This window comes from Camellia sinensis, chromosome 4 (genome assembly GCF_055761805.1).
Source record: "Camellia sinensis isolate YWXY chromosome 4, ASM5576180v1, whole genome shotgun sequence".
Classification (NCBI taxonomy): Eukaryota; Viridiplantae; Streptophyta; class Magnoliopsida; order Ericales; family Theaceae; genus Camellia; species Camellia sinensis.
Window position 1 is genome coordinate 220,489,577 of NC_138964.1, and position 121,896 is coordinate 220,611,472.

Genomic DNA, 121,896 nt, shown 5'->3' on the forward strand with positions numbered 1-121,896 from the left:
ACGCGTATAAAGTTCTGGTAGTAACATTTACTCTGAAAGAAGAAGCTAGAAGATGGTAGATGCTCGTTCGAGATAAGAATAGAGACTTGACATGGGATCGATTCAAAGAAATATTTTATGAAAAATACTTCCCACAATGCCTTCGAGATAAGAAGGTATCTAAATTTGAACAGTTGAAGCAAGGTACAATGTCAGTAGCAGAGTATGAAGCTAAATTTACTGAATTAGCCTGATATGCTCCTCATATGGTTGATACAGACTACAAAAAAGCAAGAAAATTTAAGGGTGACTTACATGTCGAAGTGTTTGACCGAGTGAATGTTTTGAAATTGGTAAAGTATGTTGATGTACTTGACAGGGCCTTGATGTCTGAAGCAAATATTGCTACCTTGAAAATGTCCAAGTCAACAATAACGACTGAAGGAGAAAGTAAAAAATTCAAGAAACAGAAAGTGGAAATGGTTAGTGAATCAATGACCTCCGTGAATGAGAATTTGAACTCAAGTATTGGTGATAATACAAAGAGGGGAAGTAGTGGAAGTGTTGGTATGCCCACTTGTAGGGAATGTGGGAAGCAGCATTAGGGCATTTGCCGCCGCGTATCTGGAGCTTGTTTCAAATGTGGACAGAAAGGACACTTGGCCAAATCTTGTCCACAAGCCTATCCAAGCAATGAGAAACCCGTTACTAGTGGGGTTACATCCACAATGACACCAAGGAGAACCATAACATCTACTCTCGAGGGGAACACCTTGAGGCAAGGAAGGGTTTACACCCTAGTTTCAGAAAAGACGCAGAATATTGGAACAACGAATGCAGGTACAATTTTCCTATCTATTGTTATGTTGGCAATGTTACTTATGCGAGGGAAAATATTGAATATGTGACTGTGACAAAACAAACTAAATTAATAAATAGTTTTCATACTTATACCGTGTCAGAACAATTGAATATGAGTTATTATGCTTGACAACTTGAATTATGATCTCCGAAACCAAATGTATCCTAGACTTTTGAAGTACTGGACTATGTTGCTAAGGAAAATGACAGATTAAGGCCGTATTTGACCACTTGGAAACATATGAATCACATTACTAATTGAACTCGTGGACATTACCTTTGCTATTAATTGTAAGGAATGGTTACATTTATGTTACTACCTTTGCATTGAACGCTATGAAACTTGTTAACAGTAAACTTCGGGTTGAAACCTCAACTACTGGGTGATATGTTACTTGTGTACATTCTTTGATTGACTACATCAGTCTTACTTGATTTTGGGGAAATGTTATTCATTATGTATTTGACTGCTATGATATTGCCTTCACTGCTACGAGATGGATACAAGAACTACTTTGCCATGCTAAATAACTGAATAGAATCGTCGAGTTGTTTTCTTTGTATGATGATACTTCGTGAACTACTTAATGGCTGCAAAATGGATAATAATATGTGGCCGAGATTTTCGATTGAGATTGTGCCAGGATAAGCTAAGTTTGGATGACCAAACTTCCTAAGGTGGGGAAAATGTAACGGCCCAAAACGCATGTCACAATTATCCTTCATTGATTATGCGATGATATGAATTAATTGGGGAATATCTATTTGAATTGGAAAAAAATATCTATTGAGGCTACAACTTCGAGACTAAAATTGACGACCATAATGGGTTCGGAAAACGAAATTGAACACGCCTATATGTTACCAGGAATTTTTAGAGCCATTTGGGAAATTTAATTGAGAACTGATTTTCGTCTGATTCGCTAAGCCATGTTTGGCTTAAGTTTTTGGCACAATTATATATATGATGTATAGATAAAGATAAGGACCCTTGTTTGACTCAACAAAAGTGGAAAACATCTGAGAAAGAGAGAGAGAGGTCGTGAGAAAGGGGGAACCAAAGGGAAGAAGAGGAAAGAAAGGGGGATCAAGCCTAAACTTCTCCAATTAATTAATTAAGGTAAGAATCTCTTTCTAATTTCTTGAAATAAGGTTGATTCATCCATGATCTTATGGTAAGTAAATGGAATGAAGGGGAAATTATATATAATTGATCGTATTGTGTTGTATTTAACCTAGGATGCATTTTTGAGCATACATGGCATATTATTATGATTCATGTTTATACTTGTCATATTTGGGGAGGAAACTCCATGAACTTAAGAAATGATGCATTTGGGTTTTGTTTAGACGTTTTGATGTTTAAGATGAGTTTGTTTTCAAGTGCTTGGGCCTTGTTTTCATAAATTTGATATTGTTTTTGCAAAGGAGGGAGACCCACGGATTAGCAGAAAATGGGACTGGTTTTTCACCCAGACCACTTGAGCGGCCTGGGCCACCGCTCGAGCGGCCAAACAGTGTTTTGGCTACTACAGTTCCACCGCTCGTGCGGCCTGGGCCACCGTACGTGCGGCCAAACAGTGTTTTTTTCCAATTTTGCTCTTTTGACGTTTTCTGACTTCCGGGCCTTCATTTACTTGATTTTCACATGTCATTTGCATCCATTAGCATCTCATAGGCTTGAAGCAAAGTAAAGAAATAATATAATGGCATTAACTAATTGATTCGATGGCAATATGTGTTAAGGAAGTGTGTTATAATGTCGGTATTTGTAGGTCAAACCTCGAAGACCGCGCAACCGGTTTTGGAAACCCACGGTGAGTAACATTTCTGTAAAGTTATGTTGAAATAACTTATGTTTTCACTGGTATTGATACGCTATGTTTTCTCAAAGTGTTATCTGACTGTGTGAACGAATATCCTATTTGTGAATCTACTATGGCATCTACGGATAGTCCCAAGTCATTGGGGACGGCACATTAGTGCGGGTCCATGACATACACGTGATACGAGATCTCGTTAGCCACTTCATTGTGGTGATATGTGTTAATCGGTAACCGGAACCGATTCTCTAGTCAGAAGACGATATATGTTGTATCCTATTGGATGTACCATTATGCTATGTTCTGATATGAATGTTTATGAATGATTTATTTTATGAATACCTTATATGTGGAATTCGTTCACTACCCCTTTACTTTAATGTTATTCACTGGGCTTTAACACACTGTTTGTATATATATATATGTATTATAGGTGAGCGTTCTGGGAGTCAAGCCTAGGCGGAGTCTTGAACCGAGCCACCGTTTTGGAAGCCTACCAGGTGTTTTGTGTGCCTCTGAGCTGGGGCTAGGCCTGAAAGGCCGTCTGCAAGCCTTGTTTTTGTTGTACACTTGTGGCACGTGCCTATGTTTTGTGTTTGTTATTTCGTTATATGTTATGTAATGTAAGTGGGTAAATTAACATTTTTGGCATGTAAATATTTGTTCATATATATTCACAGCTCTTTGGACTTATGGCATTTTGTCTTTGCTTCCGCTAGCCCCGATTATTTATGTTTTGTACAAGAAGGCCTGTGGTAATCTTGGATTACTGGCCGGTTACGATGCCAAACGTTTAGGGGCGGGTTTGGGTCGTGACAAAACTGCCCCCACCTCCTCCAATTCAACCAAAGCAAAATGTTAATGAGGATATAATTGCCTTGACACAGAAATTCAGTAAAATGAAACCACCATCCTTTCAGGGAGGCCTTGAACCGTTAAAGGCCGAAGCATGGGTTGTAGAAACAAAGAAATTATTTGAAGTGTTTCCGTGTTCCGAAACACACAAGGTATTGCTGGCTACCTTTACTTTACAAGAAGAGGCCAGAAGATGGTGGATGCTTGTTCGTGACACCAATACTGCTTTGACTTGGGCTTAATTTAAAGAGGCCTTCTTTGAAAAATACTTTCCTTAGTGTGTCAGGGATCGCAAAGTGACTGAGTTTCAACAGTTGAAACAAGTTATTATGTCAGTGGCAAAGTATGAATCAAAGTTTACTAAACTCGCCAGATACGAACCACACATGGTGGACACTAATTACAAAAAGGCCAGGAAGTTTGAAGACGGCCTTAATGTAGAGATACTTGACAGAATCAATGTGTTGAAGTTGCTAAAATATGTGGATGTTCTTGACCGGGCGATAATAGCTGAGTCGAACATCGAGGCATTAAAACAGACCGAAACACTAGCGACTGAATGGCGTGGTAAGAGACAGGGTTTTAAGTTTAAGAAAGGCCGAAGCAGTCCATTGAACAAAAAGCAAAATATAGGGTCAACAACCAGTTCTAGCCAGGGAAACAATTCCATACCACTCTGCTCTGAATGTGGGAAAAGGCATAAGGGGGTTTGCTATAAAATCTCTGGTGCTTGTTATAGATGTGGCAAAGTGGGTCACATGGTTAAAGATTGCCCTTCCACTTCTCAAGACAATAGTAAAGCTGCAGTTAGCACAGCAGCATCAACTGTTGCATCGAAACCCAATCCCAAAGCTACCGGAAAGGAGCCTCTAAGGCAAGATCGAGTGTTCACACTTGTACCGAGAGATGTACAGAATACCGAGACCGTTGTGTCAGGTATACTCTCTATCTATACTCAAAATGCTTATGTTCTGATTGATTCGGGGTCTACACATTCATATGTCTCGCATGTTTTTTCGCGAAAACTAAATAGACCACTAGAACCCATGAATTATTTGTTAGCTGTATCTTCACCTGTTGGGGGATCCATGACTTGTGCTTACATGTACCCTACATGTGAAATTATTGTTGGGGATGTGCATTTGTATATTGATTTACTGCCTTTGAATATCGATCATTTCGATGTGATTTTGGGAATGGACTAGTTAACAAAATATCATGCTACCATAGACTGTGTGACAAAATAAGTTGTTTTTCGTCCACCTGGATTGCTTGAATTTGTATTTAACGGAGTTGGTGTAGTGCCTCCCCCATATCTGATTTCGTCTATGAAAGCTTTTAAACTAATTAAGAAGGGATGTAAGGGGTATCTATGTTGTATATTGACTGTACCTACTGATGCTAAAGCTAATGTGGACAGTATTCCCATAGTTAGAGAATTCCCAAATATTTTTCCAGATGATTGGCCAGGGGATTTGATTGACAGGGACATTGAGTTCACCATTCATGTGATTTCGGGTACACAACCAGTTTCCAAAGCTCCGTACAGAATGGCACCTACCGAACTGAAAGAATTGAAAATTCAGCTGCAAGAACTGTTGGATAAGAATTTCATCAGGCCTAGTACTTCGCCATGGGGCGCTCCAGCATTGTTTGTGAAAAAGAAAGACGGCTCATTGAGACTCTGCGTTGACTACCGTGAACTGAACAAGGTAACAGTGAAAAACAAGTACCCACTGCCTCGTATTAATGATTTATTTGACCAGTTACAGGGTGCTCAGGTCTTTTAAAGAATTGACCTTAGATCTGGATACCACCAGTTGAAAGTCAAACCAGAGGACATTGAAAAGACTGTCTTTCGAACGATATATGGACATTACAAATTCCTTGTTATGCCTTTTGGAGTTACTAATGCACCTGCTGCATTTATGGACCTTATGAATAGAATTTTCAAACCATTTCTCGATGAATTTGTAGTTGTTTTCATAGATGACATTTTGATTTATTCCAAAAGCACGGAAGAGCATGAACATTATTTGAACATTGCCTTACAAACCTTAAGAGAACGGAAACTGTATGCAAAAATAACGAAGTGTGACTTTTGGCTAGACAATGTAATGTTTTTGGGACATGTGATCAGTAAGGATGACATTTCAGTTGACCCACAGAAGATTGAAGAAGTAGTGAATTGGCCCAGACCGTCTAATGTTACTGAAGTCTGAAGTTTCTTAGGCTTAGCCGGATACTATAGAAGATTTGTGAAGGCCTTCTCCAAAATTGCCCTACCGCTGACTCAGTTGACTCAAAAAGGGATATCATTTGACTGGACTGACCAGAGGGAATCTGCTTTTCAAGAGTTAAAGACTCGACTTATGACTGCACCGATTCTTACCCTACCCTTAGGTACGGATGGATTTACCATATTTAGTGATGCTTCTTATAAGGGTTTGGGATGTGTATTGATGTAGAATGGTAAAGTTATTGCATATGCTTCCCGACAACTGAGACCGCATGAAAAGAACTACCCGACCCATGACTTAGAACTTGCCGCAGTGGTATTTGCATTGAAAATCTGGCATCACTACCTTTATGGGGCAACGTGTGAAGTGTATACAGATCACAAGAGCTTGAAATATTTCTTCACACAGAAAGAATTGAACATGAGGCAGCGGAAATGGTTAGAACTGATAAAAGATTACGACTTGCAAATTTTGTACCATCTGGGGAAAGCTAACATCGTTGCTGATGCACTGAGTCGGAAATCAATTGGAAATTTAGCCTGTTTACTAACCGGGCAGAAAAAATTACTATGTGACCTTGAAAAATTTGAAGTTGAGATTGTTTTGCGTGAACAATGTGGAACCTTAGCCGCTATTTCTGCTCAACCGGCACTAATTGAGGAGATTAAAGAGAAACAGCAACAGGATGACTTTTTGAAAAAGGTCATTGATGAACGAGAGTCCAAACCGAGGCCAAACTTTAAATTTGAGAACAATGTGTTGAAATTCCAAGGAAGGTTATGTGTACCGAATGATTCTGAACTGAAAAGACGAATTCTGCAAGAGGGCCACAATTCGAAACTGTCTATCCATCCAGGAGATACGAAAATGTACCAAGACTTGAAACTGAATTTCTGGTGGCCGGGAATGAAGAAAGAGATTACTGACTTTGTATTGAAATATCTTCATTGCCAACAAGTTAAAGCTGAACATTAACGACCCGCAGGCTTACTGCAACCCTTACCAATACCGGAGTGGAAATGAGAACATATCACTATGGATTTCATTGTTGGTTTACTTCGCTCCAGTAAAGGTATGGACTCAATTTGGATTATTGTTGATAGATTGACTAAATCTGCTCACTTCTTACCTGTCAAAACAATTTACAATGCGGACAAATTGGCTATAATTTATATTGATGAGATTGTTAGATTGCATGGAGTGCCTGTGTCCATTGTTTCGGATAGAGACTCGAAGTTTACATCGAGATTTTAGCAAAGCCTATAGACAGCATTGGGTACTGAACTGAAACTGAGTAGTGCATACCATCCTCAAACAGATGGCCAGTCAAAAAGAACCATCCAGACTCTGGAAGATTTACTGCAAATGTGTGTCCTTGATTTCCAAGGAAATTGGGAAAGCCATTTACCTTTAGCCGAATTTGCCTACAACAACAGTTTTCACTCGAGCATTGGTATGGCGCCTTTCGAGACTTTGTATGGCAGAAAATGCCGATCTCCTATTTACTGGGCAGAAGTTGGAGATGGGCCTTTGCTTGGGCCCAAAATTGTACATGAGACTACCGAAAAAGTGAAACTGATTCAACAGAGACTGAAAACCGCACAAAATCGACAGAAAAGTTATGCGGATGTCCAAAGGCGAGACAGGGAATATGAAGTAGGTGATCGTGTTTTTGTTAAAGTAACACCAATGAAAGGCCAGACCCGTTTTGGGATTAAGGGTAAGCTAGCGCTGAGATATGTTGGGCCGTATGAAATCATTGAAAAGATTAATCCGGTGGCGTATCAAGTAGCGCTTCCTCCTGAAATGGAGCATATGCATAATGTCTTCCATATTTCAATGTTGAGGGATTATCTTCGGGATCCCTTCCATGTGATCGAGCCTACCCGTGTAGTGCTAAGTGATGATTACACTTATGAAGAACGGCCTATTCAGGTTGTAAACCGACGAATCAAGAAGTTGAGGAATAAAGAAATTCCGTTAGTGAAAGTGGATTGGCAAAACTATGGTGGCGTCTATGCCACTTGGGAAAGGGAAGACGATATGATGAAGAGATATGCTGAATTGTTCCCACTGAATCCGGCATTCTTCCAAAATGAAAGTAATTCAAGTTTGGAGGACCAAACTCTTTTAAGGAGGGAAGACTGTGACAATCCTCACCTCTGATTAATGCTAAACTGTAATTGAGAATGATAAGTAACTGATTTGACTGAAATTCTAAATTGATTGCAAGAGTATATTGCTTTACTTGCATTTCTATCTGTTTGTCATTTGATCGATCTATTCATGTTTTAAGTTTCGAACTGTAAATTGAAGGCCTTATCGGCGGCCGAATTTGAAATTGATTGGTATTTTATGCTAATTAGAATTTATGTGATTTTATGGTAGATTTAATTGAAATGCGATTTGGTATGATTAAATTAGATTAAATAAAGGGTAAATTACATTAGTTGCACTTATTACCAAATTGCCATTGAGTGGCCATTTCCTACAAACTTTGTTTGGACTTAATTGTTGCACTTCATATTATTTCTTCAGCCACTTTGGAGACCATAACCGAGAGAGAGAGGAAGAGTAGGAGAATTTTGGTTTCATTGAGATTTTGGCTTGGAGAATTAGAGGAATTGAAGGGAGATTGCATATTTGAGCTTGTATACTTGAATTCAAGACCTAGGTAAAGAATTCATCCTCTCACTTGTGAATTTAAGTTGTTCTTGCATGACTCATGGGAGAGTTAGTGATCTAAGTCTAGAATTAAAGTAAAGAGTTGAATTTGAGAGTGAATTCTTGCATGCATGTTCATATCATAGTGTTTTGGAGTTGTTTTTCATGAAATCCTTACATGCATGTCCATATTTTGGAGGTAGTCCATGAATTCACCATGATTTTGAGCTCAACATTGCATTTCATCTTGTTTTGGAACACTAGAGTCTTTGAGAACTCATGCATATATGATTTTTGCATTGGTCTTCATGTTACATTTGATTTGGTGTTCAATGGGCTTACTTTTGGGCTTGATTTCATAAATTGATCTTTGAAACATGTTGTACTATGAGTCTTCAAATGTTTTCTAGAAAATTAGCCCAAAAGAATCGAGTTTGAAGCTTTAAAAGTTGAATTTTGTGCTTGAGGATCAATTTGGAAATTCCAAATTTTTGATCTACGCTTGAGCGTAGGACTGCACACTCGAGCGTACACTCTGAGTACATACACTTCCGCTCGAGCGTAGGAAGTCACGCTCGAGCGTGAAATGCATATGCCCAGAAGTTCATGTGTTTTACAGTTCGTTCGAGCGAGAAAGTTCACGCTCGAGCGAGGACCTGAGTCTCACGCTCGAGCGAGGGTCGAGCGTCCGTCGAGCGTGAATTGCATGCATTCAGTACTTTTCATGAAGTTTGCAGTCCGCTCGAGCGTAAGAAGTCACGCTCGAGCGGAGCTCCTTTGTCTGCATGTCCGCTTAAGCGAAGAAAGCCACGCTCGAGCATGGACCCCTGTTTCAGCAAGTTTTGAAAAATGTTTTAAAGTGCATCCTTGCGTCCTCTTTCCATCCTAGGCATTCCTAGGCCATGTTTAAGGCATCTTAATAAGGATATTGATGTAGAACCACACCGAGTCAAGATAGGGACTAAGTTGTTGATTCCTGAGTGTGTAACTTAGTGTGTGTTCGTTCTGTAACTGTGTAGGGTTGGCACCCGAGGATGCTCACTAGCTGCTTATAGCCCAGTGCTCTGTGAGTAACAATGTTGTAAAGATATGTTCGATTATGATTATTTTTTGAATGATCAACTGTTCTGCTTACTGAAACGTTATTGTTTAATCAATGAATGTTTGTCCTATTTGTAAACTGTATCCGTGGCATCCATAGCAATTCATTGTTACTGTACTGTTACTGCTATTGTCACAGAGATCTCTGTCGGTTGCCATGTTTGGAACTACTACTGTTTACTGTTATGATGGTCATCAACTGACTGTTCGGTCTGTTAAGACCTATTGTACTGTTTTGCTATGGGATGCACCACATATAACTGCTATGGTTTCTAAGTGACTGATACGACTGTTTAATTACTGAAAGGACAATCATTCTTAACCTCTTTACATAACTGTTATTCACTGGGCTTTAGCTCACTGTTTATATATATATGTAGGTGTCCAGGCATCGGACCGGAGGTAGGAGCGTCGGGTTAGCTCTTGTTTTGTCAAGCCAACCTTTGTGCCTCACCTCGAGGTTCCAAGTCCGTTCAAGCTACGGCTGTTTTGGGGTGTTCGGATTCACCCTTCTATTTCTGTTTTGTAATAGATGTTATAGACTCCTACTGTACAGTTATGGCATAGGGATTGAATCCCTAACTTGTATGTATGTATATCTGGTATGTAAATGTGTTTTGGTTACGAATGTGACTTATTCATAAAAATCTTTTTGCATTCAGACTGTCACAGCTCATTAGACACCTTTTATTTACTGTTTTGGCTTCCGCCAGCCCCTTTACTCTGTATTACTGTCATTACTGTTAAGCAGGCCTTTGGTAATCTCGGATTACTGGCCGGTTACGATGCTAAACCCATAGGGGCGGGTCCGGATCGTGACACTTACCCTTGGTTTCAAGGCGTATCTGCCCTTTCATTGGTGTCACTTCAATAAAAACATGGTCGTCACTTTAATAAAAACATGGTCACCCACTTCATATTCTCTATCTCGTCTTCAGACGTCCGTGTAAGGGCCCATCTCCAACTTCTGCTGCTCTGATACCACCTTTGTCACGACCCTACCCCCAGGGGCTTAGGGTTGAAATCGCAACTTACTAACTTATTCTATTCGTTGCAAATTAAACTGCGCAAGCGGAAATAAAAATAATTAAACAAGAAATTATTTCATTTTACCATTTTAATAAGAGGAAATACATATATAGGGCTTTTATAATTTTATTATTCAGTGACCGATCCCGAGTAGAAACAAAAAGGAGCAAAAATATTTAAAAAAAGAACCAAAAGAAAGACAAAATAGTGGTTCAACATCAATCCTCGTGCGAGTTCCATTACGTGAGGTTATGGGTTTCCCCTACATCTCGTCACCTAAAAGGGTAACAGCTATAAGCACACAACAGAGTGAGAAATATTATGCCAAGAGTATAGGGAATATAAAATAACCATGGATAGTTAGTTAGGCCAAAACATTTGCATAACTCAATTTGGTAAATAAATCATTTAAGTAGAAGAAACTGAAATACAGAAATTATGTAAATAAATAACTATAACCACGGTACAGAACAGAACAGAATAGAGGTTACAGAAGTGACAATCAGAATAGAGGTCAATGGATCCATGACAAACAGAGGACCACAAAGTGGTTAAACAGAGGCCAATGATTTTTTAAGTCCCCCAAGGCATGGAACTCCCGTGATGGTATTTACAAAACATAATTGTTTATAAGGTCATAGTCAAATATTCTTTAAAATTTAAACAAACATAACCATAGGTTTCGTTTTAACAAATTGAGTTTAGAAATTAATACACGTAATTGAAATATTAATATAATTCATAAAACATAACTTATATAAAATAAATTATGATAAGTCAAAATATACGTAAAATATATTATGGTGACTCAAGGTATAACATAACTCACCTTAATATTGACCCTTACTATTTCCTTTGATTTTTCGGTCTTTCCCTTACTCACTTTTCTGTCGAAGCCCTCTTTTTTCTTTCTTTTTTTTTGCTAGTACCAACATCATAGCCCCCTCCTATTTATATACTAAGTTGGGTGATAACTCACCATTTAGTTAATGACCCTAAGTGATGACTCACCACCCCTAGATGTACAGATGGCTCTACTTCACTACTTTAGTAATACTTGCAAATCCTTTCATTTAACAACAAATCTTGAAATAGATTTTAACTTGATTTGTCTAATTAATTCTATACCTACCAATCTTCTTACACTAATTAGTGATTAATTTTGCCCCTAAATAATTCTCTTCATCACATATTTAATAATCACAATAGTAAATTAATTTACATAGCACGTATAACATAGCTATTTTATTATTATTATTATTAATTTATTTATTTATTAAATAATATATTATCACATACAACCATAATTATATATAACTATAAATATTTATGTGGTATTTAATTAAACACTTAGGGTGTCACAGTTACGTTTGAGGGTTTTTTAGTATGTTACGTTGGAGGAGTGTTACGTTAGTAAAAAGTACACTAAGGAGTTTTTTAGTGTAGTGTGTGATGTTATAGTGTTACATTTGAGGAGTTTTTCAATGGGTTACGTTGGAGAGTGTTACGTTTGTGAAAAATATACTAAGGAGTTTTTTGGTGTGTTAGTATAATATTGGAGTGTTACATTTTTTGAAAGTACACTAAGAAGTCTTTTAGTGTGTTACGTTTGGAAAAAAGTATACTACAGAGTTTTTTAGTGTGTTACATTGGAGGAATGTTACATTTAGAAAAAATACACTAAGGAGTTTTTTAGTGTAGTGTGTTACGTTGGAGGAGTTTTTCAGTATATTACGTTAGAGGAGTGTTACGTTTGTGAAAAGTGTATTAAAGAGTTTTTTAGTATGTTATGTTGGAGTGTCGAAGTGTTATGTTATTGGAGTGTTACATTTAGAAAGAAAAAAAAAATACTAAGGGGATCTTTTAATGTGTTACGTTATAGTGTTGGAGGAGCCTTTTAGTGTTGCGTTAGAATAGTGTTACGTTTTTTAAAGTACACTGAGTTTTTTAGTGTATGACGTTCTTACATTAGAGTAACGGAAAATGTGATCCAAAAATTAGATCTAACTTCCCTAAGATGGCGTCTCTCAATGAGAAAGGGTAGAAACGTCCACCGAATCATACCAAAATTTAAAATAGGATCTCATGATAAGATTATCAGAAGAAAAAGGACCTAGCAGTGTATGAGAAAATTCATGGGACTATTTGGAGTAACTGATTCCCATATGGAACTTTATGATAATTTTCCCTTAAAGGAAGTTTTAAAAACTTAATGAGTAAGAGCATCTCCAACGGTAGTAGGCATTTTACCTATCTAAATATTACTATAAAGTATATATTTTATTTTGCCTATCGACTGTTTTATGTTTTTACTCCAACCATGCTCTTTATTTTAGCTATTTATCCAAATACTATTAATTTTATAGAATGCTACATCAACAACAAAGATGGAGGGAAATGATCCTAATGATTGAATACATTTTGCCTAGCATTGAAGGCTAGCTACATGTAGCTAGTGAATATGAGTTGAGGCAAAATGCCTAATCATATGCCTAGTGCATTGGAATTGAAAAAAGTGAATCACACTAGGCATTTTAACTAATAAGTATTATATGCCTAGTGCATTGGAGATGCTCTAAGAAAGAATCATCGTTAACATATAAAACTGCTAAAATCATAGTTAAACCAGCAAATCATTCAAATCAAAAATGGGTTAGCTTAATCAGTTAGGTCAAAAGACCAACCAGCTTACACAAAAATTAATTAATTAAAACTTTTAAATTTTATTTTATTTTATTAAAATTTAAACTGTCACTAAATATGGAAAACAATCTATTAATTTAAATTTAAAATCGATACAATATAAATTTAAAATTATAATAATAATCTATCTCATAATTTATAAGTTTTAAATAATTTTAAAATTATCTCATAATTTTTGTATTAAGGAGTAGTAAGAGTGACATTGAGAATATCAATATATCTATATATTTTATAAATGAATACTTTTAAAGAGAGATATTATGAGAGTTTCGAAATCCCATTCAAAATCATTTTTAAAATCAAAACCTCTATATAGGATTGTAAAATAAAAATTAAATGGAAGCTAATCAATCGGGATATGCCTAATTGTTTAAAATCAAGAAAATCCAAAAAATTAGTATAAGATATTGATTATAAGGCTTCTCACTAAAAATCTTATTTGGTTATATAAATGTGAGTATAAGATTTACTTTATTTAAGTGAAACAATTTATTTTTTCCTTTTTTCCTCGATATGGGTTTACAAAATAAAAGTTAAATGAAAGCTAATCAATGGGAATTTTTTTAATTGTTTAATTCGAATCAAGTAATTTTAGCCGTTTAATTTTTAATTAGGTCAATCTTTAATTTATTTTGAATCAAACAAATTTAACCAATATACTTTGATAAAATTGCTAAAATCGTAGTTAAACCAACGAATCAGTCAAAAAGAAACCGGTTCACCTTATCGGCTAGGTCAAAAGACCAAGCAACTTACTTAAAAATTAATTAATTAAAACTCATAAATTTTATTTTAATTTAAAAATTTAAACTGTCTTGAACCGAAACATATACAAAATTACAATATTAAATGGGAGCATAAAGTTTATATAGCGAAACAATTCATTTTTTTCTCCTTTTCCTGATGTGGGATTATAAAATAAATGTTAATAGTTGTTTGAACGGTAAGTTTATTTCTAATCAAGCAATCTCAATCGTTCAATTTTAATATAGTCGATCTTTGTTTATTTCAAATCAAGTAAATCTAAGCAATATATTTTGATAAAACAGTTAAAACTGTGGTTAAACTAATGAATCAGTTAAACTGAAAACAATTCAACCTAATCGGCTAAGTCAAAAGACCAACCAATTTACAACCAAATTAATTAATTAAAACATTTAAATTTTATTTTAAAATGTAAACCATCTTGAGCTGAAATATACACAATACTATAATATTAAATGAGAATATAAGATTCACTTTATATAAGTGAAATCAAGGGCGAAGCTATCAAAGGGCCAGGGCGGTCACGTGCCCCCTGGGTTTTGCAATTTTTTTTTTTAAAGCAAACATAAAGAAAATACTTTAAATAAAAAAAATCATAAAAATATTATTTTAAATGTCAATGATATTTTTAAAATAATAAGAATAATAATAGTTACTTTGATTGAAAATAAAGTAATTACGATATTATTATCTATGAAAATTTCAATGTAATCAATCTATTACTATTGACATGCAAACATAATTAATCTCAATGAAAATATAGAATTTAATGAATTATTAGTTACATTTGACATGTAGCATTCATTCTCTATATGTTTCTTTACTGTTGGTGATATCACATGTTAATGATAACGTGGTATAACTATTATATTGAATTTTTACGCATATTTTGTATAAAAAAATTACTTCATCATTAAATATTTTATTTTAAAACTTTATATCCATAACTTTTTTTTAATATTGTCCATGATACACTAATTACAAATAATATTTAGCTTATTTGGTTCTAGTTTTCAGAAAATAATTTTCAAAAAATTCTATATTTTTATTTTCTGTATTTTAATGTTTTCAATAAATTTTTTTAATATTTTAAGCAAAATTTTTAATTTTTAGACACCTAACATAAATTTACCTAAAAAGTATAATATTTGTGAAAAAAATCTTTAAAAAATACACTAAATACCAAAAAATATAAAAATAATATGAAAATTTAGTACATTTTTCATATTTTTGTGTACTTCTTAATTTTTTTAAATATTTTTTCACAAATATTTTACTATTTGGATACATATCTAAGTAATTTGTATCTAAAAAAATAAAAAAAATATTTAAAATTTAAAAAATATTCACTAAAATCAAAAAAAAATTGAAAAATAAAAAACTTAGTTTTCAGAAAATTAAAACCAAACACACTGATTAATTTTTTTTATCTTTCTTGAAGTTAATGGTAAAAATTTATGTTAAATATTTTTATAAAAAAATTTAACATTGTAATTAATAAGTGCCCCTTCTGATTTAATTTATTGGCTCCGCCACTGAGTGAAACAACTCACTTTTTTTTCTTTTTTTTCTCGATGTAGGATTGTAATTATTTTAAAATTAAATATTATGATAATTTTAAAATCTCATACAAAATTATTTTTAAAATCAAAACGTCTATGTGGAATTGTAAAATAAAAATTAAATGGAAACTAACCAATGAAAGTTTTCTTAATTGTTTAAAATTAAGAAGAAAAAAAAAATGGTATTGGTTATAAGCTTTCTCACTAAAAATCTTCTTTTATTTATATAAATAGGAGTATAAAATTCACCTTATATAAGTAAAATAATTTATTTTATTTTTTTTTGCCAATGTGGATTGTAAAATAAAAGTTAAATAGAAGCTAACTAATGGGGATTTTCTTAATTGTTTAAAATTAAGAAATTTTAATAATTTATATAAATTGGCGCATAAGATTCAATTTATGTAAATAAAACAATTCAATTTTTTTTTCCTCTCCCCCCGATTTGGGATTGTAAAATAAAAGGTAAATAGAAGGTAGCCAATGAAAATTTTTTTAATTGTTTAAATTAAGAAAATTTAATAATTTTAGAATGAGTGTTTGGAAATTCTAGAAGGCTTCTCCCTTAAAACCCCTTATAAGATTCACCTTATATAAGTGAGACAACTTTTTTTTTCCTTTATTCTCCCGATGTAGGATTGTAACACTTTAATAAGTGACACAACTCACTTTTTCTTTTTTTCTCGATGTGTGGTTGTACTTATTTTAAATTAAATATTATAAGAGTTTCAAAATCTTATACAAAATTATTTTTAAAATCAAAACGTCTATGTAAGATTGTAAAATAAAAGATAAATGGAAGGTAACCAATGTAAATTTTCTTAATTGTTTAAAATTAAAAAAAATCAAAAAAATGAGTATAAAATATTGATCATAGGGTTTCTCACTAAAAAATTTCTTTTGCTTATATAAATGGAAGCATAAGATTCACTTTATGAAAGTGAAACAATTCATTTTTTCTTTATTTTTTTAATGTGAGATTGTAAAATAAAAGGTAAATAGAAACTAGCCAACGTGAATTTTTTAATTGTTTAAAATTAAGAAAATTCAATAATTTTAGAATAAGGGTTTGGAGTTCGTAGAAGGTTTCTCCCTAAAAACTCTATTTTCCTTATATAATATGTATATATATAGATATAGATATAGATAGATAGTGAAACAAACTTTATTTTTCTTCTTTTCGCGATGTGGGATTATAAAATAAATTATAAACTAATTAGAGTTTTATTTTTATATGGTTGAATTGAAGTTAGCCAATGATTTTTTTTTTAACTGTTTAAAATTAATAAAATCAGTATTAGAAATCGAGATTAAACTGCTGAATTAGTCAAACTCAAAATGGTTCAGTCTAATCGATTAGGTCAAATGACCAACCAACTTATACAAAAATTAATTAATTAAAACTTTTAAACGTTATTTTAATTTTAATTTTAAAATTTAAACGGTCTTGAATTAAACTATATACAATACTACATTATTAAGATTCACTTTATATAAGTGAAACAATTCTTTTTTTTTTCTTTTTCCGATGTGGGATTATAAAATAAGTTAACAATTATTTGGATGGAAAGTTTATTTCTAATTAAGCAATCTCAGTCTTTCAATTTTTAATCAGATCAATCTTTAGTTTATTTCGAATCAAATAAATCTAATCAATATATTTTGCTAAAATCGTTAAAATTGCGGTTAAACCAACAAATCAATCAAATAAAAAATGATTTAGCCTAATCGGCTAGGTCATAATTAATTAATTAAAAATTTTAAAATTTAAACTATATTGAATTGAAACATGTACAACACTACAATATTAAATGGGATGAGAGTATAAAATTCACTTTATATGAGTAAAATAACTCATTTTTTTCCTTTCTTTTCTCTATATGGGATATCAAATAAAAGCTAGCCAGTGAAGATTTTTTTAATTGTTTAAAATTATGAAAATTATTATGAAATATTGAAATTCTTACAAAACTTCTCACTAAATAGGATAAGAGTGTAAGATTTCCTTTATATGAGTAAAATAACTCATTTTTTTTCTCTTTATTTTCCCGATGTAGAATTATCATATAAAAGCTAGCCAATGGAAAAAATTAAGAAAATTAGTATGAGATATTAAAAAACTCTCACAAGGTTTCTCACTAAAAACATAATTTTCCTTGTATAATATATAGATATGATTTCATAGAGTTTCATATATATATATATGCTTTACAACTAACATGTAAATAAATTGTGACATGATTTTAAAATATATATATATATATATATATATTGGACCTGGTAGAAGAACAATGATGAAGTTGTCTATGGCATCTTGTTTAGTTTGTAAGAGTATTTGTAGAGAGGGATTCAAAGACAGAGAATAAGATTTTTTTTCCCCCTAAAACGATCGTTTTGTTTTTTTTTATATTTATGAGAAAGATTATTTCGTTTTATAATGATTCCATGTTGAAATAAAATAGTTATGTCCTTAATTTTCCATATGGAATAGGTATTCTCACTTTTTGTTAGAATAACATTCTCATGGAATAACTATTCCCACTTTACTAAAACATACCAAACGAGGGAAAGAGAATATAAAGCTAGAATAGACATTCCATTCCAACGCATTCTATTGTACCAAACGTGCTCTTAATGATGGAAAGTTGTAGAATGTAGTAATGATAATAGGAAAAATAAATGGTAGGAAAAAGAATAAAATGGCCATTTAAAAAATTTGAGGGTATGACATTAACAATCTAGGAAACAATATGTAATGAGATTACAAATTTTAGGGAAGAAAATGTAATTTTTCAAATATGAGGAGGAATTTGTAATAAACAGATACTTCAAGGGGTGCCAATGTAATTTACCTAAAAAATTAAAACATAAGGAGCTAAAATTACAAAAAAAAAAAATAAATTTTAAAGACTAAAATAAAAAATTATTTTGGAAACTTGGTTAAAAGTCAAAAGTCAATTTTTAATTTATTTTGAGTCATATCACTTTTTTATTTTTTTACACATTTAAAAAAATTTAAAAAATAAAAAAAATTAAATTTTTAACTAACTTTTTAAAACAATCTAAAAATAAATGATTATAATTTATTCATTATAAAAATAAAAACAGCAAGTTGAAAAGGTTGTGTACTTTTTTATTAATAAAAAAATAAATTAAGACAGCGTTAACGAAAAGCAGAGGAAAAAGGGTCATTTTTAGATATTATTTGGCATTTTTTATGTTAACATATATTTTTATTTTTTCCAATCATGTATATTTTTATACATACTTTTTATAAAATATCAAAAAATAAATAGCTTGGGGCGGAAGGCAAAGTCATGTCCATGCCTATTTACCATTTTGCCATCGAAACTCGATTTTCGAAGCAGCACTTTTGTAATAATCACTCTTTACCCTCTAGTGCTTAATCCACAAAGCCTCGGCCCTCGTCCGAACCTGAGACTCGGAACTAAGTTCAGTCAATGGTGGGCCACCACACCTGAGGTCCGGCCCCTCGGTGAACCAAGATGCCCGTCCGAGGCTCAGGCTCGGCCTGCAACCCTCTCATAACGGCTCCACACCTAAGTTTTCCCGCTCAACACACTCTCCCCTCTCTCTCTCTCTCTCTCTCCTCTGTCTCTCTCTCTCTTAATAACTTAGTCATTTGGACAAAGGGGAAAGTGCCAGGCAAACACAACCCGGCTTCTCTTCTTCTTCGTCTTCTAGGACTGTATGTGTTCTGTGATTTGTATCTCTGTATCGACACTCGCATCTGTAGGACATGGCAAGGTAAATATAAAAGCTTCTTCTTTTTCTTTTTTTTTTTAATTTTTTTTTATGTGGGTTCGGCGCATTTTATCAAATTTTGATTTTTGAGCTGTTTTGGCTTTGTTTTCGGTTTGATTGAGAGACCCATATGGCCAAATACCTGGTTGGTGATTGATTGTTTCGTGTTTATTTGAGACCATCTGTCAATTAGACGATTGAGATTCCCAATTCGGCATTTCATTTCTCATCCAGTTAAATTATTTATTTTGCTTATTTTACTGCACATATATATATATATATATATATATATATATATTTTTCCAAATTTTATTTCTTGCGTTTGGTTCTCGGGAAACTAGGGAGGACTGACCATGAACCTTTTATTGGTGTTCTGGTTTTTATGGAAAATACCACACGGGGAAATGCTGGTATAGAGATATGAAGATTTTGAGTTCTTTAAAGCATGTTTTTGGATTTATGAGCTCATGATTGTAGTTAGGTTACTGCTTCAACATTGCTTGGTTAATGTCATTTGTGAGCCACACTATTCTAGGACGTTACAAGCCCTAATTCTGAATCTGAATAGTCCACCATATAATGAAGATTGAATCTTTCAGTGATGAATGGATATTGGAAGTGGGTTCTATACTACTGATAGTTGTTTGAGTTGGCTCTTGAAGCCTCCCATTGCCTTTTCATTGGGGATGGCCATGATTTCAGATCATAATCGTCTTGGTTTGATTGGGTAACTAGTGGCTTAACTTTGGAACAGCATTGATCAAATCTTAAAATACCTTTGGTTGTCTTATTGGATAGGTGGAAAGAGGTCCAAGAACTTTCTTTAATTTCGCAGAAACAGCCAAGTGTTCTTTAGTTGCAATGTAAGATGTTTAGTGTGCATAGTTTAGACAGAATCAGAACTTACTTCGCCTGAATTTCTGTGTCATCTTTGTGTGGATCATACTTTTTAGTACATGGTTTGACTACAATTCATCCCAAGTTTTCTCATCTACTTTGGTGATTTGTATTATGATCAATGTCAATGAGTTGCTCAACTAAGTTGGTGACAGAGGAGTTTGATTGAGTTCTATCCATCTAACCTTCTTCGCTTAATGCTGCAATGTGATTTGTTTTCTGTCAGACAAAATATTATAGTGTTTACAATGCAACCAACTAATTGCTAGCTTTCAAAAACTATTTCTCTCTAGATTGAAGGTGTTTTCATAATTAATTTTAATGCTTTAGCTAATTAATCATAAATTAAACACAAAATTTTGTCTCCTGGCTGTTAATTGTTAATAATGCAGGAGTTGGCTTATTGACTGCAAAGGAATTGCGACAAAAGTGAAAAGTGCCAGTCTATCTCCTGCATATCAACTCAAAGACTGTGGAGCAAATCGTGAATGCCCAAAATGCCATTATCGCATTGATAATAGTGATGTAAGCTGGAATTCTTGCATGTAGTTACATATTTTCTACTTAATTTCATCTGTATATTCAGTAAACTTGAGAACACTAAAATATCTGCAGACCAGTTACTATTATTATTTTGTACTTAACATGATACTATAACACAAAATAGTAATTACTTATCATCCTTTAAATACTGTTAGAATTCATCTTCGATATACTTTATGATTAGAAACTTATGCTTGATTGTCATTCATGATGCTTTTGCTTGTATAGGTGTCTCATGAATGGCCTGGATTGCCTGCTGGTGTAAAGTTTGATCCATCTGATATAGAGCTTTTGGAACATTTAGCTGCAAAATGTGGGGTAGGAAATTCAAAGCCACATATGTTTATTGATGATTTCATCCTAACAGTTGACAAAGAAGAAGGAATATGCTATACACATCCAGAAAATCTTCCTGGTAATGAATTCTATATTCTCAGATTATATGCTATTCTTGCTACACCTTGGCTGGATAAGTGTTCAAGTGATGGTAAATTGACATAAGTATCAGTATAAGTTACAACAAATTCAACTTTAGCATATGCAACAAAGACTGCATAGTCTTCATCATGACCTACCTAATCTTCCTAAAGTCGCTACTACATTATCTTATAAAAAAAATTAAAAGAGTCTTTGATATTGAAAAATTGGAAGGCCAGAGATTTGAGCATCCTTGGTGCATAAGTGGGAGATGGGAAAACCCCCCTCTCAAATGTTAAACACACAAAAAAATTAATCATGTGATGAGTTCTCTATGCTAATGGATGTCCTTTTGTAGTGAGTGTGTAATGGAAAGATTTGCTTTGTGGTCTTTCTCAATATGAGAAAAGTTGCATCTTTGCACAAAATTAACATACTAAAAATTTAGAACTTAATTTTAGTTGAACCATTCTAGTTAGGAATGCAAATGAACTGAACTGAACTGAACCTAGCCAAGCTTTGCTGAGCTCGAGCTTGGCTCGTTTACTTATCAAGCTCGTTTATTGAAGTCGAACTCGGCTTGATAAGGAATTGGGCCCGAGCTCGGCTCGGCTTGTTAATATTAATGAAACTTGAGCTCGGCTCGATAATTTTTTTTAATATTATTTAAATAAAAAATATTATTTATATTATTTAATATATAAATAATGTATTTATACATATTTATATATTATTTAATATATAAATAATATATTTATTATATAATTTAAATAAAGATTAACGAGCCAAGCTTGACGAGTTGAGCTTATGTGAGCTCAAGCTCGGCTCGTTTATTAAATGAACGGAGCCGAGCCGAGCTTGTTCATGAACAGCTCGGTTCGTCAAACCATTTTTTGAATCATCACTTGGTTTTGTTTTAGGTGCAAAAAAAGATGGAAGCAGTGTCCACTTCTTTCATAGAACCACTAATGCATATGCTACCGGTCAACGTAAACGCCGCAAGATTCACAATCAAGATAGTTTGACAAAGGAGGATGTCCGCTGGCACAAGACAGGCAAGACCAAGCTCGTGATGGAAAATGGAGTGCAAAAGGGTTTTAAGAAGATTATGGTTCTCTATAGAATTTCAAAGAAGGGTTCGAAACCTGATAAATCTAACTGGGTAATGCACCAATATCATCTGGGGACCGATGAAGATGAACTAGAAGGACAATATGTTGTTTCAAAAATTTCATATCAGCAGCAAAAGCAAAGCGACAACAATGATAGCTCTCAAGTTATCGAAGATTCTGATATGGGGATGATTCGAACTAGTCCCCGGACTCCAAAGACAAATACTCCCAATCCACCTCGGCCAGGAAAATATGTTTTGTGTGATGATGTCACAGATGATTATGTGCTTCCACCCCAATCATTAGCACAGGTTAGTGGCAGCTTTCATTGCATGTTAGTGTTTAAGGGAACCTAATTGTTTCACTAGTAGATTTTCGTATGGCAAGCCCCAGTGTTCCCAATTACACACTGTAACCTTTCTAAATTACCATTGCCTAGTTTTGTTCTCAACATTGAAGGATGCTAGAGGGATAAACTTGACACAGACCTCACGTTTGCCACTATCTATAAATGCAGTATACTTTCCGGTTTTCCCTATAAAAAATAGGCACTTGACATTTATGTGCCCATGTTTGAAACTTGTTTGAATACCTATGTAAGATTACAGGGAGGCCGACCTTATCGCTTTCTTTACTTTCCATTCACTATGGACCTCCTCTTAACACATTATGTTTGTGTTGAAATGCATTACTTGTGTATTGTAGACATCCATCATTTGTATTTTAGACATGCATCTTGTAGAAAATAAGTTTAAAATGGATTCAGTACCCAAAACGGAAGCAAGAAAGATAAATGCTCTTGCATCTATGGTGACAAGAGAACGAGGACCTTTTTTCAAATTTTTATGGATCTTACTGAATATAATGTTAGGATGAACAAATAAACCTATCTATGGTTCTGCCAAAAGTTACTCCAAATGTTTCGCGGTCTTTTTCCGTTGTTAGCATAGCATCTGTAGTTTTGTAATCTTTTTCATTTTTAATATGGAACAGGAAGCTGAGTTTGTCAGAGAAACATTCCATCCTTCTTTCTCTACTCAGTTCAAGAATGATATGGAGACCCACACTTGTTTGGCAGGCGAGTCACAAGCTATTGATGGCAATGGTTTGGATGACTTATTGTTATGCAATGAGATTTTCGATTCCTATGCTGCTCTTGCTGATTCTGGACTAAATGACGGTCCTTTCAGTACCTCTTCTCGCCCGACAAATGATAATAATTCTGGGGTAGATAGAAATGTAACTTGTGGAATTGCTGATCTTGAGAACCTAGAACTTGATACCCCACCAGATTTCCAGCTTGCAGTATGCTCCTTATCCTGGCACTCGTCTATCAAATTATTTATTTCATTAAGTTAATAACATGTGTTAAATTCTCATTACTTTTGCAGGATTTGCAGTTTGGCTCTCAAGAAAGTATTCTTGGTTGGCTAGACCGTTTATAGAGCAATGAATGATGGAGCTAAAGTTTTATCATATAAAGGCGTGATGGCAATTGAGGTCATGGAGTTGTAAGCTGCTGTACTACCATGAATCACTGTTAGGAGCTGGCTGGGTGATCAAGCAGAAATGACACCAATTTTGGTTTTTGTGTTCAGGTCTCTTTGTCAATGTTTTCTGTTTAAATAGTACCATTGGGATACCTAAATCCTTGAAAGAAAAAAGTTTGCCGTTTGTTGTTCATCTTGTGTTGATTGACAGATGATTAATGCTTGAACATATGCGACTCGAATTGAGCACAAACAATGTGGATTGTATCAAATGGATAGCTTATTGTAGTCCTCCTCATCACTTTATGTCAATTTGATGCATATTTTTGCACTTTTGCTTGTGCAGTATACTGTTCTTTTTTTTTTCATTTCTTTGTGGTCTGCCTCTCACGAGCCAAATGTCCAGACTTCAATACCTAAGCCCGCCCACCCACCTGAGATAATGGCTTGGGCCAGGTAAAAGACCGACAGGTCTGGACCGGGCTGCAAGTTTCGGACCCAACAATGACCCTTAACTGTTGCTTATAGGACCTTTTTTTCCCTCCAATTTTGGGTCTGATTTTCTTGAGTTTGAAAGTGTCATTTGATGAAAGCAGACCAATACTAGTGAACTTAAATGACTGTTGATGAAGTGTAAAGCAGCCAATAGTAGCACATTTGCATTGTATGAATGTTTGTCCAAATACATTTAACAAAAATCACATATTATGGGGACGAAACAAAAATTAAGGGGTTGTTTGGGGTATCTTAAGAAAGTGTATTTTTTGTCTTTTTGGATTAAAAAATTAAAAAAAAAATATGGATGTTTGGGTTAATTTTTTGATTTTTTATGAAAAAATATGTATTAAAAAATTATATAAATTAATGTGTAGGAAAAAATTAAGAGTCGAAATTTTTGAATTTTGATAAATAATAATAATTTTTTAATTTTTTAAATAATTTTTTAATTTTTTAATTTTTTTTTAACTCGTCAAACTTGATCTGAATGAGCCGTTAGTGCAGTAAAGTAATTGTCATATCTGCTACTGCTGAACCGTTGGGAAAGATAAGGCATTGACTTTTAGGCAGAACATGAAAGAATAAAAGTTTTAAAACATAAAGTAGTGTTTGGTTTAGTTTTAGATTTTTTATTTTTTTTTTTTCAAAATTTATCATCAAATACATAATTTAAAATTTAATTTAAAAATTGTTATCAAAATTTATAATACACAACTCAAAATTCAATTAAAAAATTCTTTTCAAAACTTATAACTAGACTTTTTTTAAAACTCTATTTAAGAAAAAAAATTCAATTTTTTTTTTATTTTGTTCTTTAAAATTATTTTTTATTTTATATTTTTTTGAAAAAAATATTAAATTTCAAAACATATTTTGTTTATTTTTATGTTTGAAGAAAAATATTTTTTATATTTTTTATTTTTTTCAAAAAAATATTTTGATATTTTTTTTTTTAAATATTGGCCAAATAAGTTGTTATGATTTAGATATATATGAACGATTCAAAATTTTTTAAAATTGTTAAAAAATTAAATATTTTTAAAAAGTAAAAAAATAAAATTTAAAGTTAAAAAGATAAAATAAAATATTTAAAATAAAAATAATAAAAAATATTTAAAATAAAAATTATATGTTTAAAATTTAAAAATACAACTCCGTTTAAATTTTTAATATTTAAAAAAAATTGAAAATACAGCATACACATGGTAAATACAACGCATATTGAAAAAAAATAAATAAATATTTACAATAAAAAAATATATACCCTAAAAAATAAAATTAAGAAATTTTTTAAATATTGAAAAAAAATAAATTCAAAAAATTTTAAAATATAATTCAAAACTATTTTCAAAATGCATAATTAAATAAATTTTCTCTTTTCAAAACTTATAATTCAAAACGCAACTCCACACTCATGATTATAAAAGTAAACCAAATGGAGATTCTATGTAGGCACTGGCTTCTCTCCAGTCCGACTGGAGGGTGCTGTTGAGCCTGTAGGGCCCACCACGGGTCCTGTTTCGATAATTCGAACTGTTCAATGTGTAGAACTCATCGATTATTATATGTTTGTAAAAAATCACGTTGATCATATATTAATAGCTACGTGATCAAATCAGTTTTATATAAAAAAAAAAAGATATTAAAAAAATAAACGGTTGATAGAAAACTGATCCGATGAGATAGTTATTGATATCTGATCAATGTGATTTTTTATAATTATATAGTACTTGACGAGTTCTACATATTAAACGGTTTAGATTATTAAAACGGAACCTGTAATGAACCCTTATAGACCCAACAACACCCTGCAATTTGATCTGGGACTGGAGGAAAACCATGCTCTTCTATGTAATAGTTTTGTTGTGATAAATTGGTAATATAATGATTTGTGTTTAAAATTGAAGTAAAATTACATTGTTTTAGTGAGAGTAGTTTTAATGTAATTTGATTTTAATTTTAACTTGAATCGTCAAATTATATATTTTGTTAATTTAACTTATTGTAATAAAAAGTATAATAGAAAAATCATGAACTCTTGGAGAATATCTTGTCAATATTATTCAAGTAACCAGCTCATCCACCTAAAAATTGACAGGTGGGAGAACTTGGTGTTTTTTTTGGGAAAAGTTGTTAAAAAAAGTTGAGTAACTAGCTCGTGGAGGTGCAATTTGGTGTGGAAATACTATCATTTTGCTTGGTTATAGTTTTTTAAAAATATTTTTTAAAAATTTTATTTTCATATATTTTATTTTTTTTTACTGATTTTTTTTAATATTTTTAGGAATTTTTTTTACTTTTTAGACATACCTAACATAAATATATCTAAAAAGTAAAAAATTCACGAAAAAACTTTTTAAAAATTTACTAAATACCAAAAATATATTAAAAAAAATTACGAGAATTCAGTACATTTTTTTGTATTTTTATGTATTTATTAATTTTTTAAAATATTTTTTTATAAATTTTTTATTTTTTAGATACATCTAAGTAAGGTACATCTAAAAAAGTAAAAAAAATATTTAAAATTTTAAAAATATTCACTAAAAACAAAAAAAAAAACAAATTCAATTTTTAAAAAATTTAATCTAAAAAATTCAAACCAAACACACTGATTGATTAATCTAAAAATTTAATCTGAAAATAATGTTTATTATGACTCATTATGATAATTTTAGTTACGATGAAAATGATGTTAATTACAACCAAATATAACTACAATCTTAGGGCCAAATTGGTTTTTTAATTTCAATCACTGAAAATGGAGTGCATATATATATATATATATATATATATTTTGATGAGTGTATAGTCAAATGGAAAAAGAAAAAAAAGAAATTCACTTTTTTTCTACTGTAGTGAGAGGATATAAGTTTTAAAAAAACAAAAATGGAAGAAGAGAGAAGAAAAAGAAGACGACTTAAAATTGACCCCAAAAAAATCACTAAAAAAAAAAAAATCAACTCCCAATAAAAAAGGTGACTTGCTTTCTCAACCAAGCAGCCGGCCTGGATGTGGACTCATGTGTGAGGTTCACATCCACAATTTTCAGTGGCATCACAAAACAACAAACAACATTTCAAAACAGAAAATCACAGCAACCATAGACAAATAAAGGAAGTGATGAGTAAGTGGGGAATCTATATTTTGATTCTTTATTCTCTGGTGTCTAAGTGGGTGGTGGGGTTTATTGATTTTTTCTAATCAACCTTAAAATTCAAGTCCCTCCATAATCAAAAACATGACTTGCTTTCCCTCAACCAAAATCAGCTTCTATTGGATTAAAATAAAGATCATGGCTTATGTGTGTTCATAAATCATTTAGTGTGTAGAAAAAACGTTCCAAGTGCTCAAAGGGAAAGAAAAAATGCAAAAATAACATAGTGACTATTGAAAATAGGTTGAGAATCCTCTTCATCTCTCTCTGTTCTAAATGTTCTCCTCATCATAGGATGTATTTGTCTTACTTTAATTATGTAATGAGGAGATTAGGACAGAATGATAGGGGAGAGTGTAAAGAGGACCCAATTCCCTAAAAATGAAGGGAGTAAACAGGGTTTGTCAGCATAGCTATACAAAAAAAGTCACAGTTCTCCAAATTTACTAGTACATAAAAGAGCTTATCTTAGTGCACAAGAGTCATCTCCTTGCGGGATCTAGACAAAGTCAGATTTACGCAATCTTAACCCCTGCTTACCCCGTGTGCAGAGAGAGAGAGAGAGGCAGTTTCATTTTCAAAAATTAACACCAAATGGTTGGCATGCAATTTCTGAGAATTAAGATTCTCAGCCAATAGCTAGAACCTACGGAAAAAGAAACAAACCATTAAGGTATTCACAAACTACAATGTTATGAAATCACTGCCTAGAGAAAAGGCTAAATCAGTATAATTAGAGCAAGGATATTCACTTCATTTTTTTGTCTCTTAACCTCTCACAAGAAGAGTGCGACATGCTAAACGTCAGTCAAGTGCGAATATCATTGCTCAATTAATAGAAGATAAGCAACAATTAGATGGTACAAATAAACAACACCATAAGTTGTCTGTATATACGAACAAATTAGGTTTGTCAAAAGAAAACAAGAAAGAAACAGACTCCCTAGCTAGAAAATCCCAAAGTAAATGTCATTCTACTCTAATACAATCTGGAAATCAAGCCATAGAGATGCTCCAAAGTCATTCAATCCTTTTGTCGACCACACGCTCTCGAGCATGTGCCTCCATCCGGAATAAGACCTAAGACCAGAAAGAGAAAAACAAAAGTACAATCTTCACCGCATCAATCCAAAAACCAACCAAATCCTTGAAGAAGCTCTGTAAAGAATGACCTAGATTTTGTTGGATCGAAATAAGACATACTAGTATTAGCACCGCACCAGTGTCATCAACAATCCAATGGAGCCTCCACTGTGCAACAAAAAATAGCACCTCAAAAATCCACAAAAGAAAGTTTGAGAATTCCCTAGAAACTCAGCCACTTTCTCTTCTGCAGTTACCAGGCATAAGATACTTGTACTTGTCAGCATTGTTCAACAAATATGCAGGAAGATGTATTGCTGAATAAGAATGAGTCATAGGTCCCAACTGCCCAATGATCTGCTTAAACGTGTACTCCTCGGGAAGCATATCATAGAGATCGGTCCCTTTGCAAATTATATCTTGGATTCGTTTAGGGTTCAGGAAATGAGGGGACCTCACACGATCGTTATGGCTATAAGCTTTCATTTTGAATATAAATTCACTGATACGGCGAAAACAAAAGCTACAATGCCACCCCGCATCTGACAAGAGGTAGTCAGTCTGACGAAAGTGTGCGTATCTAGTCTTACCCATACGATACCTATGGACCGTAGCTCTCCAACTCCTATGATCCCAAGGAAACTCAAATGAGTACAAGTAGTTTCTCAGATGGAGGTGAAGTATCGGAGGTATGTCATCACACCACCTCAAGAGATTGATTGTGTGCCCACTGGGGATCTCATCAACATCAGACATAATCAATAAATCATCATCTTGTATACCTGCTATTCTAAGGAGCTGATCTATTGCAACTCTTTGATAAGCTTCTTCAACAAATGGGTTTTCACCTTTTCTAAATCTCCCCCCAATTGTCCCATAAGTCAGCCGAGGCTCCATGAATTTGAACTGGTCACGATTGGTTGCAAAAAAGTATGGCTTGGGCAAGCCACTAAATGTTGAGTTCGATTCAAGAAGAATGAACTGTGTGATGTAAGGATCCAACTCTTTCCATCTGATTGTAAGTATATCCACTTCATTGTTGAATACAACAGCATCAAAGACTCGCCTGGGATATTTGCGAATTCCCCAACCATGAAGTTTGCAAAGATTCTCCATCGAAACATTTGGATGATAATAATGTGGGATATTGACGAATGGCTTTGGAGGAGATTGCCATAGCGGGCGTAGGAAGCATGTAATCTTCTGAGACTGGAAATAGATACCAAGTATGCTTATAGGCACAATCACAAGCAGAAATAAATAGGTCTTCAAATCCACACCTCGCAGAATGCATCGGAGTCGAGTCATACTCAGTGCCGCACAGGCTGCCTGCTGCACCTAAGATACCCAGATAGAGTAAAACAAGTTACAAAACAATAATCAAACACATCACTAGTTCAAAATAAAAAATGAAACTAAACATGATTAAAGCAAGAGAAACCCTGACCATTCAGATCATCACTTACAATCAGAGCACTCAATTTGTTTGAGGAATTAAATCCAAAATTTAACTTAATTTTTTTTTTTAAAAAAACCCCTAAATCACTAGCTCAACTAGTTGCATGAATGTTGGAATCTTTTCTACCATTATAAAATTGTAAAGATCCTGAGGTCTAAATTTTTTGACAATTTCAACAATTAATCTACATGAAACTCTCAAAAAAATCCACAACTTTATACAAGAGAGAGAATTCAGAAAAGGGAAAACATCTAAATAAAGAAGATAGATTCGAACAAATTCAAATTGAAACAGTGTTTAAAAGGGAAAACAACAAATCAGATGAACTAAGTACCAAAACCATCAATCCGCATTTATACTAACCTAACACCAATCCGAGCATATCAATAAAAGAAACCCATTTCTGTGTAATCCATTTAAAATCAAAATCGAGCATACCCATGTTTCAGAACTCAAGAAAAAAAACTCAAATTCAAATAACAAATCTGTGCTTATCAATAAAAGAAACCCATTTCTGTTTAATCCATTTAAAAACGAAATTGAGCATACCCATCTCCCAGAACTCATCAACAAACTCAAATTAAAATTCAAAAAAAAAAAAAAAAACAACTATGATACATAAATAAATAAATAAAAACCCCAAAAATCACAAATAAAAATCGGGGAAAAAGACATACCTGGCCACAAACATCTTCACGGATATCATCAGTCTTCTTGGAACTGGAATACCCATCAGGCATCATGATATACCCCACAAATGTCGATTTCCTTCCTTCTGTATCTCCAACTCTCTCTCTCTCTCTCTCTCTCTCTCTCTCTCTCTCTCTCAACTTGTATATCCAAAACGAGGAATCGACTTACAGTGAAGACAAGCCCTAAAAAAAACGATCTTTCAGGGGCAGCTTAGAAACGCGAATGATAGTAGATTGGGGGTTTCTATATATATATATATATATATATTTCTCTCTTTCTCTCTCCCACTCGAATATCAAAAGAGAGAGAAAATTCAAAGTCTCCGCGAGAGAGAGAGAGCCAGAGACACAAGACGATGATATGAAAGGCTTAAAGGCAAAACCCTTCGAATTCCCAAATTTATTTAGCCGTTGGATATGATTCACTTTGAGTTGAATGATTTGATCAGACGGTTATAAGAAGGGGAACATGTGTACAACTATGAGGGCGATAGTAACGTGAAATGTTTAGAGATAAACAAACGGTGCTTATCTGTGTAATTTGGGGTGTCTTAAATAAGTGTATTTTTTGACTTTTTATGAAATATGAATTGGGTATGGGTTGGGTTTGAAATGATGTGATAGAGAGGTGATGTGACTTTAATAAGATGATATAACTTAAATAGGATAGTGACTTTTTGACTTTTTAAATTTTTTTGAGGATGCCAAACTTGACCTTAATCATATTAAGGTAAATTACAAATACAGATAATGTAATTCTAAAAATTATAAAAAAAAATTCGTCATAATTTTTATTAGCACTGGCTTCTCTTCAGTACCAGATTGAATTGGGAAGTGCTATTGGGCCTAGTGGGGCCCATCACTGATCCCGTTTCGATAATCCGAACTATTTGATGTGTATAACTCGTCGAGTACTATATGCCTGTATAAATATCACGTTGATCGGATATCGATAGTTACATGATCAAATCAATTTTATATATAAAAAATAGACAGTGAAAAAATAAATGATTGATAGAAAGTTGATCCGATGACATAACTATCGATATTCGATCAATGTAATTTTTTACAAACATATTATACTTGACGAGTTTTACACATTGAACGGTTCAAATTATCAAGGATCCGTGGTGGGCCCTCACAAACCCAATAGCACCTTCTAATCCGATTTGGGACCGGAGGGAAGTCAGGCCCTTTTTATTCTACAGAATTAACACACACAAAAAAAAATGAAATTCACAACAATAAAATTATTAATTGAAATATATTTTTAATTTTAATTAATTTAATAATTTATTATAAAAAATATTTATCATGCGATTATAAATTTAAAAAAATATAATATAATTTTTAAAATTACAAAGACATTATCATATTTTATGTAACGGTAATGCTATACACACCAATTAGTATACCAATTAATATACAAAGATATGTTATGACATTATTATTTTAAATTTATAACTCCACCTATTATATAGATTACAAATATTTAAAATTTTTAAAATTACACCGCATCATAATTTGAATATAAATTTATAAAAATAGCATCTATTGCTTATTCCACTAAGAATTGGGATTAGGGGTATTAAGGTGATTTCATGTTTTGTTAGGACGACGTGATTAAGGGTTTGTTCGTCACGCGTAATTTGACGTGGTTCAACGACTTGACTGGCTTGAGATATCCCTAGTTGAATATGATTGTGAAGACATTTGTTGGGTAAACTATTTGAGAATTTTGTTACCTTAAAAATATTATGCTAGAGTACAGGTTCATCAAAAAATTTATTAAATTTAAATTAAAAAAAAAAAACAATTTCTCAATCTAATATCAATTGTTTTAATAGTTTTCATCAAAACATACTGGACGTCCGAGAGACCACAGGCGATTGACCGGAAAAAGGAAAACGAATTTTGTTTTTCCCACACTCAGAAGGTGACGTGAACACCTAGATTGTGATGAGAGGCTGAACAATCGATGCACAAGAAGATTCCGTACAGAAGCCCATGTTGGATTCTTAGCATTGCAATCAAAACACATCTGATTCAACCCCAACCCTCCCAAAAAATAAAAACAAATTCAGAATTTCAATTTAGACTTGGAAATGCCATATCTAAATCAGATCTCGCAGTTACAACCAAATTCACCTAAAAAATAATGAAAGCCCATAGACACACACAGAGAGAGAGAGAGAGAGAGAGAGAGAGAGATCTTGTCGTCGGACTTGGCTTTGAGCTTTCTGAAAAAAGCGTTCTTGTTGATGAAGCACTCGATGGATGCCATGGTAGAGAGAGAGAGAGAGAGAGAAAGGGGCTCCTCAGGGAAATGTAAAACCCCAAAGTAATAATAATTCCTTTACAAAGAGGACTTGCCTTCGGAGCGTAACACTGAGTCAAGATCTCGCATTTTCACTCGCTTTCTTTCAAGTTCTGAACTTTCTCCAAAATCATCACTGCTCTGCTTTTCTCTCATTATCAACAACTATCAAAACCAAAACCCATAAAACATTTATTTAAAATGATCAAGAAAAAGAAACCAATGATTCAAACCTTCAATTCAAATTGATTATTTTCATATTTGTAGTTGAATGCATCAGAAAAACAATCCACTCTTACTACTTTTTTCTCACATTTTCAAGCTTGAGGGGTTATCGAGGAGGTCGACCTTCTAGTGTAAAATCTTCACAAAATTTTGCTTTAGGTGGTCATCCGGAAGGACATCTAGGGGGTCATCCGGTGGTGAAAATGTTGGACAATCTTCACTGTATTTAAAATATTTAATTCTATTGTGTACACAACAACAATTAGAATTTAAAGAAATAAAGAAAATGAGAGAATTTGTTTGATTACAAAAATCAAACTTGAAATAAAAATAAATAAATAAAACCACAGATTTTATTTTGTTATAAAAACAAAAATAAAATCTGATTAAATAAACAAATAAAAAACAGAATAAAAGTAAACAACTTACTTGGTTAATTTATTTGAATAACTTTTCTGATCAAGTCCAGTGTTTAACACTGTGTCCTTAAGACAGATTCATCCTCTCCACAGTGCTTTCAGAATTTGAACGTCTATCTCCCAGGATGAAATGATCTTACCACAAACAATAGCAGCACTACAAATTGTTTGCCTTACGAACACACTAAGTGTTTACACTCTTTCTTTCAGAAATAAAATGCAGCAAAATGCAGAAATTTAAAGCAAAGGATGGAGTACGAAAATTAGAGTAAAATCCAAATGGGAGGCTAGTCTATTTATAGATGTAAAGGTGGCTCTTGGTTTTGAATTGAACATGTATGAAACTTGTTAGTTTCAAATTTAAACAGATTTGAATCTGTTGGGTTAATAAATCAAACAGATAAAAAACGGGAAGGGCTCTGTTTGGATGAGCAATAAATCCAAACTAGTTTAATTCTGTTTGAAAACGGGAAGGGCCCTATTTGGATGAACAAAAAATCCAAACCAGTTTAATTTGAATTCTGGATTTTATTTTAATAAAAAATAAAATTAAATTCAAATGTTTTTTGCCCAAAAAGATTAGAAGCCCAACCACACACCACGCACCCGCGCCCAAGCCCAGGTCCAGGCCCAGCCCGCCCGACCGGACGGACGGCGGCGGCGGCGCGCGCGCTTGTGTGGTGATTTTTGAGTCCAATGGGTCTAGCCCATTTTGCCCATAACCTCTCCCTCTAAAACACTTGGGTACCCCCTTGGGGCACACCCCAAGTATCTCACTCAAGCCTTATAAACCCTTTCAAAACTTCTCACCAAATCAATGTGGGACAAGCCAATTTACAACCTTAAGGAATTTCCACCAAAACTCCATTTCCATGGAGCACACGTTGGCTTCAATTTCCCATTCACTCGATAATGGTTTTGAGCAACCAAATATACCACGTGAATCATAACGCGGCATAGAACGCGTTACCACTTTGACCCGAGTAAATCGACACTCGGGACCCACCTAAAAAATAGACCAAACTTGAGAAAAAATTCTGGTTTTACCCAGAATTTTTCTACCATTTCCAACAATCCCCCACATGAATGGAATTTGATGACAACGGAAATGCAACAATATGCAGACTTTAACGAAAGAGTATAAGTCGAAAATATCTTGCATCAGGATAGGTAGTTTTCGGCCTTGAACCTTCCCTAGTGATAACCTATCGGACTTACTGGCTAACCAATGGACGCGATGCCTTGAATTGTTCAGCCGTTTGTGTAAGCCAAGACAATAGATTTCACACAAAATATCTTCTAACACATCGTGGTTCTCACTGTTGTGTTCATTTTGGCCTTGAACGCGCCTGGTTTTCATAAGTGTTTCTAGAGAATTTAGCCTTTTCATTCTCATAGAACCGGCCCCAGTTCAACACTCATATAGGTGATTCTTATTGTGAGTATCTCCTTATACTCGTCTTGATTTTATACCTTAATCAAGATATAAGTAATCATTAAAAGCAAAGCTTATCCTTATACCCCTGCATACAACATATGTTGCAGATATCACTCTCACCATAGGAATGGGTAGGGAATTTTTAATCCCTTGGTGATTTCTGGCGAGCCATACATAACTTAGTTGTCCCTTTGAACTTAGTTCTTGGGATCTCCAGTCATATAAGTAGGGTTACCATTATGACGACTCTTATGTAATAGGCTTTAATCTCATCCCCTTCGATGAACTATACACTAGCTCTTTTGTCAAACCTTTTGCTAACGGATCCGTAATATTCTCTTTAGATTTTATATAATCTATTGAGATTATTCCGTTTGACAACAATTGCCTTACGGTATTATGTCGATGACGAATATGTCGTGACTTACCGTTATACATGTGATTTTGTGCCCTACCTATTGCAGATTGACTATCACAATAAATGCAAATAGCTGGCACAGGTTTTGGCCACATTGGAATGTCTTCTAAGAAGTGACGAAGCCATTCTGCTTCTTCACCTGCTTTGTCTAAAGCAATGAACTCCGATTCCATTGTGGATCGTGCGATGCAAGTTTGTTTCGTGGACTTCCAAGAAACAGCAGCGCCTCCTAGAGTAAAGACATATCTACTAGTGGATTTTGAATCTTTAGTATCCGATATCTAATTGGCATCACAATAACCTTCGAGTACTGCTGGATATCGAGTAAAGTTCAAACCATGATCACGAGTAAATCTTAGATATCTAAGAACCCGAATGATCGCTTTCCAATGGTCTTCTCCAGGGTTACTAGTGTACCTACTCAATTTACTGATAGCATAAGCTATATCAGGACGAGTACAATTCATTAGGTACATTAGGCTTCCAATGATTTGAGAGTATTTTAACTGAGACACTACATCACCTTTATTTTTCGATAAATAAAGACTGATGTCTACAGGTGTTCTAGCTAAATTCAAATCATCCTTGATAAATTTATCAAGAATTTTCTCAATATAATGAGATTGAGATAATGCATATCCGTCAGATGTTTTAGTAATTTTCATTCCTAATATAACATCTGCGACCCCCATATCTTTCATATCAAATCTTTTGTTAAGCATCTGCTTACTTGATTTGATCATGTTTTGACTACTTCCAATGATAAGCATGTTATCCACATAAAGACAAACTATGACATATCCTTGGTCAGTGTTTTTAACATAGACGCATTTGTCACATTCGTTTATCTTAAATCCATTAGTAAGCATTGCATGATCAAATTTTTCATGCCATTGCTTAGGTGCTTGTTTATTCCATAAAGGGATTTTACAAGTCGACAAACTTTCTTTTCTTGTCCTGATACTACAAACCCTTCGGGTTGTTCCTGTCACGACCCAAACCTGGCCCTATGGGTTTAGCACCGTAACCGGCCAGTAATCCGAGATTACCGAAGGCCTGCAGATCAGTAGTACAGTAAAACAGAGTACAGGGCCTGGCGGAAGCCAATACAGTAAAGAAACAATGCCCAATGAGCCGTGAGAATCTGAATGCAAAAAGACTTTTCATACATTCATACATAAACGGTACAGAACAGTATGCACAATATTTACAATCATTCAGACTAGGGACTTAATCCCTGCATAACAGTACGGTAAACATTCAGTCTATACAGAATGGTAAGACAGTACAGAAGGGGGGGGATTGTAAAACACCCCTAAGCCTTAACACGATAGGCTCGGAACCTCGCAGTGAGGCACATAGGCTGGCTTGACAAAACTGGAGTAACCCTGACGCTCCTAGCCGCGGTCTGGTGCCTGTACACCTACATATATATATGAGCAGTGAGCTAAAGCCCAATGAATAACATAATGCGTAAAGAGGTTAAGAATGAAATGTCCTTACAGTAATGAAAGCAGTTCATTAAACAATACTTCAGTCTTTCAGTCAGTACAGTTATTCAGTCATATGTGGTACACCCATTAGCATAGCAGTAAACAGTAGGTCTTAAAGACCGAACAGTAATGATGGCCATCAATCAGTAAACAGTAGTGGTTCCGCGAGGGAACCGACAGAGATCTCTGTAACAGTAACAGTAAACAGTAGGTGCTAAGGATGCCACAATACAGTTCAGAATATAGGACATACATTCATTCAATTAATAGTATTCAATTCAGAAACAGTACAGTTCAATTGTTCAGAAAATAATCATTTTTGAACATATCTTTACACAATCGTTACTCGCAGAGTTCTGGGCTACGGTATGCTAGAACGTGCCTCCCCAGTTGCCAACCCTACACAGTTCACAGGTTGAACACACACTAAGCTACACAGTTGGGAAATATCATAACTTAATCCCTAATTTGCCTTGGTGTGTTCTACATCTATATCCTCAACAAGATGTCTTAAACTAGGTCTAAGAATGCCTAGAATGAGATGAGGATGCAAAGATGCACTCAAACAGCAGTTTCAGAAAAAACAGAGTCCCGCTCAAGCTCAGGTTTCCCCGCTCGAGCGGACATGCAACAAAGGTACACGCTCGAGCGTCAACTTTCCCGCTCGAGCGTACTGTAAAAGTACTGGATGGGTGAAATCTCCGCTCGACGAACGCTCGACTCCCGCTCGAGCTTGAGACACAAGACTCCGCTCGAGCGCCCAGTCCTCCGCTCGAGCGGATGATAAAACAGTGCAGAGATGCTGGATGCTCGAATTCCCCGCTCGAGCGTCTCTATCTCCGCTCGAGCGGGAGTGCAAAATCTGGAAATCTCAGATTGCACCTCCAAGCTCAAACTCAAGTTTAAAAGCATCGAAACCGATCCTCTTGGGCTAATTTCTGCAAAAACACTTGTAAACACATGGAATAACATGATTCAAAACTCAATTTGAGAAATCAAAGCCCAAGGGTGTTTAATTCAAACCCAATTTTAAACCAATTTCATGAACAATATGAACATGCAAACATGCATGAAATTTAAACAACTTTGAAGCTCAATTTGATGCTCTAAGGAGCCAATTGATCTAAAAACAAGTGGAAAACATGGACCATTACAAAATTATGGACATGCATGTACCATTTTACCATGAATTCAACTCAAAACTCAGCAATTCAAACATGCAAGCATGAAATGAGCTCTACATCAACATGTATGAACTAAAACATGATTTAGCCCTACAATTTAACATAAACCATGAAAGAATCAATTCTATGACAACAACAAGAAGATGAATGTCCTACCTTAGTCTTGTATTCACGGTTTAGGAGTCCAATTTGATAATTTACACTTCAATTACCAAGCAATTCACAAGCAAATTTGAGATGAAATCAACTCCTCAAGTCTCTCTCTCTAAGGTCGGTTGTAGGCTCAAATGTGGCTGAAGAAGTGTTTTGATTCAAGTGTGCAAAGGCTCTAATATGTTATAATAAGAGGTCCACTAACAATGGCAATATGGTGAATAAATCAACTCATGCACTCTAACTCATTTTAATCTAATTTAATCATACCTAATCAGTTTTCAGATAATTATACCATAAAATCCTATAAAGTCTAATGACCACAGAACATTAATCAATTCCAGGTCCGGCCGCCGACAAGGCCTTCGATTAGCAGTTTAAACATAAAATGTGAACAGATCAAATAAACAATCAATCAGATATAATACAGATTAACACTCATACTCAATCAATTCAGTTCCAGTTTTCAGTCAGTCAGTTCAGTACTTTAATCAGCTCAGTTTAACGGTAATCAATGTTTATCGGTAATCAATCAGTCATTAATCGGTAACAGTATAAGGGTTGTTACAGTTCTATATAGATCTCTTCATTTAGATCACCGTTTAAGAAAGCTGTCTTAACATCCATTTGATGTATTTCTAAATTAAACAACGTTGCTATAGCAATAAGCATGCGAATGGATGTTATTCTTGTCACAGGGGAATATGTGTCAAAATAATCCAGACCTTCCTTTTGTCTGTAACCTTTAACTACAAGTCTTGCTTTATACTTGTCAATTGAACCATCTGCTTTCATGTTTCTCTTGAATATCCATTTATATCCAAGAGGTTTAGAACCTGGTGGAAGATCTACCAATTCCCAAGTATGATTTTGCATAATGGATTCAATTTCATTATTAACAGCCTCTTTCCACAAAGGTGCTTCAGGACCTGTCATTGCTGCCTTAAAGCTTTGAGGTTCATTTTCTAACAGGTATGTTAGAAAATCTGGACCAAAGGATTTTGATGTTCTCGCTCTCTTACCTCGTCTTGGTTCATCATTAGTTAAATCCTGTTGGTCGAGACTATTACTAGTCTCTTGTGTTTGATTATCATTAGTCTCTTGACTTTGTGTACAATCATAAGTTCTATTCTGTGAACTTAATTCCTGTCCTTTCTTGTAAGGAAAGACATGTAAAAAAAAATACAGCATTCCTTGACTCTATAATAGTGTTCACATTTATATCAGGTATTTTTGATTTATAAGTCAGAAACCGATATGCACTACTATTCTGAGCATAACCAATAAACACACAGTCTACTATTTTTGGTCCAATCTTAGTCTTTTTAGAAACAGGAACTTCAACTTTTGCCAAACACCTCCACACTTTTAAGTATTTGTAAGAAGGCGGTCGACCTTTCCACAATTCATAAGGAGTGCTGTTGGTTTTCTTGTGGGGTATTCTGTTAAGAATATAATTAGCAGACAATATTGCTTCCCCCCACAAGTTCTGTGGTAAACCTGAACTTAGTAACATGGCATTCATCATTTCTTTGAGGGTTCTATTCTTCCTTTCAGCAATTCCATTTTGCTGTGGAGAATAAGGGGCTGTAGTTTGGTGAATAATGCCATGTTGTGCACAAAATTCATTTAATGGTGCATCATATTCATCACCCCTATCACTTCAAATATAAATCAATGAATTTTAAAACAAATTCAAAATAATTATGACTACTCAAGTTAGAATTAATGTTTTGACAAAATTAGGGATGGCAATTTAAACCCGGCCCGATGGGGACCCGATCCCCCGACCCCGATTGGAACGGTTTTTCCCCGAAAATTATCCCCATAGGGCAGGGGATGGTATTGAAAATTAAATCCTCGATAACTTTTGGGCCGGGGACGGGGATAGATTCCCCCACCCCGGCCCCGGCCCCGGCCCGGCCCGGCCCCGTTTAATCCCCGATTGATCCCCGTATGCTATTATAATATATATATATATATATTATATTATATGTGTTAGGTACTGTATGTTATTATAATATATATATATATATTATATTATATGTTTAGTTAAGGTTATTATAATATATACATATATTATATTATATGTTTGGCTGACCCTCACTCACATCACACACTCACTGTCTCTCATCTCTCTCTCTCTCTCAAACCTTCACAGAACAGACGCCGATCGAGCTCTCCCTCCTCCGCCGATGGCCCTCCTGTCCCTCCTCCACCGATCTCCCTCCTCTCCCTCGTCCGTCGATCGCCCTCCTCCGCCGATTGAGCCACCACAACTCACCACTGTTTGCGGCAGTCTTCCTCTCTCTCTCGATCGATCGATTTGTTATATATATATATATATTAGATTTGTTATATATATATGTTAGATCTGAATTTTTTTTTTTTTTTGAGCTCATCAGATCTGTTATGGTGATGAACAAATCTATTAGATTTGAATTTTTTTTTTATTTACATTTGAGCATCAGATTTCTCTCTCTACGTTATTGTTGTTGATGATGAATGAATTTGTTATATCTATTTTTTTTTTTTGGCCGGGGATTAATCGGGGTCGGGGAAACCCGATCCCCGTTAGGGGGCGGGGGTAGGGGCGGATATAGGTTCCCCGTCGGGGATCGGGGCCGGGGACGGGGGGATTTCTACCATCGGGGATCGGGGACGGGGAGGGTGATCCCCGGCCCCGCCCCGCCCCGTTGCCATTCCTAGACAAAATCATATCCTCATAGAAAAAATTTGCCTAAGAATCAAACAATTCAAAAACACATTTGATTGTATACATTCTTGCAACTCAATAACAAATAAATGTCACTGTCATAAAAAATATTTGTGACAGAAGAAAATTAAATTATCTCAACTAATGCAAGAGATACACCCCCATATTAATAAAATGGTTCATGGTTTAACAAATTCTACTACGCAAGTAAAATAATTATTAATGACATTTCATGTCACACAATTCAAAATAAACTAAAAATCAAGGTAAAAGATTTCTTAAAATACTTCTTAATTAAACGGAACGATATAATTACATACATCTTCATGTTTAAATTTCTCTGGTGTTTAAACACCCATTCAGAATTGATTAGAAATATTCAAATTAACCTGCTTATGTCCAAAGTCGACATAACAATTTATCATTCCAAATCACTTGAAATTATTGTTAAGAAATAACTTGAGTTGATATCATACATGCATATCAAACGCATCAACTAAAAATAATGAATTAACAAAATAAATTAATCATGCATGATCCCATCACTTGCATCATGAAATAAAAGGATTCTCAACTCATAAATAAAATCCAACGCATTTAAACTTTAAACTTCAAAATGACAAAACATACCTTCATTTAATAAGTTTGATTTGTACATAAATAAACAAATTAAATATGCATTAAAATGTTCATGTTAATATATATATATATATATATTCCGACTCAAGTGCAAAAACAATTCAAGACTATGAATCCACATTGTAATAAAAACAAAATTAGTTTGTCAAACTAATATTTTACTCTAGAAACAAATTCTTCCATTTATACTTACGATGAACTATGATAAAGTCAAAATAATTAACACCTTTTCACAAATGGTTCAAAAGTAAGTGCTCTACCAAACGAAACCATAAGTTACTTACAAAATTAACAGATTGTGACCGAGTCACAAAGTTACATGATTGATTAACAAAATTAATTTTCTAGTTACTAAAACCAGAAAATAAATTACAATACAAATAATTTTATTTTCCTTGTTACTAAAACTGGTAAAATAAAATACTGAAATAATATCTGATTACAAAAATCAGAAAACCAAACCACAACTTAATTTTCTAGTTACTTAAACCAGAAAATAAATTATAACACAAAATCATTTTATATTTCTTGTTACTAAAACTAGAAAAATACTGTAATTTTATTTTCCTTATTACTGAAACTAGAAAATAAAATACCACAAAACTATCTGATTACAAAAATTAGAACAAACACAAAATAATTTTCTAATTACCAAAATCAGAAAATAAATTAAAGCACAAAATAATTTTATTTTCTTTGTTACTAAAACTAGAAAATAATATAATTTTATTTTCCTTGTTACTAAAACTAGAAAAATAAAATACCAAAATAATTTTCTGTAACACCAAATAATATTCTGCAATTGTTAATGACACCAGTATATTACTACTAGTTGTCAAAGAAAAGAGATAGTATATTACTACTATCTGTCAAATAGCATAAATCACTATTTGTTTTTCCAACCAGAATATTAGTTTGAAAACACAGAAAATTAAATACAATGAAGATATCAAAAAGGATTTTGTCTTAAGATTGTTGGACAATCTTCACTGTACTTAAAATATTTAATTCTATTGTGTACACAACAACAATTAGAATTTAAAGAAATAAAGAAAAGGAGAGAATTTGTTTGATTACAAAAATCAAACTCGAAATAAAAATAAATAAATAAAACCACAGATTTTATTTTGTTACAAAAACAAAAATAAAATCTGATTAAATAAACAAATAAAAAACAGAATAAAAGTAAACAACTTACTTGGTTAATTTATTTGAATAACTTTTCTGATTAAGTCCAGTGTTTAATACTGTGTCCTTAAGACAGATTCGTCCTCTCCACAGTGCTTTCAGAATTTGGACGTCTATCTCCCAGGATGAAATGATCTTACCACAATCAATAGCAGCACTACAAATTGTTTGTCTTACGAACACACTAAGTGTTTACACTCTTTCTTTCAGAAATAAAATACAGAGATTTAAAGCAGATGATGGAGTACGAAAATTGGAGTAAAATCCAAATGGGAGGCTAGTCTATTTATAGATGTAAAGGTGGCTCTTGGTTTTGAATTGAACACTCTTTCTTTCAGAAATAAAATACAGAGATTTAAAGCAGATGATGGAGTACGAAAATTGGAGTAAAATCCAAATGGGAGGCTAGTCTATTTATAGATGTAAAGGTGGCTCTTGGTTTTGAATTGAACAGATATGAAACCCGCAGATGATGGAGTACGAAAATTGGAGTAAAATCCAAATGGGAGGCTAGTCTATTTATAGATGTAAAGGTGGCTCTTGGTTTTGAATTGAACAGATATGAAACCCCCAAGCCCAGGCCCAGCACGCCCAACCGGACGAACGGCGGCGGCGTGCGTGTGGTGATTTTTGGGTCCAATGGGTCTAGCCCATTTTGCCCATAACCTCTCCCTCTAAAACACTTGGGTACCCCTTGGGGCACACCCCAAGTATCTCACCCAAGCCTTATAAACCCTTTCAAAACTTCCCACCAAATCAATGTGGGACAAGCCAATTTACAACCTTAAGGAATTTCCACCAAAACTCCATTTCCATGGAGCACACTTTGGCTTCAATTTCCCATTCACTCTGTAATGGTTTTGAGCAACCAAATATACCACGTGAATCACAACGCGGCATAGAACACGTTACCACTTTGACCCGAGTAAATCGACACTCGGGGCCCACCTAAAAAATAGACCAAACTTGAGAAAAAATTCTGGTTTTACCCAGAATTTTTCTACCATTTCCAACAGAAAATACAACGATAAAGAACAGTGTTTTGCTGAATGGCACACAGCATCTTCAGTTTGGTGAAAAATTTGGGCCATACTCAATTTGATATTGTTTTGGTAAAACCGTTGGAAACAAAAAAAACTATCATTTTTCACCAAATTTAAATTTGGCGATGAATCTAACACTGCTGGAAATGAGACTTTTAGAGGCGTTTAAAAAACGCCGCTAAAACTATCAAAAACGCCGCTAATTCTTTTTGTGGCGTTTAGTATCAAACGTCGAAGATGCGGCCGTCGCTGTATCTTTATGGCGCTTTAAAAGCGTCGTTGTATGAGAATAGGCGGCGTTAAAAACGCCGCTAAATGTGTTACGTAACAGTGACGTCAACTTTTAACGACATTTTAAAACGTCGTGGTAGCTTTTTTCTATTTTAAAACTATAGCACTACAGTGGCGTTTAAAAAACGCCGTTATAGCTTCATTTTTCTTTTTCTTTTTCTTTTTTAAAAAAAATTTGTGCTAATTCTGTGATGCATAAGCCCTCATAAACACTTTGGCAAGTACAGTAGCAAAAGGAAAATAGGCCTTCAACTACAAACACAGATACAAAAAAGGAAAAAAAAATCAAATGTATTTGTTTCAAGAGAACATACATAAATATGGTGCCAAGTAAATTCTGGCTGTCACGCAATGCAATACATCGCATAGCCATTCAAGAAGAACAAACAAAATTTCATGCCAATGTATTACACAATAACCGATATTGTTTTCATGGAGAACCACCAGCTTTCGGTCCACAAAAAAATTAGGACATCAATTTTTCAAATATCACTTGTTCCATTAAAAACAAACAGAATTTCATGTTAAGAACTTGTAAAAGCACAAAAATAAGGGTGCAGAACATTGAACTCTCATCTCTCTTAGTTGAAGTTTGTTAGGCCATATCTCTATCAAAGTATCCATTTTGCATTCAGAGACAACTTCTCAAAGGAAGCCAATTTAACCTGTAAAGTTGATTTCACAGGGTTAAAAGCATAATTAAACACACCAAACTTCATTTTCATTTAATTTTAAATTAATATACTACAAGGTTAAATCATTAAACTTCAATATTTCTTAAAAAAATTTGAATATTCAAATTTAACTAGACATTACTTAAAGTTTCTAATTTCAAAGTGTTATAAGAAACAAGATAATAATAATAGGAAACAAGATACGTGTATAACTGTACAAGTAACAACATTAATGGGTAAATAGGATTTCAACACATAACATCAAAGAAGTAAACGTGAGACAAACTCTTATTCAATGAGAGGATGTAATTGAAATTTGGATGTAATTGAGAGATCAATAAAGTAGAGCCTACATTGCTAGCCATTACTATTGCTATTGTCCATCATCATAGTGTGATGCACCACACACAGGTTTGAAGCAAGTTTGACACAAGTATTATCACAAGGAACCCCAACTACGGTTGGTTTGACATTTATCGGTGGGCACCATAGGCTTCGGTCAATCCCTACACAAATATGTTTCTTTATCCAAATATGATTATGGACACAACCTAAAGAATTATTCTGTGTCTATTATGTTATAAATATAGATATCATATATAGCAAACCAAAAATTTATTACAAACTTTAACCAATGTCCCACTGACCCAACCACTCAATTGATCAAAAATCCAGCAAAATAATTGAGAAAAGACATATAAAAGCATCAAAAAAGTTCTAGATTTGGACAACCAATCTATCAGCTAACCATATGCTAGTGCAGCACCCTGTGCATTGGTTTTATTGTTGGCCATTAAAGTTCATGAAGCTTGAGTTGAACCATAGGGGCAAATTGAAATTTTCCCTCTAAATTTATGGATGAATGTATATGTAATTTATATATATATATATATATATACATACTAATGTATATGCAATCAAAAATTAACGCTCATCACCATACAAACACCAATCCACGTATAGAGATGATGTTCCTAAATGTCTATGTGATATAGCATAATATAATGTGTCAACGGGAGGAAAGGGTTTAGACATACTGTCTGCATCTCTTCTTTTCCTGTCTCTTGTTGTTTTGAAAGATGAACCACTTGGAACAGGATGAGGTTTGCTTGAACCAGAAAGGTCACTTGCACTTGGGGCAGGACCAGTCTGCAATTGTGTTGAGGGATTCACTGATTTTCCAGTTTGCCCTGTTGGTATGTTGCTTTGCAGGCATATTGATAATACAAAATCAATGTCTGGTGCTGGACCTAGCAATTTCGGCAACGAATCATCAAACATTAGTCAGTCAAATAGCACACAGAGAGAGAGGGAGAAAGAAGGTACAATACGATACAATACGACATTCCTTGGACACTTTAGACACAATACGACATAATAACTATTGTGAAAATTTCAAAAATGTGCAGTAAGAAATATAATTGCAAAATGATGAAGGTACAAGTTTTATTTGAACAATCCTATGTGCATGAATCACTTATGCATTCATTATTTTGTAATTATTTTTCCTACTCTATTTTTTTGATATTCCCCCAAAATCATTTATCCTTATGTATATAATAAATATAATTTTGTACATGTCCCCCCAGGTGTCATGTCCTATATATTTTGAAAATTTCCGTGTCGGAATGTCCATGTTTCTTAGGTTTGAGACTTACCCTCTACAGTAGGCAAATTTGCAATAAATGCTAACAAAGCAGACGGTGTTGCTTTCAAAAATTCATTGGGAGCATTCGGTGTTCCACCACCAGTTAACACAACACTTGAAGCAGTCAACGTGCTTGAAACAACTGGAAGTCCAGGTGCAGACGGGCTTGAAAAAACCCAATACCTCCAGTCAATTGATGTCAGGCGTTCTTGGCAAATAAAACTGTCAAGTAAACCATCCCAAAAAAAATCGTTCAAAAAAAAAACTATCAAAAAAATTACAGCATACCAGCCTTCTGCCTTGGATCGTAAATAACCATTCTCGAAGTATCTGGATAAACAACTTTTGTAGATTGATTTGAATTGGTTGTCAATCCTGAAGAGCCCCTATCTGTCCCCAAGTAGCAGCAGATAATTACCAAATGATATGAAAGAGAAATTACAACCAAATATAAATTTTGAGAACAAATGCTATATTAGTACCTACAAAAACAGCTCCATTTTCCAGAGCAGATTTCTCAGTCTTCTTATTGACGTTTTTAGAAAGCCACTGGGAAAAAAAGAAAGTTCATTTCCAAGTATAAGAATCCAGAGAAAATAGCCAAACATGTTAATATACATTTTACTAAAGATATAGATGGTATGACATATATCTTTATTTTCAATTTCACATGCAGAGCCCAAGCGAGACGTAAATCCAAATAGTATTTCTGCTTCCCTCTAACCATCTACCCCTTCTGGCTCTGGAATAATAACCAAAAACCAACATCCAAATGCTCTCATTTCAACCTCCAAAACACACATACTCACACACCCCATTTTACAACTAAATATGGGACAGCAAAGCAGCAACTAATTTAACTAAAATCAAGCACAACAATAAATAGAGAGAAGACAAAAAGAAATGATAATTAACAAGAGAATATTCAAAACTTAATAAGTACCTCTTGTCGTGCCAAATGATCCAAATCCTTAGAAGAGCAAGGCCAAAGATCCATGAAACTATAACGTGATACAACATCTTGTAGTGAACTCTCTAAAGCCGATTGACTCTCTTCACCTGTTCTGGAAAGCGCTTCTTTCCTTCTTTGCTCAACCTGTGTCAGAAGAACAATTGTAAAGCTCAGACCTGAAAAATTTATAGATCTAGATAATAAGATAATAATCCAAAAACTAACAAAAAAAATAAAGAAAAAACAATACACAAGGATGCTGCATCAAGATATGGGACTACCTTCAACATGCTAGCAAGATCTCCATAAGTTTGCTCAAACTGGGTGAATCTTTTCCAAACCTACAAGAGACAATACACCAAAGCTGTCCATTATCAATTAGCAATAACTGAAATCAGATGATGAAAGCCTAGGATCTCAACAGACAAATATGAATGAATGGGAGAAGGTAACAAGTGTGTGAGGGTTGAACCTCAAAGGAAAATTGTACAATATGCATGGAAAGGGAAAAAAAAAACTGAATATAGTAAGATTGAATGCTTCAAAATTTAATAAACAGATAAGGCATACATTATGGCTCGAGTCCATGACATATTGACCAATTTCTTGTGAATTTAAGGCCACCACTATAATCACTGAAGCTACTACATTAGGTTTCAAAATGCATTTAACCGGACCCTAGTGCATAAATACAATATAAAATTGGACAAAATACCTGAATATCCCTGCCCCAATCAACAGGATCACTAATAACAAATGCTACTTTAACTCTATCTGAAAAGACATTGTATCTTGGGACCAAATCCATGGAGATGTTACAACGATATATTAGAACTTAACTCCAATGAGAAAGTTAGGAGAAAAAAAAATATCCAAAAAAAAGTACAGCTAATGTGTAAGCAAAGAACGCGATTGTGCGAGAGACAGAGATGGAGAGAGAGATTGAGAGATTGAGAGAGAGGGAGACAGACAGAGACAGAGACAGAGATCGAGAGAGAGATGCTAAAACTATCTGTTGCAACTTACAATTCTCGTAACGAAAAACTTTTGAACTGTCCCAAGTGGACTTCTGGATCCTCATCGGCTGATGAAAGATGTATAAAGTGAACACATTACACATCCAAATGGACAATTTAACCTATTTTTCAGTTAAGAGCACAAACCAGGTACATCAAAGAAATGTTCATGTGGTTTCCTTCGGCGCCACCATGCAAACCCAAATGTTGGTGCAGCAAAAAGTAAGGCAGCACCAGCAGCTACACCTCCAGCAATTGCTCCAGTAGCACTATTTCCACCTGAAATGGCAATGATTAAGCAAAAATTATAGCTCAACCATCTTTTGCAGATCAAGAAACACCAAAACTTGCAGATTAAAGTTCCAATAAGAAACTATGCAATACTGGTTTGAGAACAATCTGATAAAATGTTTTTTCTTTTCCCTCTTGATAAGCACAATGCAAAATATAACTCAATTTATAGCTCTTCCTAGACCAAACATTGGACCTCATACTTTAAATCCTATTAACTATTAGGTAGTTCAAATAAAGCTAGTAGGCTACTCACATAACTTTTGGGGTAACATTGGCAAACTAAATTCTTAATTATGGATCTCTGCAGTTAATAGACTGCTTCCAGAAAATAATAGTAGCATAGAAAAGTTTTCTTTGTCCATGACGACCAAATGGGAAGAAAAACCAAAGTAAAATTCATCGAGCCAAACAATAAATAGCAGTATCAACCACAATAACAGCCATGAATTCAACAGCACTGTGACAAAGGAGTATATATATCTATGTATGCATTATGCATTTGAACAAACAATATATGTTATGTATTATGTATGTATTATGCATTTGAACAAAAGAGTTGTCACAATAAGAGCAGAACAAATCCAAATGCCCGAAGTATACTTCATATCACCAGAAAAGTATCACCTCACCATGGCTAGATGAAAGCCACAGAGTTACAAAAATTCTAATAGGAAGGACCATATATCACACGACTTACAAAAACTGTCATATCAGCAGTACTTTGCTTTGGATCTTTAGAATCTTGTCCATCCTGTAAGAAAAATCAGTGAGATTACTGATTGATATCTGACTCAAACTTTAACCTAAGTAAATCAATCTGATTGATATCTGATATTGTAATAATATATTATATAAAAAGGATAAATAGAAAATTTCTTAAGGTAGTACATGGTATAATATTAATATAGATCTTAAAAACCCTTATTTTCATATTATTCTCTGATTGTATAGAACTCAGATATCTGAGATGCCCAGCTCTTTCCTCCCAAGACAGCAGCAGTAGTGCAAAATGCTTGTCCTCTGTTAACGGCAAAACATAATCAGTCCAACATAATAAAAATTAAATGTCGTTTTATTACCTTAACTATATTTTCAATGAACAAAACATGGCATTCAAACTACAAATGCTAATAAATTGATATCACTTCCCAAACAATGAACAAAAAGCTAACATAGAGTTGTTCAATTCAAATCTAAACAAGATCAAAACCAGAACAAACATGTAAACAAATATATTAGAACTTACCTCCAATGAGAAAGAGTTTCTTTTCTCACAGGAGTTGATTTTTTCCATCACTACCGATCAACGATCGGATCATTTGAGAGCTTGAAAATAAAATAAGGGTGATTATTCAATCAATACATATATAAATTCATATACATACTTGTATAGAGAGATTTTAGGAGAAAAAAAATTATCCAAAAAAAAGTACAAATAATGTGTACGCAGATAACGAGATTGTGCGAGAGACACAGAGATCGAGAGAGATTGAGAGATCGAGAGAGAGGGAGACAGAGAGAGAGAGAGAGGGAGAGAGAAGAATCGATGAAACTGAGATTGGAAGACCAACCCTCAGACGGCGCTGATCTTGCACAACCTGGGGGCCCTAACCTCATATGGATCAATCTTCGATTGGGGGCGAACTAGAGCATATACAACTCATCAATCACTGAAACAGAGAGAGAGACGGGAAGGAAGAGCTTCAGAGAGAGAGAGAGAGAGAGACGGTGGAGCTCACCTTAGGAGACGATGGTGTAGATGATGATGGAGACGATGGTGCAGATGGTGGAGACCGATCTGAATCTCTAAATCTCTGCGATGAAATCACTGAGATGAAATCGCTCTGAATCTTTGTGATGAAATCACTGAGATGAATCCCTGAATTGCTCTGATAAGGGTTTAGAGAGGGTTGAGAGAGAGATTTAGAGAGAGAAAGAGAGACAGTGGTGGAGCTTCGAAATCGCTCTGAGATTTAGAGAGAGAGAGCTCGAAAATTTGGGTCTCAGGTGAGTCTGAGATTCAAAATTAGGCTTTGAAAAGAGGAGACCAAGCGCGTGAGGCACAACACATTTGGAGGCGTTTCCTATTATTAAACGGTGTCGTTTTGTTAAATAAATATGCGACGTTTTATAAAACGTCGTTAAATGTTAAAAAAAGTGACGTTTAAAAATGCGTCGTTAAAAAAACGCCGCCTAAACCTCTTTTTCCTGTAGTGTAATGAACCGTTAGAGATGGTGTTAAAGAAGTTTTAAATACTATATGTTATGTATAGAAGTGTGTAATAAAAAATTATAATTTTGTAAGTTTTTTAACATTAGCTATAAGAAAGTTTTTTATTTGAAGGTAAAATATGTGTAAAAAAAAGTTTTGAAAATAGTGAACATATTAAAAATAGTTTTGAAATTAGTAAAAAGAAAAAAAAAAGTTTTGTGTATTTCAAATTATTTTATCTTTTCTTGTGTCTCAGAGAGATTTTTTTTTTTTTTATTAACTAGATGTCTGTATTAACTTATTTGAATTGACAATTAAGTTGAATGAAGATTAGTTTTTAGTGTCTTACTCCTCTGGATCCAATAAGGAGGGCAACAAATAAAGGAGGCAGCAAGATTGGCCGGGGACAAATTAATTTGCAATAGTTAAAAATAATCAGCTTGCTTGTTTTTATTTTTTTAAAAATTTTATTTTCTTATTTTTTGTATTTTTTTATTTTTACTGAATTTTTTTAATATTTTAAGCAATTTTTTTACTTTTTAGATACACCTAACATAAATACACCTAAAAAGTAAAAAAATTGTAAAAAAAATATTTTAAAAATTCACTAAATACCAAAAATACAAAAAAAAAAATACAAGAATTCAGTATATTTTTTATATTTTTATGTATTTATTAATTTTTAAAAATATTTTTTCACAAATTTTTTACTTTTTAGATACATCTAAGTAAGGTGCATCTAAAAAAGTAAAAAAAAATTGTTTAAAATTTTAAAAATATTCACTAAAAACAAAAAAAAACACAAAAACCAAAAAACTTAATTCAGAAAACTCAAACCAAACACACTGAATAGTACTAACAAAAATAAGAAATCATACAGTATATTACGAATAATAATTAGTAAGTAACAAAATAAATTGAGCATTTCTCTCTAGCCTCTTTCCTTAGGGTTTCAACCAGCCGTGTCGTTTGGGAGGGAAAGTGTGACAACCCTCACTACTGTTTACTGATAACACCACCGATTACTGCTAAACTGAGACTGATCATGATAAGTAATTGAATTGCTTGAAATTCTGAGCAAATTGATTGAGTGTGCTAGTTTAAATGCATGTCTATCTGTTTGACTGTTAAATGATCTGTTCATATGTTATGTTTTAAACTGCAAATTGAAGGCCTTATCGGCGGCCGAATCCGTAATTGATTGGTGATATGTGCTAATTAGAATTTATGTGATTTTAGAGTATATTTAATTGAAATTAGATTTAGAATGGTTAAATTAGATTTAATAATGTTAAATTACAAGAGTTGGACCTATTCACCAAAATGCCACTTAGTGGACTTTCATGAGCTTTTTATTTGATCTCTATATGCTAGCATTACAACACTTCATCAGCCCCTTTTTTTGGAGTCCAAACCGATTGCGAGAGAGAGTAGGAGGATAGGCTTGAATTCATCAAACTTAACTTGGAGACTTGAAGAAATTGAAGGTTGATTGCATAATTGAGCCTCTAGACTTGTAATTGAGGAACCTAGGTAAGGATTTCATCCTTTAATTGTGAAATCAAGTTGTATTTTGCATGATTCATGGTAGGTAGGAGCCTAAGGTCATAAATTGGTTGAAGATTGTTGAATTGAAGCTTATATCATGCATGCATGTACATCTCTTGAAGTAGAGAGTTGTTTTCATGAAAATTATTGCATGCATGTCCAAATTTGGGTTATAGCCCATGAATTCATCATGTTTGGGAGTGAATTAACTCATTTGATCATGCTTTGGAAGCTTTGAAGTTGATTAAATTCATGCATGTTGCATGTTCATCATGTTCTTGATGTTTCATTCGAAAATGGTATTTAATTGACTCACCCTTGAGTTTTGATTTTTCAAATTGATCTTCAAAACATGTTATATTATGGGTTTAAAGTGTTTTTCCATAAAATGGGCCCAAGAGGTTGAGTTTTGATGCATTAAAGTTGAGTTTTGAAAATTTCAGATTTTGGACTCATGCTCGAGCGAGGAACTACACGCTCGAGCGTACGCCTTGTGTTCATGTAGTCCGCTCGAGCGAGAGAGTTCACGCTCGAGCGAGGACTTGTGTCTCACGCTCGAGTGTGGATCGAGCGCCGGTCAAGGGTGATTTTTGTGCATCCAGTACTTTTACTGTAGCTTACAGTCCGCTCGAGCGACGGAAGTCACGATCGAGTGAAGATCCTTTGTCTGCATGTCCGCTTGAGCGTAGAAATCCACGCTCTAGCGAGACCCTTATTTTCTGAAAATTCTGAAAAGTGTTTTAAAGTGCATCTTTGCATCCTTATTCCATCCTATGCACTCTTAGGCCTAGTTTAAGGCATCTTAACGAGGATATTGATGTAAAACCACACCGAGGCAAATTAGGGATTAAGTTATTATTTCCCAACTGTGTAGCTTAGTGTGTGTTGGTTCTGTAACTATGTAGGGTTGGTATCCGAGGACGCTCTAGCTGCTTATAGCCTAGTGCTCTGTGCGTAACAATGTTGTAAAGATATGTTCAATTGAGATTATTTTCTGAACAAATGACTGTACTGCTTTATGAAATAACATTGTTTACTGAATGAATGTTTGTCCTATTTGTGAACTGTATTGGTGGCATCCATAGCAATTTACTGTTACTGTACTGTACTACTACTGTCACAGAGATTTCTGTCGGTTCCCATATTGAAACCACTACTGTTTATTGATATGATGGCCATCAACTGAGTGTTCGGTCTGTTAAGACCTACTGTACTGTTTTGCTATTGGATGTACCACATATGACTATTATAGTTTCTGAATGACTGTTATGGCATGAATTATGAGCCACAAACTGAATGACTGATATACTGATAAATGGCTGTTTTCAATACTGAAAGGATACTAATTCTTAACCTCTTTACGCATATGTTATTCACTGGGCTTTAGCTTACTGTTTATATATATATGTAGGTGTTCAGACACCGGATCGGAGCTAGGGGCGTGGGGTTTAAACTCCCTTTTTGTCAAGCCAACCAACATGCCTCACTGCGAGGTTCCAAGTGCTGCCAAGCTAAGGCTGCTTCGGGGTGTTTTAGATTTTTCCCTTTCTGCATCTGTTTTGTATAGACTGTATAGACCTGTACTGTACTGTTATGGTCGGGACTCGGTCCCTAACCTGAATGTTTGTATATGTATGTACATACTGTTTTGTTTCGAATGTGAACATATTTTAAAAAGTCTTTTTGCATACAGACTGTCACAACTCATTGCACATCTTTTAATTACTGTTTTGGCTTCCGCCAGCCCCTGTACTCTGTATTACTGTTCTACTGTTAAGCAGGCCTTCGGTAATCTCAGATTACTGGCCGGTTACGGTGCTAAACCCATAGGAGCGGGTTTGGGTCGTGGCAAGAAGGGGGCTTCGACCTCCGGCCACCCCTCTCATCTCTTCTCTATTTTCTTTTCCTTCTTGTTATCTGCTCAATAAACCTTGGGAGATCTCTCTTCTGAACCTTTTCCTCTTTATGAGGATTTTTTTCCCCTTGGTGGAAGTTTGCTAGGTTGTTTTTTCTCCCACCGGTGACGGATCTGCCATGCTCTTCTTCTCCGCTGCTCACCGTCTTATCATCACCTTCTCACAGCCAGATCTGCTTTGGATCTGGTTATCTCTCTCGATCCAGTGGTTCCTCCGGGTTTGAGGTTGTACGCTCCAGCTTTTCTTTACTTTTTTGGTTTGTGAGTGCTATATGGAATCCATCGATGCTATTCTGCGGCTTACCCACTCTGTGGTGCAATTTATAACCCATCTTAGACATGCTCTATAGCTGATCTTTTTGGCTTCTGCTTGCAGTACGAGCACGAGCACTTGTTGTGCGTTTGAGATTTTCATAGTTTTATACTTGTGTATTTATTTGATCTGATTTTTCTTTGCTTGGTGTAAGCTAATCTTTTGGATGGTTTCCTTTTGTAAATGTCGTTTGGCTTGAGTAATGAACATTTCTTTCTGATCAAAAAAAAAATGATGAAAGTTTAAATATACAAGACGAGAGATAAAAGAGTAAAAATAAGTGTTAAATAAATTTTTTTAATTAATATTTATAAAATGATTTAATAAATATTACCGAGCTAGAAGGTTCGAAAGAAATTGCCATGTATTTTAGCTAAGGTTAATGATGTTATTTCACAGGCCTCACTCTTTAAATTAAAAAGTACTGTTAGCAGATATTTTAATATTATAATGTGTTATAGATTATATTATGTGATTGGACTCCAAAAAACTTGTTAATCCTTTATTTCCCTCCAAGTTTTCATTTTCTTTCTCTTCAAGTTTCCAAGCCAAGTCTACCAAGTCTTCCAAGTCTTCTAAGTCAAGTCTTCCAAGGAAATTGCCCACTAATTTTCGTTCCTATTCTTATCTATTAAGTTTCTTCTCTTCCAAGCCACTTGCCTACCAAGTTTCATCTTCTATAAATTGCTCTAACTTCTTATCTTGAAAGTGAGAAGAAGTTTTGGTTGCTTTATTATGTTTTGTGTGAGATTATCAGACAAATAAAAAAGGGTGTATGTGATAGCTTTGGGTTCAACCAATTGTGTAGTATTAGTGAACCATACGACTTAGTGGGACTGTTGTATCCTGAGGGGACAAGTCAAGGTTTTTTCCGCTGCACCGGTGTGAGGCTTTGCCTAATCACAAGGGGCTTAAATTTCCTTAAAAAGAGTGAATTTTCTACACCTTAACCCTTACAATAGTTATTGTAATTTTTATTATTTATATTTTTGGATATTTTATTTACAATTATCACCGACAAGTACTACTGTTAATATTTTGAAAAGCCATTACATAAGTGTTTATTGTTTGATAAAATGCTATAGTGATCATTATAAGAATAAAAATGACTGGTATTTTAAACCATCATCATCATGGAAAATGCTTCCACCTACTGAGACGACTTGTCAGCTCAACTAGGGTTCTTTGATTGAAAACTGAGGCGTCTTCCATGCTTTAGTTGAGTTATATGATTTTGTTGAATCTCCTTACAAATGTTACAAAATTGTATTACATGACACTCGTTTGAGTAGAGATTACGAAATTAAAAGTCTTAAAAAGATAAGATAAGTTAAAAAATTAATAAAATAAAATGTCACATTTAAATTATAATCATTTTATTTTTTTTCTCACAAAAATTAAAAAAATTAAAAAATTTCATCACAAACGAAACTTTTTAATCCTAAACTAAATTAACCCAAAAATTAAAAAAACTAAAAAATCAACCGACGCTCTAAACAAACTCATAGTATTATTATTGTTGATTTGAGTAAGTAACCATTGAATTGAAAGGGCATAGAGTTTGACTTTTGTGGTACGAGTTTGAGAGCGAATTTCTTGACCTGGTTGTACCACATGCCATTAGGCCTTGGGCGCTATCTAGTGGAGATGTATATGTAATTTAAGGAAAAGGTGCCTTCTTGTGGATTTTTTTTTTTTTTTCATAGAAGTATAAATTATGTATATCTGAATAATTCAATGGTTATCTGTGTATCAATAAAATATTACAGACTTAAAAGTATGCTTGTCCTTAAAAAGTTGTATTTCATCCATTTTTGACTACGTGTGTCTTTTCTTGAATGTGTAATAATCTATATTTTCCAAACATAATTACTTGAACAAATGTATATGAATGGTCTCAATATATCAGAAAAATTTTAATATGATCCTGAAGCTAATTTGTGTAGTGTCTTAATTTATTTTTTAATTAGCTGAAACAGTAAGATCCACCACTTTTATGTTGATTATTTTGAGAAATTATCTTATCTTCTATAAGTTTCATGTTAGTTGTATGCTCAAGCTCAACGAATAATAGAGGTTAATGAATTCATGACCCTAAATTTTATTTTTAAAAAAATGATTAACAAATTATAGCATATCATTGCACGGTGGTGCTCTGGACCTATTAGATAATTGTTGTGGTTATTGAAAGACAAAAAGACAAATGACACAATGTTAATGATATAAAACATGGTTTTATTAATATGTGCTCTAAGGACATATGTTAATAAATGCATTAAATGAGTATAATTACTTTAATTTGTGTAGGAAGTAGGAAAAGCTTTTAAAGCTGTTAGAATTAATTTTTTAAAAAAAACTTTACATAGAGACCAAAATAGCCTCCTTATGCTTACCTCAATTTCATTCATTAGTTTGGCTTCTATTAGTTTATTTTATTATAACATTATATATATATATATATATATATATTAATTTGCAACACATACAGTGATTATATAATTTTAAATAATGTATTTTTATTTATTTGGTTTATTATTTTTTGGAATAAATTGAAATGTATTTTTTTCTAATATTATAAAATTAATAGATCAAAATCTAATTGTAAGTGAAATTCATCAATCTATTTCAAAGAATTGTTTCAAATTAAATGAGCTTCCAAATAAAGAAAGTAATATTATTTTTTGTGATTTATAAATTTATTTATTTTGTTTATAATGAAATATTAATGTTTTTTGTTTTTTATTCAAGAGGGTACTATCATTTTATTTTGTTATATTTTTTTTTATTATAAATAAGTCAATTTTGTTATTTCAAATATGAGGACATTTTCGACCATGTACAAAAATATCTAAAGTTTTTGAAAATCATCACATTTATGTCTACTTATGTTTTGCATTCTCCCATATAAGTGGATGTAGTTAAATATATGTTTAACATGTATTCTTATGACATATGTTAATAAGACTCATAAAACATTACTTCAAGACTGTCAAATAATCTCTAAGGTGTGGTCAAATTAAAGTACGGTGGATCTTATTTTTAAGGATGAGTAGTGTTTGGGTACAAGTGACAATTTTAATTATGATAAAAAATAATCTTTAGATTTAACTAAAATGATTATGATTAACAATTCAAATTAATTTTTTATAAAATTAAAATTTAAAAGTTAATGTGCTTGCGACATACGGCATTTCCCTCATAAAATTTGACAACCACTTTAATTAATAATCAACACTATTTTCATTTTTGAATTTTATTAATAAGTGTTATAATTGTATCAAGGAAAATGCTTAAGGCACTCGTTAATTTTTTACAATTCAATCCACAATCATGTGATTTGATAAGTGTCAATTTTTTATTGGTACACACTTGTAGGCCTCTAATATTGTTGTTGTATCAATTAGAAAAACACAAAAATGTTTGTCCTTTCTTTATGACACAGAATTCTCATAATAAGATATACAATTATTTAAAATTTATTAGCAAATATATTTAAGTCATTAACAAAATTCTTATTAATATCTTAAAGTATAAATAAATTGTAATAGTATAGTATGAAAACTCTTCTTGATTAAATAAATGTTAATGGCTATATTAAATTCAGATGTTGTGTTCAGTTAGCTGTCAATAATGTCATACCAGTGCTTACAGGGCTAGATAATTGCTAAATGATTCATATCCAATGAATATTAATTATATATATAATTATTGTTTTTAAATATGTGTCTCAAAGTATTATTTATCCAACCGTCCTTAATATTTAAACACGGGTGGAATATGTTATTCCATAAACATTACTTCTTCTTATTTTTTTATGTTTTATTTTTAAACATATAGACGTTATTGGTTGATTGTGCACAAAAAGATATGAATAACCTTTTCTTATATTATTATATCGAGTCCATTTGTTATTTGTTAAACATATTTGTCCGCTACTTCCCGCTTAAAAGTATGCATTTGTTGCGTTTACTTAGAGAAATCAAAAAGAATTAGAAAATATCTAAGGCCCACAATTCAAAACCTATTTCTCAAATTTCTTAATTTTACTTTTGTTTGATCAGATTTGTAGTTTGGTTTAGACCACTAATCTCTCATAGAGAAATTATTGAAGCCTCGTTTGCGAACATATTATTTTAATATTTTTTTAATTTTTTACGAAAAGATGTGCAGAAAAATAGAGAGTGATGCGATAACTTATAATGACTTTTTAACTTTTTGACTAAAATGTATAGTTGACAAACGAGACCTGAATCCCACCATCAAACATTTAATTCCCGTTCGAATAATTTTCTTTTAACTCTTCAAGAGTTAAAAATAATTATTTAAATCTTATTCAATATTTTATTTCACTCTAATCAAACAATCTCATGATACATATAATTCCATCAAATAATTTCATGTTACTAAGGCATTTTTACCCTCTAATCACTGGAATAAAATAAAATAAAACGGTATGATCATTTTTTAACTTATTTATAACGAGTAATTAAAGTTTTAGACGTTATAAATGTTTGCATAAACAAAAATTAGCAGTGAATGCATAAACAAAAATTAGCAGTGAATGCAAATACGATGTGTTTATACTTTTAAATCTAAACTTATTAGAAATTTGATGAAGGAAGAAGATGATTGAATTTGAAAATTATTTGACATTTATTCCATCATATATATATAAGTAATGTTTTTTCCTTTCTTATGCGATATATTCTAATGGCTTACTTTTTTCTATATAAAAAAAAAAAATATATCGGCATACCTTTTCCATTTATATATAAAATTCTACGCAAACTCAATTTCAATTATAATAATCAATTTTATATGAATTATATTTGAGAAATATTCATCTCGTTTGGCTTTAGTTTTCAGAAAACATTTTTCAGAAAATTTTACTTTTTTATATGAAAGCACAATAGAACTAGATTTATCAAAATAAACAAATAATTTAGCTAAATTTTTTATATATAAATATTCAAGTAATACTTTTATAGAATAATAAAGTTAAGATTATTAAAATAAATAATTAAAATTAAAATTTTATTTAAAATAAATATTATTCTTTCTTTTATAACACAAATTTTCATCAGCTATTAGATTGTTAAAATTTCTTACACATAAAATATTAAGATTCAAAATTAATTTTTCATTTTAAAAATAAATTTTCGTATATCACAAAAGTTACCTACTAGTTGTAATGTATAGCAATTATTTTATAACCATTGTTACAAGAAGAAGAAAACAAAAAAATAAAAAATAAAAAAAATCAAGTGGTAAGAGCTAACTGACATAGTCAATGCCAATCTTAAGTATTAATTTAGTAAATCCAATAAAGAACAAAATAATATGCATCATGTTAGTTGCCAACCTTGATCCAAAAAAATATTTGTTAGTTGCCAACTGCTTTGAGCATGACATTAGGAGTTGTTTAGTAGTAATTTTTCTTTTCGTCTTACAAAAAAAAAATTCTTAGCATTATCTTATTAATTAATAAAAAAATTTAAAAACACCATATTAGTGATCGTTTTGGATTGATTTTTTTTTTTTTTTGGGTGATTTTTTGATGGGGTAAACAGTTGGTTGTTTGAAAAAATTGCTAAAAAAATTATTTTTTTATGAGTGAAAAAATTAATATAATATATGAATTTTTAAGTTGCTAACAAATCAGGTATTAGGTTCACGACTTTTTCGATTTTTTGACTTTTTAAAAAAGTTACTAAATGGTTCCTAAAATACCAAAATAATCAGAGATGTAAAATAAATAAACGAGACTTACAAAGAAGTTATTTATTAATTCTGAAACATGATCATATAATGTCTCAAGAAAATTATGATTAGAAAATAAAGTAAAATTCAAAATTCTGTGTTAAGACATAAGAAAATAACAAGAGACTTATCATTTTATGATTGGTGAGAGTCAAAAACACATGGTGGCCCTGGACAACCAAATAAATTTTGGACTTGCTAGTCAGTCTTTTCTCTCACATACATTATTTATTTATTTATTTTTTTCTAAACTTTTGTGTTTTTGGTCTTCATTAATTGATATTTTTTGGCTTCAAATTATTGGGACCACATATCATTATTTGGGAATCGATCATGTGCACGAAACCCTCCAGGTGTCAAATTGAATCAAATTATAAAAATACAAAAGAGGCTGGTTCCCAGCAGCTTCCTTGAAAGTCACATTCGTGGAATAATTAAAAGTGTTTTTTTGTTTTTTGTTTGTTTTTTTTTTTATGGCCAACACGAAAATTTCGAAAAATACATATTCTATTATTCCAATTAGAATCTGTTTGGAGCCCTTTGGCTGAAAACGATATTTGCCCCTTCTCTTTATTTATATATTTATTAGTGAAAATCCAGACTATGCCCGGGATATAAAAAATTAATAAATATATTTACATAAAATAATATAAATAGTTATATTTTTATGTATAAATTATAAAAACAAAATAATATTGAAACTTACAATTTAAATTTTATAATTTTATCATAATTTATGAATCAATTTTTAATTTGTCACAATTTCAATCACGTAACTTTCAACTCTCTTGCTAGAGTTGTAAATTTGGGTGAGTTAAATCTAAACAACTACAGTCAAGCTTGTAAATTTTTAAAGATCAGATAACATGATTTTTAATTCGGTGAGAACTTATATAAAATTCAAAAATTTGAATGGATTTGGGAAGAAACACCAAAAACCTTAAGCAATCGAAACAAAATTATATATATAAATATATAAAATTATTTGCGAATCTAATTTTTAATAATAAATAAAATTAATTAAAAATTTAATATTAATGCCTTTTAGAAAGTCTCTTTTATTTGCTAACAAAAACAAATACACTTCAGCCCCTGTAAATTATACCATTGCCCGGCCAAGAAGCAAGTCTCTTTTATTTTTTAGAAACGGATCATCCAATAAGTTGATATTAAAAAAAATTACATTTTACAATGGCATAAAATAATTTAAATATGATTTTTCAAAAAAAAATTAATTTAAAAATTACAATAAAATATTTAAATAAAATATAATTAAATTTCTTAAAAAATAAAAGTATCTGGACAAAAAAAAAAAGGTAAGAAAAAAATTTAGAATGGTATTCTCATTTAATCTGAAAATAATTTAAATGACCAATAAATTATCATCTATAACCCTCTTTTTTTTTAAATAAAAAAAAGTTCATGAACCATCACTTTTGTTAAAAAAATGACATTTATTTCTATTTTTTTAAGCAAATGTTACTTTTTAGCAATTTGAGCCAATTTTTTTTTTTTTTTAATTTGTTTAATTGACAATTGAGATTAAAAAAAAAATAACAGAATCCACCATATTTCGCATGTGCTAAAAAAGTATAGATGAATAATAAAAAAAATATTTGAGACCTACAAAAAAAAAATCTATAATTGTATCCACAATGATGTAGTATCATATGTGTCAACTCTTGATTTGCTATGCACTCAATGACATGGGACCCAATTACCTTGCCACATCATTGTAGGGAAAAGTGTGAGTTTGTCGCATTGCTGAAATAATAAATTATTTCGTGTAACTCCCATTTTCTTTTTTTATTATGTAAAAAATATAAATTTCACCAACTCTCACTAGTATTTATTTCTATTTGATTTTAGCAAAAGTTATTTATTAACTATTTAAGCCAAAAAATTTTATTTTTTTATTTTAATTTTTTTAGTTGACAATTGAGATTAAAAGAAAATAATAATAGAATCCATTATGTTTAGCAATTGTTAAAAAGATCATTTATTTTGCTTAATTTGTTTTTTGTCTTTTGTTAAAATAAAATATTTGTATTAAAAAAATTTATTTTTTAAGTTCGTGTAGTTTGGAAGGATATAAAAAAAATTATAAAATTTAAAACCAAAAATGACAAAAAATAAAACTTTTAATGGCGATTAATAATTTGAATATGTGTATTTAATAACATATTATGTTTAGACCAATAATATTATGACACATCATTATGACACGTGAATATTGATCTCACTCTAATTGTAGTAACATAATTTTAAAAAGAATTTAAATTTAAATTTTATTTTATAATTTAATAAAAGATGCATAAATTAATGAATAGATATTGATCTTATTCTGATAACATAATATAAGGAATAATCTAAATTTAAAATTTTATTTTAAGAATATAAAATTAATTTATAGACCAATCATATTCATTTTAACGAAAATTAAACAAAATCAAAAAAATAAAATAAAAAAAGAATTGCAATTTTTAGCTTTAATAAAATGACAATGTTTTGCGATTATAATAGTAATATAAATTTTGTATGAAATTTTGAAACTCTCATAATATATTTTCTTAAAAGTATTGTTTTGTAAAATACATAAATATATAAATAATCTCAACGTTTTATTGCTCCTTAATACAAAAATTATGAGCTTATTATGATAATTTTAAATTTGTATTTAAAACTGATAAATCATAGGATAGATCATTATAATTTTAAATTTATATTGTGTCAATTTTAAATTTAAATTAATAGATTATTTTTCCATATTTAGTGACCCTCAAATTTGAATTTTAAAATGGGTTAGTATAATTTCTATTTTGTTTTAGATTTGATATAATTTCCATTTGAAAGTCATAAATCAAGGGATATTAATTTTTATTTTTATTTTTTACTTGAATAAGAGCTAGCTAATAGAATTTTTAAAAAAATTTAAAAATCAAAAAATTATGAAATTTAGACTGGGAATTTGGAGTTCTTAGAGGTCTTACGAGTTAGAAATCATTTTATACTTATATAACATATAGATTTTTCATTTTATACTTATTTAATATATAAATTTTTTAAAAAGAAAAGAAAAGAAAAGATAAGCATAGTAAACAAATATGAAATTATGATTTATTGAATCAATCTAAAAAATAAATGACATGTATTATCAAAATGCATCCTATGATGAGGCCACTAGATCGTGCTGTAACTAGAATGAATACAAATTTCTTATAAAGGGTGGGTGTCGTCTCTTGTGAGACATTTGTATCCATTCTCTGTTCGATACATTGTATTCCTAGCATTACTGATCCCATTAACTTCAAAATAGAAAAAAGTAATTTTCAAAAAGAAAACCTCTATTTGGACCACTGCTTGTGTAAATTGTAAAACATTGAAATTAACTTGCTTAGCATGCACGATGTCAACTTTTGAAGATTTCATTTAAAAAAGTTATGTTTGGGACAATGATTATGAAAAAAAAAAATAAAGAGGCTTACGTGTAGATTCTAATATATAGACTTAATGTTTAATGGGTCCTATGAGAATAAATGATATGTTTCATCAAACACTATTAATAAAGGTCATTAATTGTTAATTTTCAACGACAGTTTAAAAATTGTCACAAAAAATATCACTAATAATAAATTTTGGCAACTGTTTAAGAAAATCGTTACAACTAAAGTCCCTAATTTTTAACTTTCAGTGACACTTTGAAAAATTCGTCACAAAAATGTTACTAATTTTAAGTTTTAAGAATAATTTATAAAAATCATAACAAAAAAAAGTTACTAATTGTTATTTTTTAGCGACATCACAAAAATTTATTTTTAGTGATGATTTTACTAGGATTTATTTTCAATAAGATTTGATGTGAATTAAGTCTAACTATTAGGACCTATTGGTAGTTTATTTAAAAAAAAAAAAATGATTACGATTTAAATGTGACGTTTAATCTTATTAGTTAAAATAACTTGTTTTGTCTTTATTAACTAATTTAGCCCCTAACCCACATCACTGTGAGTCCATTTATAAGTCTAAATTGTAACTCTCTAACATTTCTTGAAAGAAAAAAAGCCAAAGTCATAAAAATATAAGAAAATTACAATTTAATAGTTGGTTCATAAAATAATTATAAATCTATAATTAAAAAATCAATACTTTACTTATTAAAGTTTATTACTAATTTATTTATTTATTTAAAAAAAAACATACACTTAATTCATATTTTTCTTAAAAATAAAGCCCTTAAGAGAAAATGAGTTGTCCTTAGCAAAAAAAATTTTAGTTGATTTTTTTCAAGTTGAGGCTTTTTTAGTTTGGGACTAAAAAGTTTGTTTGGATTGACTTTTTTAACTTTTGTGAAAAAAAAAGTGAAATAATTATAATTTAAATGTGATATTTTATTTTATAAACTTATTTCTATTTTATTTTTTGTGTGTTTTTAACTCATCTGACTTTGCCAAACAAAACCTGAAGTGAATCACTCAATTGTTCATAGAAATTCCATAAAGGGTATATGTGCAATATGCTTAGAGCATCTTTAACAGTATTTGCTATAATATCATCGTCATCGTTATAATTTGGTAATAAATAGTAGTAATTTGTTAAATTATAGTAATGGTGCTCCAATAGTAGACATGTTATTTTGACAAATCTCAACCAACTTTCCTTTCAAATTTGTAAGTGTTATTTGGATATAGATTTTTTAGTATTTTTTTTTTTTGTATTTTGTGACCTTTTTTTTAACTGTTTTTTAAAAAAATTATATATTTACGTTATACCCGACTAGACCAATATAAAAAATGAAAAAGAAATTGAAAATTTGAAAAAAAAAATTAATATAATTCACCCCACCAAAAAACAAACAACTACAATATATATATATATATATATATAATTCACCCTCACCGTTGGATCTTTATATAATCCAACGGTTGAGATCGACTTCTAGAATAACTTCCCCTCTCTTCCCAAGTAGCTCTCTCCCTCTCTTTCACTCTCATCTCTCTGTTCCTCTTTCTTTTCAACTTTCTCTCACTCATCACCGATTATCTGTAACGCCTTCAAAATAAACCCATAATATATATAACATTGACATGCATTAATAAAAGAAAACCAACCATTATACCATTCATCAGAGTATTCTTATTGAAAAGCATTACACGTAACATCAAAGTAAATGCCCTACGGGCTTACATCTTTCCAAGCCAACACTTGGACACAAAATATGAGTACTAACTCAACTACAAGTTAACCCTTGGCTTGAGTGTTTACATGTAATAACAAATAAAATAAATGACAACTAAACTAAGTAGAGTCTTCAACTCCAATTCCTTCCAAGCTAAGCCCTTGGAGGTAGCTTATCACCTGAACCTGAAATTGATGTTCCCGTATAGGGTGAGCCACAACCCAGTAGAAATATACTAAACCAAACATAAGCATTGAATAAAACAATAGCATTCAATAGATGGTTAACCAAGATAATCAATTATATCATTATACAGCCTCGTGATACTAATGTCTATGACACGTTTCACTTTCCATTATTATCACTATGGCTCAGAACCTGGCCAAACTTATTGCAGTGAACTGTAAATCATATTCACATTACTTTCAATATCAACAAAACAAATGAGACTCAGGCTCATATCAAAACACTTCATACTTCCCGTTTGATACACATTTTAGTGCTGTATCAATAACATGTAAAAACACTTCAATATCAATAAGCACACATAATAGTGGTGCTAATGGAGTCCATCCCCTATCTCCTCCTAAACAAAAATCCGGTTTAGAGGTCCATCCCCTATCTTCCCCTAAACCGTGGAGTACATCCCCTAGCTCCTCCCAAACAATATGCATATGCAATGCTCAATCAATACATGTATTTTCTGTATTAATTCAATAGTCTAAATTTATGACTTAAAAAAATTGATTAGTTTCAATTTTCCCTAATTCACATGCAATGTCTACAACAAACACGACTATCCTCCACCAATAGCCCAAAACAGTTATTTCTAGACTGTAAATAAATATATCAACAATTCAATAGGCGAGTGATTTAAATTGTTCAACTACACCATTTAATCAATGATTTTCCCCAATTTCCTTAAATTAATTATACAAATTAATTTATTAATACAACTAGGGTTTTTTCCAAAATTTCCAAGTATCCCCAACATATCAAAATACCAAAACTTAGAACAAAACTTATAAGATGGAGTAGGAAATCCCTACCTTGAAGCGAAGAACTCGAATGGAGAAGATGACGAAAACCAAAGTGCTCCAAACCCAAGATTGTTCAGATTAAACGGAAGCCCTCGACCCACTCTATATTTTTAACAAAGGACTAAGGGTAGAAATACACTCCAAGTAGATCAAACCTAAGAGAGAAGGTGTGTAGGGAGAGGGAGAAGACGGTTCTAGGGTTTTAAAATAAAAAAGGAGATGAAAAATGACCCAGAAAGTCGGGTCTCGGATTTTTATACCAGTCGCCCCGCTCGAGCGTAGAAAACCCCGCTCGAGCGCCACTCACAGACTCCCGCTCGAGCGGCCAAACTCCCGCTCGAGCGGCGAATGCACACTCCCAGAAGTTTTTGCAGACAGGTCCCCGCTCGAGCGCCCAACTACCCGTTCGAGCGTAACTCACGACTTCCCGCTCGAGCATCCAATCCCCCGCTCGAGCGGCCAACACTACACAGGACATACTGGATGGGTGTATTCCCCGCTCGAGCGTCCAAACCCCCGCTCGAGCGGACAAGCCAAAATCTGGGCAACTAGACTTGATTCCTAAGCTCAACCAACCTGCTCCAAATCTTCCCAACACAACCCAAGACTCAAAATAAGGATTAAAGGGTGCAAACAACATACTCTCAACAACCAGCTCCACGGAACCTAAGTCTGTATATAACAAGTAAAGAAAAGGGAAACCGGGATCGCTATATTTTCGATCACCGACTCTCACCTCTTTGTTTCTCTTTCTCTTTAGTTTTCTCTCACTCATTACCGATCACCGATCCTCATCACCTCTCTGATGATGAACCTCTCTCCCTCTTTCCCGCCCTTCAAATTTTAAATCGTTTGAGAAACCCGAAACCCATGAAATCGAAGATGAAGACGAAGATGATAAGGCACAAACAAATCCTAAATCATCCATGCCCCTCTATCCCTTCATCGGATCTATCATTCTGACGAAGATCAAGATCAATCTGACAAAACCCTCTATTAATCAGTCCATCTCTCACTTCTTGGTGTTCGGCGATCCCTCCTGATTTTTCTTTCTTTATTTATTCTTAATTTTTTTTCCATGACTATTTTGTATCAATGAAATTTTTTGAAATTTGTTGAAATTTGTTTCAAAGCTCTAAATTGGTGAAATTTGTGTCTTGGGAAAGACACAAATTGGTGAATTTTGTTTTTAAAAAAATGATAAATTTCATGTTTTTTTAAAAAATTCAAACATTTTTGAGAGGTTTTTGGGAAAATACACAACTGAAAGGGAAGAAGGAAATAAAGAAAGCACTTGATTTTTTGGTGACCTGGTAGATTTGGTAGCTGTTATAGCATGCCATTGGAGAAGCCATTTTTGCTCAAGTTGCCATATTGTAGCTTTGGCAGTTGTTTTAGCAATACATTGGAGATGTTCTTAGTTGCTTAGACATAGCACGTGTCATAGTTTTAATCAATGGCCCCGTTTGGTAGAGCTGTGGGAAAGTGATTATACTTATAACTTAATAGCTTATAACTTATAACTGTGAATATAAGTTGATTTTTGACTTACAAATTAAGCTTCTCCTCCCCCACTCAAAGAATAAGTTGATTTTTGACTTACAAAGAGGTATAAACTATATTATTAAGTTGAACCAAACATATCAAAATAGCTTAAATTAAACTAAAAGCTAAAATAAGCTGGAAATAAACCATACCAAACAGGGCCAATGTCTGGTCCAGTTGTCGAGGTTTCATAATTGGTTGAACTTATATATCATTTTTTTTTTCTAAAAATAATGAAAAAATTTATAATTTTACATTTAATTATTTATAAAAATAACTATAAATTTTATAAATATTTTTTCCAAATATACACTAAAATTGATATTTTTCCAAAATACTATACCATTCAAAATGCAAATAATTTTAAAAATTATTGTTGATTCAAGGCATCACGAGACCATATCACTCGTCAATCACAAATCATCATATCTCCCATATTTCCCAAACACTATGTAAAATCATAAATCCCTCTCTATTCACCAATTATAACACATTTGGAACACTAACGTGACGAGGACCACCAAATAACTTCTCCATTCCTTTACCATCAACGATAGTATATAATTGCCATTTATCATGTCAGACTGGCTAAAGTCTATGCATGTGCTGGTCCTTTTCATTTGTCCCACGAAGAAAACTTTTTTTAATTGTGAATAAAAATTGAATTTATTCGTTAAATTTTTGTTATTCATTTTTTCATTAAAAAAAAGCTCATTTCAATCCATTTAAAAAATTTATTAAAAGACCAAAAATAAAAATAAAAATCACCAAATAAATGAACTTTTTGAGCATTGATTTTTTATAAGCTCATTTTTTTTGCCAATAGACCAACTGTTTTTTTTTTTGGGGGTAAATGAAGCCTAATTGGGACAAAACTTTAGAGAATAAAACTACTTCTCAAAAGATCTTTAAATCTTAAATTTGATTAAGAATTTATAGGGAGCAAAAAAATGGAAAAATGTGTCATTTTTCTTTGCCCTCTGCATATACCTATTTAAATTTAATAACAATATTACATATGCAGAAAAATTATTTAGAAAAATATTTATAAAAAAAAACACATATACGGTGAGGGATCACAATTATTCTAGGTAAAATCCACCTCCTACTACTTTTAAATTTATACTATACATTTTATTTTGAAATAAAATTCAGAACACTTTCAGAGAGAGTTACACCATAATCGATGATATAGCCGATTATAATTGGTTATTAAAATTTGTGACCACTTTTACATGCAAACGAATTGAGCTATTCGTGAGCTGACTCGACTCGTCAAACTTGAATCGTTTATCTTTATTTAAATTATATAATAAATTATTTATATATTAAATAATATATTTATATAATAACATAAATATATTTTTTATGTATTAAATAATATAAATAATAAAAAAATCTTATCGAGCTGAGTTCAAACCCAGTTAGTTATCAAGCCAAACTTGAGCTCAATAAACGAATTTGATAAGTAAATGAGCTGAATTCAAACTTAGTAAAGCTTGATTTGACTCGGCTCATTTACAACCCTAATCTTACATAGGTCAATTTGGAATTGTTTTGGCATTGTACTATTCTCTAATTTTAATATGGGTGAATTACACTAACGGTCCTTATAGCTTAGAACTTGTGTCACTTTGATTCCTGACCTTTTAATTGTGATATATTTAATCTTAAATTTTGAATCTCATTCCAAATAAGAACAATTGAAGACATTGCTACTTCATTTCAAAGGCAAAATTATCAATTTGATAAAATATAAATTAATTTGACAAAAATAAATTTCAAAATTATTTTGAATTTTTAAAAATTATTTATATCCACCAAAAATAAAATTATATAAAAATAACAAATTTTTTACATTTTATTTTTTACCAAATTAATTTTTAGTATGTGTTTGAATAATGATCATGTAATGGATGATTGTTTTTATTGATTTTTTTTTATGGTTATCATCTAATAAATGGTTGTATTTGTTGTTAATAGATATTTTTTAATATTATCATGTAATAGATGATTATTAAACTTTTAATGTGTAATCAATATTTTAATATATGAAATATTTTTAGTTTTGAATTTTTTGATTTAATGAATTAGTTTAATAATGAAATCAAAATTGTTATCATATTTAACTTTTGAAAAAATAAAAACCAATTTAACGAAAATAAATATAAAAAAAAAGTTATTTCTATTCTCTCAAAAGATAAAATTATATAAAAATAATGTGTTTTTAATTTTTTTCACCAATTTAATTTTTAATTTCTTAGAAAAAATTTCTAAAAATTAAACTAAACTGAACTTTATAATCAATAAAGTTCCAACATTATTCATTAAAAAAAAAGCCATTAGATTTCAAATAATATATAAATTAACTAATACAAAACAAGTTGTATGGCAATTTTACCCTTGAAATGAACCGTTTGCAAATGAAACATATTTAATTGTCCTTATTTAAAATAAAATTTAAAATTTAAGATCAAATATGTCATAATTAAAAAATTAAATATTAAAATAACATAAATTTTAAACTTTAAAGACAATTAGTGTAATCCATCCTTTTAATATTCAACCATATGTTATTCCTTAAAATATGACTGAAAGCAAAGATGTTAAACTGCATCCAGCAATGCAAGGCCCTATTTGTTTGGCATTATAAAGGGAATTGAGATTGATAATGAGGTCGGATCTATTATCTTTGTATATATTTTAGGAGATGGAGAGGGGATTTGTAATCCCTTCCGGATTAAAAATCTCCTTGGGGAGGGGATTTGGATGAGTCTCTAACACTTGGTATTATAAAAATAGTCCGTCGGATTTTTTTTTTATTTTTTACATGTTGGGCATTTTTTTTAAACATTAATGTTTAATTCTTTGCATTTTTTGTTAAGTAAAAATTATTGTTTTTTTTTTTTTCCTAGAAATTTTTTTATTTTTTATTTTTTACATGTTGGGTATTTTTTTGAACATTAATGCTTAATATTTTTGTATTTATTATTTTATATTTATTTTATATAAAAATAATTTAACAATCCTTATACCAACAACTATCATCAAAATATACATAATTTTACTTAATTTTCTCACTAACAATCCTCTCATTATGAATCCTCCCTATTCTATCTCTGAAAATAAATCTGCAAAAGTGATTTGACGTGGGCTTTTGATTGCCAAACTTTGAATACTATTTTACCGACCATTCTTCTCAATGTAACAAAGGGCCATATGTTTTTTTTTTTTAATTTTTAATTTTTTTTTATCAAAATAGAAGGTTAGTATGTTAGGCTCATATAGCTGTTTACTGGGTCATTTTGTAATTTATTGGGGTTTTTTTTTTTTATATATCAATTTTTTATTACATAATACATTGTAAGATATTATTCACCTTCAATATTTTCTTAATTATAATTTCAAAGCATAGAATCAATCACAAAAATTCACGTAAACAATGACACAAAACGGTGACAAAACCAACAGTGACAAAACCAATAATATGTCCTTTAAAAATTTAAAAAATTGTTATAAAAACTTATTTGATAATTTTTTTAATTTATAAATAATTGTTTTAGTTTATAAATTTGAGAAAAATGAGATTACATTCATTTTTAAACAGAAAATTAAAATTTTGAGTAACAAATTTTTTTCAAATAATTTTTTATTTCAAATAAATTTTTTTTCAAATTTTTTTTTAATTAATTTTTTTTTCTAATTATAATGTGTATGATCCCATTATCATAAATAATAAAAAATAAATATAAATATTTTAAGCTTAAACAAACATATTTTTTAGTTTATGTTTTTAAAATTTTTCAAACATTTTGTTCAAACCAAACGCATTTATAATTTATGTTTTTTTAAAAATAAATAAAAACTAATTTATAAAATTTTTGTAAATATAAACAAAAAAAAAAATAAAAACGTTACCAAGCGCTACCATAACATTTTCCTTGTTTTCATTTTCGGCCTAGGCTCAACCCGGAAGAAAGAAAAAGAAGAAAAAGAAAAAATCCTACTGGGCTAAGCCCACGAAAGTCAGATTGGCCCGATGCAGACCCTTTTCTGAACCTCAACATTGAGGTAAAGGGTTGGTTGAAATATTAAAAGTAACTCATTTGGTAATGATAAAATGAGTTTGTTCAGTTAGAATGCAAATGTTTCATATAAGGTTGGTTTGGAAAATGAATGAGGGGTCACTGCTGTGCGGGAGGCACAGCAGTGACTGTGGTGCATTTATTTGAGTTGTATTATAGTCTTATTTTTATGATCAAAACCGTTCATTTTGTGGGGTTTGTTGAGTACTTCATGCCTACCAAAAATCATATTAATCGGATATTAACAACTATATGATCGATAACCAAAAAAAATAAATAATAAGTTTTATTTTGAGAAATAACAAAAATAATATGCAATTCAATCATATAGTTGTTGATATCCGATTAATATGATTTTTGGTAGGCATGAAGTACTCAACAAACTCTACAAAATGAACGGTTTAGATCATAAAAATAAGGCCATAATACAACTTAAATGGATGCACCACAGTCACTGCTGTGCCTCACGCACAACAGTGACCCCTTATCCTTGGAAAATGGGTTGACTTTTTAGCTTTTTTAACACGGGGCTAAAAAGTTTAGTTTGGGAAAGATTTTTGACTTTTTTGATTTTTTTGTGAGAAAAAGAATGCAATGATTATGGGTTGGATATGATGTTTTGTCTTATTGGGCTAAAAAATCCATTTTGTTTTTTGTGACTAAAATAGCTAAAAAAGCTTGGATTTTGACTTCCCAAACGGGGCATAATATATCATCTATGCAGGTTCACAGTACAGTTCATTCTCATTTTTTTGTTATTATTGATTTCCTTAGGTTCCAAATATCTATGAGATCGATATAAATACGCATATACAGGAGACACATCACTAAACATGCAAATATGCAATTTTTTTGATAGGAATACAATAAAACAGAAAACAGAAAGAAAGACAACATCCAAACCAAGAACACATCAAAGAGAATAAAAACCAATGCAACGAATCACAACTAACACCAGGAAGCAGAACAATAAGCTCGTGATTACAAATATGCAATTAAGTCTTGGTTTATACCTCCAATTTGGTGAGTCGTTTAACAGATTGCAGCAGACAGAATGAAGGATTAAAGCAGCCAGTAACTTTCGCATGCATGAACTTCATTTCATTTGGAAACAGATCAATCACTGTTAAACTTGGACTAAAACATGGACGAATCTAGAAGAATCAAAGTTCAATTGGTTCAAGAAGTCTGCCAAGAGTATTGCTTCATGCAAAATCTAAATATCATAGAAGTATTTTGACACAGCCAAATTCCAAATCAAAATCAAACTTCCATCGATGCTTAGAATAATAATTTCATAACACAAGATTGTTTGTTTAGTTTTGAGAAAATCGGTTGAATGGGAAAAAAAAAATACACAATTTTTTTTACCATTCACGAGACTGTAGGTTCAAATAGACAATAACTCCTACTCGATCATGATTACATTTTAGGATTCACTATCCTTATGATATGCTAAAGGAGAAGAAATCTACAAGTTCGGGGGTACCTACCTATAGAAGACCCGAATTGAAATCTTTTTCCCAATCACTCATCACATAGAGATGCCAGGAGCTCACGTGGTGATGCCCAAATTGGAAGATCAACTAATGATTGCTTCGCGTGATCCTCTTGCACATTGCAAACCACTTCTGCCATATGGCAGAGATTAGATAAATCTTGAACAATTCCTTCCTCTGCTTCTGCCTGCAAAAGTCGGGGAAAAAAACCCGGTAAATCAGAACAAAACTAAGATGCATTCTACATGTATATGCATATGCATATGCATGCATGTACATTAGGCCACGACCACACCCTCCCTCCTCTCTTTATGAGTAAATTGTAATACTCTTTAGGCTTTTGCAAGTTTAAGAAGCTTAATACTGCAGCAATTGGTTAATTTCGTGACAGGAGCCATTAGCTCTGTTTGGCAGCTGAGAAATTGTAAGAAATTAAACTAAAATTTTGAGTTTTTTCTTTAATTCATTGCTCGGTGACACAGAAAATAAAACCCTATACTCAATTGCTCCTAATTGTTCCTTGGTTGACCATAAGCTGAAACTGAGTTTCCCATTTCCCGGAAACAGCCAAAGAGCATATCAAATCCTTGCTCTTTTTTTCATCAAATTTGAGTGAAAATGTGGCTAAAAGCTTGATCTGATATGGAACATTACAATACTCTCCCTTTTTATGAAATCTTTTTGAAAATTTTCAAACTTATCCTAAAAATATGTTTTAACCATTTCCAAGAAAAAAACCCATCTCTAATCCTTCATCTTTTTTTAAAAAAATTTGATGAAAAAGTACTCAAAAATCATCTCTAATCCTTTCATCAAATCAAGAGAGCCATTTTTTTCATCAAATTTAGAAACTCTTGAAATTTGAATTTGATGAAAATTTAAAAAGATATTTGGGATTTTTGTTTTCCATCAAATTTGATGAGAAGGGAAATTTTTAAAAAGATTTCGATGAAAGGATTGGAGTAGTTTGTACAAATCAAACTTTTTACTCAAATTTAGAATCAAATTAGATGAAAAAATTGGTAAAGGGTTGAAAATGGTCTAACCCTTACTCTTTTTAGAATTTCGTCAAATTTAGGTGAAAACATGACTGTTGAATGATTTAGTTCATCCTTTACTTGGTGAAAAAAATGTCTCTCAATTGATGAAATGTTGGAGCACACTTTCAGCCATTTTTTCATCAAATTGAAAAAATTGATGAGAGATTGGAGATGCTCTACAATTAGTTAATTTCCTGATTGGGGCGATTAGCTCTGTTTGGCAACTGAGAAATTGAAAGAAAAGAAACTACGGTTGCGTTTAGTAGAATTTTAGAATTATGATTTGAGAATAGAGTTGTATTTTGAGTTTGTGAGTTTTGTAATTATGATTTGAGTGTAAAAAAATTGTTTGGTTATGAATTTTTAAAAGAGTTTTGAATTGAGTGATGTAACATATGATATAAAAATTTGTAATTTATAACTAAACACATAACTCAATATTCTATTTAAAACTCATAAAAAAATTTCAAAATATTTTTTATTTAAGGGGTAAATTACACTGACACCCCCTGAGATTAATATTTATTACAGTTCCCCCTTCACATTTTGAAAATTACATCTCTCTCCCTGAGGTTTAAAGTTTCATTACAGATTCCTTCCCTCAACAATTTAATTTTTTTAAATACCAATTTTGCTCTCACTGGGTAAATTACATTGACCCCTCACATTTTAAAAATTACAATATCCTCCTTAAGGTTCAAATTACCAATTGCCCCATCGGTTGGTATTAGTTGGAAAAAAAAAAAAATCATTGAAAAAAAATTTTGTTAGTAAAATTTTAAATTTCTGTTTAAAAACCAACATAAAAAGCAAATTTTTGTTAGTAAATTTCTGTTTAAAAAAAAAATTGTTAGTAAAATTTTAAATTTCTGTTTAAAATCATTTTTTAAATTTACGTTTTTTTCTCAAATTTATAAACTAAGACAATCATTTATAAACCAAAAAAATTATCAAACACGCTTTTATGACTGTTTTTAAAATTTTTGTAAATATAAATTGAAAACTGAAAACGAAATGGTTACCAAACAAGTTTCAGATGATACAAATGTCGTAAAATTAACAAATAATTAAATAAGTTACCAACGTAAAAAATAACTTATCAAAAAATTCTTAAGCTATGTGTGGTTTGATTTTTAGAATTTTTTTTAAAAATTAAAAATTAATTTGGTTAAGAAATAAAAAAATAAAAAAAATTATCATTTTTATCTTTCGAGTGGTTAGAAATAATTTTTTACAAATTAAATTGAAACAGCCACACATATGTATATAACTTGTTCAAAAGTTAAAATAATAATTATTTTTCACCCTTAAATGATAATTATTTTTTAATTTTTATTTCTTAACAAATTAATTTTTTTTTTAAAAACTTCTGAAAATCAAACCATATATAAGTTAAGAATCTTTTGATAAGTCATTTCTTACGTTAGTAACTTATTTAATTATTTATTACTTTTACGACATTTTTACCATCTGAGGCCTGTTTAGTAATTATTTCGTTTTCAATTTTCAATTTATATTTACAAAAATTTTAAAAACTGTCATAAAAACTTGTTTGATAATTTTTTTGGTTTATAAATTGTTGTATCAGTTTTTAAATTTGAAAAAAAATATAAATTCAAAAAATGAGTTTACGTTAATTTTTAAACAGAAATTTAAAAATTTTATTAGCAAAAAAATTTTTCTAATTAATTTTTTTTTCACTGAATTTTTTTCCAATTAATACTAACCGAGAGGCAATTAGTAATGCTACTTTAAACCTTATGGAGGATATTGTAATTTTTAAAATGTAAGAAGTGTCAATGTAATTTACACAGTAAAGGCAAAATTGATATTTAAAAAAATTAAATTGCTAAGGAGGAGAATCTGTAATAAAATTTTAAACCTTAGAAAGGGAGATGTAATTTTCAAAAGGTTAGGAAAAAAATTGTAATAAATATAAATTTCAGGAAGTGTTAGTGTAATTTACCCTTATTTAAAATATAAAAATAACAGGTGTAAAAAAAAAAACACAAATACTGTTCCGATCAACCGGCTGAACGATCGACTGGACATCTAAGGAAATGTCTGAAAATATGATCGAGTAGACCCAAAATTTAAAAATTCTACGTTTTTCGTAATAGAAAACATGAAAGAGAAAAAATAGCCAAACAAAAAAAAGAAATATGTTTTAAAATCTGTGGTAGACTCACAATTCTAAAACTTTATCCAAACAATATACCAAAGACAGCCTAAAATTTCGAATCTGCCTTTCTTTAATTCATTATTCGGTGACAAAACAAAATAAAATAAAAATAAAACCCTGTACTCAATTGCTCCTAATTGTTACTTTAGCTCAAACTAAGGATGCCCCATTTCCCAGAAATCAAAAACAGACAACTTTCAAAAAAATTCTGTCTTTTGGTTCAAAACAAAAAAATCAATCACGAAGAATGAAAGAATTACCCGAAGTAAGAGATCATCGAGGAGTCGTCTGGAAGCAGATTCCGACGAGTGCTCCGGCGGGGGAGGCGAACTGGCGGTCAAATCATACGACGTCGTTTGCTCTTGCAATTGTTGTGAGTTTTGGGTTTTCAGTTGGAATGCCCACAACATGTTCGATAAAAGTTCCCATTGGTCAATCTCTTTTTGGTACTTGTCTCTCAGCTTTGCTAGTGCCCTTTTCTTCATTTCCCGCCGGTTCTTCTCCTCCGCCGCCGCCAGATCCGGCGGTGGAGCGGAGGAGGTGGTGGTGGTGGTGGTGGTGGTGGTGGGGTTGGGACGCTTCTTGCGCTTGTAAACGAAGCCATCGATGTTTAGAAGCTCCCACTCGTCTTCTTCGCAGTCTGCTGTGGCCATGACTGCCCAGAGCGGGAAATTAGCAGAAAAAGTCTCCTCTTCCGAAAATTTTGAGAATTCAAATAGTTATTGGAATGTTGTTGGACTTCTTGATTTTTTTGTTTTTTTTTGGCTATTTTTGTTTGGGTATAGGTTTTTTTAAAGTAATTTTTTGACTTTTTAATTAAAATATGATTAAAAAAAATTAGTATATTTATAATGATTTTTTAATTTTTTACGAAAAGATGTGTAAAAAAGTAAAAAGAAAATAGAATTTTTAACTTTTTTGTATAGATTATTGATTTTTTAGTTTTTTTAGTGACTTTTTGGCTAAAATCATCGTTTGCCAAACGAGACCTAGGGCTAAAAAGTTTCATTTTTTATAGGTTTTGTCTTTTTTGACTTTTATGAGAAAAAAAACAAAATTATTATGATTTAAATGTGACATTTTATCTTATTGGACTAAAAAGTATATTTTGTCAATTTTAATAAAAAAGCCCCGTTTAACTTATGCTAAACGAGGGCTTAAGAGCTGTGTGATTAGTAAGATAAGTTATTTGTTGGTGTTGGTGAAGGGTGAGATTCACAAATTTATATTGGGTGATCTTTAATGCTTTACTTAATTTATGGAAAAAAATAAAAAGAAGTTAATTTGATATTGCACGTTTTTAACGGAGTGATTTGAGAATTCATCAAATCATTTAACGATTTGAGAGACGATCGGCCGATCAATCGGATAATAAATTTTTTTTACAAATTTTTACAAGGAGGTAGTCATCAGGGGGACAAATGGTCGGACATTCGGCCGGTCATCTAGTGGTGAAAATAACATATAGCTCCAACTGTTATAAATAGTAATTTGATCAAAGGTAAATCTATTCTCAATTTGATGAAATATTTGGTAATAAGTTGGAGTAGCAAAATGTTAATTTTTTATCAAATAAAAAAAAAACAATATTGCCTCCTTGGAATGTTTTAAAAAATATATGAAAAATTTTTATCTTCATGGGAAAAGCACACAAAATAATAAGAATAAGAACAAAAATTACACTGACTTTCCTTCATTTAAAAAATATATATATATTAACACTCACAAATTTAATATAACGACAATAAATTAATGAAAGATTGATGTAATTATAATAAAATTATAAAATTTATTCTATTTAGCTTGAAATTTTCAAAAATAATTTTTGAATTTTTAATTTGTATTTTGCATTTTGTATTTTTAATATATATATATATTGTTTACATTTTAAATCTACTTAATCTTAATATACTTAAAAAAATAGTATAAAATTATATAAAAAAATCTTTAAAAAAATTGCCGAAAATAGCAAAACATAAAAAAATATATTTTGTAATTTTTATATGGGAAAATTAGCCTATGGTCCCTCTCCCACTTTTCGTAATGGAAGAGATCCACAAAATTACTTTTTAATATCTAATGTCCCTAAATATATATCAGAGAAATTTAACTTTTTGTCTCTCGTCTTGTACTGCAGAGCAACACTTCCTCTCTCTCTCTCTTTGCGTTCCAATTCCCTCATCATCTCCTCTTCTTCTTCACGCGACACCTTCAGTTCTTGCGTTTTCTTCTGCATTTATGTTGGCGTCATTGTAGATGTGGCTTTTGAAGACTGTGCACCTTGCTTGGCCTATTGTGTGAGATCCTGCAATAACAAGTATCAAAGTTTCAATTCTTGATTTTCTTTTAAAGCTAATTACTTGGAAAAGAATTATGAAGAATATTTGTTATGAATTAAGTAGATGTACTTGAAAGAGCCACCAATTCTTTAGCAATGAAACCTTTGTTTGAGAAGGAAGTTATAAGATTAGAAAGGTTTAAATTAGGTCCAGGGAGATTAGAGTTAGCAGCACTCAAACTGGCCGTGGTCGAGTCTCTTCTCCCTAATGGAACAGTCCCCAACTTGATCGTTCCATCACCAACGCCGTCCATGTTCCGGCGATGCCGAACCTTGACAGAAAAAACAGATCTGATGGTGCTACGCTCTCAAAACTTCTTTCAGGATTGTATTTCATTAATTGATTTCTCTTTGCGCAAAAACACATTTTAATATATATATATATATATATAGGTTGTTATTGTTGCTTATTCACTCAATGAAATGACCTTCTCTCTCTGCTTTGAACTGAAATTTCTTTGAATTGGTGAAGAGAAATTTTCTTATTTGAACTAAAATTTCTTTGGGTTGGTCCAGAGAAATTTTCGGGTTTAAATTGAATTTTCTCTGGATTAATCTAGAGAAATTCTCTGGTTTGGATTGAACTAGTCCTCAATGTTGTACAGAGAAATTTGGCAACCTCTTCTTTTCCAACTTTCTCTGTATTTTCAGCAAGAGCAAAAGTAGCTTGAAGAAAGGGTTGAAAATTTCTCTGGAATAGTCCAGAATTTCTCTGGACCAATTTTCTCTGTGACGTGAATTTTCTCTGGACCAATTTTCTCTAGACTAATTTTTTCTGGACTAATTTTCTCTGTGACGTGAATTTTCTTTGGATCAATTTTCTCTGGACTAATTTTCTCTGGATTAATTGAGAGACCTTAGACATTATAAAAATATTTGATGTCCTTTATGCTATAAAATCTTAATACGAGGGACCTTAAAAAAAAAGCCTTTTTATATTTAGTATTTTTTTTAAAATTCACAAATATTATACATTTTAAATATATATATATATATATATATATATCAAAAAAATAAATAATCTAGGTAAACAAAATTACTAAAAATTAAAGGAACACAAAAAAAAAAAAAAATTTAAATCTCAATTTTATTAAAAATGAGTTAAACCAAGCAATTTTCTAAATCTGAAAAGCGAAAAGTGTAATTTACCAATTTAAAAAATAAAAGTAAAGAAGTTACCAGAAAGGAGCTTTGACAATTATCATCAGGATTCAGAACCCTTACCCGATTCTCTATTCGGACAAAGAGTTGAATTTTCTTTCTCTTTCTGATTCTGATTCTGATTCATCTTCTTCCTATCCTATACAACGTTCCAAAAACATGTTCAAGCTCTACTTCTGGAACAACTTTCACTAGCTCTCTCTAGCGTTGTTCAATCCGGACAAAATCATACTACATCGATAGAGAGAGAAAGAGAAGGATATGTCGTCGCCTGACATTAATGGAATGATGGACAACTCGAAGGAGCTCGATCGGTTAAGGAAAGAGCAAGAGGACGTTCTCAGCGAGATCAACAAGATGCACAAGAAGCTCCAAACAAGTAACTCTTTACTCTTTCCTCTTTTTTTTTTTTTTTTTTTTTTTTTTTTTTTTTATCAATCTTTCTCTTAACCCTAGATTTCTCTTCTCTTATTCAGGCTCTTATGTGTAGCATTTATGAACATTATGTGATTAATGAGTACAAATTTTAGTAAATTTGTCAAGTGTCAAGTTTTGGGTGGATGATAAGAGTTTGGAGTAAAGAAGAATTTGGAATATTTTGGTAAAAAGGACCTATGTGTGAAGCTTTGATTGGATAGAAAATTTGAGTAAAGGAAATGGGTCTCCCTTGATTTTTTTTCAAAAACACAATTTGGTATTCATGCTCTTATGTGTAGCATTTATGAACATTATGTGATTAACGAGTAGAGATTTGGGTAAAGGTTGGATATGCCCTTAACCATGTTGGCAATATTGGGTTTCATGCTATGATTTCACAATTTGTGGTGGGATGGGATGATTTGATGAAGATGGGTTAGTTGTATAATTCATGCCAAAGTGGGCAAATTATTCACCCACAACTTCTTCAAATGAACACAGATACCATAAATTAGTATATATTCATCTATTCTTGGTTCTAAGTAATCACTACTTGCTAGATTACGAGTAATCAAGAACTAAAACATAACAAAACCAATTTCTTCAGTTTTACATAGGCAATAAAATGTTACCCATGTGAAACACAACTTGACATGCATATATGGGTGTTGGATAAAAGCCGTAATACATTTTCAGTTAAAAGTAACCAAATAAGTATACATATACATTTATCTTTTGGTGAGTAAATGATTTCCTTTCACATCTTGATTTTCTTGCTTAACTGTTAAAGCTAGTTTATTCACTGTATGATTCTTTGCATGCCGATGCAGCTCCTGAGGTGGTTGAGAAGCCTGGTGATAATTCCTTGGCACGGCTTAAGATGTTGTATACACAAGCCAAAGAACTTTCAGATAGTGAATTGACGTATGTTTATTCGTATCTCTAAAGAAGTAGATGACTTCTACCTCTTGTTTTAAAATTGAAAATTTATTTTCCTTCTCTAAATTGAATGTTATAGCTTATAAGGAACATTGTTTGAAGTTGGGTCTGGGGTCCAGCTAGAAGCTAACATGGGGTCTAACCCTTATAATTCTTCTCGGTCATTGGCGTCTTTTGTCCGGGTTGGATTCACTAGACATGACTAAAACTGTAATTAGCTTCTTCTTTTCTTTTCATCACACCAGTGTTGCTTTCGTTGTTTGCAGTGTTTCGAATCAGTTATTAGTGCAACTGGATGCTCTGATGCCTTCTGGACCTCCAGGGCAACAACGAAGAAGGATAGGTGTGTGCGAGAACTTAGTTATGGAATTCTGTCTTATGAAAAACTGACTTTAAGCTTTTTACATTAAGCACTTAAGCTTTTGCATGTTATGATTTTTGTGATTGATGCACAGGTCATTGTGCGTGGCTCTTGCAAAGTTGGTTTTCCTGTAAATGTGTATTTATTTTCCTTTTTCTTTTTGAGCAGCATAGTCTGAACTGGACATTAGAAATGCTTGCCAGAAAATGTAAAGAAAAAGACACTCTAAGCTTGCTGCTGTATCAAAGATATTTTATCTAAAACATTCAGACTGTTATTGTCTCAAATAGCTATGTGATGAGCAGACACCTTAGGTAGATAGTTTAATTTACTTGTTTTAGGAAATTGGCAATTTGCATGTGTTTTTTTTTTCCCCCTTCTTCCTTGAGTTTTTTATTTTTAAATTTTTTGTATGTCTTTTTTGTCATCCCCCTCCTTCCTTTTTGCTCTTGCCAAAGGTATTGGTGGACAACATAGTGGGAGGTAGTTAACTTTGATAGATGATCAGTCATCGTTACTTAAACCATAGCATCACTATGTTACTATTCTCTGATGTATCTTGTAAATGTTGTTTCTCCTAAGGGCAGTAATGAGGAATCCATCAAGAGAAATTCATATCGGACATGCATAATCTTTCATTTATGATACTATACGCATGCTAGATGCACTGATACCTAATGCAGTGAATATGTATTTTAACATGTGATTGTGTTAGTTCTTCATTTATCCAAAAAAAAAAAAATATATGTATTGTGATTGTGTTAGTTCTCATGTTGCTGTGTTAAACATTAAGCTAACTACTTTACATAACCAAGTAAAATCTGGCACGAAAGGAATGGTGTCTGATCTTGATCACTTGTACACATGGCCTAGACCAATGAGTGAATGAAATGCACTTTTCATGCCTTAAATTCCAATGCATCCTTGGTGTTGTTCTTTGTGAAGCTTCCATGCTTTAAGCTCATACTGCATTGTTTACTCTTGTTTAAGTGTTAAATTATGTATTATGTTCATGCAGAAGGTAATGAACAGAAAAAGAAACGAATGAAGGCCGATTCAGATATCTCAAGGCCTACTCCATCAGTGCGAAACCACCTGGATGCTCTTGCTAGTCTGAAGGGCGAACAAGTACTAATCAAGTTCTGAAGTGATTCATTTTTTACATTTGTTGTTCTATATCATGCCTCCAATTCTATTTTTTTTTTTCTTGACTTATTCTTTAGGCAGTCCCAGTGTAATCTTTTACGCTGGAGGAACATTACATTTCCCTCCCTGACGTCTACTATATTTCTCAGGTAGCAGCTAGGGTCACACAAGAAAATGCTGAGAAAGATGAGTGGTTCGTTGTTAAAGTTATTCATTTTGATAGGGAAACTAGAGAGTAAGTTCAGTTTCAGTTCCACCCAACATAAGATTGTGCTTTGGATGCCCTTCATTCTCCTGCACGCCTCCTCTCTCTCACACACATGCACGCACCCCTTACCTTTTTTCTTTTTAAGTTTTTGTTTTTTGGACCAAGGAATATGTTGAAGTTTAATTTGATAATCTATGAAGCATAAATCACATTGTTCTGTTGATTCGGCCACCAGACTGGCTGGTCTAATATGTTTTGTTGAGAAAGCAATGACAATTGCTTCTTGTTATTGAAGTGCAAGTCTTTGATGCAAAAATGGGTCAAATCCGTGAATTTATACGGTCAAATTCGTGAGTTTTACACTGATGGGACCTACAGCATATGGCACAAGCTCCCTTCACATGAGAAAGCTCATCCATGTTGGAAGACAAGAGTGTGTGCCATCTTTTAATAGAACCAAAGGCTTTTAAGCTTTAGTGCATTGCTGATGTGGGATAGCATTCATTAGGATGAGGCTTTTATATTGACATGGAAGCCTCACGGAATGGAGTAGCAACAATGTGGAAAGTTTTAAAACAAACTTCTTGCATCTTGCAAATTTGATACTGGATAAGGTTTTTGGGTTCACCATTGGTTGTGTGTTCCAAATTTGATGCACATATCTTGCTATGTGGCTTAGGTGGTGGGATGTCCTGTCATGTTTGTATACACCGGAAAATATTATTTGTTGTTATTCTCTACAGCCATCCTCCTATAATAGGTTCTCTGTAGTTTTGTAGGAGAAAGAGCTATAACATATTTTGGAAGCTTAATTGTGATGGAACAAAATGAAGAACACGACTGTTTTATTTTATCTTAATATCTATTTAATCATTGTCTAATATATCTTTATATGCAGATTTGAAGTACTTGATGAGGAGCCTGGTGATGATGAAGAGGGTGGTGGCCAGAGGTAACTTTTGTTGTGACTTCCTGGGTTGCTTTAGATTGACTTCTTAAATTCAATGATCAGAAATATTGAGGGTTTAGACAATGAATTTTGTTTCTTACTGTATACTTGATCAAATGTGGTTTATTACTACATCTGAATGATGTATTTTAATTCTTTATCGAATTTCTAATTTCAGAAAGTACAAGCTGCCTTGGTCACATATTATACCTTTCCCAAAGCGGAATGATCCCTCTGGTGCTCAAGATTTCCCTACTGGGAAACAAGTTTTGGCAGTATATCCATCAACAACTGCATTGTATAAAGCAACTGTAGTTCAACCTCGCAAGGTAAACAGTTTGTCCATGTGTTTTGTATCCAAATTGTGATTTGTTGTTCTTGCATTTGATTCTCCAGCTTCTTTAAAATTTGAACCTGGTGGTGAACGGCCGAACTGACCACTTCTTGCATTTTGCATGCCACGTGATGTTCTCAACTATTTTTCGTGAAATTTCAGAGGAAGGCTGATGAGTAAGTGGCTTCCCCTTTTCTTTTATTTGAATATTGCACACACGGGAATAATGCATTTTGTGGCATTTGTGAACCAAATAGAAATGCCAGATGATATAATTATTTACAGTTGGTTTGGATTGCGGAATTTGGAAAGAAAAAAATAAATAAATGCATCTCTTTGTTCATGTCACTTGTTTTTTGGACTAATAAAGAGGAGAGAATTATTGTGAATTGGGAAGAAATAGAAAGAAAACAAATTCTCTTAAAATTCTCATTTTAAATTTCTCCAAAATTGGAGAGATTGGAGAGAAAAGTAATCAATGGAATACTATTTTTCATAATACCAAAACTGCCCAAGATATAGAAGAAATAGAAAAGTTTACACCTATAAACACATATAAAAGATTATTTTGGTAATATAACATGAAACAATTTCTTTCTTCTCTCATGAGTTTAATAAAAAAGAATTCATTCTCTTTTCTCTCCTAACTGAATTTATCATTTCTTTTATTTTCTCTTCTGTTCTTCTGAACAGAGTGTAACTGGGTAAAAAAGTCAACTATTTTTTATCCCGATAAGTTTTATTTAAACTTTTGTTAATGATAACATGATTTAATAAGCTGAATAACAACGGGATCTTGAATGCTTGGAAAACAATTAGTGATATAATTTCCATGTGTACTGGTATTATTAAGGGTAATGGAACTAATCCCAGAATTTTGGTCTTCATGATAGATGCTTGTGGGATTTGTAACTTAAAAATGCCTTTGAATATGGTTGTGATAGTAGTTTTCATGTTGTGGCAGTTATGTCTTGGAATTTGATGACGATGAAGAGGAAGATGGATCTTTGCCGCAAAGGATTGTACCCTTCCACAGGGTCGTAGGTCTCCCAGAAGGGCATCGCCAGTGAGAATATATATATACATATATGTTGTTCATATGTATGTTTAAATTTGAATTTGTTCCACTGTGTTGTGCGTTGGACATTTTAGGTGCCCTATGCATTTATTAGTATACTTTCAGGGATACTTTCATATGTATGTGTAGCACTCGAAAAATTACTGGCTTATTGGATATCCCCGAAGGGCCAAAAATTACTAGCATATCAATTGCTATGAATATTGTACAAAAAATAATTTTCAAGAAAATACTTAAAATAATAAAAAAATAAATATGAGCTCTTTTATGTTACTCTTTCAATGTACAAAAATAAATAAATAAAATTATATAGAAGAATTGATTAAATTTTTCCTTGATGAATAGTTTTGAGAAAGGTAGTAATTATGCAAATTAAGGGATAAGATTAAGGGTAAACTGTCTTGGCCACGCTGACTACATCAAGAACATGATCATCAGCACCGCCCAAATGGATGGTATTATTCTCGTGGTTTCTAGCACTGACAGTCCAATGTTGCAAACGAAGGAACACATTTTGCTTGCGAAAGAGGTCGATTTAGGGTTTAGGGTTCCGAACATGGATTTTTTGGAATAAACAGGGACAAATCGACAAAGAAGAGCTTTTAGAATTAGTCGAATTAGAGGTACCCAAGCTTTTATCGTCTTATGAATTTCCAGGAGATGATGTTCTGATTGTTTCTGGTTCTGCATTGTTAGCTTTAGATGCATTAATGGTAAACCCTAGTATAAAAAGGGGTGAAAATCAATGGGTTGATTGAATTTATGATTTAATGGACCCTGTTGATAGTTATATACCAATTTTCCAAAGACAGAAAGATTTGTCCTTTTTTTTTTTCGCTATTGAAGATGTGTTTTCAATTACTAGGCGCAGGACAGTGGCTACTGGGAGGGTTGAGAGGGGGAGGATTAAAGCTGGGGACAATGCTGCCATTGTTGGGTTGAGAGAGACTAGAACTACAACTGTTACTGGGGTTAAGATGTTTTCAGAAGATTCTTGATGAAGCACTTGCTGGTGATAATGCTTGGCTTTTTCTAAGGGGTATACAGAAGGTTGATGTTAAGAGAGGTATGGTGTTGGCTAAGCTGGGGATGATCACACTGCGTACTAAGTTTGTTGCAATTGTGTATTTGTTAAAAAAGGAAGAGGGTGGCAGGCATTCGCCTTTCTTGGCTGGGTATAGGCCTCAATTTTACATGAGAACTACTGATGTTGCCAGGAGGATGGTTTCAATTATGAATGACTAGGAAGAGGAGTCGATGATGGTTATGCCCGGGGATCATGTTAAAATGGTGGTAGAGCTAATTATGCCTGCGGCATATGAGCGAGGAATGAGATTTGCTATTAGAGAAGGTGGGAAGACTGTGGGTGCTGGCGTCATCCAGTCCATTGTCGAGTGAATTTTTATTTTTATTTTTTCTTTCTCAGCATACAAATTGAGAGTTTCATGTGAGTTTCCCACCTCCATGTTCAATTACTGTGACAATTCTAACACAAACCGATTTTGTTTTCTCTTTTTTTTTTTTTTTTTTGTATTCTTGATCTTCATTCTTAGGCCAAGTTTGATATCCTTAAAATAATCCATCTTTTTATCTTTTTTCCATCACATCACCTCTCTATTTTTCTGCACATCTTTTCGTAAAAAGATAAAAAATGCATTTATTTAGCTCATCCCAAACAACTGATAGTTTTAAATTTAGAATATGTTACTTTCTATAACAAAATTCTGGTGGCATTTTTGCTTGCTTTTGATATAGTTTTTAAACTGGATAGGTTTCTGAAGTGTCTTTTGTCCTTGTTTTCTTCCTTCCAAATTCAAGAAAATAGTCTCTCTCTCTCTCTCTCTCTCTCTATTAACCTACATTATACGAGCTCCAGGTTTGAATTTGATTAAATTACGCCTGAGGATTTGGTATTGGTGGTTCTGACATGAAACCATTATGAATTTGATTAGCAATCCAAAAGTTTGTAGCCCAAGAATAGTTGACACCATCCCAGCCGATGATTGTTGAAGGATTTGAATGTTGAGTCTTCGACAATACAACTGCTTGTGGATTAATGGTTAAGCTACCTATGTTGACAGGTTTATAACAGTACGAATCACAACTCGAAGGTTTTGGAGTTCACTTCACTGCCCAAGATGTTTATCTATATGTGGGGTGTCAATTTTATTATATTTGGTGCATAGAGAAGTTGCACCAAATTTCTAACACGAATTTTCAAAATTAAATAAAAAGAAAGTATGAACTTCAATAGTTGTGCCAAACAGAGTTGATATAATTCTTTTTATATTTATAAATAATTTTTTACATATTAGCAAAAGAATAATGCTTGGGACCCCCTTTTGGGGGTCACCCCCTCACCCCCTTTGCCATGTGGCAGGTGGTGATTGGAGGAGCAGGAAAAAAAAGAAAAAGAAAAAGAAAAGGTGACCAATGAGAGAGAGAGGGGGTCAAAGGGGGTGGAGGAAAAAGGGGGGATGAATCATTGTTGTTAGCAAAAATAATATATACAATTTTTATTACCAACTATTCAGACATAGCAATTTTGTACAAAGTAATATATAATTTGTGAAGAGTGTTGTGGGTGATATAATTATTTTCTACCCTTTATTCACAATAGGAGTGAGACCACATAATCATAAGAGGTGGGTTTTAATTCTCATTATAAGTTGAAGGTAAAAAAATACGATTGAAAATAGTATGGCTATAATCTTACGAATAATTATTCAGTAATCTTGAAGTATAGACATGTGATATTTCATAGTATTGTGATTGATGAGGAAGGTGAGTAGATGATGTATTGTGTTCGGTGATTGGAAAACATAAGGTAACATATTGAATGATGATTGGTTAAGAAATACAGACATGTGGTACTCTGAGAACATTCTATAATTTCTATAATCTTACACATTATTAAAGGTAATTTGAGCAAGTGAAATCAACTAATACAAAGTATAATGAAATGAAATAAATAATAAAACACAAAGTATAATGAAATGAAGAGCATATACATTAGTACTCTAAATAAATTTTTAAGTGATGTTTTGCTCATCTCAAGCCTTTTTTTAAAATCTAATTCATATGGATGTATAGCGATTTTGAATTAGACCATAACCCCCCCCAAAAAAAAAAATGCAAAAAAAGAGAGAAATATATATATTTATATATATATTAATCTGCATGTTAAAATTTTAGAACAAGTTTATGCTTTATCTAAACCTCATGAAACATGTCAATTATTTGACGCTCACACAATTAAACGACATTTAAAATCTGGTCACAATTTTATTCATTTATGACTAATTCAAGTTGGAATCAACCCATTAACTTCACAAGGTAAAAATGCTTCTGTTTTGTTATGTTTATGTGATACTCGTTTTCTTGATTATAATGATAGTTTAATGAGTATGATGGTAACTGGTCTCCACAAAGGACCCGTTCATTTTAATTGGTTTCCTGATTTCACTTTAAGTTTACGTGATCCACATATTTTAGATGCATTAACTTTGAATATTCAATTAAATGGTTCATTTACAAATATTAAAGATAAAGTTCATAATATTGCTTTAATTTATTGTGTTCATTATAAATGTATAAAAACTAATTTAAATGTTCAGGCTTTACATAAAAGTCCAAAGGATAAAACTTTATTAATTCAAAGTAGTGGTAATGATATTAATATTAATACACCACAAATGATTGAATGGAAAGATATAAATCTCCCTGATCAATGGATTACTACTAATGAAAATTACAAACCTAATCAAAAACAATTTACTAATCAAGATATCCAAGATGTTCAACAATTCACTGATGGTTCAGTTTGTATTAAATTTAATCGTAGTCAATCTTCTAGACATAGTACTTCTAGTGTACTTACTGATACTGATATTGATGATGACATATTTAATACTCCTTTATTTCAGCAAAGTAGTCAAATCAATCTTGGCCGAACTTTTGGTCAGACTTCTCATAGTCAATTAAAAGGAATTGATAACTCTACCACTTCTCAAATTAGTAAACCTGTTTATTCTACTCACACACATGTACCTAAAGATGATGATGAATCTCATGGTTCTTCTACTCAAACTGGTTTTGAAGTTATACCTCCAATAAATCCTCAATTAATGATAATCAAGAAATCCTTTGCTCCTGATCTTGATAGATTACTTATTGAATTTAAATCTAAAGAAAATAGAACTAAAAGACATGCTTACCGTTCTAAATATGATTCTGCTCAACATTCCAGAATAACTAGAAAATGGTATGATTTTATGATTGAATATAGTATGGAATTACCTTTCTTTGAATACTTTGAAAATTATTACAAAAAAGTTAATACAATCACAAAATATAAATGGAAAACTTCCCCTAATACTTCTATTAGCTCGAGTCATCCTCCCTTATCTAATATAATTATTGAATGTCAAGGTTCTGAAGTCTCAGCCTCTCCTTTTAAGTTGTCTGGCACTGACTCTGAAATTAAAAAAGTCATTGAACAAAATAATTATACTAATAAATGTTTAAAAACCATTGGTAAACAATTAGATAAGATAGAAATCAATTTAGATGATTATTCTGCTAACCATACATCTACTAAAACAACCCTAGATCAACCTTTGCTTAATTTACCTACTAATCGCTCTAAACGAACTAGTTTAGTTACCAATGATAATTCTACTATTAAAAAGCTATTGAACAATTATTTACTAAATTATCTACTACTAAAACAGCCTCTCCATCTAAGGATAAAAGTCTAACTGTTTTAAATCAACAACCTATTACAGATACTATATCTAATCAATCAAAAACTGATACCACCAACAATGAAATAAATCAATTAGCTCAACAATTTCCATCCTCTAATCTTAATAAAATACATTATCCTAAAGTTAATCCTCAAACTACAAAAATTGGTATTCTCGACCTACTCCGCCTGATCTCCAATATGAAGAAACTAATCTCAACAATTAATTTTCTATCTCCGCTAAAAAGTTATATGAATGGAATATTGATGGTTTTAGTGAAGATCAAATCCTCCAAAAATTAAATCATTTCTCTATGGTCTCGAATAGTTATCTTAGTAATTACCCTGATTATTCTCAACCTAAAATTGTTTCCTTAATCACCTCTGGTTTTACTAGTATGCTCAAATCTTGGTGGGAAAAATACCTTACTGAAGATCAAAGAGAATCTATTATTCATGCTAATAAAAAAGATGAACATGATTTACCTATCTTTGATAAAACTATTGGTTATTATCACCCTGATGAGATTAATACATTAATATATACAATAGTTAGACATTTCATTGGTACCCTTACTAATATATATTCTCGCATACATGATCAACTTAGTAACCTTACTTGCCCTACATTAAGTGATTTTCAATGGTATAAATATGTATTTACCTCTCGAGTAATGTTAAGAGAAGATTGTACTAAATTATTTTGGAAAGAAAAATTTATTAATGGATTACCTAGTCTTTTTGCTCATAAAATTAGAGATGTTCTTAGTCAACCTACTGGTGTTATTGAATATGATAATTTAACTTATGATGATATAATTAGCACTATTCAAAAAGAAGGATTAAAAATGTGTATTGATCTTAAACTTAGTCAAAAAGCTACGAAAGATAAACATAAGGCTAAATATGAATTAAGAAATTTCTGTGAACAATATGGTCTACCTCCGGTAGCACCCTCTCGTTGCAAATCACATAAATATTCCAAAAATAAATCATCTTACAAATACTCTAATAAATACAAAAAGAATTATTCTCCTTCCAAATCAAATGATAAATTCTATACTAATCAAAAAGAAATATTACAAAAAATCACATCCAAAATCTAAATCTAATAAGTATATAACCTGTTATAATTGTGGTCAAAAGGGTCATTATTTTAATAAATGTAAATAAAAATAAAAATTAAAAGATAAAGTTAATCAACTTCACATCAATGATAAATCAAAAAATCAATTATATGAAATCTTTCAATTAAACCAATCTGTTAGTAATTCCTTTTCTGATCATCCTGATACTTCCTCTAATTATCATTCACCCAGTGAAGATTCTGATAATAATATTGAATTAGGTTGTAATGATGTTTGTTGTAAACTGTTAAACAAAGTACTATTCTTACTAAACAAAATCAAGAAGAATCTGCTCTTATTGAATTGATTAGTCAATTAGATGATCCAGAATTAAGAAAGAAATATACTGATAACCTCAAATCCTTATTGATCAATCCTGATAGGAAACCTAAACACGATAAACCAATAATTAGTCTATCCAAAACTTTAGAAAGATTTAAAAATAAACAAAAAGAAATTACATTACAAGATTTACAACATGAAATCAATCAGATTAAACAAACTATTAAAGATTTACAGAGTAAAGATAGAGTTTTAGAAGATGAAATTATTACATTAAAACTTAATAAAAGTTTAGAAAATTTCCATGATAACAATAATGAATCTCCTAACGAATCTGAACATGATTTTGATCATACTTATCCTGATAAACTTCTGTTTGATAATAGATCACACCAATCTCAATCTCCTAATCTTAAAGATAAACGATTAAATCTAATTAATAAAATTCATATTTAAAAATGGTATTCGAAAGTTAAACTTGTTATTCATAATTTTGAATTAGATGTTATTGCTTTAATAGATACTGGTGCTGATTTAAATTGTATTCAAGAAAGATTACTCCCTACTAGGTATTATGAAAAATGTCATGAAAAGTTAACCTTTGCTAATGGTAGTAAGATGCATATTAAATATAAATGACCCAAAATACATATCTGTCAAGATAATATTTGTTTTAAAACCTCATTTGTTTTAGTCAAAAATATGGCTGATAAAGTTATTTTAGGAACTCCATTTATATTTTTATTATATCCATTTACTACATCTAGTGAAGGAATAACTGCTCATGCTTTTGAGCAACCTGTTACTTTTAAATTCTTATCTCCTCCTGAAATGTTTTAAATCAATTAAAAGATTGTTCTATTTCTCACACTATTAATCGATTAACTCGTCACATACTTTTCCTCAAAGAAGAAATTAATTATAAAAAAATTGATCAACAATTAACTGATCCAGTTATTATTTCTCAGATTAATGAATTTCAATTAAAATTAGAAACAACTGTTTGTTCAACTTTACTACTGCATTTTGGCATAGGAAAAAATATGTAGTCACATTACCATATATTAAAAAATTTAATGAAAAACAAATTCCTACTAAATCTTGACCTATTCAAATGAATCATGAATTACTTGAAATGTGTAAAAAAGAAATCAATGAATTATTAAAAAATAGAATAATTAGTCCAAGTAAACCACCATGGTCATGTTCTGCTTTTTATGTTAATAAAAATGCTGAATTAGAACGAGATGTCCCTCGCTTAGTCATCAATTATAAACCATTAAATAAAGTGTTAGAATGGATCCGATATCCTATTCCTAATAAAAAGACTTGATTAAAAGACTCAGTCAAGCTGTCATTTTTAGTAAATTTGATTTAAAAAGTGATTTTTGGAAAATTCAAATTCATCCTACTGATAGATATAAAACTGCGTTTACTACATCCTTTGGTTATTATGAATGGAATATCGCGCCATTTGGATTAAAAAATGCTCCTAGTGAATTTCAAAATATAATGAATGATATATTTAACCCATTTAGTTATTTTTTTATTGTTTACATTGATGATATATTAATCTTTTCAAAATCAATTAATGAACATTAGAAACATTTAACTGCTTTCTTTTATACTATTAAAAGTCATGGTTTAGTCATTTCTGCTCCTAAAATTAAACTGTTCCAAACTAAAGTCAGATTTATAGGTTATGATATTCATCAGAATACTATTCTGCCAATTAGTCGTTCCATTGACTTTGCGTCTAAGTTTCCTGATGAAATTCTTGATAAAACTCAATTACAACGGTTTTTAGGTTCACTTAATTACATTGCTGAGTTCTACAAAGACCTTAGGAAAACTTGTCAACCTCTGTTTGATAGGTTAAAAGATAATCATCCTCCTTGGTTTTCTGTTCATACAACTATTATTAAACAAGTCAAACAATATGTTAAGTCTCTTCCTTGTCTTTGTGTTCCTACTGAGAATTCATTCAAAATTATTCAAACTGATACTTCTGATATTGGTTATGGTGGCATTCTTCTTCAGAAAGTCACTCCTTAATCATCTGAACAGCTTGTTCGTTATCACTCTGGTGTTTGGAATAAAGCACAATCAAATTATAGTAATATTAAAAAAGAGATTTTATCTATTGTTTTATGTATTACTAAATTTCAAGATGATATTTTAAATCAAAAGTTTTTACTTCGTGTTGACTGTAAATCTGCTAAATATGTTTTAGAAAAAGATGTTCAAAATCTTGCTAGTAAGCAGATTTTTGCTCGTTGGCAATCTATTTTAAGTATTTTTTATTTTAATTTTGATATTACCTATATACCTAGTTGTCAAAATTTCATTTCTGATTTTCTTACCCAAGAATTTTTACAGGGGGGCTAAGGATGGTCACTCATTTTATCTCTTACCATAAATCCCAAATTACCCATTACCTAACCCTAATTAACCACCTTGCTTATCGCATTGCCCGACTCAAATTAGCCAGAAAAATTACTAAACGTACTCAGTATATTAATTATCACCAGATTCAAGCTCGTCGCCATTTACTTGCTGATTATTACAACTGTTTAGATTATTATCAACAATATCTTGATCTTCTTAGCAGTTGTTAATCTTTGTTGCTAACCATTGTTTCTATTAAACAGATGTCTCGCCCAAGGCCTCCTTCCAAAGCCTTGGTCCCTTCCAACCAACATATTGTTCCTCCTCCTTTGGAGCTAGTAACCCAATACCATCCTATTGAAATGATTAACCATTACCAAGTTCTTGGTAACATTCCTAAACCTAGTTACACATCTGCTTTGGCTACTGATCCCCTTGCCTCATCTAGTCGAGCAGTTACTCCATACCCTGATAACCCAATCAGATCTGCCCGTTTTGATTATTTTAAATCAATCACTACTAATCTTTTTTTCAAAGAGCCTAGTCACCCCAAGAGTCAAACTGTTTCTGATCTTGCTAAATCTTATTTTCCTCCTAGATGGCATTTTGTTCCAATGCATCCAGATAAATCAATTACCTTCTATAAAGATATTCTGATCAACCACCAATCAATTTTGATTAAACTCATTTATGATCGAACCTATTCTAGCAAGGTTCTTTACCATTCCTTGTTTATTCACAATATTGTTTCCTTAGCTGAATGGGGTTCTCCTTATCAGCTTCGCGATTTACCTAATCACTCACTCCAGTATAATTACTATGATTACATTGATGCTTGGTTCAAGGTCTTCTTGTACCAAAATGAAAACTTCAATCACTCCTGGTTCATTCAATTTGATCAAAAGTTCAAATCAGAATTACCTTCTTGGTTTCTGAGATGGTGGACTCATTATGGCGCCATTTCAGATATCTTCCCTGATATTCTAACTGAACAAATTAACTATTTTGCAACTGTTTTCCTATTTACCCCACATCAAAGGAAATTTCCTTTATTGCTTATTTTTATATCCAAATATAAAATCCCTTGGATATTCAAAAGGCACTATGGTATTTCTGATGACGTTGTTTACCGCCAACATTCTATTAAATGGTGGGATAAATTCACATTGCATCGCATTGTTAAAATTGTCCAATCTGAATTCCCAATTAACAAGTATGCTCCTACTCCTGTTATGGCTAAAGCTTAACAGAACCCAACTGCTTCAATCACTCAAGGAAGCCAACTTCCTACAATCAACCTTGGAAGCCCCTCATCTAGTGGTCCCAAGCCCAAATCATCCAAGTCAAAGAAGAAATCCAAGTGTCACGCCCCGACAATTTATGTGACACAAGGAGCAGCGTGGGCGATATGCTGAAGGCGCTGGAAGGTTCCGGAATGTGGAAGACCAACCTAGAGTATGCTGGAAGACTCTAGAACGTGGTAGAAGGGTCCGGAGTGGCCTGGAAGATTCCGGAATGTGGAAGAGCCTTGGAGTGTCCAGCAGAGCCTGGATGGGTCTGGAACATCCTACATTGTCTTGGAGAAGCCTACCATGTACTACACTAGTGTGGAGAGTTCTAGATTGTAGTAGATAGGGTAGTTGTCCTAGATAGTTCTATGGAATGTTCTAAATGGGAGTTTGTAGCCCTTGGATCAAGGTGATCCTAGCCGTCCATTGAGGAGGGGAATGGCTATATAAGGGTGAGGGGTCTCATTTGCTAGACACCTAGAGACCTGGAGATCCAAGAGAGCTCTAAGAGTGAAGCACTTGTGAGTGTGAGTGCGAGTGCGAGTGCGAGTGTGAGAGCCTTGTAAGCTTTGTACACGACTATACTTGTAAATGTTAACTTGTATAGTGAAGGCATTCTTCCACCTAAACTGTGTGTGTTAGCGTGGTTGAGTGGCATTCTTCCACCTAAACTGCGTGTGTTAGTGTGGTTGAGTGAGTAAGGCTGACTTAGGTGCAACCAAGAGGGTTGAGAGGCATCTAAGTCCGTGACACAAGGCTGCTCCTCCAGTCCAGCCCAAAACTGATAAATCAGTATCCAGGCTAAGTCCAAAGCTCCAACAGTACCGGCTCAGCCTAACGATCAATCCAAATCAACCCGATCAAAGCCCACGGTTAAGCCTGGATCATCCAGCGATCAACTGCTGCAAATGGCCCATCTCTTGATGGATCAGGCCCAAGCCTAATTAAAAGATGAACCGTCTGAAGATGAACCTTCTGCATCGGCCCAAAAGACCAATTCAGAAGAAAGTTCAGACAGTTCAAACTCCTCTAAAGAATCAACTAATCAAAATCCATATGGACTCGAATTTCAAGATGCACAGGATCCATATGCATAATCACCATTGGATTCCATATAGATACAAATTAGCTTCAATCAATACTCTTTTGAGAAAAGCTGCCAATTTGTATTGATTCCCTGATCACATGTCTCCACCGAAAGTAATGAATAGTAAAAAGTCACTGTTCACTTTTACTGTTCATCAATCAACAAAGTCAAAAGCTACTTCAACTTTTGTCAATCAACCGAAAGCATCCGACATCCTGCTTTTGTTCATGTGCTGCCAGCTGCTCTCATGATCAACCAAATAACATGCTGCATAGTTCATTTTCTTTTCTATATAATGTAATCACTTATTCATTTGAAATTAGAGTTGGATTCGAAACTATCTGAGTGAGAACCAACACCTAGTCAAATAATCAATTGATTGAATGTATTTGCAAGCAACCCAGTGTTACTACATATACGCTTGTTAAACAATTGTAAGTTATTTTCTAATAAAATGCTTTAAATTAATTTTTGTAAATTAATGTATTTTGTGTGCATATTATTCTAAATTTCCATCTTCATTTCTGTATTTCCATCTCTGCGCCGCTTCCCCTTATATATATATATATATATATTTTTGTGCTTAAAAACGCCCGAAGGCTACAGAGAAACATCAGCAGAAAGTAATTCCGAGAGAACAGCAAGGGAATCTACAACCCAATCAAAAGGAAAAACACCATGAAGATGAGCTCTTGATAGCCAATAAGCTACTCCGTTGGCTTCCCTTGGAATCCAAGCAAATGAGGCTTGTAAGGATAAGCCCAAGACCTGAATATCATAGATAATAGCAGAACAGTCCCACAGAAGGACAAGCTCAGAAACACACAATGCAATCACTTCTTTATTGTCACTTTCTACTTGGATATTCGAAAGACCCAAAGATTGGAGGAACAGACAAGCCAAGAGAATAGCATGTGCTTCTTCTTGTCTAACCGAAGAAGAGTAGATAGTGGAGACTACTCCATCAACAAGCTTTCTTTGGTCGTCCCTTAAAATAACAGTCATTGTCGTTCTGCCATCATGAAGAGAGAAGCCGGTGTCACAATTAATCTTCATAGAGCCAGAAATAGGTCGAACTCAACTGTAATGAGAGTTATTCGAAGGAAAATGTTGTTAAGAAGTCGCTTCAGATTGACGCAGAACATGCTGAACTTCCCACCAAGAAGCACTGGCCCGCCGAATAACCTGCTACGGGTTTACACATCCATGGTTGAACACCTACGCATTTCTGGCTTTCCAAATACACCAACCAACCAAGACAGCCTGACTCACCACCTCCTTTCGATCACGATCATTTGAGCAAGTCTGGATTAAGGAGACGGTCCCCTGGAGAGCTGAAACAATTGGGTCACTCCTATTCCGGAGTCCCAGATTACACCCAAACCAAACAGCTCTCGCCCAACTGCACTGGAAAAGAAGGTGTTCAATGGACTCGGTACAATGTTGACAGACAAGGCAACATGGAGATGGAGCACATTTCCGACGAAATAAATTTTCTTTGGTTGCTAGTCCGTTGCTACAAATCCGTCACCACAAGTTTCGAATTTTCGAGGGTATCTTTAAAGATCAAATGAATTTCTAGAAATTCTTAGGAGGAAGCTAAGGGGTAGCTTGCTGCTTGGAGTTTTTTTTTTTGGCCACCTGGTAACCACTTTTGACTTCATAAATGCCTTTGCCAATGTAGTGCCATATCAACGTATTATCTTGGCCCGCCACGGAGATAAGAATGGCAGAAATGTTCTTAACATCCTCTTGGTTGACAATCCCCATTAGTTTTTCTCTGTCCCAAATATTACGATTTTGAATGATTGCATCCCCAACCCATTGCACTTGGCACCCAACTGGTTTCAAACTTTGAGGAGTAAAATGAATAGAACAAGGAATCCATTGATCTTTCTAAAATCTGATAGACTGACCATTTCCCTCTTGCCACCTAAGGCCTTTACGAAGAAGGTCTCTCCCTTGAATAATGCTTGACCAAGCCCAAGATGCCCTTCTCCTGAGGCCAGCTGAGAGAACATCCGAAGAAGGATAGTAGAGTCCTTTCAGAAATTAAGTACAAAGGGAATTGGGATATTTTAACAATCTCCAAGCTTGTTTTGTTAGAAGAGCTAGATTGAAAGCTTTAAAGTCTCGAAATCCCATTCCCCCCTGGGATTTGGCTAAAGAGAGATGCTCCCAACTCGCACAATGGATTCTTCCGTCCTCCGGGTCTGCAACCTACTAGAAATTGCTCGTATAAGAGTTAAAGCAATCGCTGAATTTCTTTAGGAGAGCAAAACAGGACATGGCATAGGTTGGAATTGCTTGGACCACTGCTTTCATAAGAGTTTCCTTGCTGGTTTGTGGCAATAAGCTTTGCTTCCACCCTTGTATTTTCTAAACAGCTTTGTCAATGAGAAAGTTATAAGCCTTAGGCTTTGACTTACCCCAACATGAAGGCAAACCCAGGTATTGAGAAGTCTGTTGGTTAGGAAAAATACCCAAGAGACCACAAATACCTAGACGTACCTGAGCAGGAGTGTTAGAGGAGAAAACAATCCCAGATTTGGCAAAGTTAATGAGTTGACCTGAGGCTAGGCAATACGAATCCAGAATCTGTTTCAGAGCTTGACATTCCGTCACATCCACCTTAGCAAATAAAAGTGCATCATCCGTAAAGAATAAATTGGTTAAAATAGGGCTGCTGTGTTTGATTTTGAGCCCCATGATACGCTGGTCCTAGAGACTTTTGGTCAAAGAAACAGAGAGGGCATCAGCCACCAGTACAAAAAGATACGGGAAAAGAGGGTCACCATGCCGTAAGCCCCGAGTGGGGAGAAAAGAGGTACGTTTCATACCATTAGCAAAGACAGAGAAGGAAATTATCGTAACAATTGCCATAATCCATTGAATCCATTTTGCATCAAACCCCATCCTGACTAAGAAGGTATATAAAAAATCCCATTGAACTCTATCATATGCCTTATTAAAGTCCAACTTCACTGCCATTGCACCTGCAGCCCCACTCCTCTTAATTTTTAAGTGATGAAACACTTCATGAGATACAATTATATTATCCTGAATCATGCAACCAGGGACGAAAGTCGACTGTTGGGGAGAAACCACTAGTTGAAGGACAGGTTTGAGTCTATTTGCCAAGATCTTAGTAATGATTTTTAAATTAAAGTGCATAGGCTGATGGGGTGGTATTGAGAAAGCGTTACTAGGTTTGGAACTTTAGGTTTAAGCACTATGTTAGTGTGATTCCATTCCCGAATAAGATATCCATTCTCAAAGAAACTCCGGACTGCTTTGCACACGTCCGCCCCGATGACATCCTAGTACTGGTGGTAGAAAAACCTAGAAAAATCATCCGGACCCGGAGCTTTCAGATGACCCAATTGAAAGGTTGCCTTTTTTATTTCAGAGTTTGACATAGGCATAGTGAGGTTGAAGTTCATTGTAACTGTAACCGATTGTCTAACCCATTGCAAAGCAATGTTCATATCCCTTGGAGTCGCACTCTGGAACAGATTAGAGAAATAATCTAAGAGGTGAGCATTTATCTCCTCATCTGTAGTCAACCAGTGCCCATCATCATTCTGAAGAGTAATTAACTGATTTCGCTGCCTTCTTTGAGTAATTGATGCATGAAAAAAAGAAGAATTATGATCACCATATTGTAACCATCGGATTCTGGATCACTGATGTAAAAACATCTTTTCTCAAAGCACAGTGTCAGAAAGTTCATCTTAAAGAAAACGCTGGGCATTTGTGTTTTCCTCAGAAATGGGGGAAGCTTGTATTCTAGCCAATTGCTCTTTTTTAGAGAGAGGATTTTAAGTTTGTTGTTGCCAAATTCACCAAAACTCCAAGCTTTGAGTCCCACTCGGTAAGTCTTGAGTTTTTGACAAAATCAAAACATTGGTGATCTCGAATGAGACATCTGCCAATGGTCTTGAATAACAATTTTGCAATTCAGGGAGGTAGTCCACATTGATTCAAACTTGAAAAGACGAGGAACTCTATTTGGTGGAATACAGGTATTGAGCAAGAGTGGGCAATGGTCAAAGCGAATATAAAATCATGGAACACTTGTGCAAATGGGAATGACTCTCTCCAAGCCATAGTGGAGATAACCCGATCAATGCGCTTCCGGATAATACTCGTCCCCATATGATTGTTCGGCTATGTGAAAGAATTACCTTTTAATTCGAGATCCATGAGAGTGCACTCATTCATAACATATTGAAATTTTTGATTCTGTGTAGATTTGGCATGGACCCCCATTCTTTCTCTAATATTGAGCCAATCTCATTACCATCTCCTGGAGACTCCTCATGAAAGGTACTAGGGACCTAAGGTAGCAAATCTATTGACTCCACCCTTTCAAAGAGCCCATCCCGAATCTCTACATTGAATAGGCCTTGGGGTTCAAGCATACTAGCAGAGTTCCTTTTAGGCTTGGGAGGTCTACCCAGTTTACCCTTTCTAGCTTGGGGCTTTCCAACAATAGGCAGAGGGAAAAGAATTGGAGGAGGAAGTTGAGTTAAGGGAAGGTTCAGATCTTTAAAAGACTCATGGGCTAACTTGATAGTTTTTGTGGGGTGTGGGCTAATCAAATCCTCTTCATTGGCCTTTCTTTTTAAAGATAGTCCATGAAAAGCATTAGATAGGAAGTGGGTTGGAAGTCCTTTACACAGGGGTAGGGCTTTTGGTGAAGAAGTTAGGCTAGAGGAAAGGCTGCTATCCAGCAATGGGCTTGGGCATTTAGACACGAGTGAATGTGGGCTGTATAAGGAGTTGGGGCTATCCTTAGAAGGCTCAGTAACGTAATAGGCTGGCCCAGATTGGTTAGGCCCAATCTTAGTGATAATAAAAGGTGGAGGTGGTGGTAAAGATACCTTAGATGGTGACAAAAGATGGAGATTTGTAGGTAGTGGAGCGTGCTCCTTAACCCCAGCTATATCCCCTATTGTTCCACGTGGCGGACATAGTGGCAACTTAGCCTGGACAACCTGTTTTGTAGGAGGAGAGAACGATAGTGGCAATCGTGCACCATTACCCGCAGTATTGGTTTGGCCAATCTCCGGCTCTGCCCTCAGGCCCTCCCTGCTCTCCGATTGAGCGTTAGAATTATGTCGGAGTAACGAACATAATCCAATTTGTCACGACCCAAACCTGCCGCTATAACTTTAGTGTCGTAACCAGCTACTAATCAAAGATTACTAAAGGCCTAACTAAATAGATTAAATAAACGGGTCTAGCGGATACTAATTATAAAATAAGAGTAACCGTCCAATGAGCTGTGAAAACTTTCATGAGACCAAATGACCAACTCCATATATACATAGATTAACATATACATCAAGTCATAAGAATCCCCAGTCTCAATACATGCAAAAGCAAAATAAAACTGAACACAACAGAGGAACGATGCGCGAAAGGGTGAATACCGGCCACCTCAAAACTCTGACATATGGGAACCTTATAGTAAAGCATAGAGGTTAGCCTGACAAAACCAAAGCAAGGTCGATGCCACTATGTCCTTTCCTGAACTAGATCACCTACATAATATATCAAAATATGAGCTAGAGCCCAATGAATAACAGCTGCATAAAGGGGTTCTAAATGATGTTCATAATATAAAGCAAATTACACACTGAGCAGGTTCTTATTACATATAGAAAGCATAATATAATACGTGGTAATCCATAAGCAATAAGTACAAGCGGTCTAGAAGACCAAACAGACGGTCATGAAGACCGAAGATCAGATATGATGGCCATCACTATGGTAAACAGGAGTCCCATGAATTGGAATTGACGGAGATCTTTGTAATCATGTGCACAGATGCTAAGGATGCCAGGATAAACAGTGTAAGCAAAATTAGAATCATCATTCATAAATATAAGAAAACATATCAGAACAAAGCATAATTTTACAGTAGGAAAAAGGTACTTTAAATTAAACATATCTTTATAAGAGTGTTACTCACAGTTGGCTCCGTGATGCAGGTGACTGGAACGTAGTGTTTGACCTACACAGACAGATATAAGCGTAGCACACATAATTCGCCATATAACCAGCTAATTAGTTTTATTACTTAGGAATTGATTGCTCTAAATGTCTTATACTTTCATTTAATGCCCATGTAGTGTAAATGGACGTCAATTAAGGATGCAAATCACGCTAACGGAGGCCTGGGAGTGGGGTAAACGAAGCAGAAAAGTGAAACCGATGCTACCAAACAGCCGCACGTGCGGGACTCTCTCTGCACGTGTGCTGCACGTGCGCCACCAGGTGCTTTCTATGCCGAATGCTCCCAGCACCTCCCCTGTTATCCGCACGTGTGAGCCTGCCCGCCGAACGTGCAGTTCTGGATGTTCCAGAACCGAATTTCTATTTTTTTTTTAGAGCTTTAAACCACCAAAAATAAAACCCAAATTTAATCAAATCAAAGGCTAAAAGTTAAAAAACATGGTGTATAAACAATTACCAAGTTCAAACCAAAAATAGAACTTTAAATTCAAACTCAAGTTCCACAATCTCACAAATAACTTCAAGGTTAAAGAGAAAACAAAACCTATGCATATGGAAATTCTATGTTTCAACAAAACCATGGAAATCTAGCTTAAAATCATGTAAGACCAAGTAAATGAGCTTGAGTAATGCCATTAAGGCAAGGATATGAAAGAATTCCTCATATTAGGGTTATAACAGAACTTATATTACCCAACTCCTCACTCTCTCCCTTAATTCCATGAATTCAAGATGAAAATTCATTCTCATACAAGAAATTAGAAAGAACGCTTACCTTAATGAGTGAATTTGATGAAGTTGCTTCAAATTCTCCTCTTCTCCTTTATCTTTCTCTCTTCTCTTCTTGTTTACTCACTCAAACTATAGAACACTCTTTAACTCTCCCAGGTTTTCTTTCTCTCTCTCTCTCTCCTCTCTCTCTCTCTCTTATTGAGTTCAACATATATATGTATATATATATACATATCTATATCTAAGTTACGTAACTTGGATTAATTAAATGAGAGCCTCGTTACTTGAATTACCTAGCTAATTAATTAAATTACTACTTGACCTAATTAAAGTGAACTAACTTTACTCACCATTCGTTAATTCATAACCCTACGATTTAACGAATCAGACAGGTCTTTTTCATAAATGAACATATCTGTCAACAAACATGATGCGCATAACACATAAATAAGCATAATGCATAGATAAATGGATAATTAAGATTAATCATAAAATTAATGGCTAAGTAAGAGGCAGGCGTTATAGTCTCTCTCCCTTAGGACGTTTGGTCCTTCAAACTCAAGTACCTTCTTCAGTGAAGAATGCAGGGTCTGATGGAAACTGTTCGGGGTATTTCTCTTGCATATCCACTTCTGTTTCCCAAGTTGCATTTATGCCACTGTGGTTTTGCCTGTCTACCTTTACTTACGAAATGTTTTTATTCCTCAACTTCTTAATATGACGACTAATAATCTAGATGGGCCGTTCTGTATATGTATAGTCATCACTCATAAGTATCTGAGTAGGTTCAATAACTTGTTGAGAGTCTCAAAGAGATTCTCTTAACATGGAAATATGGAAAATGTTATGCATGTGTTCCATATCCGGAGGTAGGGTTACTTGGTACACCACTAGACTTAGTTTCTCAATGACCTCATAGGGTCTGATGTATCGAGGTGCTAACTTACCTTTAGTTCCAAAACGAGTGTGTCCCTTCATTGGCGTAAATTTGATAAAAACATGATTTCCTACTTCATATTTTCCTTCTCGTCTATGCACGTCAGCATAACTTTTCTGTCGACTTTGTGCTGTTTTTAATCGCTGCTGGATTAGCTTCACTTTCTCTGTAGTCTCTTGCACAAGTTTGAGTCCCAATAACAGTCTATCTCCAACCTCAGCCCAACAGATTGGCGACTGACATTTCATGCCATAGAGAGCCTCGTATGGTGCCATGCCAAGACTCGAGTGATAACTATCGTTGTATGCAAATTCAACTAATGGAAAATGTGTCTCCAAGTTTCCCTGGAAATCTAGCACACACATATGTAGCATATCCTCTAGTGTTTATATCGTTCTTTCTGATTGGCCATCTGTTTGCAGATGATATGCGCTGTTCAACCTCAATTCTGTTCCTATTATTTTTTACAAACTTAGCCAAAATCTCGAAGTGAACTTCGGATCTCTATCAGACACAATCAATACGGGACCTCCATGCAATCTCGCAATCTCATTCTTATACATGGTAGCCAATTTATCTACGTTATATGTCGTTTTGACAAGCAAGAAATGGGCAGATTTTGTTAATCGGTCTACAATTACACAAATAGAATCCATACCTTTATTGGAGAGAGGCAAGCCAACCACAAAATCCATTGTGATATGTTCCCATTCCACTCCGGTATTGGTAATGGCTGAAGTAATCCTACGGGTCGTTGATGTTCCACCTTAACTTGCTGGCATTGCAAACACTTGGATACAAGTTCAGCAATTTCCTTTTTCATTCCCGACCACCAAAAATTCTTCTTTAGGTCTTGATACGTTTTTGTGTTTCCCGAATGGATAGAGTATTTGGAACTGTGGGCTTCTTGGAGGATCCATTTTTTCAAATCACCGTCGTTTGGTACACATAACCGTCCTTGAAATTTGAGTGTAGCACTCTCAAAATTGAATTCCGGTCTAGGTTTAAATTCTCGTTCATCCACTATTTTCTTGAGGAACTCATCTTGCAATTGTTTCTTTTTTATCTCTTCAACTATTGCCAGCTCATGCAACACTGTTTTCTGTCTAGTGAGTAAACAAGCTAAGTTTTCCATGGATTTTCGGCTAAGGGCATCGGCCACCGTGTTAGTTTTTCCAGGATGATACATAATTTGCAGATCATAATCTTTGATCAACTCTAGCCATCTACGCTGCCTCATATTTAGTTATTTCTGAGTAAAGAAATATTTCAAACTTTTGTGATCCATAGACACCTCACATGTAGCCCCAAACAAGTAGTGACGCCAAATTTTTAATGCAAAAATCACTGCAGCCAGTTCCAGATCGTGAGTCGGGTAACTCTTTTCATGCGGTCTTAACTGACGAGAAGTATAGGCAATTACCTTTCCGTTTTGTATCTACACGCATACCAAGCCTTTATAAGAGGCATCATTATAAATGGTAAAGCCATTCGTTCCAGAAAGTAAAGTGAGGATCGGCGCATTTACAAGTCTTGTCTTTAACTCTTGAAAAGCTTGCTCTCGTGGTTCTGTCCATTCGAATGATACTCCCTTTTGTGTCAATTGAGTGAGTGGCAAAGCAATTTTTGAGAAATCCTTCACAAATCTGCGATAGTATCCAGCCAGGCCTAAGAAATTGCAAACTTTTGTCACATTCGCTGGTCTCGGCCAATTTACAACAACCTTTATCTTTTGTGGATCAATAGAGATAACCTCTTTCGTTATCGCATGTCCCAGAAACATCACACTATCCAGCCAAAATTCACATTTCGACCATTTAGCATACAATTTCTTCTCCCTCAATGTTTGAAGAGCAAGTCTCAAGTGGTGTTCATGTTCCTCCTTGCTTTTGGAGTAAATCAGGATGTCATCAATAAAATCACAATGAATTCATTAAGGAACAACTTAAAAACTCTGTTCATTAGATCCATAAAAGCAGCTGGCACATTAGTAACCCCATAAGGCATAACGAGGAATTCATAATGACCGTATCTTGTTTGAAAGACAGTTTTCTCCACATCTTCAGCTTTAACTTTTAACTGGTGATACCCAAATCACAGGTTAATTTTAGACAATACTTGTGCCCCTTGTAGTTGGTCAAACAAATCATCAATACGTGGCAACGGGTACTTATTCTTTATTATCACCTTATTTAACTCCCGATAATCAATGCAGAGCCTTAGGGTTCCATTCTTCTTCTTAACAAATAACACTGGAGCACTCCACGTAGATGTACTAGGCCTGATAAATTTCTTATTCAACAATTCTTGTAACTAAGTTTTCAACTCTTTTAACTTGGTAGTTGACATCCGGTATGGGTCTTGGAAATTGGTTGCGTACCCGGTACTATCTCAATAGTGAACTTAATTACTCTATCAACTAGATTCCCTGGCAAATCATCTGGAAACACATCTGGGAACTCTTTCACCACAAGAATGCTATTCACACTAGGTTTAGTTGTAGTTGGTACCATGAACACAGAACATAAAAATCCTTTACAACCCTCATGAAGGAAATCAAATATGAGGGAGATATGACACTATCTCCATTAAATGTAAATCCAGGCCTTTCAAGTAAACGAAAGACAACTTGTTTAGTCGAGCAATCAATTGTATCACAATATTTTGCTAACCAATCCATCCCCAAGATTACATCAAAATATGCAATGTCTAAAGGTAACAAATTTACATACAAACTCATGCCTCCAATAATGATCTCACATGCAGGATACATGGATGCACAGATCATAGCTCTTCCCGCCAAAGAGGTTATAACTAATACATATTTCATTGGTTCCAAGGGTCTAAATAATTTTGGAGCAAAAACATAGGACACGAAGGAATGTGTAGATCTCGAATCAATTAACACATAAGCATTTTGAGAACAGATAGGAAGAATACCTAACACAACCGTCTCTGTAGTCTGTATATCACCCGGCACCAATGCAAAAACCCATCCTTGCTTTAGAGTTTCTTTCTCCGTAGCTGCTTTCGAATTTACCCTTGGTGTTGACACTGATGCAGTTGAGCTAGCCCTAGGCTAGCTTGTGCTTTGGGACACTAAGGGGCAATCCTTGATTATATGGCATGTTTTTCCATACCGGAAACATGCGCCAGAAATCCTGTGACAAACTCCCTTATGTCTTTACCCACACTCTGGACAGATGGGTGTATCATTCCCTTGGCTTGCGCTAGTAGATGATCCTGTATTCTGTCTTTTGTTCGGTGGAGTGTTGAAGTTGTTCTGACCCTTCTTGAAATTAGATCCCGGTTTCTTACCCTTCTATTCAATCATCGGTGCCTTTACTTGTCTTAGTGTAGCAACATCCGTCTCAGCTATAATGGCTCTATCCAAAACATCAACATATTTCTCTAACTTGAGTACATTAATTCGATCAAGAACCTCAACGTCCAAACCGCCTTCAAACTTTCTGTCTTTCTTATAATCGGTGTCTACCATATGTGGCGCATACCGCGTAAGCTCTATGAATTTGGTTTCATACTCTGCTACCGACATAGTACCCTGCTTTAGTTGCTCAAATTCTATTACTTTGTGGTCTCTCACACATTGTGGAAAATATTTTTCATAAAAAACTTCCTTAAACTGTGCCCAAGTCATGGCAGTCTGTTGATTCCGGACTAGCATCCACCACCTTCTCGCTTCCTCTTGCAAAGTAAAAATTAGTAACAAGACCTTTTGCTGTTCGGTACATGAGAATACTTCGAATAACTTTTCAATCTTCAAAATCCAGGCTTTAGCTTTCAACGGTTCAAGGCCTTCCAGAAAAGTAGGCGGTTTCAGTTTGTTAAACTTCTGTGTTAGGGTAAAAATGTCACCATTGTTAGGTAACTCCACTAGAATTGGTAGCGGAGGTGAGGGTGGAAATGGCTGTCTCTATTGTTGCCTTAACATTTTTGTCAATAATTATGCCATTCGTTCTAGCTGGTCCATTCTTGCATCAGAAGACTCAGATGTCTCTGTAAGTCTTGTTTATTCCATTGGTCTATAGGTAAATAGAGTGATAATAAACATAGGACACATAAAGTTCACACTTGCAGTATTACCACATAGGCACATCATAACATACCACACACACTTACGCATGCAGACAACATGCCCTACTTTCCTTTCTTGGACATTCTATAGCTCATTTGGACGTGTGTGTGCGGTACAACTCGTACTCTGATACCACTCTGTCACGACCCAAACCTGCCCCTATAGGTTTAGTGTCGTAATCAGCTAGTAATCTAAGATTACTAAAGGCCTAACTAAACAGATTAAATAAACGGGGCTAGCGGATACTAATTATAGAATAAGAGTAACCGTCCAATGAGCTGTAAAAACTTACATAAGACCAAATGACCAACTCCATATATACATAAATTAACATATACATCAAGTCATAAGAATCCCCAGTCGCAATACATACAAAAGCAAAATAAAACTGAACACAACAGAGGAACGATGCGCGAAAGGGTGAATACCGGCCACCTCAAAACTCTGACAGATGGGAACCTTATAGTACGGCAGAGAGGTTAGCCTGACAAAACCAAAGCAAGGTCGATGCCACTATGTCCTTTCCTGAACTAGATCACCTACATAATATATCAAAATATGAGCTAGAGCCCAATGAATAACAGCTGCATAAAGGGGTTCTAAATGATGATCATAATATAAAGCAAATTACACACTGAGCAGGTTCTTATTACATATAGAAAGCATAATATAATACGTGGTAATCCATAAGCAATAAGTACAAGCGGTCTAGAAGACCAAACAGGCGGTCATAAAGACCGAAGATCAGATATGATGGCCATCACTATGGTAAACATGAGTCCCATGAATTGGAATTGACAGAGATCTTTGTAATCATGTGCACAGATGCTAAGGATGCCAGGATAAACAGTGTAAGCAAAATTAGAATCATCATTCATAAATATAAGAAAACATATCAGAACAAAGCATAATTTTACAGTAGGAAAAAGGTACTTTAAATTAAACATATCTTTATAACAGTGTTACTCACAGTTGGCTCCGTGATGCAGGTGACTGGAACGTGGCGTTTGACCTACATAGACAGATATAAGCGTAGCACACTTAATTCGCCATATAACCAGCTAATTAGTTTTACTACTTAGGAATTGATTGCTCTAAATGTCTTTTACTTTCATTTAATGCCCATGCAGTGTAAATGGACGTCAATTACGGATGCAAATCACACTAACGGAGGCCTGGGAGTAGGGTAAACGAAGCAGAAAAGTGAAACCGACGCTACCAAACAGCCGCATGAGCAGGACTCTCTCTGCACATATGCTGCACGTGTGCCACCAGGTGCTTTCTATGCAGAATGCTCCCAGCACCTCTCTTGTTGTCCGTATGTGTGAGCCTGCCCGCTGCACGTGCGGTTCTGGGTGTTCCAGAACCGAATTTTTGTGTTTGTTTTCTGAGCTTCAAACCACCAAAAATCAAACCCAAATTCAATCAAATCAAAGGCTAAAAGTTAAAAACACATGGTGTATAAACAATTACTAAGTTCAAACGAAAAATAGAACTTTAAATTCAAACTCAAGTTCCACAATCTCACAAACAACTTCAAGGTTAAAGAGAAAACAAAACCTGTGCATATGGAAATTCTATGTTTCAACAAAACCATGGAAATCTAGCTTACAATCATGTAAGACCAAGTAAATGAGCTTGAGTAATGCCATTCAGGCAAGGATATGGAAGAATTCCTCATATTAGGGTTATAACAGAACTTATACTACCCAACTCCTCACTCTCTCCCTCAATTCCATGAATTCAAGATGAAAATTCATTCTCATGCAAGAAATTAGAAAGAACGCTTACCTTAATGAGAGAATTTGATGAAGTTGCTTCAAATTCTCCTCTTCTCCTTTACCTTCATCTCTTCTCTTCTTGTTTACTCACTCAAACTCTAGAACACTCTTTAACTCTCCCAGGTTTTCTCTCTCTCTCTCACTCTTATTGAGTTCAACATATATTTATATATATATATATATACATATCAATATCTAAGTTACTTAACTTGGATTAATTAATTGAGAGTCTCATTTCTTGAATTACCTAGCTAATTAATTAAATTACTACTTGACCTAATTAAGGTGAACCAACTCTACTCACCTAGTCTATTAGTTAATTAATAACTCTGCGATTTAATGAATCAGACAGGTCTCTTTTATAAATGAACATATCTGTCAACAAACATGATGCAAATAACATATAAATAAGCATATAATGCATAGATAAATACATAATTAAGATTAATCATAAAATTAACGGCTAAGTAAGAGGCAGACGTTATATAATTCATCAATCTGATGCCGGTAAAATTCCACTGGTAAACCTATGTTTCTGGCCACCCTAGTTCTCATCTCTGGACCATAACCAGATTGACGACCAGCCTCTCGGGACACAAATTTACACGAGTTTTGTCATGGCCAATTTTTCCACAGTCATAGCAAAAGTGAGAGAGTCTTTCATACTTGAAGGAGATCGAGATCTCTTTCATCTCTATTAATCTCTTAATCTGTCTATGTAACTTAAACCCCCTAGGTAGAGAAAGTGTGACATTTACCTCCACCCGAATTATGAGAAAACTACGAGAGAGTATAAAACCATCATTTGGAGCTTCAATCCCGATGAGTTTTCCAATCGATTCCCAATTATATGTCGATTGCGTCTCGTCATTTTATCCATGGGAAGACCATAGACCTGAACCCAAAAGGCACAATAAGTAAACTCCATCTCAACTATTGCTTTATCAACAGCGAGTGGTTGAAGAACTAGAAGGTTACCCCTAATAGACCAAGGGGCTGTTTTCAAGACCAAAGCTCTATCATCTTCATTTTGAAAGCGAAACAAATAAATGTTATTAACCCAAGAAGAGATGGTCACCTCAGCGCTAGTTTTCCAAGTGTCAAGAATAATACGAGAGACCGCTTGCTTGTTGAGAAGTTTTGGGACCATAATCTTTTTAATCAGACATAGATTTGAGTTGTCAACACTTTCATCCATGCCTTCTTCCAGCTTAATGGTGAAGGGATGAGTCGGCCCTTTCGTGGTGTCCGCCATAAGAAAAAGATCAAATGGAATTAGACTGAAGAGATTATACAAGTGAGGGTTGAAAAAGAAGAAGTAAACAAATATTGAGCAAATAGATAGTAAGGAAGGCTACGAAAGTCGAAGGTAAGAGAGGCTTAGAAACAGAAGGGAAAACCAAGGATAAACCCATAGACCATACCCGTTGGTAGAAAGTCTCTCATCTAGAGAGAGAATTTTTTTACACATATTGAAAGAAATAATTTATTAATATAAAAATTTGTGACAAAAAAGGCAAATGTGAAATTTTATTTACGTAAAATATGAGGGTGTCAAGTGCAATTAACTCTACAAGTATGTTGGCCTACTGTGGGTCTCTCTCCTCTAGAACAGAGCGGCGGTGTTGCAGAGACGAGAGAGAGAGAGAGAGAGAGAGAGAGAGAGGTGGTGAAGAAGGAAGAAGAAGAAGAAGAAGGAAAGGGAAAGGAAGGAAAAACCTACTGGGGGGGCCGAAATTCAAGAAACTGGAGAATGGGAGGTTCAAATGCGTGGAGACTGGGCATGAAGTCCCTTCTCACGCCAGGGACTCGTACGCTCAGAACAAGCACTGTCGGATTGGACTCATTGACGCCGCTTTGGCTCGTAGTAAGCCCCCTCTCAACACGTTCCACCAAGACCCTCTCGTCCGGTCTGTAAACCCCTCTCTCTCTATCTCTCTCGGTTTATTTAGGGTTTATATATCATCATGCTCAAGGTGGATCGTGGCTTCTGTTCAATTAATTTTGGGGTTTTGAGTATTTGTGATTAAATTTTTTTTTTTTCTTCTTTTGTGTGAAGATTGAAGAAGTTTGTATTATTTTGTGAAAAGATGGGTTTATGTTAATTTAGGGGTTTTGGGTATTTGTGATTGAAAAAAAAGAATTATGTTTTTGTGTAAAGGCCTGAAGAAGTTTGTATTATTTTGTGAAGAGATGGGTTTATGTTAATTTAGGGGTTTGGGTATTTGTGATTGAAAAAAAAATTATGTTTTTGTGTGAAGGCTTGAAGAAGTTTGTATTATTTTGTGAAGAGATGGGTTATGTTAATTTAGAGGTTTTGAATATTTGTGATTGGAAAAAAAATATTACGTTGTTGTGTGAAGTCTTGAAGAAGTTTGTATTATGTTGTGAAGTGATGGGTTTATGTTAAGTTAGGGTTTCGGGTATTTGTGATTGGCAAAAAAAAAAAAAATTATGTTGTCGTGCGAAGCCTTGAAGAAGTTTGTATTATTTTGTGAAGAGATGGGTTTATGTTAATTTAGGGGTTTTGGATATTTGTGATTGAAAAGAAAATTTGTTTTTGTGTGAAGTCTTGAAGAAGTTTGTATTATTTTGTGAAGAGGTGGGTTTATGATTGTTTAGATTATTTTGATACAGGCCAGATTGATTATTTGAACGAGTTTCTAGGTCTGCTTGTTTGGATGAAAAGAATATATGATTTTTTTTTTCTTTTTTTCAATGTTGGGGTTGGAGGAAATTCATTATTATGGTATCCATTTGTTTGTAGAGAAAGACAAGGGAAACCTCAAGGAATATGAAACTTTAGAAGAGTTTTAGCAAAGTGTTTGGAGCCAAATTCTTTTAGAAATAGGATTGCAAAATGGGCAAGGAATTAAGAAGGAAAACTCTTTTAAGATGATGATGCCCTTATTAGCTAGTAGGCAAGTTACAAGAAGTGGTGGTTGGGTGGGTAATGGGTATAGATAAAAAATTTACTAATTTTAGTTCCTATAAAATTCATCCATTTTTCATGAGTTTTTTTCCCTCATTCAAATCCCATTATAAATTCCTTTGATTTGAAACATATCAAATTCCATTTTCAAATGCCAATTCCACCACTCAAAACACTCTTTTAAGTTTATTTGCAAGCTTATTTGAGCTTAGACTAGTTATTGCACTAGCCAATTCGGCTTTGTTGGGTTGTGACTTTTTGTCTTCTTGGGTAATACGTAAATAAAAATTTCTAAGATTTGGTCTTGGGTATGTAATTATTCTTCCATTTTTTTCTTAACAATTAAATAGAGTAAATGATATACTTTATTTTAAGAGCTTCAGCATAAAGGCCTATCAAGCAAACGGAGCATAAAAGAAAAAGAGGAAGCCATGACTAGAAAATGTTTTCTATATAAACATGAAAGGCTATTCAGTATCAGCCTTTTCAGTTTTTTTGTTTTTTTGTTTTTGTTGGGTGCTGATTTTAATCCTTTTTGTGTGGCCTTGTAGCTCAACAGGAAATATCGTCAATAAGTCTGAGGAGCACATCAATGGAAAACGTTTCCTCAACATGTTAGGTTTGTAATTATTTTCAATTTACCTTCTTTGTGCTCTCTTTTGTTTCACATTTTCATACATTGGAACCCTTGTAATGGATTATGGATGACTTGTGAAATCTATATATATGTTTGTGTATTTGAAGGGTGCCCTTTAAAGATCCAAAATACGGAAAATAGGGTGCCTCTTAGAAATGATTGCAAGAAAACGCAAAGAAAAAGACACTCTAAGCTTGCTGTTGTATCAAAGATATTTTATCTAAAACACTGAGACTGTTATTGTCTCAAATAGCTATGTGATGAGCAGACACCTTAGGTAGATAGTTCAATTTACTTGTTTTAGGAAATTGACAATTTGCATGTGTGTTTTTTTTTTTTTTAAAGTTTTTGGATGTCTTTTTTGTCATCCCCTCCTTCCTTCCTTTCTTCTTCTTCTTCTTCATTTTGCTCTTGCCAAAGGTATTGGTGGACAACATAGTGGGAGGTAGTTAACTTTGATGGATGATCAGTCATCGTTACTTAGACCATAGCAACACTATGTTACTATTCTCTGATGTATCTTGTAAATGTTGTTTCTCCTAAGGGCAGTAATGAGGAATCCATCAAGAGAAATTCATATCGGACATACATAATCTTTCATTTATGATACTATATGCATGCTAGATGCACTGATAGCTAATGCAGTGAATATGTATTTGAACATGTGATTGTGTTAGTTCTTCATTTATCAAAAAAAAAAAAAAATTGTGATTGTGTTAGTTCTCATGTTGCTGTGTTAAACATTAAGCTAACTACTTACATAACCAAGTAAAATCTGGGACAAAAGGAATGGTGTCTGATCTTGATCACTTGTACACATGGCCTAGGTCAATGAGTGAATGAAATGCACTTTTCATGCCTTAAATTCCAATGCATCCTTTGTGTTGTTCTTTGTGAAGCTTCCATGCTTTAAGCTCATTTTGCTTTCTTTACTCTTGTTTAAGTGTTAAATTAGGTATTATGTTCATGCAGAAGGTAATGAATAGAAAAAGAAACGAATGACGGCCGATTCAGATATCTCAAGGCCTACTCCATCAGTGCGAACCGACCTGGATGCTCTTGCTAGTCTGATGGGTGAACAAGTACTAATCAAGTTCTGAAGTGATTTATTTTTTGCATTTGTTCTGTATCATGCATCCAATTCTATTTTTTTTTCTTGACTTATTCTTTAGGCAGTCCCAGTGTAATCTTTTACGCTGGAGGAGCATTACATTTCCCTCCCTAACGTCTACTATATTTCTCATGTAGCAGCTAGGGTCACACAAGAAAATGCTGAGTATGATGAGTGGTTCGTTGTTAAAGTTATTCATTTTGATAGGGAAACTAGAGAGTAAGTTCAGTTTCAGTTCCACCCAACATAAGACTGTGCTTTGGATGCCGTTCATTCTCCTGCACCCCTCCTCTCTCTCACACACATGCACGCACGTCTTATCTTTTTTCTTTTTAAGTTTTTGTTTTTTGGAATATGTTTGAAGTTTAATCTGATAATCTATGAAGCATAAATCGCATTGTTCTGTTGATTCGGCCACCAGACTGGCTGATCTAATATGTTTTGTTGAGAAAGCAATGACTATTGCTTCTTGTTATTGAAGTGCAAGTCTTTGATGCAAAAATGGGTCAAATCCGTGAATTTATATGGTCAAATTCGTGAGTTTTACACGGGTGGGACCTGCAGCATATGGCACAAGCTCCCTTCACATGAGACAGCTCATCCACGTTGGAAGACAAGAGAGTGTGTGCCATCTTCTAATAGAACCAAAGGCTTTTAAGCTTTAGTGCATTGCTGATGTGGGATAGCATTCATTAGGATGAGGCTTTTATATTGACATGGAAGCCTCACGGAATGGAGTAGCAACAATATGGAAAGTTTTAAAACAAAGTTCTTGCATCTTGCAAATTTGATACTGGATAAGGTTTTTGGGTTCACCATTGGTTGTATGTTCCAAATTTGATGCACATATCTTGCTATGTGGCTTAGGTGGTGAGATGTCCTGTCATGTTTGTATACACCGGAAAATATTATTTGTTGTTATTCTCTACAGCCATCCTCCTATAATAGGTTCTCTGTAGTTTTGTAGGAGGAGAAAGAGCTATAACGTATGTTGGAAGCTTAATTGTGATGGAACAAAATGAAGAACACGACTGTTTTATTTTATCTTAATATCTGTTTAATCATTGTCTAATATATCTTTATATACAGATTTGAAGTACTTGATGAAGAGGGTGGCGGCCAGAGGTAACTTTTGTTGTGACTTCCTGGATTTCTTTAGATTGACTTCTTAAATTCAATGATCAGAAATATTGAGGGTTTAGACAATGAATTTTGTTTCTTACTGTTTACTTGATCAAATGTGGTTTATTAGTACATCTGAATGACGGATTTTTATTCTTTATCGAATTTCTAATTTCAGAAAGTACAAGCTGCCTTGGTCACATATTATACCTTTCCCAAAGCGGAATGATCCCTCTGGTGCTCAAGATTTCCCTACTGGGAAACAAGTTTTGGCTGTATATCCGTCAACAACTGCATTGTATAAAGCAACTGTAGTTCAACCTCGCAAGGTAAACAGTATGTCCATGTGTTTCGTATCCAAATTGTGATTTGTTGCTCTTGCATTTGATTCTCCAGCTTCTTTAAAATTTGAACCTGGTGGTGAACGGCCGAACTGACCACTTCTTGCATTTTGCATGCCACATGTTGTTCTCAACTATTTTTCGTGAAATTTCAGAGGAAGGCTGATGAATAAGTGGCTTCCCCTTTTCTTTTATTTGAATATTGCACACATGGGAATAATGCATTTTTGTGGCATTTGTGAACCAAATAGAAATGCCAGATGATATAATTATTTACAGTTGGTTTGGATTGGGGAATTTGGAAAGAAAAAAAAAAAAAATGCATTTCTCTTTGTTCATGTCACTTGTTTTTTGGACTAATAAAGAGGAGAGAATTATTGTGAATTGGGAAGAAATAGAAAGAAAACAAATTCTCTGAAAATTCTCATTTTCAATCTCTCCAAAATTTTTGGAGAGATTGGAGAGAAAAGTAAACAACGGAATACTATTTTTCATAATACCAATACTGCCCAAGATATAGAAGTAAAAGAAAAGTTGACACCTATAAACACATAAAAGGTTATTTTGGTAATATAACATGAAACAATTTCTTTCTTCTCTCATGAGTTTAAAACAAAAGAATTCATTCTCTTTTCTCTCCTAACTGAAGTAATCATTTCTTTTATTTTCTCTTCTGTTCTTCCGAACAGAGTGTAATTGGGTAAAAAAGTGAACTATTTTTTATCCCGATAAGTTTTATTTAAACTTTTGTTAATGATAACATGATTTAATATGTTGTCCACCACGTGTTGTTTTTTGTCATCAGCGATAATAGTCCGTCAGATTCCGTCCTTACACCTGACAAGATATTTATTGGAGTTGGCGAGGGTAATCCTGAGACCTGGATTGTTGATCCTGACCAGTCCGACCGTTTTCGGATGCTAAAGAAAATGAGATTCAAGCTCGTTGGTGGCAAGGACAAAGAGTACGTTCGTCACGGGATAGAAGTTGTTGACCGGTTCTTCCTAGTTGATGTTTGGATGGACTACAAAGATACGCTGTTGGGAAATGTTGGAAGCATTCAAAAGGGTGCCATATATTTAGTGGCTGCTACTGTTAGTGGAAAGGAATGCAAAATTACTTTAAGGAGTCAAATGTACTTTAAAACTGTTTAGAATTGTAATTTGATGTATTTTTATTTCTAATGTTCAGGTTAATGGAGGTGGACGATATAAAAACTGGGGTTGTTGAAGGTGTTTCGGCAAGTGATTTCAGTTGTATTGAACTTGCGTTGCCTAATTTATTTTCTCAATTAAGGTTAAGATACAAACAAAAAAGTATTAAGGTTGATAAAATATTGATAAAATATTCCCCCTTTGCGCACCCAATGCTAGTGGGTTGGTTAGAGTAAATGTTTATGATAGAAGGTTAGACGGTAATGACAGTTTGCAGGCATGGTTTATTTTCCCAGTAGATTGTCAATGCGAGTTAGTCTATTATGGGAATGGTTATTGTTCAATTAACGACAAACAGGTGCCATGGATGGTGAAGTATCGACTTGAAAATTCTAATATTAAAAGGGGGGTTACGTATTGTAAAATGAAGGGGTATCTGAAGTATTCTACGAGTGACATGCCAGAAGATTCGCAAATGAGGGCCCCCTCTATTGTTGTGTTATCTAAAAAATACACTAATGATAATGTTGATGTCTGGCATTGTCCTCCAACGAAGGCCATTCCGATTCTGACACGGACTAAGTCTGTTGGTTTACCGGAGAGGCGAAGAGATTTGTTGTTAGGAGCTTGAATCTCAATTTCTTTAGCATCCGAAAACAGTCGGACTAGTCAGGATCAACAATCTAGGTCTCAGGATTACCCTCGCCAACTCCAATAAATATCTTGTCAGGTGTAGGGACGGAATCTGACGGACTATTATCGCTGATGACAAAAAACAACACGTGGTGGACCACAGCTTCGTCCTTAGCATCCTGTCCCAATTGAACATTACCAATGAATTTGATACCCTTAACCACGATCTTGTCTGATTGACGGTCAGATCTCTTATTACCCAACTCAATACCATTAAGTAATCTCGCCACGCCTTTATTATCAAACTTAACGTCCCTTAATTGTTCATCGTATATCTGTAATTTCCTTACTCCCCTCTTCGTCTTCTTAATAAATCGGGGAATATTCTGAACGTATCGTCTGCGAACATACTGGGTCTTAAAAGGTGCAGAATAACAACGGGGTCTTGAATGCTTGGAAAACAATTAGTGATATAATTTCCATGTGTACTGGTATTATTAGGGGTAATGGAACTAATCCCAGAATTCTGGTCTTCATGATAGATGCTTGTGGGATTTGTAACTTAAAAATGCCTTTGAATATGGTTGTGATCGTAGTTTTCATGTTGTGGCAGTTATGTCTTGGAATTTGATGACGATGAAGAGGAAGATGGATCTTTGCTGCAGAGGATTGTACCCTTCCACAAGGTCGTAGGTCTCCCAGAAGGGCATCGCCAATGAGAATATATATATTTACATATATGTTGTTCATATGTGTGTTTAAATTTGAATTTGTTCCACTGTATTGTGCGTTGGACATTTTAGGTGCCCTATGCATTTATTGGTATACTTTCAGGGATACTTTCATATGTATGTGTAGCACTCGAAAAATTACTGGCTTATTGGATATCCCCGAAGGGACAAAAATTACTAGCATATCAATTGCTATGAATATTGTACAAAAAATAATTTTCAAGAAAATACTTAAAATAATAAAAAATATAAATGAGCTCCTTTATGTTACTCTTTCAATTTACAAAAATAAATAAATAAAATTATATAGAAGAATTGATTAAATTTTTCCTTGATGAATAGTTTTGAGAAAAGTAGTAATTATGCAAATTAAGGGGTAAGATTAAGGGTAAACTATCCTAGCCACGCTGACTACATCAAGAACATGACCATTGGCGCCGCCCAAATGGATGGTGCGATTCTCGTGGTTTCCAACACCGACAGTCCAATGTTGCAAATGAAGGAACACATTTTACTTGCCAAAGAGGTCGATTTAGGGTTTAGGGTTCCGAACATGGTTTTTTGGAATAAACAGGAACAAATTGACAACGACGAGCTTTTAGAATTAGTCGAATTAGCGGTACCCAAGCTTTTATCGTCTTATGAATTTCCAGGAGATGATGTTCCGATTGTTTCTGGTTCTGCATTGTTAGCTTTGGATGCATTAATGGTAAACCCCAATATAAAAAGGGGTGAAAATCAAATGGGTTGATAGAATTTATGATTTAATGGACCCTGTTGATAGTTATATACCAATTTTCCAAAGACAGAAAGATTTGTCCTTTTTTTTTTCGCTATTGAAGATGTGTTTTCAATTACTAGGCGCAGGACAGTGGCTACTGGGAGGGTTGAGAGGGGGAGGATTAAAGCTGGGGACAATGCTGCCATTGTTGGGTTGAGAGAGACTAGAACTACAACTGTTACTGGGGTTAAGATGTTTTCAGAAGATTCTTGATGAAGCACTTGCTGGTGATAATGCTGGGCTTTTTCTAAGGGGTATACAGAAGGTTGATGTTAAGAGAGGTATGGTGTTGGCTAAGCTGGGGATGATCACACTGCGTACTAAGTTTGTTGCAATTGTGTATTTGTTAAAAAAGGAAGAGGGTGGCAGGCATTCGCCTTTCTTGGCTGGGTATAGGCCTCAATTTTACATGAGAACTACTGATGTTGCCAGGAGGATGGTTTCAATTATGAATGACAAGGAAGAGGAGTCGATGATGGTTATGCCCGGGGATCATGTTAAAATGGTGGTAGAGCTAATTATGCCTGCGGCATATGAGCAAGGAATGAGATTTGCTATTAGAGAAGGTGGGAAGACTGTGGGTGCTGGCGTCATCCAGTCCATTGTCGAGTGAATTTTTTTTTTTTTTTTTCTTTTTCAGCATACAAATTGAGAGTTTCATGTGAGTTTCCCACCTCCATGTTCAATTACTGTGACAATTCTAACACAAACCGGTTTTGTTTTCTTTTTTTTTTTTGTATTCTTGATCTTCATTCTTAGTGATAGTTTTAAATTTAGAAGATGTTACTTTCTATAACAAAATTCTGGTGGCATTTTTGCTTGCTTTTGATATAGTTTTTAAACTGGATAGGTTTCTGAAGTATCTTTTGTCCATGTTTTCATCCTTCCAAATTCAAGAAACTAGTCTCTCTCTCTCTCTATTAACCTACATTATACGAGCTGCAGGTTTGAATTTGATTAAATTACGCCTGAGGATTTGGTATTGGTGGTTCTGACATGAAACCATTATGAATTTGATTAGCAATCCAAAAGTTTGTAGCCCAAGAATAGTTGACACCATCTCAGCCGATGATTGTTGAAGGATTTGAATGTTGAGTCTTCGACAATACAACTGCTTGTGGATTAATGGTTAAGCTACCTATGTTGACAGGTTTATAACGGTACGAATCACAACTTGAAGGTTTTGGAGTTCACTTCACTGCCCAAGATGTTTATCTATATGTGGGGTGTCAATTTTATTATATTTGGTGCATAGAGAAGTTGCACCAAATTTCTAACACGAATTTTCAAAATTAAATTAAAAGAAAGTATGAACTTTAGTTGTGCCAAACAGAGTTGATGTAATTCTTTTTATATTTATAAATAATTTTTTACATATTAGCAAAAATAATATATACTATTTTTATTACCAACTATTCAGACATAGCACTTTTATACAAAGTAATATACAATTTGTAAAGAGTGTTGTGAGTGATATAATTATTTTCTACCATTTATTCACAATAGGAGTGAGACCACATAATCATAAGAGGTGGGTTTTAATTCTCATTATAAGTTGAAGGTAAAAAAATGCGATTGAAAATAGTATGGCTATAATTTTACGAATAATTATTCAGTAATTTTAAAGTATAGACACGTGGTATTTCATAGTATTGTGATTGATGAGGAAGCTGAGTAGATGGGTATTGTGTTGGGAATCCGGATCCTCCGTTGCTCTTATCTGCGGCCCTTTCCTGTAGCGCCCCCAAACGACGTCGTTTTGGGGCAACTTTTCATGAAAAAAAAAAAACAAACAAACAAACAAACTCAGAAATAGAGAGAAAGAGGGAAGAAGATGGCTATCTGTCTACCATGACTTACCAAGAACAGAGCTCTGTCGAATGGCCATGGACATCCAAAGAATAATTTTCCAAGA

At 33.3% G+C, this 121,896-nt stretch overlaps 7 protein-coding genes, 1 long non-coding RNA gene and 1 pseudogene across 17 annotated transcripts; 5 read left to right on the forward strand and 4 right to left on the reverse strand.

The window, feature by feature from the left end:
* Window positions 1-18,943: 18,943 nt before the first annotated feature.
* Window positions 18,944-24,137, forward strand: LOC114316263 (SUPPRESSOR OF GAMMA RESPONSE 1). Its single transcript, XM_082922781.1, has 6 exons — window positions 18,944-19,350; window positions 20,637-20,769; window positions 21,016-21,202; window positions 22,125-22,627; window positions 23,310-23,621; window positions 23,708-24,137. Exons 1-6 carry the CDS (start codon window positions 19,343-19,345, stop codon window positions 23,759-23,761), a joined length of 1,197 nt encoding a protein of 398 aa, XP_082778907.1. The 5' UTR covers window positions 18,944-19,342; the 3' UTR covers window positions 23,762-24,137.
* A 4,191-nt stretch (window positions 24,138-28,328) lies between these two features.
* LOC114316264 (uncharacterized) lies at window positions 28,329-31,067 on the reverse strand. 2 transcript variants are annotated; one of them, XM_028262928.2, is made up of 2 exons: window positions 30,681-31,067; window positions 28,329-29,876 (listed from the first exon to the last, which is right to left on the reverse strand). In XM_028262928.2, the coding sequence occupies exons 1-2, from the start codon at window positions 30,744-30,746 to the stop codon at window positions 28,776-28,778; spliced, it is 1,167 nt and encodes a 388-aa protein (XP_028118729.1). In that variant the 5' UTR covers window positions 30,747-31,067; the 3' UTR covers window positions 28,329-28,775. The 2 variants fall into 2 exon arrangements, with proteins under 2 accessions (XP_028118729.1, XP_028118728.1); XM_028262927.2 differs by having other exon boundaries at window positions 28,329-29,882.
* Window positions 31,068-46,706: 15,639 nt separating this feature from the next.
* Window positions 46,707-47,905, reverse strand: LOC145823569 (cleavage stimulation factor subunit 77-like). The gene is made up of 4 exons (XM_082923048.1): window positions 47,775-47,905; window positions 47,485-47,637; window positions 47,024-47,090; window positions 46,707-46,931 (listed from the first exon to the last, which is right to left on the reverse strand). The coding sequence occupies exons 1-4, from the start codon at window positions 47,781-47,783 to the stop codon at window positions 46,819-46,821; spliced, it is 342 nt and encodes a 113-aa protein (XP_082779174.1). The 5' UTR covers window positions 47,784-47,905; the 3' UTR covers window positions 46,707-46,818.
* A 17,742-nt stretch (window positions 47,906-65,647) lies between these two features.
* Window positions 65,648-77,886, reverse strand: LOC114316311 (uncharacterized). 4 transcript variants are annotated; one of them, XM_082867615.1, is made up of 3 exons: window positions 77,379-77,886; window positions 73,891-74,083; window positions 65,648-65,912 (listed from the first exon to the last, which is right to left on the reverse strand). In XM_082867615.1, the coding sequence occupies exons 1-2, from the start codon at window positions 77,769-77,771 to the stop codon at window positions 73,925-73,927; spliced, it is 552 nt and encodes a 183-aa protein (XP_082723741.1). In that variant the 5' UTR covers window positions 77,772-77,886; the 3' UTR covers window positions 65,648-65,912; window positions 73,891-73,924. The 4 variants fall into 4 exon arrangements, with proteins under 4 accessions (XP_082723741.1, XP_082723742.1, XP_082723740.1 ...); XM_082867616.1 differs by lacking the exon at window positions 65,648-65,912 and adding an exon at window positions 73,319-73,491; XM_082867614.1 differs by lacking the exon at window positions 65,648-65,912 and adding an exon at window positions 73,461-73,551.
* Window positions 77,887-80,576: 2,690 nt separating this feature from the next.
* LOC114316262 (SAGA-associated factor 29 homolog A) lies at window positions 80,577-86,322 on the forward strand. Of its 2 annotated transcripts, none has more exons than XR_014365488.1 (9): window positions 80,577-80,996; window positions 81,865-81,958; window positions 82,240-82,316; window positions 83,353-83,462; window positions 83,630-83,715; window positions 84,587-84,640; window positions 84,816-84,966; window positions 85,034-85,147; window positions 85,936-86,322. XR_014365488.1 is itself a non-coding variant. In XM_028262925.2 (9 exons), the coding sequence occupies exons 1-9, from the start codon at window positions 80,879-80,881 to the stop codon at window positions 86,039-86,041; spliced, it is 810 nt and encodes a 269-aa protein (XP_028118726.2). In that variant the 5' UTR covers window positions 80,577-80,878; the 3' UTR covers window positions 86,042-86,322. The 2 variants fall into 2 exon arrangements, 1 of the variants encoding a protein (XP_028118726.2); XM_028262925.2 differs by having other exon boundaries at window positions 85,134-85,147.
* Window positions 86,305-87,653, forward strand: LOC114316310 (elongation factor Tu, chloroplastic-like; annotated as a pseudogene). The gene is made up of 2 exons (XR_014365972.1): window positions 86,305-86,332; window positions 86,427-87,653. The product of XR_014365972.1 is annotated as an elongation factor Tu, chloroplastic-like (transcript).
* Window positions 87,654-109,051: 21,398 nt separating this feature from the next.
* LOC114316261 (uncharacterized) lies at window positions 109,052-111,812 on the reverse strand. Of its 4 annotated transcripts, none has more exons than XR_003648149.2 (3): window positions 111,618-111,812; window positions 111,298-111,434; window positions 109,052-110,150 (listed from the first exon to the last, which is right to left on the reverse strand). It is a non-coding gene; the product is annotated as an uncharacterized LOC114316261 (long non-coding RNA). The 4 variants fall into 4 exon arrangements; XR_014365500.1 differs by having other exon boundaries at window positions 109,052-109,297; window positions 109,729-111,434; XR_014365499.1 differs by having other exon boundaries at window positions 109,052-111,434.
* Window positions 111,813-112,308: 496 nt separating this feature from the next.
* Window positions 112,309-120,782, forward strand: LOC114316260 (elongation factor Tu, chloroplastic). The gene is given in 8 exon segments (XM_082922783.1): window positions 112,309-112,449; window positions 114,023-114,090; window positions 115,081-116,344; window positions 116,520-116,670; window positions 119,083-119,939; window positions 119,941-120,021; window positions 120,024-120,176; window positions 120,178-120,782. Coding segments are annotated over 4 exon segments (966 nt in total). The 5' UTR covers window positions 112,309-112,449; window positions 114,023-114,090; window positions 115,081-116,344; window positions 116,520-116,670; window positions 119,083-119,624; the 3' UTR covers window positions 120,595-120,782.
* LOC145788762 (SAGA-associated factor 29 homolog B-like) lies at window positions 115,107-119,188 on the forward strand. Its single transcript, XM_082924128.1, has 5 exons — window positions 115,107-115,182; window positions 115,360-115,438; window positions 116,309-116,344; window positions 116,520-116,670; window positions 119,066-119,188. Exons 1-5 carry the CDS (start codon window positions 115,107-115,109, stop codon window positions 119,186-119,188), a joined length of 465 nt encoding a protein of 154 aa, XP_082780254.1.
* Window positions 120,783-121,896: the final 1,114 nt, after the last annotated feature.

Coding starts and splice junctions, on each gene's coding strand:
- LOC114316263 (XM_082922781.1), top strand. Junction 20,770..21,015: donor ATCGCATTGATAATAGTGAT/GTAAGCTGGAAT, acceptor TTGCTTGTATAG/GTGTCTCATGAATGGCCTGG. Junction 22,628..23,309: donor CACCCCAATCATTAGCACAG/GTTAGTGGCAGC, acceptor AATATGGAACAG/GAAGCTGAGTTTGTCAGAGA.
- LOC114316264 (XM_028262927.2), bottom strand. CDS start 30,746: ATGATGCCTGATGGGTATTCCAGTTCCAAGAAGACTGATGATATCCGT. Junction 29,883..30,680: donor GTGAAGATGTTTGTGGCCAG/GTATGTCTTTTT, acceptor TGGGTATCTTAG/GTGCAGCAGGCAGCCTGTGC.
- LOC145823569 (XM_082923048.1), bottom strand. Junction 47,091..47,484: donor ATCATTTGGCACGACAAGAG/GTACTTATTAAG, acceptor TTTTTTTCCCAG/TGGCTTTCTAAAAACGTCAA. Junction 46,932..47,023: donor AAATGGAGCTGTTTTTGTAG/GTACTAATATAG, acceptor ACTTGGGGACAG/ATAGGGGCTCTTCAGGATTG.
- LOC114316311 (XM_082867615.1), bottom strand. CDS start 77,771: ATGGCCACAGCAGACTGCGAAGAAGACGAGTGGGAGCTTCTAAACATC. Junction 74,084..77,378: donor TCGATGATCTCTTACTTCGG/GTAATTCTTTCA, acceptor CGACTTTTGCAG/GCAGAAGCAGAGGAAGGAAT.
- LOC114316262 (XM_028262925.2), top strand. CDS start 80,879: ATGTCGTCGCCTGACATTAATGGAATGATGGACAACTCGAAGGAGCTC. Junction 81,959..82,239: donor CTTTCAGATAGTGAATTGAC/GTATGTTTATTC, acceptor CGTTGTTTGCAG/TGTTTCGAATCAGTTATTAG. Junction 83,716..84,586: donor TTTGATAGGGAAACTAGAGA/GTAAGTTCAGTT, acceptor CTTTATATGCAG/ATTTGAAGTACTTGATGAGG.
- LOC145788762 (XM_082924128.1), top strand. CDS start 115,107: ATGACGGCCGATTCAGATATCTCAAGGCCTACTCCATCAGTGCGAACC. Junction 115,439..116,308: donor TTTGATAGGGAAACTAGAGA/GTAAGTTCAGTT, acceptor CTTTATATACAG/ATTTGAAGTACTTGATGAAG. Junction 116,671..119,065: donor CTGTAGTTCAACCTCGCAAG/GTAAACAGTATG, acceptor TTGTGATCGTAG/TTTTCATGTTGTGGCAGTTA.